Source organism: Notamacropus eugenii, chromosome 7 (genome assembly GCF_028372415.1).
Source record: "Notamacropus eugenii isolate mMacEug1 chromosome 7, mMacEug1.pri_v2, whole genome shotgun sequence".
NCBI lineage: Eukaryota > Metazoa > Chordata > Mammalia > Diprotodontia > Macropodidae > Notamacropus > Notamacropus eugenii.
In genome coordinates, this window is record NC_092878.1 from 128842798 (window position 1) to 128986976 (window position 144179).

Sequence of the window (144179 nt, forward strand, 5' to 3'; positions counted from 1 at the left end):
GAATTCTAATTATTGCTGATCATTGATAGATGCAAATGTATACAGTATTTAAACCTAAAGGACTCTGAATAAGAAAAAGCTGTTTAAAAAAAATATATAGCCCTTTTAAATTCTAGCTTTCATTTTTATCAAATTAATTTTGTTTTACTATTCCTTCATCAGAAATTGACTTCTTTCCTCTTTTCTATTCCCATCTACAGAGTGATCTTGATACTGATAAATTTTTATTGTCTATATTTTAGTTTGGCAAGTGTGAGCCAAAGATAATTGATGGTAGCCAGAAAGACATGTATGTATGTAGAATTTGTTTTTTTGCCTTATAACTCAATCGTTCATTTGCCTTTCTATACCTGTCTTTTCTCCACTTAGCTTATGGAAGGCAGCATGGTATGGATGGAGAGCTGCTCTGAGAGACAAAGCCTAGATTCCTGCTTCTGATCTGTACTGGCTGTTGGCAGCTCTTGAAAAGTTTATTAATTGCAGAATGTTTACAGCTCTGCGTTGGTAGGAGTGTCCTACTGGGAGTTTCCTACAGTAAAGAAATCATTGGTCTGAACCAAATACAGTTCCCTGAAATCAGCCACCCTGAAAGGCTGCCATGCTTTCACTTCTCTCCCTACACAAAAGCTCCCAAACTTTCTAGTACAAGTTGGTAAATTCTGCACTTTAGTATTCAACTCACATTAGTGTGCATATTTGGGGGAGTAGGTTAAGTTGAAATACAACTTAAAATACTCTTGAAAATCTAGTTCCTTTCATCCCTAAATCCACACACATTCTTGGTTCCCCTCTCCCCCCCAATCTTTTTAAGGATTGTAGATCATAATCTCTTTGTCATGCCGTTGTTTTTATGACAGTCATTTCTGTGTATAGTGTTTCCTTGGCCACCCCTCCTCGGCAGCACACATCTTCCTTATGTTAATCAAATACAGCAAACGCAGTGTTAAATTATCTTGCTCAGGACCTAGATTCTACTCACTTATTTCCAGACTTTTTTTCCTCATTGAGTTCCGGGTTATGAGTATGAACTTCTAGTTTCAAAACCAACTGCCCTCCTTGCTCTTAGCATTTGACACATCTAAAGTCAATCAGAATGTGAGACACACTAATGTCTTAGAGGAATGTATTACTTGTCAGTTGAAAGCGTTAGTGACAATTGATAATCAAAGATCCAATAACTGGGGGAAATTGGACCTTCTTGACAATCTGTAAATGGAAGTGGGGGAGGGAGACGTGGAGGAAGTCATATCCAGCTCTTAACATTCTGTCATTTTGAAATTCTGTAATTCATCTCCTTATGGGAGAAACAGGTTCTTTATTACCATCTTTGAAATGAAAAACACCAGTTCTTAGTCTACCTGTATTCTTTTGCCTTTTTAACTTTAATCCCTTTCAGTTCCTCATTGTTCTGAAAAATACAGTTAAATGTAAGTAAAGTAGGGTGCAATTGTTTTTTGGTTTGGGTTTTTTTTTTTTTTGTACCATTTTTGATTCCATTTTTAGGGAAAAGAAAATACCAAAAAACAAGGAAGGTTTGAAAAAGCATCTTTCAGGGCATAACTTGGAATTAGTACAGATTCAGCTCAATCTACACCTTTTATAAGACTACAGTGATAAATTAGAATCTTAACCGAAATTCAAGGTGTTCATTCTAAATCAATAAATTAAAGTTATGTCATCAAAAATTAAATTATGTTTAGCAGATGACACTTAGGAAAGTATATAAATATTTTAATATTTTCTTTATTATGAATAATAAATTGCATTTGCATAGTGCTTTAAAGTATCTCATTTTATACTCACAACAACTCTAGGAGATGGGTGCTATTATCTCCATTTTACAGTGAGGAAACAGGCAGACAGGTTAAATGACTTGCCTAGAGTGAAATAGTAGGTGAAGCTGCATGTGAACTCAGGTCTCTCCAACTCCAGGTCCAGTGCTCAATCCACTGTACCACTGAGCTGCCTCTTAATCATTAATAAACATAAACGTTTCAGTATGCCAAGAACACACACAAAAAAGGATTGTATATGAACCTGTGAACTTCTGTTATGTACAATTTTAAAAGCTATATTAAATTTAACAAGATGATAAATAAATTGTCCTGTTTGTGTCCCCATTTGAACTTTTTGTTTTCTTTGTATTTTGAATGCTTTTTGATGCTCCTTCCTTCTTTCCTTTTTCCATCTTTCCCCTCCTTCCTCCCTCTTTCTTCCTCTCTCCTTTCACCTTTCCCTTCCTCCTTCCCTTTTCATTTCCTTCCTCCCTCCCTCCTTCCTTCCCTCCTTCCCTTCCTCCCTCTCTCCCTCTCTTTCCTCCCTCTCTCCCTCTTTCCCTTCCTCTCTTCCTTCCTCCCTCCCTCTCCTCCTCCCTCCCTTCCTTCCTCCCTTCCTCTCCCTTGCACAAACTTTCCCCCACCCTAGAAGAGTAATACTTTTCCGAAACATTTTAATGACTTCACTAAGTACCCCTTCTGAGATCTCACAGGTAGGATAATGACTGGTGTTCTCAGTGGCTATGCCAGCATGAGTATAATCTTTGCAAGGTTAATAAATCTGAAAAAGCATCCGGGCCAGGGGCAGACCATCCTTACTAAATTTAAAGGGGCTTGTTACCAATTTAGCCACGAGCAATGAATGGTTTGGGCATCACAATTTTTTCCAATTCATTTACTAAATCATGTACAAGTCGATTGGAGTATCAAGGTATTTTTGACCAAATAGAGTTAAAACATAAAGGATTAACATTAGTTAGCCAGAATAACACATCCCTAAAGCTTAGAATCAAGCTGAGCCCTGTTTCAGGGCTGACAGACCTTTAACCACTGCAGTGTTTGCCATGTCTGGCTTCTGTGGTTCAAGATATGGCTTTGCCTCTGGAATATTGCAGGTACTGGCATACACCTCAGTCTGTGGGATCACACACGTATGTATTCACACATGTGAACACGTTTATACATAGTGATGTGTATGTTCTTGTGCCTTAATAAGCTCTAGCTGTGTTTTTTGTCTTCACTGTGACCTCTAGTCCCCTTGACTCCTCACTTCTGGCCCGCGCGGAGCACCCCCAATGCACAGCATGCCCCCAATAGCTATACTTTCTTCTCTTGCCCACTTCATTTCCACACTCTCCTCTTCTTTCCAGTCCTTCACCTTATTTTTATATGAACCCAAGCCTTGGATTACTCCCACAATCCACGGCCTTTATGCTTCTTTTCATGATATACGAAACTGGAGGAACAAAGTTGCCAGACTGTGCTGACAGAATCCACTCCAAATGGATAATTCCTCAGTCCCAGCTGGCTCCATAGGTGGCAGTCATTGTCATTTCACTTTTCCTGAGTCACTTTCCCGCTTACGTTGGAGATTTTTCCAAATCCTTTTTCTTCAAACCTCCCATGGCTCCCTCTCCCCTCTCCCCAGCCTCATTTTACCGAAAAAATGGAGGCCATTCAGTGGGAGCTGTGTTTTCTCCTCCCATCTGTCATCCAGATCCCTTCTGCCCCTTTTCTTCTTCACCCCTGCTTCGTGTGATGGAGATCTCTACTTGCCAAGTCAAAGCTCTACACACATGGTCCCTTTCCAGTCTTCTCCAGCAGACTATCTTCTTTTATAATCCCTGCTCCCTGTCAGTGTCTCCCTACTTGGTGCTTCTCTCCTGCCCACAAACATCCCAGGTCTTCCCCATCCTCAAAAACAAGAAGTTCTCTTGATTCATCCACTCTATTATCCTATATCTCTCCTCCCTTTTGGTGACTAAGCTCTTTGAGAAAACCCTACACTCCATGTCTTCACTCCATCTCTTCACATTGTTCTGGATCCTCTGTAGTCTGGCTTCTGACCTTATTTTTTGCCTGAAATTCCTCCTGCCAAAGATACCAGTGGTCTTTTAATTGCTAAATCTAATAGCCCTTTCTCAGGTCTCATCCTTATCAGACCTCTCTAGGCCTTGATGCTGTCAAATAATCCTCTCTTCTCATCTGTAAAATGAGGGTAATAATAGCACCTACCTTTTGGGGCTGTTTTAAGGATAAAAGAAGATAATATTTGTGAAGTGGTCTGTAAACTTTAAAACATATATAAGTGCTAGTTATCTGTCTGAACTCTTCTCATTCCCCTTTGTGAAATCTTCCTCCACTCTACTGGTGGGTGTCCCCCAAAGCTCTGTCTTAGGCCTTTTTCTTTTCTCCTTCTATACTATTTTGCCTAGTGGCTTCATCAATGCCTATGAATTCAATGTTCATTTCCATGCAGATGATTCTCAGATATCTTTTTCCAGCTGTAACCTCTCTCAATTGTTTATTGAACATCTAAACTCAAAAGTGTCCAGAATTGAATTTGTAATGTTTCCTCTTCTCTACTCTACCTCTCCATTATGGTCAAAGGAACCACACTCCTCCCCAGTCACCCAGGCTTGCTACCTGGGTGGCATCTTTGACTTTTCAGTCTCACAGTCTGTCGTTAATTCCTGTTGATTCTGCCCATTTCTCACATACTTCCTCTTTCTGACATTGCCATGACCATGGTGCCGGCCCTCCCCTCCCCTCATGCCTGGACTATTGCAATAGCCTGCTGGTGGCTCTGCCTGCCTTAGGTATCTCTATATTCTAGTCTGTCTCCTATTCAACTATCAAAGTGATCTTTCTTAAGTGCAGGTCTGACCAGGTTACACTTGTACTTAATAAATCCAGTAGCTTCCTTTTACCCCCAGGATCAAATATAAATCCTCTGGCTTTAAACTTCCAAATCTTGCCCTCTCCTTTCTTCCCATTTTTCCAAACCTTTCTCCCCTGCAGGTACTCTGAGATTCTATGACATTGACCTCCTTGCTCTCCCTCCTACAAAACACTCCATCTCCCAGCTCTGTGACACAGAAAATGTCTAAGGCCAAAGCAACATGTGACTCCAACGCTGCAAAGCTTAATTGTCCTTTCTTCTTGTAGTATCTTTGTCATTGCAGTAGCAGGAAAGTAATTCACAGAATGGTCGTGATCATGTAAAATAAAAGCACACTGGAAAGTCTTTAGAAGGCTGAGTAATATACTCCCACCTTTCGGTAGTATAGGTTTTAGAATGAGACCACATTTTGGGACATGGCCCCTATGATGATTTGTTTTGTTTTACAACTCTAATTAACACAACAGGAAGGTTCTTTTGCACTGAGGTGGGGGCTAGTGGAGGGGGAATCATGGTAATTACAATAATGTTTTTCAGAAAAGTGTATCAATAGTTCATTTAAAAAGGAATGGGGGAGAAATTTTCTCCTGGCAAAAACTCCAGGTGAGAATGGGATATGAGATAAAGTTGTGATTGATTTTTGAAATAGTTATGCATTTTTAAAACCTTGGATGTCATTTATAGATCTGCACCAAGGTAATGACAAATGCTTCTGCATCAGAATGGAGAAAGGAAGCTTAAGTTGTTTACATGTGCCTGCCTCCTACAGTAGAGAGGCACCGTCATTCTCCACTGGACGTACACTGTCCAAATAGCTGATTATAAAATAAATGTATTGGGATGGTCAAGGGGTTACATATGGCTCTGCCATTGGCTTCTGGGGTCAGTTGCACATCTACTGCCATCTCTTGGTCTTGAAAAGTCCACTCTCTGGATTTCTGTACTCAGACCACATGGGCCACCATGAGCTTCTGCCCCAAGGGATTAATTACCATTTCCAGTGTGGGAGAGGGCCATATATTATACTGTCACTCCCTACTCCCCTTCCCACCCTGAAAGACAGCTGTCTTACCTACTATGTTTTGGTCTGTCTTCAGAGGATTGAGAAGTGTCTCCTTTCAGCTCCCAGGACAAAAGTCTGCCTGAGGTCCAGCCACTCAACTATCTCTGGGGCAGCTTCAATCCTTGGAACCCAGTCAGGAGTTATCAGTTATCTCCCTGTAGGGACCCATACTCAGCAGTGAGATGTACTCAGATTGATGAAGTGGTAGGACGTCCAGTCTCATCCCTTTTACGTTAGCATATGTTAGAAACTGCCTTTGATGATTTTATTCTGCAATTTGATTCTTCCTGATTTATCAGTAATTTAGTTATTTGTGGCTTAAGCAAAAAGGTGCAAATTACTTTGATCCATTATACTTAAAGTCATTTTAAATTTCAAATCTTAAAAAAAAATGAACTCTGACAGTACTTAGGTCCAGTTGACATAATTTATAAATGTATACTGCCTTTCCCCCTTATCTCCAATATTACTATAATCAAATATTTTTTCCCTAAATATTTCGGCATTTTAGAAAGAGGGTCACAAGATATGCTTTATATCAAATTTCTTTTAAAAAAATCTTGCTTAAAAGTCCATTTATGTTTTTGTTTTCTCTGTATCTTTTTAAGTTAGTTGTGAGGTTTTACTTCATACCCAACAAATGGGCAAATGTGGCAAATGATGGAAATGATTAGTGTTGTAAGGATATTGAAAGACAAGGTCACTAGTTCATTGTTGATGGAGCTATGAATTCATCCAATATCTGGAAAGCAATTTTGAATTGCAATAAAACGCCTAAAATGGCCATACTTTTTAAGAACTGACTGCTAATGTATACTATATCCCGAGGGGGACAGTGACTAAAAGGAAGGTCTTGCGTACACCAAAATGTTTACTTCAGAATATTTTGTATGTAAAGAGGTAGAAATAAAGTAGATGCCCTTTGATCGGGGAAATGAGTAAACAAATTGTTGTATGTGAATGTGATGGAATACTATTGTGCTGTAAGAAATGATGAATAGGAAGAATATTGAGAAGCATGGGAAGGATTATATGACCATGCAAAGTGAAGCAAGCAGAACCAGGAAAATAATATTTTTGCCTACCATGATGTAAATGTAAGGATCAACAACAAAAAAAAGGGAAACTGAATGCTGTATAATTATTAATGACCACACTTGACCCCGAAGAAGAGATGACAGTGTACCTCTCTTCCTTCTTTGTAGAGTCAGGAGAGTTCAGAATATCAAGCTTGATTGATGTACTGGTTAGTTTTGTTGAACTGTTTTTTTCTCTGTTATTTTTTTTTATTATAAAGGCTTGCTCCCTGATAGGAGAAAGGAAGGAACATACTGGAAATGTAATTAGTATAAAAAAAAGCTAATAAAATTTTTCATTCATAAAAGAAAGTTGATAGTTTATTTAATAGAAATCATCTAGTAGCATTTTAATTAAATTCCCTCAACGGCCAATTCTCCAGTTCTCCCTTGAACTGCAAAATAAATATATCCAATGGAAAGATGTCCTAGAATCCAGATCTTTCTAGTGTCCCACACTGCCTCTACACTGAATGCAGAAGTGTGTTGGTAAATGTTCCACAACAGGCTAAGGAGGAGGTAGGAGTATATACCTCTGTCACATTTGTATGATTAATATGCATTATTTAGATTTTTTTTCCACTGCTTTCCCAAGTCTAGATAATCAACAGAATGATACATCAAGTCCTGATGTATAGGGTTTGCCATTTTCTCAAGTGTAAATGTTTAAGCAAAATTTAACAATTGGCTCTGGTGAACTTGCTGGCTCCAACACGCTCCTGACTGTATAAACAAAACTGCTGTACAAGATGTAATTTAAAGCCTAACAAAAACAAACAAAAAACTCCCATCTCCTCTCTGGCTTCCTTTCTGAAAGGCTGGGTCTATCCTTTTTTATTTGGACGCCTGGTAAAATTGGAGGTTGGGAAGTAAGAGAAGCAGGTTGGGGAAGACATGGCTGGGAGGCAGTTTAAGCACATTTTTTCTAGGAAATCTTTTCTGATGTTCCCTGCTCCTACTGCCTTTACTCCCAAAATATTCTGGATTTAACAATTTATTCTCCTGCTTTTTATTCTGTATATACTTACATATGTCCACTTGTCTCCCCCATTAGAATGTAAGCTTAGTAGGACTTATTTCATTTTTTGTCTTGGCAAATAGTAGGTTTTTAATAAATGCTTGGGAGAGCTAGGTGGTCAAAACTGGAGTCAGAAAGAGTCATCTTTTTGAGTTAAAATCTGGTGTCAGACACTAGCTGTGTGACCCTGGGTAGGTCACTTCCTTATCTGTCAAGTGAGCTGGAAAACCAGTCTAGTATCTTTGCCACAACCGAACTGATTTTAATATAAGTGCTTTCCTTTGCCATCCGTCCTACTTTGCTTTATGCATCTAAAGGAGGCCGTAGGCTTCTCCATACTGGAGAAGAGGTCCAGACCACAAAAGACGTGCAGAACTCCCAGGCTGGGGGAGAAGAGGTCCAGCAAAGCGCATGCGCCCTGCGCTCCAATGTGCCCCCGGCTTCTCTGCGCCGCGCAAAAAAAAACTTTGAAAAGCGGTTCTGTGGCCTTGGCTCAGCTGACCTCGGGGGCCGGCCGGGAGGGTTCCTGGGATTCCCGTTGGTTCCCGACCGCCCAGCCGCCTCTCCAGCCTGCTGCGCGGGTGCCCGGGATGGTGCCCGGGCCGCAGGCGAGCTGCCAATGCTTCCTCCTGCTGCTGCTGCTGCTGCTGGCGGCGGCCTCGCCCGGGCCAGGCCGGCCCAGGTCCGCCGGCTTCAGCTTGGCCGGCAGCTGGCTTCTCCGGAGCCAGGACGGCTCCGTGGCGCTGGAGGGGCCGGTCCCGGGCTGCGTGCACAGCGCCCTGCTCCAGCGCGGCCTGATCCAGGTACGGGCGGCGCGCGCGCCCTGGACCCTGCGGGCCTGCGCCCGGGGCCTGCCCCGCTCGGCGGGGCCGAGAAGGTCCGAACGGCCGCTTTAGCCCGGCTCCCGGGCGCTGCACGGGGAACCGAGGGAGCCCCGGCGGGCGCTGGAGGGAGGCGGGGGAGGGGGCGGAGCAGCTGAAACTGACACTGTCAGTTTCTGGTCCTGCCGAGTGAAACGACCAGAGAGAGGACTAGGTAGCCCAGTCCGGCGCTTGTGGAGAAAGAGACCGGGATCGGGGGGAGGCCCTGCTCAGAATGGAAAGTAATTAATGACTTGTGTAAATAATTACGAGGTGTGTGTGTGTGTGTGTGTGTGTGTGTGTGTGTGTGTGTGTGTGTGTGTGTGTGTGTGTGTGTGTGTGTGTGTGTGTGTGTGTGTGTGTGTGTGTGTGTGTGTAACACCAAACCTGCACCCCTCTCCCAAAATCTGGACATCCTACGTGAAAATAGTTTTGTAACTCAGTATAATTGATAATCTAGGCATTTTGTGGGGTGCTGGCAATGATTTAATAGGAACAGAAACTGTTACCAACCACATGATTGTAAAAACATTTTGCTAGTTTTTCTTTCCACTTTGGAAATTTAAAGTGGTAAAGGATAGTTGGAAAAAAATCTTTTACCTTCTCTCTTGGGATTTAGGTGGCTTTTCTTTTTCTTTAAAATATTTTCTTTTTTGATACCAAACTTCATATAATGAAGAACAGAAAACAGAGCCAGCATAATGAATGAAAGCCGTGGACAGTGGGAGTGATACAAAGCTGAGGTTTGGCCTGGCAAGATCTACAGTAATAAGGGAATGAGACACTCTAGGAGAGTATAAAATTGAACTGGTTCACTAGGAGATCGAGATGACAGAGAGAGGACAGGATAGCAGGTGCAGCTAGGAAGGCCTGCGAATGTTCTGTATCACACTGCCTCCTCTTTATCATGAAAAGCCTCAGCCTACGTCTAGATTATTCTCTTAAAGATTTCATAGAATTGGGAAAGAATTGGGAAATATAGGCAATAGTTAATTGATATTTCCTTGGCCACCTTTTTTTTTTCAGTTATGATAAATTTGTGGGTTTTTTCTCCACAAAGTACTTGGTATCCTTTTTTCTTTTAGATATATTGGGAATGAAGTTTTCTAATTGGGTGTTTTTTTTTCTTAATTTCACTTTAACAGATCTGTGGTTTGAATATAAACAGTTGATTCAGAAATGACTGTTACATCAATCACTTGTTATTTCCTTTCTGTTAAAATACAGCAAATGATGTTCCTTTTTTTTTTTTTTTGTGGTGACTTTTTGGTGTTTGGAATGAATATCAGTATCTTCCAACTTATTACCTGAGGAATGTATTTGTGATATATAAGGGTAAGGCTTTTTCATGATGTACAAGTCTTTGGCCTCTCTTGTTTCACTCCTGAATGGTTTTTTTTAAACAAATATGCCAGCCTAGAGGCCTGTATTGGGCTACCCGAGTCTTTCTTACCTGTCCAGGTCTTCGGCTGGCCACGCCGGATGCACATATGAGAGAAAGGACGTTCCAGAGTCAAACAGGGGTTGAGCTTTATTACAGGGTTTCGGTTACAAGTGCAGGGGCTCTTCTTTCTTAGGACGAAGAGGGGGAGATTTCCTAAGAAGGCTAAGCTTAAGGGAATGGAAGTAGAAGTACAAGCGGGGGAGAGAGGGGGAGGGGAGAGGGGAAAGAAAAGAAGCGGAGCCCTACTTTTCTCTTTGGCTCCACACGTGCTAAGAGCTTTCTGGCTTCCTCAATCCTACTTAATCTTCAGCCACACAGTTTGCATCTCAATACCATGCTGTTAGGTAACTAGGTGTGCTCCAATCCGGGACGACCTCGAGGGCAGGGAGACTCCACCCATCAGGTATCTCCGGGGGAGAGGCGGAAATACCCGAGCTAGCCGAGCTAGCTCGGTCTGACCTTCTCGAACCCCCGCTGTTCATGGAGGGCCTCGTAAGACTCTAAGATTTAGAAGTCCCACTTTTACCTGCCCGAGACTGTCCACACGGAATTGAGCTTCCAGTCCCAACATATCCCCTTCTTTGTTATGCGCGGAGCGCACCTGGCTCTAGAGCAAACAGTGGCTGGAGGCTGAGTGGATTAGGAAGGCCTTTAGCATATGAGTACCTTACAACAAGACTTCATTCACACAGAAATCTGCAGCTAGCACAACTGACAAAGGGAGGCATCAAATAAAACAAAGATGAAACTAAATGGCTGAGTTACAACTGGGGAAGTGCAATCAACTAAAATCCCAAAGCATATTTTAAGAGAAGCAGGTGGTGTAGGCGCCTTACACCACCACTCCCTTAATCTTGCAAATGGATCTATACAGGTGGAAAATTGGTCACCTCCTCCCCACCCAAGTGTCCTGGGTTTGTGATATCAAAGTCCTCATTCAGCTGGCGAAAAAAGGATGCCTAGATGGGAAGCTGTCAGCAGCAGTGTCTGCGGTTGTGATGAGGGCTGCTTCCTCTCTGGGCAGCAAGGTTAAAGCTGTCAGCAGCAGGCTCAGGTGGTGTATGATCCTTCTCCGGGGTCTCTGGGCTCTCCGGGGTCTCCGCCTCCTGCGTCTCCGTCGTCTCCAACCTCGGTTCCCACCTACGGATCCTTCTAATGGGAATCCACGCATCACCTTTTCCTGTGGAGACACAAACATACCCTCGACCCCCTATTAGTATCTTAAAATGTCTCATAGCTGGAGTAGTATGTGCGTTCCTTGAGACAGCTGTATCAGGCTCTGATTGTATTAGGCCTCTTGATCTTAGCTCTGATTGTATTAGGCCTCTTAATCTTAGCTCTGATTGTATTAGGCGACCTTTTCCCCTTCTTTGTTTAGCGAGGATCGCCTTTAAGGTAAAGATGATAAGAATGCATAGTGGCTCTTTACTTAGGTATAGCTGCTGCCAGGTGCTTACAAATGCTTCATTAACATCTGTAAGGAACCTGACTTTCCCAGATTTTTTCTTTTTAACAAACACAGGAGCATTCCAGGGTGCTAATTGCTCCTTAACCAAGTTGTAGTGCCTGGAGTTTTTCTGGAGTCAAGGCCCAAATCGGGGTGTCTGACTTCCAATTCAAGGGTGGGAACTCCAGTACAACAGCAATGGCCCTTACTAAAAATTTGATAGCTTCATCCCGAGGCGGCTCATAATGTCCCTGCCCCAGATGTTAAAACTAAGTCCTGGAATCACCAACGGCCATACGGTCCTTTGGCGATCCTCTGCCTCCCACTTTACTGGGTGCATTGTCTCTAAGGTATTTTGGCACCCTCCTATTCCCCACACTGGTCTCTGGCTTTCTTTGAGCTTCCAGTGCCTTAAGGGAAGGGCAATAGCTATGGGAAGCTGATCCTGGCCCCTCCCTGTACTTATTTCTTTCTGCCCAGGGGTAAGGCAGGCTCTGGCTAAGCTTTTCCAGTCATTAGGAGTCAGAACGAACTGACCGCTGAGAGTTTCAAGCATGGCTATAACAAAGGGTGAATTAGGGCCATGCTTGGTACAAGCCTCTTTAAGAGTCGCCACTCTCTTCCACTCTATGGGTATGTGGCTCCTCCGAACCCCACCGGGGACACTGGGGTCCGCTATTTCTAACACAGGAAATGTCCCTACATCTTCTCCATTCTCTATAGCCTTTCTTATTCCTTTTTCCAAACTGGACTGTGGCCCTGAACTGTCTGACCAATGGAGCAGGTTATAAGGAGGCGCGGAGGGAAGGCACGGCGTATTCTCCCCTGCCTCGCCTTTCCCATCCTCTAGATGGAGCTCCGAACCTATTTTTTCTCTACACTCCTTAACTTTCTGCTCGCCAGGGTTCTGCTCGCCAAGGTCCTCCCCTCCCCTCTCTCCGCTTCCACTCTTATTCCAATCCCGCCCTGGCCTCTCCGGCCCTTCCTTACAAAATTCTCGGAGGTCGTTTAACTCTATTGTGACCCCCGCCTCCCTGCCTTCCCTGTGAAGTTTCTCAGCCCAGACCTCCTGTTCCTCTGGCTTTATTACTGGCAATTGATTCCTCATCCCTGCCCTTTTCCCAGGGGTTTGGGAAGCTTCTCTCCCCTTTCTCTCCTTCCGAATCTAGGATTCGGGACTCGCTTCTTTCACAGCCCCTTCCGGGTGTACCCCAAAAGCACCCAGGATTATCTACGCTCCCAATCCCTGTTGGGACGACAACTGCCAAGCCTAGAGGCCTGTATTGGGCTACCCGAGTCTTTCTTACCTGTCCAGGTCTTCGGCTGGCCACGCCGGATGCACATATGAGAGAAAGGACGTTCCAGAGTCAAACAGGGGTTGAGCTTTATTACAGGGTTTCGGTTACAAGTGCAGGGGCTCTTCTTTCTTAGGACGAAGAGGGGGAGATTTCCTAAGAAGGCTAAGCTTAAGGGAATGGAAGTAGAAGTACAAGCGGGGGAGAGAGGGGGAGGGGAGAGAGGAAAGAAAAGAAGCGGAGCCCTACTTTTCTCTTTGGCTCCACACGTGCTAAGAGCTTTCTGGCTTCCTCAATCCTACTTAATCTTCAGCCACACAGTTTGCATCTCAATACCATGCTGTTAGGTAACTAGGTGTGCTCCAATCCGGGACGACCTCGAGGGCAGGGAGACTCCACCCATCAGGTATCTCCGGGGGAGAGGCGGAAATACCCGAGCTAGCCGAGCTAGCTCGGTCTGACCTTCTCGAACCCCCGCTGTTCATGGAGGGCCTCGTAAGACTCTAAGATTTAGAAGTCCCACTTTTACCTGCCCGAGACTGTCCACACGGAATTGAGCTTCCAGTCCCAACACAAATATATTAACATTTTTTCTGTCCTCTCTTTTGCATTTAAAGGCACTGAATATTAAAGTACACAATGGAGTTGTATTATATGTCCTTTTAATTTAGCACAGTCAAATATATGCACTTGGAGAGGGGGATCAGAAGGAGGGGAGAGATTCACACACACACACACACACACACACAGTGGGGGAGGAGAGGGAAATAAACAGTTTTAAATACTCTGAAATCATTTCCCACATTCCACTCAGTGAGCATCTACCCTTGCTAATTTTTTCAATAAGGTGTGAAGCTAATGTTCAGAGTTCATATAGGTAGTTTGTTCAATTATTTTCAGTCATGTCTGACTCTTCATGACCCCATTAAGGGCTTTCTTGGCAAAGATATTGGAGTGCTGCCATTTCCTTCTTCCACTCAGTTGTTAAAGGAGAAAACAGGGTTAATTAACTTACCGAGGGTTGCACAGCAAGTAAATATTTGAGGCCAGATTTGAACTCAAAAAGAGGAGGCTTCCAGACTCCAGACCCTGGAACCTATCCACTAAGCCACCTAGCTGCTCATCTATCTGTGTAATAGCTATCCCATAATTCAGGTTTCTCTTTAAAAAAAAAAAGTTTAAACATTATTAACTTGGTAACACTCAAAAAACCTCCAACAACCCAAGAATTAAACAAAAAAGAAAAACATTTGTTAAAAAACTTTAAAATTGTAAACTTCAAATTACTCCACAGTAACACTTTTAATAAGATTTGTATGTTAGCTTTGACAAAAGTATATTTTTGCTTCCATACCTTTTTGTGCTCCTTTAAGTAATAGTGTCTGATATTTACCTATCACTTTAAAGTTAGCAAAACATTTCTTCTCCAGAGCTCTTTAGGTAATGTCCTGAGATTACTATTATCCCCATTTTATAGGCGGAAATTGAGGTTCTGAGAATTTTGGTAAGTTGCTCCTCATTATGCTGATAATTTGGTCATAGGTAAGAATCACCCTCCTAGATTTTCTGACTCTCTGTAGTCACTGCATCCTGCTCTTTCAGCAACTAAGTGGTACAGTGAGTTAGTAGAGCAGGAGGCTGAAAGTCCCAAGAGTCTGAAAGATTTGAGTTCAAATGTTGCTTCAGATACTTACTAGCGTGACCTTGGGTTGTCACTGTACTGATTTATATCAGTTTCCTTATCTAGAAAATAAGGATAATAAAAACACCTATTTCCCAGGGTTGTTGTGAGAATCAAATGAGGTAATGTTAATAAAGTGCTTAGTGTAGTGCCTGGCATGTAGTACATTTAAATAAAATGTTAGCCACTGTTATTATTATTTTTTCTGAATATTTTCATTTACTTTAATAATAACAGTCTGTATATTCTTTTCTGATTTCTTTACTATATATGACTTTATATAAAACTTTCCGTGTATCCTAATAATCTTTATATTTGTCATTTCTTATATATGAGTCATTTCAGTTCTGTCTGACCTGTTTGGAATTTTCTCCAGCTCATTTTATAGGTGAGGAAACTGAGGCAAACAGGGTTAAGTGGCTTGCTCAGGGTCACACAGCTAGCAAGTGTCTGAGGCCAGATTTGAACTCAGCATGAGTATTCCTGACTCCAGGCCTGGCACTCTATCTACTGCACCATCTAGTTACAACTGTCATTTCTTTTTTTAAAAAAATTATTAATTTCTTTGTTTTCAATTTTCAACAATCACTTCCATAAGTTTTAAATTTTCTCCCTCTCCTTCCCCTCTCCCCTTCCTTGAGATGGCATGTCATCCTATATGGGTTCTATACCTACATTCACATTACACAGATTTTCACATGAGTTGTGTTGCCTAGAAGAATGAAAACCAATGGGGGAAAGCACGAGTAAAACTAAACCAAACATAACAAAAGGGAAAATAGTCTGCTTTGTTTTGCATTCCAACTCCATAGTTCTTCCTCTGCATGCAGAAGGCATTTTGCATCATGAGTCCTTTGAAAATATTTAGGTCCTTGCATTGCTGTGAAGAACTAAGTCTATCAAAAACAGTTCTCATACACTGTGGCTATTACTGTGTATAACGTTCTCCTGGTTCTTCTCACTTCACTCAGCTTCAGCTCATGTAAGTCTATCCAGGTATTTCTGAAGTCTTCCTTTTTGTCATTTCTTATAGCGCAATAGTATTCCATTGCATTCATATCCCCCAGCTTGCTTACCCATTCCCCAGTTGATGGGCATCCCCTCGATTTCCAGTTCTTGGCCACCACAAAAAGAGGTGCTATAAATATTTTTGTACATGTGGGTCCTATTCCCATTTTTATGATCTTCCTGGGATACAACCCTAGAAGCATACGTCTGTCATTTCTTATACATAATATTCTCTTACATTTTTATACCACAGTTTGCTTAACCAGTCGCTGATGGGTTGTTTCCTTTTTTGTTGCTATTACAAATAATATCGCTATACCTGAACATACAAGTCCTCCCTCTCTGCCTAACCCCTTCCAGAACATCCTTCGGCAATAGTCCTAATAGCTAGATCATTGTCTCAAAGGTTATGAACAGTTTGGTACCTTTAATTGTATATTAATTACTGCCACACTGCTTTCAAAAAAGAGTACTCAGTTACCCAGCAGTGATAGGAGTATTTCTGTTCCTCCACAACCCTGACAGCATTTATTTTATTGTTTTTTAACCATCCTTGCCAGTATTCTTAGAATGCGGCGGTACCAGAGAATTGTTTTCATTTATATTTGTTTGCTGTTAGAAAGTTGTAATAATTTTTCAAGTGATTATTGATGTACATTCCTCTTTTGAGGAGTGCCTGTTGATCTCTTTTGACCACAAGAGAATGAATTTCTCCCCACTATTTGTTCCAATTCCTTATAAATTTTGCCTGTCAGATTTTTATCAGAGATATTTATGGCAAATATTTTTCTTCTCAGAGTTGCTTTTGTTGTGGAAAAACACATCATCAAATCCATTTGTTTTGTCTTAAAAAACTGCTTACGTTCAATAGCTTAAAAACATTTCCTTTAAAGCTGATAGATATTCCATTACATGTTTTATTTAAAAAGATTTAGATCATTGATCTAATTTATCGTAACACAGATTATATATCCAATCCCATTTCTTACTATGTGACTATTTAGTTTTTCCAGTGGTTTTCACTTAATAATGATTTCCTGCCTTTATCTGTTATGGTTGTGGCTTCATCAAACACTGGTATGCAGCTAGTTCCAAACCTGCATCACCTGTCTTGTTTCTTTGTTATATTTTTTAATCTTGCACCAAATACTTTTGATAATTACTACTTAAAAGGATAATTTGAGATTGACTGTAAAGTCTTTTCATTCTCTCCCCCCAATAATTCTTGTCTAATCTTATCTGTTTCTTCTCTATACATTTTATCTCTTTATTTAATTTTTTGAAGTAGTCCTTTGCACTTTTTGTAGCAAATTTCTTTTAGGTCAAATTTTATATAAAAAAGTTAATACTCAAAATCCATCACAAAGCAATATGTGAAGTGCTTCTAAGAAGATAGGTCCTGTAATTTGTGCCGATTTTCACATGAGGGGTTAACCTTAGTGGCTTCTTACCAAACTCAGGAAGGATACCAGCCTCACTAGTAAAGCAGTCAGGTCATCAGAGAATGTCTCTGGGCTCTAGTTGCCTTCTTGCCCATTGTTTTTGTATTGTATTAACTATATAAGTTAATTTTTATAGTATTACCATCTTGATTATTGACTGGCCCCTGCCATGAACACTGGATAGAGTTCTATCTGGTTACTTAATTAGTCCTTTATTTTTGTTAAAGTTGTTTCATAGTTGTAGCTACTCAGGTCTTGTGGTATGTGTATCACTTAGTGGGCTTCTCTGCCTACTAAATGTCTGACCATTTAATACATTTTATCATTTTTATAAATGATGTTTCTCTTTTATTTTTCTCCTAGTTTTTGTGGTATACAAAAAGACCGCTGGCTTTTGTGGGTTTTGTATTTTATATTCTGGTATCTTGCTAAAGCAATTTATCATCTGATTTTTAAAAAATAAATATAGCACACTGGAACTAAATATGTAGCATGAGATACATTTTCAAACATACCAACATGGGGATTTTTTGCTCCCTAACTAGACTTGTTACAAAGGTTTTGCTTTTCTTTTTTTATTCAAAGGGGGAGATGGAAGAGAGAAAAACTGCTTAATTTAAGAAAATTTATTTAAAATGAATATTGCATATCATTTTTAGAGTGATATTTAACCCTGTATTTTCTGGTGTTTATTCTCTCAATTCTTTTTCTTGTCTTATGTCAAGTGGTAACAAATCAGTCTTATCAGTTGATTCTTGAAGTGAGGAAACTCAGGCCTTCCAAGAGGTAGAAATAAGCAGGGAATGCATGCTAAGTATAGGAAGACACCCTGTTCAAAGACATGGAGGATGGAATGCTGAGTTTGGAGCCAAAGTCAGGAGTCCAGGGTTTCTAGAAAGCAGATCTTGTGGAGGAGAGTTTTGTGAAATAAATCTGGACGGACAAACTGTAGCCAGATTGTGTAGCCCTTTGAATGCCTTGAGCAATAGTTTGTATTTTATATTTTTAAATGTTTTTCCCATTTTCAAAATTTAATAAACATTTATTTTCTCCCCCTCCCACTATTTTCCCCTCTTTGTTTTGAAGTCAGTCTCTGTAACAAATGTGCATAGTTAGTGTAATTGAACTTTCACATTGGCTACATCAACAAGTGTGTGTCATTCAGCGTCTTGAGTCGATTCCTTCTCTGTCAGGGGGTGGGTAGGTAGCATCCCCTGGAGTCCTGATCAGAGTCCTTATGTCTTTCAAAGTTGTCTTTCCTTTAGAATGTTTTTATTTTGTAAATTGTTCTCCTGGTTTTCCATATTTTACTTATCAGTTCATACAAGTCTGCCCAGGTTTCTCTGAAACTGCCCCTTTCATCATTTCTTATGTCACCAGTCCATTATATTCCAATTCCATGAAGTGTTTAATCTTTCTACAAGTGATTGAGCATCTCCTTAATTTCCAGTTCTTTGTCCCCATAAAAAGAGGCACTTGATATTTTGTATATATGGGTGCTTCCTTTTTCCCTGATAGCTTTGAAATCTAGACCTAATTAGTGGCATGATTATATTCAGTAACTTGAAATAGCTGGAAAGGTTTTCTTATTGATATAATTTTGTGTAGTTTATATAGAAGAACCAGTGTATCACAGTGAATCCAATACTGATTTAAAGTTACATGTGTGAGGGTTTTAAATCATGCTTTTAGCACTTACTAGCCATGTGCTGGTAGGCAAGTCACTTAGCTAATACCTGCTCAGGCATCTGCCAGGGATTTGTCTTCCAAGGCCTATGTAGGTCGGGCTTTGTGTTGATAGGGAGAATTTCCACATTGGGAGTTCTTTACTGTTAATGAAATCGCAGATTTTTCCAGTGTAAAAACTGTTATAGAGGTGTTGGAACTGTTTAAGCCTATTGAATTAGAGAATAGCCTTTGGAATTTGGGGGCCTATTGTTTTCAAAGAAATCTAATGAGAATGGTAAGAAGAGATTTAGTGTCAGTGATGAGATTATGGAAAGAGCCCCAAACTGGAATTTAGGAAACCTCTGTTCTAATCCTGGCTCTGTCCCTTATAACCATGTGACCTTGGGGAAGGAATGTAATTTCTTTGAGTCCTTAGTCTCTTCATCTGGAAAATGGCAGAATGGGAGCTGATGGTCCTGAAGTGACATTTCCTCTCTAAAATTCAGTGATTTTTAAAGGGCAGTTGAACTGAACTCATCCCTTAAATGTTTCTCCTAGGAAGGGAGGGTGAAAGAATTATCTTGGAGACTAGTCACTGGTTGGAAATAGGTCCCAGTGGGAGACTGTTATCGGAGCAAGACTATTAGTCATTTGTTGATAACTTTTGTAGGACAAAGCAGGTGATAGATAAGACTCCAATCTTTTGTACCTTAAGCCTTACTCCCTTTTCTGTTTTTTTTTTTTTAACTCTGTGGTTCTCTTATATACAGTAGATGCTGGCTTAATAAGCCACCTTCTGTGACTTTTGGCTTCATGTGACTGTTAAGTGACCATCTTTCAGCCTTTCCCTTAATGATATACTAGAATTTTTGTTATCAGGTGATCTGGGCTATTGCTCCACCTTCTTCACGTGGTGGTCATTGGTCACAAGAGCAGGTGGGTCAGGTGAGTGGAAGGGAGGAGTCCAGGATGATAAGCGAGGGATCTGTATGGAAAATGGGCAAACGGAGGTCTCTGCTTGAATGGATAACAGTAAAATTGATTTGAAATAGAGATTTATGTTTTAGTAAAATTTTGCAACCTGATTTCATATCTTTTGGACTTCCACAAACCCAGGTTTTCAAAATAATTCCCTGTGGGGTAATATATGGAGTGTCCCAAAAGTCTTCATGTAGTTATAAGTTGTACTGTCCTAGAAGTATTATGGTATAGTGGAAAGCTGATTATGATGAAAATGATGATAGCACTAAGAACATTAGTATTTTTAATTGTGAGAGAGTTCACTTCATGGAGCTTCAGTGGTGACATTTGGCACTGAGCTTGGATTCAGGAAGACATGAGTTCAAATCCTGCCTCAGACACTTACTAGCTATGACCTTAGACAAGTCAGTTAACCTTTTCTAGCCTCAGTTTCCTCATCTGTATAAATGGGGACAGGAGCAGCACCTATCTCCCAGGATTCCTGTGTGAATCAAATAAGATAGCATTTGTCAAGCTCTGTGCAAACCTTAGAGTGATGCATATATATATTATATGTACGTATATATGCTGTTGTCATCATTGTTGTTAAAGTGTTATGCCAGTCAGAGGTGAATGCTAGTGCTCTGGTTGGGGCTTTGAACAAGTCTTTTGGGAAGTAGACCAAAGCGAAGGGAAGAATTTGCACAGCTGTGGATGGAGTTCTAGGCTATGTCCTAGGGAACCCTTTGGGGTGACATCATCATCCAGTGTTGCACCCTTAGATGAGGGTTTTTCAACAGATGTCCTTTAAGCCTCAGGTTGCCATCAAGGTATCTTTTTAGGCGTTTTAGAGCCTAAAAAGATGTGGATGGTGAAACTGGAAAAGCTTAATTTAAATACTTTTAACTATACGTTGTTAGTGCCTATTTGTCTTATGGTTGTATTTATTATTGAGTGTCCATGTAGCTGTTTTAAAAATTCTCTCCCTTTTCCTCAAAATACTTAAATGATAACCTTCTAGAAGGCAGAAAATTCCTTTTTTAAACACTGATGTAGCTACAGCAGCATGGCTCACTGAGCATTTAAAAATAATGCCCTATGCACTTTTAATGCGAGCTAACCCAGTAAGCCTGCCTGGGTAACTGCTGTTCGTGACTTGAGGTTCTGTAGACTTCAAACTGTTGGCGGCTAGTGTTGGCTAGGGCAGCTCAGTGGTGCAGTGGATAGAGCGCCATGCCTGAAGACAAGAAGATTCGTCTTTTTGAGTTCAGATCTGGCCTCAGACACTTACTAACTGTGAGACCCTGGGCATGTCGCTTAACTCTTTACCTCAGTTGTCTTATCTGTAAGATGAGCTGGGGAAGGCAATGGTAAACCAAGAAAACCCCAAATGGGGTCATGAAGAGTCAGACACGACTGAACAGCAGGCTGAATTATGCTCCTTGACCATACATCTTAAGGAAACTGGTTTTCCTGTCCACGTAGTATTCATTTTCACCTTTTAGTTGTTTGTCAGTTGTCAGAGGTTCAGAACCTTTTTTGTGTATGTATGTCACAGACCCCTTCAGCAGGCTGATGAAGCCTGGGGGCCTCTCAGTAGTTTTTAAATGTATAAAGTATGTGGGAGTATGCTGTCCAGTCAACAAGCATTTATTAAGCACCTATTATTAACAATCACTAGCCCTTATGTAGCACTTTAAGGTTTGTAATGCACTTTACATGTGTTATTTCATTATTTCAACAGCCTGGCAGGTAGGTGCTATTAACATTCCCATATTACATATGACAAAACTAAGGCAGAGAGCAGGTAAATGACTTGCCTAGGGTCACATAGCTAAGCTGTGTCTGAAGCTGGATTCAAACTCTTTATTGACTCTAAGTCCAGTGCTTTATCCATATACACCAGGCACTGTGATGATTGAACCCTGGGGTACAAAGAATGGCAAAAACTGAAGTGACAGCAGTGACAAAGATAGTGCAAGAAGCTCATGTTCTAATGGGGAAACAACAAACAATTATGTACAAAGGAAACTAATCGTATGGACATGTAGTTAGCAAAATCCTTTTTTTCTTAAGTTTACTGACTCGGGCTTCAGCATGTGTATTAGAATTACTGAGCAAGGAGCGGGTCCAGGAAACATCTACCAGACAGTGAGAATGGAGTACCGAAAAACAAACAGCTATTACCAATTCTGTTATGTTTGAGGTTGAGTGCAAATGAGGTTTCTCTTGCAGAATTAGGAGTAAAAAGGCTATTTCTAGTCAAGGATTCTACAGGTTAAGCAGGGCAGGAGCATGCGTTATGTTGTAAATGGAATCATTGAAGGGATGCATTAAGTATTGCCGTACCATGTGTCATATGGGCCCTAGCCTTCGACATAAAGGACCTCTATTTCAATTTTTTTTTTGGGTGGGGGTAGTGAGTCTTTCACAATATATGTGTATGTATATGTACATATGGTTGTTGTCATTCATCTTCGCAGAAGACCAAAATGACATCACCATGATAAAATGAAATTTCAGTGTGTCCCAGTGTGGCTGATCAGACTAGTAGGAGCTCGGAATGCTCTACCGCGGGTTGGGCACAGATAGTCCGTATGAATATTTGGGGTGGATATCCCAAATTTGCATATCCTGCATTTCCTTTGTGCTGTCATAATTCTGTTTTGCTCAAAGAGCAGAGCACCTTTTCTGATGTGGGCACGCCATGCTGAGCAGTCCTGTGCCAGTGTCTCCCATGTTGCACAGTCAAATCCAAAGTTCTTGAGAGTGTCCTTGTATCGTTTCCTCTGACCACCCTGAGATCACCTGCCTCATGCAAGTTCTCCATAAAATAGTCTTTTTGGAAAGCGTACATTTTGCATTTGAACAACTGAGGCCAGCGCATCGGAGTTGTGCTCTCTGAAGCATAGTTTGAATACTTGGCAGTTCAGCTCGAGCATGGACTTCAGTGTCTGGTACCTTATCGTGCCAGGTGATCCTCAGAGTCTTCCTAAGACAGTTCAAATGGAAATGATTCAGTTTCCTGGCACGGCACTGGTAGACTGTCCATGTTCCACAGGCATACAACAATGAGATCAGCACAACAGCTCTGTAGACCTTCAGTTTGGCAATCAGTCTTCTTCTCTCCCAAACCTTTCTTCGAAGCCTCTCAAACCCTGAGCTGGCTCTGGCAATGTGGGCATCAACCTCATTGTCAATGTGTACATCCCTGGAAAGTACATTACCAAGGTAAGTGAACTTATCCACAGCATTCAAAACTTCTCCATTTGTTGTAATTGATGGTTCCATGTATGGAGGTGGTGTATATATGTGTGTGTGTGTATAAAATCTTCTTTAAACATCTTATAAAATTTTTAAAAATTGAGGTTTTCCTCTCTCCTATTCCACCCCTCCATTGAACAATTAAAAAAAAAGAATCTTTACAACAAATGGGCATAATGCAGAAAAGCCAATTCCCACAATGGCTGTGTCCAAAATAAGTTTCATTCTGTCTTTGAAGCCCATCCCCTTTCTGTCAGGAGGTGAGTGAAGTGCTTCATCTCTAGTTTCCAGGACTTAGGGCTTGTTGTAGCATTGTTCAGTTAAGTTTTTCAAAGTTGTTTTTCTTTATAATGTTATCATTGTGTAAATGGTTCTCCTAGTTTTGCCCACTTCACTCTATACCAGTTCATAGAGAGGTCTTTATGACAACAATATTCTATTACCTTTCTTTATCATAATTTGTTTAGCTATGTCTTATCTACAGAACACATCTTTAGTTTCCAGTTTTTAGCTACAATATTTTTGCACATAGTAATCCTTTTCCTCTTTCTCTGATCTTTTTTGGGCACAGACCCCTTCCAGTTGAACACATTTCTGTATTTCTCTTGGCTCCGTTGTTTTCATTTCAAAATGTCTACTCATTTCTGCCCTTTTCATTAAAAATCCTTAGAAATACTTTATTTGATTAAAGGTCCATTTTCCCTGGTACTTTTTTAAAACTTTGTTTTTATGGATAGATTGTAGTTGTAAACCTTTTTTATCTTTTACCTTTTTAAGTATTGCATTCCAAGATCTCCTTTTCTTTTAAAAGGTAGCTACCAAGTCTTTTGTGATCCTTACTGTGGCTTCTTGGTACTTGAGCCTTTTTCGGGGGAGGTGGTATGGCTACTTGTGATATATATTTTTATCTTGAAGAGTTTGAATTTTGGCTATGACTTTCCTGGTAGTTTTAATTTTGGTGTTTATTTATGAGATAAATGGTGTAGTCTTTCTATTTTCACTTTCGTTCTAAGAGTTGTGGACAGTTTTCACTTACAATTTCTTGAGATTTGATAACTAGGCTCTTTTTCTTTTCTCATGGTAATCTTACAATATCTTTCCTTGACTTGTTTTGCAGGTTTAAAAAAACACTCTGATGCTTATATATTCTTTCTTTTCTCTCCTAATATTTTGATTGTATTTTACTATATCTTTGTGCCTCATTGATTTCTGTCTGGCCCAGTCTAATACTTAGGACATTCAGTTCTTTTTTTCCACCATCTGTTCTAAAGTTTTAATTCTCCATGTTCTTTCCTTCTTAGCTATTCCATTTTTAAAAATCTCCCTTCATTTATTCCAGGCATTTTAATAATCCTTATGGGAGCTTGTTGTGGTCTGGCTCTCTTCCTCAAGGTTTACTCCAAGGTATCTTTCAATCCAAGGTATTTCCTCACAGTATTTGGTGTTTTCCTTGGTTTGTTCATTTCAGTAGTTTCAGTGTCTACATTGGAGGGGTGTGAGGGGGGATGGAGCATGTACTTGGGTCAAGCTCCTGAACATTAGAGCCAGACCGTGTCTAGTCCTGAGTGGGTTAGTGAAGACGAGACCTGCTTCTCTGTGTTTCTTTCCAAACTTTTCTCTGTTCCTTCTGTGCATTTAACAGAAAAGTTTTAATGGCCATTTTTTTTGGTCAGCTGTTTTATTTTAAATATTTTTGGGGATCTTATTTTGTTGGAGGTGGAGTTAATAGCTTAAACTCTTTATCCCTAGGGCCAAGAGGTAAGTTATTTTTAGACATGACATAGCTTTTTCAATTTTTTTTATAACATTATTAAGTAACTGCTATGACTTTTATTTGCACCTACAGGACCCTTACTATAGATTTAATGACCTGAATTATAGTTGGATCTCCTTGGATAATTGGACCTACAGCAAAGAATTTAGGACTCCCTTTGACTTCAGGTATGTGGGTTGTTTTTTTTTTAAACTTCTAATAAAAATCTTTATAGGCTGAATATTGAAATAAAGTGTTTCACAATTACTCTCTGAAGTATCAGTCATTTTATAAAGTATACTCCCTGCCCTTTGCCACTTTCCCATGTCTTACATCTTACATTCAGAAGGCTAGAAGTCAGATTAGTGTTTTGAAATACTGATTTTTATCATGTGTTCCCAGACCTGAGAAGTGAAATAAAACAAGACTTTCCTACCTGGATTTCAGGATATTTCTTAAATGTTCCTCTCTACTTTATGATCTGCTTGTCCATTATTCCTGAATAGGATTTAGTTAATCCTGTCATCTTAATGTTGCCCATAAATGCCAAACTCGTTCCCATTTCCTTGACTTTGCTTATAGTATTTCCCTGCCTCCCATTTCCTCTCCCATTATGTGACCTTACTAGGCTTTAGGGCCAAGCTTACATCTAACTTTATTATGAAGCCTCCATGACTAGTCCATATTGATTACTTCAATCCTTGTTCCTTTCATAAGCTTCTGTAGTACTTAGTCTGTACAATGCTGTATAACTTTTTAAAAATTTATTAACTTGTTTTCAATTTTCTATAATCACTTCCATAAGTCTTAGCTTTTTCTCTCCCTTCCTCCCCCTTCCCACCCCAAGTTGGCATGCAGTCTTATACGGGTTCTACATGTACATTCTTATTAAACACATTTTGACATTAGTCATGTTGCATAGAAGAATTAAAATGAATGGGAGAAACCATGAGAAAAACCAAACCAAAACAAAGCATAAGAGAAAACGTTTTACTTCATTCTGCATTCCAATTCCATAGTTGTTTCTCTGGAAGTGGATGGCATTTTGCCTCAAGAGTCCTTTGGAAATGTTTTAGTTCCTTGCTTTGTTGTGAAGGGCTAAGTCTACCAGAAAAATTCCTCGCATGCTGTGGTTGTTACTGTGTATAATGTTCTGGTTCTGCTCCTTTCACTCAGCATCAGTTCATATAAGTCCTTCCAGGCCTCCCTGAAGTCTTCCTGTTCATCATTTCTTATAGCACAATAGTATTCCATTACATTCATTTACCGTAATTTATTCAGCCATTCACCAATTCCCCAACATTCCCTTGATTTCCTGTTCTTGGCCACCACAAAGAGAGCTGCTATAAATAATTTTGTACATGTGGGACCCTTTCCCATTTTTATGATCTCTTGGGGATACAGTCCTAGAAGCGGTATTGCTGGGTCAAACCCTATGCACATTTTTGTAGCCCTTTGGGCATAGTTCCAAACCGCTCTCCAGAATGGTTGGATCAGCTCACAGCTCCACCAACAATGAAGTAGTGTTCCAACTCTCCTACATCTTCTCCAACATTTATCATCTTCCTCTTTTGTCATGTTAGCCAATCTGATAGGTGTGATGTGGTACCTCAGAGTTGTTTTGATTAATCAATAGTGATTTAGAGCATTTTTTCATATGACTGTAGATAGCTTTAATTTCTTTCTTTGAAAACTGCCTGTTCATATCCTTTGGCCATTTATCAATTGCGGAATGACTTTCTTGTATGTTTGACTTATTTCTCTATATGTTTTAGAATGAGGCCTTTATCAAATTCTTTCCCAGTTTTCTGCTTTCCTCCTAACCTTGGTTGCATTGTGCAAAAATTTTTCAATTTAATGTAATCAAAATTATCCATTCTGCACTTCATAATATTCTCTATCTCTTGTTTGGTCATAAATTTCTCCATTGTTCATAAATCTGACAAATACACTATTATTACTTGCTCCCCAAATTTGTTTATAGTATCAGTCTTTACACCTAGATCATGTACCTATTTGGACTTTATTCTTGTGTACGGTGTCAAGCATTGGTCCATGCCCAGTTTCTACCACACTGTTCCCAGTTTTCCCAGGAGTTTTGGTCAAACAATGAGTTCTTCTCCCAGCAGCTGGGATCCTTGGGTTTATGTAGAACTCTTAATTATGTCCGACTTGGTCTTGTTCTTGCTTTGGGTCTTGTATATTCTTGATTGCTCAATTAAATTTTTTTGACTGATTAATAAGCAGTTATCTTTTCTCTCTTCCCTTGAGCAAGAAAAAAAAAAAACAAAACCCTTGTAACAAAGATATGAGTAGACAAGCAAAACAAATTTCTCTCTTGACCATGGCGAAAAATAAATGCCTCACTCTGAATTGCCTAATTAGATTGTAAGTTCCTTTGGTGTAGGGATTGTGTCCTTGATAGGGCTCACTAGAGTTTTGTGCATGTGATGGTAACTCAAGAAATATTTGCTGTTTGAAGTTCTTTAGTTTTAATAATTATATTAATTTTCTGCTTTTTACTTTTGAAAGCTTACACATCTATTATTCCATTTATATTCGATCCTGTGAGGTAAGAGATTTCAAACATAGAAATGATGTTATACTTTCTGATGAAAAGTAATGTGTTCTTATACAATGGAAATTTCCATTAAAAATTATATATTTGACATATGGTGAAAAAGAAAAGAGAAATTCTCAAGAGCAGCTTTTAGTTTGTCTTGTAAAGTGGTCGTATACCTTTACTTCCATTAGCTTGTAAGGAAAATTTTCTTGAAATATTACTATCAATATTAAATGATATGTTACTTAAAATCTTTTTCTTTATTTTTCTTAGAAAACTGCAGAAAGTAAATTTGATTTTTGAGGGAGTTGATACAGTCGCAGAGGTTCTGCTCAATAATGTCACTGTTGGGAAAACAGACAACATGTTCAATAGATACGTAAGTAAATAGTGTCCAGAAAAAGGCATAAGGCTTTTTCCCTTACATGTGTTAATAGGATTTTACTGAACCAGTCTCTAACCTGGGAATGATGAAACATTTTTAAACTCCCAGAGGGCAGATACTATCTTTTCTCTCTTCTTGGATAAACTCTGCCCCCAGACTGTGCTATGGAATGCTGCACCTTTTGAGTGTTTGATAAGTTTGAATTTTTTTCACTGAAAATCTGTTTTCAGAGTTTTCACATTAAAAAAGATTGATTGTTTTTTAGTTTTGGTTGAAGTTTGTACTTTAGATATGCTTCTTTTTACATTTTTGTTTTAGGATTGCCTAAAATCATTGTGGCATTATTTTTTGTTATCTAACCATTACACAGGGCCTGGTGCCTTGTAAGAACTGCCAAAGTGTTGGGAATATTAAAGATAGTCATTTTCTGAAGGAACACAGAAGTTGATTTTTATGGAAATTCTAGTAACCTATACAACCTACCACCTAATTTAGTACTGCTTTCTGTAATAAAATGTTTAATTTAGTAGGTAGGTCACAAATACGAATCCATACACTAGGCCATCTCTAGATGCATTTTGAATTCTTCATAACCTTTGAAAAGTCTAAAATGAAAAGGGAAGCACTATGTTAAGAGTGGGCATACATCTGTTGATTAGTGTATATCAGTCCTCTGTCATCCTTGTCAGAAAAAAAGTGCCATGAAAAAAATTGTCTTCCTGAGGGCATAGTGAAGGGCAGCTTCTTATAGAAAGGACATAAGGATACTCTGTCACCAAAGACAGCACTCCATGCTTAGTGGAAATGATGCACAATAAAGAAGGGCCGTTGGAGACCCATGGCTGGGAGGCAGTGACTTGTATCAGCTATCATCTACCAATCACAAACCTCATTCACAAGCCATTTTTATAGGGAAAAAACTTTCACAGAAAAGTCAGGGATTTAAAAAAATTTAAAAAAAAATATTTCCAAATGCAAAATAGAGCCAGAAAAGAAGATTGTACATGAAACTGCAAATTTGTAGTTCCTGTAGCTGGTTTTTCCTTTGAAGTATAGAATAGATTTCACTGGTAACTTTTTAAACAAAATTTTTTATTTTCAGGTTACAAGATTCAGTTCCACAAGCTTTTGGGTTCCAAATTGTTCCCTCTCCCTTCCCTCTCTCCTCCTTCCCTCCCCAAGACGACATGCTGTCTGATAAAGGCTTTATATACATTCACATTACACATATTTTCACATTAGTCATGTTGCAAAGAATTAGAACAAATGGAATGGACTACAAGAAGGAAGGGACAAAATAAAAAAGAGAGCACAAATAGTGTTCTTCAATCTGCAATTCATACTCTGTAGTTCTTTCTTTGGACATGGGTAACATTTTCCATCATGAGTCTTTTGGAGTTGTCTTAGAACCTTGCGTTGCTGAGAAGAGCCAAGTGTATCAAAGTTAGTCATCAAACAGTGTGGCTGTAACTGTATACGATGTTCTCTGGGTTCTGCTCATTTCAGTCAGCATCAGTTCATGTAAGTCTTTCTGAAGTCAACCTGCTCATCATTTTTATAGCACAATACATAGTAAATAGTATTCCATTACATTCATATACCACAGCTTGTTCAGCCATCCCCAATGGATGGGACGTCCGCTCAGTTTCTAGTTCTTTGCCACCACAAAAGGAGCTGCTGAAAATATTTTCGTACATGTGGGTCCTTTTTCCATTTGTATGATCTCTTTGGGATACTGTCCTAGAAGTAGTATTATTCCTGGGTCAAAGGGTATATGCACATTTTTATAGCCCTTTGGGTATAGTTCCAAATTGCTCCCCAAAATGTTTGGATCAGTTTCACACCTCTACCAGCAGTGCATTAGTATTCCAATTTTCCCACATCTTCTCCAGCATTTATAATTTTCCCCTTTTGTCATGTTAGCCAGTCTGGTGTGATGTGGTACGCAGAGTTGTTTTGGTTTGCATCTCTCTAATATTGATTTAGAGCATTTTTTCATAGGGTGCTTTAATTTCTTCCTCTGAAAACTTCCTGTTCATATCCTCTGACCATTTATCAGTTGGGAAATGACTTGTATTCTTATAAATTTGATGCAGTTCTCTCTATATTTTAGAAATGAGATCTTTATCAGAGACGCTGGTTGTGAAAATTCTTGCTCAGTTTTCTGTTTCCCTCCTAATCTTGGTTGCGTTGGCTTTGCTTGTACAAAAACTTTTCAATTTAATGTAATCAAAATTATCCATTTTCCTTTTCACAATGTTCTCTGTCTCTTCTTTGGTCATAAATTCATGTGTTCTTTCATAAATCTGACAGGTAAACTATTCCTTGCTCTCCCAGATTGCTTATAGTATTATTGACTGGTAACTTTCAAAGCTGTCCTGCTTGTTTGGGTTCTTTTCTCTACATTGAAAAAATTGCTTCAGTGACAACCTTGCTACATTGCAAAAAAGAGGAACAAAATACATTGTATCAGATCCCCATAGTGAAACAAAACAAACTTCCACATTGTCTGTGTCCAAAAAAGGGCTTACTCTGTGTCTGTCACCTCTCTGCTGAGAGGTAGGTAACGTTTCATTGTTGTCGCCATTATCTCTGTAGTATTTCAGACCTGAAACGTTGTGTGGATTGTTCTGGTTCTACTTCACTTCTGTATACATCTGTATACAAGTTGTCCAAGGTTTCTTTGAATCCATCTCTTTCATCACTTCTTTATGTTGCAGCCATATTCCATTACATTCATACTATAATATGTTCAGTCATTCCCAATTGATGGTTACCCCCTTCATTTTCAGTTTTTTGCCGCTACAAAAGTGCTGCTATAAATATTTTTTCTACGGAGGAGTCCTTTTCCTCTTTCTTTGGTGTCTTTGAGGTCTAGGCTATGTGGCATTGTTGGGTAAAAGGGTGTGCACAGTTTAGTGTGTTGGGGGCATGGTTCCAAATTGCTTTCCAGAATAGTTCACAGCTCCTTTGGTATTGAATTAATGGACCTCTTTTCTTACAGTCTTTCCAATAGCTGTAATTTTCCCTTTTTTGTCCTTTGCCAATCCTGTGAGTATGAGATAGAATGTCAGTTATTTTAATTTGCACTTTCCTAATTATTAGTGATTTTCAGCATTTTTTCATAAATCTATTGATAGATTAAATTTCTTCCTTTGGGAGCTGTGTTCACATAAAAACTGGAGTATTGTAGGAAATTACAATGATTTTTTTTCTTCAATTGTGAGAAGTAGATTTAAAAAAAATAGAAATTCATGTTTCCGTTTATATTCCCATTCCAGACATTAGGATACGGAGACATGTTTTCTTTCTCTCTCTCTCTCTCTCTTTCTCTCTCTCTCTCTCCCTCCCTCCCTCTCCCTCTCTCTCTCTCTCAGCTTTTTTTCTGGCTTTTCTTTCTTTTCTTTTTCTTTTGTAGAAGTTCCACATTGTAAGGCTATTGACTGATTTCAAAGGGTAAAGTCTTCAAGCAGCGGTGAGGAATCTCAGACAGCCTTGTATCCCATAAGCAGTCTTTGTATATTTGTGTCACTATTTATTTTCAGAACTATCATTCTAACAGGAGGAAGAAACAATTTGTAAATCTTATTTGGGGGAAGAGTTAATTTAGGATAGTGGTATAGAACCAAATTGCATTATGGGGTAGATTTTTCTACAGAACACTTGAATAATTTTTCTTTTTTTTTCACAAATTTCTAGATTTATTTAAATTTTTCAAGTCATTCTCAGTAACACCATGGCCACATATTTCTTTTTTTCCCTTTTAACTCAGACCTTTGACATTACCAAGGAAATCAGAGAGCTCAATGTCATCAAACTTCATTTCCAATCAGCAGTTTCCTATGCTGCTCAGCAAAGCGAGGCTCATACAGGGTACCGGATACCACCTGAGTGCCCTGAACCTGTCCAGAAAGGAGCGTGTCATGTTAACTTTATTCGAAAGGTATAACCTCTTAGTCATTTGGGGTCTGGGCTTGGGGATAAAAGTGAACATAAACTATTTTAAATATACACTGATGCTGTGAAATAATTCCACTTCAGCTAATGCTATTCCATTTTTCTCCCAGGTATGGAAAGGCAGACAGTTAACAATTTAAATGAGAACAGAGTGGCCAAATTCCCAGGCCTGTTGCTAAAAACTGTCTAATTCAGAGAGTGTTTTGTATTTCCTGTGTTATGATCTAAGACTGTGAAATTCATTCTTTTAAAGAAGTAAGAAAAAGGAGGAAAATTTTTCTTTTCTCTCCCACCCTCTACCTTGCCTTTTTTTGCTAAACTGGAAAAGCGGTGGCCACTCACAGGCCAGATCTCACCACTGATTGGCATGGAAGTTTTGATCTTTTCTGTTTTTGACCTTGATTGGTCCAGTTCTCTCTAAGCAGTCAGGCAGAAGTAGACCTCACCATTTTGATGCACAGATACCAATTGACTGTAGCCCTACCATACTCAAGGCATAAGCCCTAGCTTTATCTGTAGCAAAGACTACAGGTGTGTATTACCACACCTGGCATGGAAAATTCCTTTTCTTTTTATTCTTACAAGTACTGGGCTTTGTGTTTGAACTTGAAATATGAACTAATATTGGTTCTGCTTGAAAACTGATAAACAAATTGATTTCTATAAAGGGAGGCATTGGAGAGTTATTCAGAATGAGATTGGTCAAAATTGGTTTGTCATAGACATTGGTCTCTTTGGCAATGTTAAGGGTCTTAGAGTACTTTAATTAGCACAGTTCTATTGATGGGGGGAGGAACAAATGGGAGTTGGTAAATATATTTGACTTAATTCCATTAAGAATCATCATATTTAAGAATTGTCATTTATATTCATATGTTTGTTTCCTTGTTCTTTGTAATTGTATTTAAACTCAGATAATTGAGAGGATTTGGTAGCTAACAGGTAGATACCTAATATTTACTTAATAATGTAATGAACTAAGAAAAAAGAAATGCAATGGGAAGTCCAATGGGAATTATGTGCTGTTTAAGCATTTCTGACAATTTTGTATGGTGCTTCTTCAGTCATGATACTCTCTATATAGAAAGTAGATCTCTAAAAAAAAGACCCTTTGGATGATTTTCATCAATCAGTAATCAAAGTGTTTGTTGTTTCTTGGGTTTACAGGAACAGTGTTCATTTAGCTGGGACTGGGGTCCTTCCTTTCCTACTCAAGGAATATGGAAAGATGTTCGAATTGAGGCCTATGATATTTGCCATTTGGATGACTTTACTTTTACTCCTGTTTATGGTAAGAGTGGATGATTTTTTTAAAGTAAATTTTTATTGGTATTTTTGGGTTTTGCAAACTTCTCATGGTATCACTTTCCCTCCTTAACCCCAGACAGTCATCTTATGTGACAAATATTTTTTTTTTTAAAGAGGAAGAAAATCCACAAAATGGGTTCATATATTAAAAATATATGTCATATTCTGCCCCTGTGGACCTTCTCCCTTTGCAAAGGATTGTGTGTGAGATAGCTTCCCTCATCTCTTCTTTGTAATTTTGTAGCATTCACTCTTGATTGTTTTGTGGTTGATCTTTCCATTTATGTTACAGTCTTTGGGTATTTTTCTGGCTTTCTTTACTTTACTCTGCATCAGTTCACATAACTCTTTCGTACTTCTTTGTATTCATCATAGTCTTCATTTCTTTCATTGGTTTTTGTTGTAGATGGTACAAAAACCCTGTCATATTTGGGAAACACTAAATTTTCTTTCTTTATTATGCTCTTAATAATCATCCAAAAAATCATCAAAAAATTTAAAAAATCAAATAAAAAATAATCATAAAAAGTTTTTGGACATACAAGAAAAAATTGGCTTTAAAAAATTATAATATGCAATTATTTTGAAACTGTGTACTAAATTTGATATATTAATCATGAGTTTGTATCCTTTTCTGAACTTTCTTTTCTTCTGTGTATTTAAAATGTTTAATTGTTGCTTCTATTTTTGCAATTCTATCACTATCAAATATTCCAACTTTCTGCCCCTCTTTGCTCCCCTCCCCCCACCCCCACATGGAAGCTGTCCCATGTAACAACAGGTATGGTCAAGCCAAACAAAATAATACATTGGCCATTCTTCTTCTAGAACTCTAGTTGTCACCTCTTTGCGGGAGGCAGGCTTCATAATTAGTATTCTAGAGGCTTATAATTGTTCGCTGCATTTATCAGAGTTCAGCAGTTTTTCGAAGTTATTTTCCTTTATGTCATTGTGTAACTTTTTCTCCTGATTCTACTCAACCCAATCTGCAGAAACTTACACAAGTCAGTTGAGGTTTCTTCAGATTGGTTGTAATCATCATTTCTTATGGCACAATATTTCATTATGTCCATATGCCACAGTTTGTTCAGTCATTTTCCAATTGATGAGCTTCCACTTTATTACTCGTTATTTTTCTCAAAGGCAAATGTAACAGAAAGTATCAGGAGCTGCATAGCAGGGGATCTTTGGAAAACAGGGAAATTTGAGAATGGCAAACAGCTGTGAGAAGTTGGGGTTTTCATGCAGGACTAAAATAGATACCTCATTTTCACTTCCCCTCCTCATCCACCACTCTCCTGTTGCTCCTTGGGCAACTAGAACCAATGAGACTATCCTTGTTGTCTGGAGCTTATGTTCTATTGGGGAACCAACACGTCTATATATAAGTGTTATATATGAAATATAGATGTGGTAATGCAGTGAACTAGTAGCTTTGAGAACTGGGAAAAGCTTCATGTAAGGTGTAGCAGTTGAACTGAACTTTGAGGGAAACTAGGTATTCTAAGGGCAGCTGGGTGGTGCAGTGAAAAGAGTGCCAGGCCTGGAGTCAGGAAGACCTGAGTTCAAATGTGGCCTCAGACACTTACTAGCTGTGTGACCCAGGCTAAGTCATTTAACTCTGTTTGCCTCAGTTTTCTCATCTATAAAAATGAGCTGGAGAAAGAAATGGCAAGCCACTTCAATGTCTTTGCCAAGGAAACTCACAAAGAGTCACAAAGAGTCGAATGCTACTGAAATGACTGAACAACAACAACATAAGGGATTCTAAGAGACCGAACTAAGGAAGGAGTGTCTTCCAGACATGGGGGATAGATTGTACCAAGCATATAGAAGAGCAGCCTGGAGGCCAGTGTGGCTGAACCATAGAGCTTGTGTGAGGATGTAAGATATGGTAGGTTGGAACCAAGGCTCCATGAGGGCTTTAAATGCCAAACAGAATGGTTCATATTGGTACTTAGGTCGTTGGCTCTGTCAGGGAGAAGAGACATTGTATTATAGCTTGAGGGGTGGAAGGTCAGGTAGAAGATTAGGGTCAGTAGTGTCAAGTGCAGCAGGGAATTAAGGAGGGTGAGGATTAAGAAGTAGCCATTGGAGCTGGAAGAAAGGAAGAACAGAAGAAAAGGAAGGAAGGAAGGAAGGAAGGAAGGAAGGAAGGAAGGAAGGAAGGAAGGAAGGAAGGAAGGAAGGAAAGAAGGAAGGAAGGAAGGAAAGAAAGAAGCAAGCATTTATTAAATGCTTGTCCCATGTGCCAGGCTCTGTGCTGAGTACTTACAAATGTTTGTTCATCTGTAAGCAGCACAAATCAAAGTACTTTATTGATTTTTTGAGGACTCTGACCTATGATTTCATGGGTTTCATGAACTTGGAATGAGGAAACTCCTAGCCATTCAGATTGGCACATGTTTTGCAAGAGCCAGAGGCGCTTAGGGGTTAAGTGAGTTGCCCGGGGTCACACAGCTTATATATCAAAGGCAGGACTTGAATTCAGGTCTCACTGACCTTGAGGTCAGCTCTCTATCTCTGTCTCTAATACTGTACTGCTTCCGTACTTCATTGATTCTTTTTAAAAAATTAGATTTTTATTGATATTTTCTGAATTTATATCACCTGCATCTCCCAATGTATCTAATTCTTCTCCTTCCCTCCTCAGAGAGCTGTATCTTGTAACGAAGAATAAAAAGTTAAAAAAAAAACATAACACATTGGAAAAAAGTTTGACATTATCTTAATTGTTCTATATCTGCCATCATCTGTCTATTTAAAGAAGGCAGGGAGGGGGAAGTACCTTTTCATATCTCCCTTGGGCCACACTTGGATATTTAGAATTTCACACCATTGATTTAAATTATTTTGCTGTTGTTTCTTTTTATTAATTTGTCTTGTTTTCCTGGTTCTGCTTACTTCACTTTGTATCAGTTTGGGGAAGCCTTTCTATTTGTCTTTGTATATGCTATATATATATCATCCCTCATAATGCAGTTGCATTCATGTGCCACACCTTATTTATCCATTCTCTAATCAATGGGCATTTACTTTGTTTCCAATTCTTTGATGCTATAAAAAGTAATAGTACAAATATTTTAGTGCATATGTATGTGTGTGTGTGTGTGTGTGTGTGTGTGTTTATACAGACACACACACACACATTTTGTGGAATAGCTGTGGAATCCCTGAATCAAAGAATATGGCTGTTTTGCCAACATAACTGTGAAAGGTCCCTGAGCTAATTCTCATTAAAAAAAAAGTTATGATCTTTGCTATTCAGATCCCATATTTGAATGTATTGTGAGAAATGGTGTAACATGTCGGTCTAAACCTAATTTTTGCTAGAATGCTTTTCTCAGCAAATCTTGTTAAATAGGGAGTTCTTTCCTACATAATTTACTTTTTTGGAAGTTTATCGTACAGCGAGTTACTGTATTTAGCAGTTTCTGATTACTTCTAGTCTAGTTTATTCCATTGATTTTATGTATCAATTTTTAAGCAAGTATAAAATAGTTTTGATGATAATTGCTTTAAAAATAGTTTTATGTCTGGAAGCTTTGTTCCGCATAAATCTTGCTTTTTTTATTATTTCCTTTTTTATTCTAGACTTTTTGTTCCTCCAAATGAACTTCGTTATTTTGTCTCTCTCCATAAGATTTCCTTTTGGTTACTTAGATTGGTAGAGCACTCAATATGTAAAACATCGGGGTCCCATTGTCACTTTTCTTGTGGCATCCCACAGTCATGAGTACTGTTACTCTAGCTAAGTAATGGCTTACTTCAGGAATTAGGGATACTAAAAAGATGGAATGGAAGAGTGATGCCGAATTTTTAATAAAAAAGAAAAGAACTGAAGGGGCCACAGACAATTAGGGCAGCGTTGGATCTACCATGTTAAAATTTGCAATATTTAAAACAAAGCCAAACAAAACCAAATCTCATGTAGCACATAGTGCATATGAAAACAGGAATTGGGTTGGAGAGAAAGTCACTCATCTAGGCACTTAATGCTTTCTATCCTAGATCTTCTTTGATAGGGAGACAGAAGATAAAAGCAGTAATACAGAGAACTGACTTTGTGTCTTCTGACTTTTACATAATGTGTTATCTGATCCCTAAGGGACCCCTTCTCAGAAAAGGCCCTGAGTTCACATGTATTGGGTTCAATCCTAGGGGAACCTGAACCTGACCCAGAGGGGGATCAAGTTTTTCCTACATTCTTTGTCTCATTATGCCCCCCAACATCTAGTTTCAGAGGAAAATCTCTACAACAAAGAGCTGACAAATGACTCATGTGTAGAGTCTCCCCTAAAAGGGACTAACAAAGTTCTTGCTATAATCCTTTTACAAAGTATAGAAAAACTGTTGGCTAATTTCATTTAAAAAAATAAAAAAATTACCAATATCAAAAATGTGAATTCATAACCCCTGAAGAGGAAATAAAAGCAATTGTTGGGATCTGTTTTGCCCAGCTTAATTATATGACAATAAAACTGACAATGAAATGGATGAATATTTAAAAAAATGTAAATTACTCACTTTAACAACGTAACAAATAGAATACTTAAATAACCTTATCTTAGACAAAGACATTGAGTAAACTATAAATTAACTCCCTAAGGAAAAAAATAAAAATCCGGAATCAGATGATCTACTCTATAAAACATATTATTTTTAAGAATTTTTTCCTCAATTACATGTAAAAACAATTTTTAACATATTTTAAAAACAATTTTTGATTTCCAAATTGTTTCCCTCACTGCCCAGCTCCTTGAGAAAGGAAACATGTTGATATAGATTATACATATGCAGTCATGCAAAACTTGTTTCCATATTAGCTATGTTGCAAAAGAAAACAGGCCAAAAAACAAGGTTTAAAAACTGTGCTTTGATCTGCATTTGGACTTCATCAGTTCTTTCTCTGGAGGTGAATTGCATTTTTCAACATAAGTCCTTTGGAAATGTTTTGGATCATTGTATTGCCAAAAATAGCTGTCATTTGCAGTTGATCATTTTACAGTGCTGTTACTGTGTACGGAGATCTCCTGGCTCTGCTCACTTCACTTTGTATCAGTTCATCTAAGTCTTCCCAGGTTTTTCTGAAATCATCTTTCTCGTCATTTCTTGTAGCACAATAGTATTCCATCACAGTCATATACCACCACTTGTTCAGACATTCCCCAGTTGGTGAGCATCTCTTGCATGTTCAATTCTTTGCCACCACAAAAAGCTGCTACAAATATTTTTGTACCTATAGAAATTTTCCCCTTATCTTTGATCTCTTTGGGACACAGACTTAGTAGTGGGGTTTGCATAGTTGTATAGTTCTTTGGGTATAAGTTCCAAGTGAACAGTGAACCCTCTTGATTTATGGGAGAATGCCATGGATCTCTTATCTATAAGTCAAATCTGTAAGGTTTTTCATATATTTATAATCAAAATTATATAAGTGAGTTGTAGATCAGACTAGAGGGCTCTGAATGAGAAAGGAGACTTATATGTCACTAAGGGAACCAAGAAAACTTAAACATAAGGACCATGAAACAAAAGACAAAGCAATACATTGGTGATCATCAGTATTAAACCCACTCTCACTGTCCATTTAATCAGCACCTTTTGAGTCCCAGATGACTGCTGTAGTCATCTGGTCCCTGGAAATCTCTTGTACATTCTAGAATAGCCCTAATTCTTAGGGCAGCTCTTTTTCTCTGGTCCCAAATCATTTATAGAGCTTCCTAGATAATTCTGCTAAAATCTGCCAATAACAAGACTTAATACAATTTAATATAATTTCTTAAATTCAGTTTTTCAAACCTGAAACTTGAGGGAATTGAAGGGATTAGGACATCAAGTGGTTAATTGAGGGAACTGGGTGAACTACATTAATTCCATCTTACGACTCAATTCTGGAGCCAACTCAGTTCCTTTTCTGTGCAGTTTTGGGTCTACTCCAACTTTGGTCTTGTGAAAAAACTTTATTCAGTTGCAGGAACTGGGAATAAACCTTATTGCAATGTTTAAACCTCGCCCTGTGTGGCTGGAAAACTGGATCATTTCTACCTGCTGCTTTGAGCCCCTTAACAAAAGACTTAGGTTATGCTGACCAGAAACTCAGTCAGATCCAAACATTGACGTAAGAGAGTTTTCTCACATTTGTACATTTCAAGCAACCCAGGTGTCTTATCTGAAAATTGGCTCTGTATTGATCAATCAGTTACTGTTTCTATGTTTCTTTGATTGTATACAGACACCTCTTTTACTGGTTTCAGGGAACTGTACCTTTTCACTCTTCAGGGCTCTCCCAACTTGGAAAGTCTTTATTATTTCATCTAATTCGAAACCAGATTACTTAATGTTGTCTTGTTTCCTTTTAATTAATTGGTCTTATTTGATTAGTTGTTTTTAATGCATAAAAGTCTGTCTCACCGTGTATTTAGGGTTTATTGCCAAAGCTGAGGAAGGCTACTCATACTGATTTGTTGGGCAATTGCCATGCATTGCTTAATAAATCAAAATGCTCAGTATCTCAAGCCTTTATTTCCTCAATCATTTCATCTTTCACCGCCCACAGTTTTGTAGCTTAGAGTTGTTTTATTTGCATTTCTTTAATTAATAGTGATTTAAAGTATTTTTCATATGACTACAAATAGCTTTGATTTCTTCTTCTGAAAATTGCCTGTTCATGTCCTTTGACCATTTATCAATCGGGGAATGACTCATACTATTATAAATTTGACTCAGTTCTATTTGAGAAATGGGGCTTTTATCAGACGAACTTGCTATAAAAAATTTTTCCCTCAGTTTCTGCTTTCCTTTTAATCTTGGCTGCATTTTTTCATGCAAAATATTTTTAATTTAGTGTAACTAAAGTTATCCATTTTACATGCATGCTGTAATGCTATCTCTTGTTTGATCATAAATTCTTCCTTTATCCATAGATCTGACAGGTACACTATTCCATGCTTTCCCAATTTGCTTATATCACCCTTCATTTCTAAATCATATGCCCATCTTAACCTTATCTTGGTATACAGTGTGAGATGTTGTCTGCCAAACATTTTAAAAACAAGTCAACCCACTGGCTAGGTCTATTTACGTATTATTTCATCCTGCTTGTATTGTTTCCCATCTCTTTGCTGAGAAGTGAGAAACCAGCATTGTATTTCCACTTCTACTCCTATCTGCTACTGAGAAAAGAACAGAAAGTGAGAACTCTGTGTGAAACTGTGATTCAGCCATCGTGTGCAGCTGTTCTAATATTTCAGATTTATTGTGGTAGTTGAATACCACCCTGCTTTTGTCCTCTTCTGCATTTTCTTCAGCTCTCTTTTGTTTAATGATTGTTTGATATTCTTTTTTTTCTTTCTGTATCTCTGTCAATCCCCTTCTCACTCACAGTCTCTCCTCCCGCCCCCCCAAAAAAGTCCTTCCTTGTAACAACCAAGTATTGGCAAAACAAACTCATACATTGGCTGTCTACCTCATTTTGTACTTGTAGCTCATCATCTCGGTGCCAGGAAAGGGATGTTTGGCTAAGCAGTTGTTTTCTTGAAGCACAGTTGCTCACTGTGGTGATCATGGTTCTTAAATGTTCCACCCTTGTTTTTCTTTATTGTGGTGGTCCTATCCTGGTGTAAATTGTTTTCCTGGTTCTGCTTGGTTCATTCTTTATCATTTGGGATAAGGTTTTCCAGGTTTCTCTGAATCTGTCCCTTTTGTCATTTCTTGGAGTGGAATAATGCTCTGTTGTATTTATAATCATAATTTATTTAGCCATTCCGCAGTTGATTGGCACCCCAGTAGTTTCCACTTTTTTTGCTACAACAAAATATTCTCTCAAATATTTTTGTGCATGTGGATCCTTTCCTTCTGTTTTTAAAGTCTCTGGGTTATAAATCTTCTAGTAATATTGCTGGATCGAAAGATTGTATCACACACAATTCAGTGGCTTTTTGGTTATAGCTCACAGTTGCTCTCCATGAAGTGCATTAATGTTCTTATTTTCCGATAGTACCTCCAGTGTTTATCATGGTCCTTTTTTGTTTCATCTTTGCCAATCTTATGGATCTAAGGTAGAACCTCAGAGCTGTTTTAATTTGCATTTTTCTAATAATAGTGATTTGGAATATTTTTCCATATGGTTGTTGATAACTTAGATTTCTTCCTTTGAGAACTGCTTATTCATGTACTTTGATCATTTTACTATTGGAGGATGACTATAATTAAGTTATATAATTATATAATTAATGCGCTTCCTTATAGATCTTGGAGAACTGCATTTATTTATTTAGGTGCAATAACTTTTCAGCTTTGTGTAATCATAGTTTACCATTTTTGTCTGATTCTCTCTACTGCTTTTTTTTTTTTGGTCAGAAACACTTACCCTAAAAACAGTTGTGATAGGTATTTTCTTCTTAGTTCTTTTAAGTTCTTTATGATTTGAACTTGTATTTCTAAGTCACAATTTGGAACTTAACTCAGTACATGTTGTCAGATTTTGGTATGACGAGGATCTTGAAGGTCTTGTCCAGCTCTGATATTCTGTGGTTCTTTCTCCTCTACCTCATTTTCCTCTAAAATAAAAGTTAGAAAATCATTATTTGTGATACAACTTGGGTTTTCTTGACACTGAACATTGAATGATTAACTGATTGTCAGCAATGGTTGAGGAAAATGACAGTGCAAGATCAAGTTGTACAAAGAATATTTGCCTCCCAGAAAGTACAATTTGAGCAAATTACAGTAGTTTTTTTTGTAGTTACTGGGCCAATAAACTAGTTGTCCCATTTTACTATTTGATGTCCCCTTTCCTTCCCCCCCCCCAAAGCTAAGAAGAAATTGTGGTGTATGTGTTTTTTTTTCTTTTTTTACCTCTTCTGGTGAATAAATGCACTGTTTTATTTAATGTTTTAAGGATAAAAATGGCAGCCAGCACTCCCTAGAGTATTCTAAAGTTTCCAAAAATAATCCCATGTCTGAGCTAAAGCTAACTCAGCTGAAGTTTCCATGGAAAACCTTTATAGGAGGAGGGCAGATTTGTTCATTCCAGGTTAATTGCTTCTTGGCTCTCTCTTCTCCTTCTGAATCACTACCTGGCCACAGGAACCTGGGTATGCATGCGTTTCCTTTTCTTGGGAGTCTCTCTGAGTCAACTTGAGAAGAGATTAAGAATTTGGACCAGGGAACTAACCCTTCAGCCACATTTGACATCGTAACCAGTCTGCTAAGTTTCATGTTTTGCTGGGTTTTTATACTATTCTTTGCATTGGGCTTTATTATTTTCAAAATTATGGTGCATACATTTTACCCTTCCAAGACCTTTGGAAGTGGTGGGACCAGGACCAGAACCTAGGTCAGTGCTTTTACCTCTGTCCCAAGTTTAGCCTCTTTAGCGGTGATCTGCCTCTCTCACAAACTTTACTAGCCTCTATGGTATGCAAGGTACTCTACTAAGTGATGGGGATGGAAAGCTGAAAAGTGATATCATCCATCCCTGTGGTAGGAACACCTTTACAATGTAGGCTAGGTTAGTTTTTCCCTAAAGGAGTAATAAAATAAACCTAAAGATTTAATTGGCCCAGTGGAATTAAATCTTAAATCTTTGACTTTGGGGCCAGAGGAGTTGTGCATCTTCCAGCTTGACTGATCAACCCAGTGCCATCTGAGTCAACATACCTTCTTGACTAGCATGTCACCATTAAAAATGTAGAAGTGGGTACAGCAGTACCCAAATGAACCAATGCTACATCCCTGCTTAATACCCTTTCCATCCTATTGTTAAATAATCTTATTTTGTTAAATGATATGGAATCTGTGAGTTTCCCATTTTGTTCCTGTCACCAGCCCAAATACCAGACTGATCCAAGGAAGTCCTAAGCAAATAGAATTTTACATTTGTTCATTTTATAGAATGTCAAGTGATTCATCCTGGACTTCATCTTTAGGTGGAAGTGAATGAGAGATGTTTTTGGTATTTCAGTTGTTAAACTTTTGAAGTCATTGAAATATGATGAAAACTAGAGTTGTATTAAATACTCCTTTGTGATCTAATGACAAAGACTTTCTTCTGTCTCCTCATGGAGGGCGATGTGTGACGCTGGTCTTTTGAAGGCTGGAGCCACAGAGCACAAGATAATACCAATAGAATAGTAATAACTGGAAGATGATAGAATAGCTCAGTCATGTAGGGGCAATGCCTGCCAGGTGGCACAGTGGAGAGAACACTGAGGTTAGAGTCAGAAATCTGGGCTCAGACACTTAGGAGCTGTGTGACTCTGGGCAAGTCACTTAACTTCTCATTGCCTTCGTTTTCTTGTCTATAAAATGAGGAGAATCATAGCACCTACCTTCTAATGTTGTGAGGATCAAATGAGATAATAACTGTAAAGCGCATAGCGCAGTGCCTAGCGTATAGTAAGTCCTGTTTAAATTGTGGTTGTTTTGTACTGTTAGAAGAGTGCTGTCATTATCCCTATTATTTATTTACAAAGTGACAAAATGGCTTTTCAAGGATCTTATAAGCAAGTGCTTGAGGTAGCATTTGAACCAAGATTCATTTTTTTTCCTTCTTCGTCAGTATGCAACACTGCCAACAAACTAACCAAGTTATTAAGACTTCTAGTACTTAGTATTTGTTATTTGAGGTCATGCTTGGCTAAATTGGGAATTCATTGCTAGCACTGGTCACTGTAACTACATAGATGGGTTGCTAAAGGGCTTCAGTCTCCATCAATGTAGGGCGTCACCTCATGCATGAAATTCTTCATCATTGAATTATTAAAGTATTTATCTATACTGTCATTTTAAAATTATATTTTATCTTTTCAATGAACAAAAATAAATTTTTCTCCATCTCACTCCCATTAAAAATGATAACACAGCTCTCTTAATAAATATGTGTAATCAAAATAAAGTAATTCCCATATCAGGCATGTCTTAAAACTGTATATGTCATTCTGCACCCTGAGCCCAGCATGTCTCTGTCCGTAAGTGAGCATCATGCTTCATCGTCAGTCCCTTGGAATTATGCTTTGTCATTTCACTGATCAGAGCTAAGGGATGTGTATGGGGTCACAAACGGTTCTGCCTTCTCAGTGATTCTGAAAGAACCTAGAGACAATACTAACCCTTTTCTATATGTATATTGTCTTTTCTTTCTCTCTTTTTATTTCAGTGAGCAGTGCCAGAGAGTGGAATCTTAAAATAGAGGCTTATTTTGATGTAGTTAGCTCAGAACCGTTTGGTGGCCAAGTAACAGTGAGCATTCCAGCTTTGCAGACCCACCAGCTATATGACATTGAACTTCATCCTGGGAAAAGCGTGATCCCCTTGCTTCTGAACATCAACAAGGTAAGAGGCTGGTTATTGCTAAGAAGCATAAAGGATGAAAACTAGGTCCTTTTCATTTCCCAAGGACAAGAGACAAGAGGCTATGTGAGTCATTTGTCTCTATATCTTGACTCCTTTGCATTTTTAAAAATCACACTTACAAAATTAATCCACATTGTGTATTCTGGAGAACATTTTCTGCCCAAACCCGTTTTTGTATGTTTCTTTTCCCCTTCATTTTTAGCTTCTGTATAAACTACATCTTTTCTCTAGCTGTTAGAACTGGGAAATCACTTAGGCTCCCAACAGAATTTAGTAGGACTTCAGAGTCTCATAAAAGATGGGGAAAGTGTGACTCAGTATCCTTGGATCTTAAGGAGATGAGAGATAGGCGCATCTGTGGTATTAGAAACATTCTTTCAGAACTACTAGATATAATTTAAAAATAAATTAAAGATAAGATTACTTTTTATACCAGTTAACATTTGTTGACACATCTCCAAGGGCAAATATCCTCAGCTTTCGTGGACTGAGGTAGAGTGCCCCATTCTCTTCCTCTGGATGCCGTTTGTATAGAATCAGCACAATCCTATAACAAAAAAGGAGGGGCCAGCACTGAAGGATCAAAGGATGGGTCAAGGCTACTTTGTAACTGAGAGAAGTCTGTTTGAATTGACTTGGTGTCTGTTAGAAGGCACACAGGAGAGGGCAAGGCTACTTAGCTCATTATCTTTCATGTAGTAGGAGATGCCTGATGAATATTCAGGTCTGATTGAATTGAATTGAAAAAGCTTAGTATCAGAAAATCTTGAGGTTCCAGATCCCTAGGAGTGGGTACCTCTATTGATTTACCATCAGCCAGCATGAACTGATTTGTCCTCTTACTCACTGGGGATGGTTACGACCTCTAAGTTACATTCAGAATTCTGAAATCAGCTTAGGCATAGCTTAATAATAAGTTCTTGGTTTAGGTAAAGTAGAGCTTCTTAAACTTTTCCTACTCATGACCCCTTCAGTACTTTTTGAACTATGGGTTGCAGCTAATTAGAACGATGAGTGCTAAAGGGTAAAGACTTACACAGAAGAGGAAAATGCATAATATCAGAGTCATGAAGCACCAGAGGAGTTTTCTGAATTTCTGTGCCACCGTCTTTTTCTTTCCTTGTCCTTTCTTTGCTGTTTAGTCACTCCAACTCTCTTTTTTCCTACTAAAATTGTGACGCATTGATTGAAATGTTTTTAGTTTAATTTCTGTTTCCCTGATCTTGTTAGTGAGATGCAGTATTCTCCAGATATGGTGTTTTTTCATATGTGTGACAATTTTACTTTCATTTCCAAAGTTTCTAGACTCAAAATTCAAATTTGTGTTTCATTTTTACTCTCTAACTTGGTGGTATTGGCTGTGAAGCATGACTGAAGAAAGTTGGACACATATGACAGTTGTTTTTAATTGTTTGCTGGATGTGCGCCACAGCTTACTTATATAAGATGATTTTATCTGTTTTTTAAGAACACCACAGTGGAGACTTGGTGGCCTAATGGACATGGAAACCAAACTGGGTACAATATGACAGTAATTTTTAAACTAGAAGGAGGCTATCATATTGAAAAATTGACTAAGGTAAGTAAGCACTTTTGATTCATGTAGTCTTTTTTATGCTAATTGAAAATTTGCAGATCAATGAGGTAACATGTTCAGTGCTTACATTATATTGGCATCACCAACCTCATTATTATTGCTGCAACTGTGGTTGTTATTATAGAGTCATTTCGGTCAGTTTTGAAAGCAGGCAAGCGTTCCAGGTACAATATTTCTTTTGCTTGCTTAAACTTCATCACTGCCAGAGAACTGGGCTCTATTTTTACTTGGAAGGAGTTTTTAAAACATAAATACTCCTTTTTCCCTTCCCTCCAATACCCTCTTTAGCTAGTGGCATTTTTGAAAACAGTAGAATACTTTATATGTAGTAGAAGCAATATATAAACATTTTTGCTTTTGATGTAACAATATATCACATTGCAAAGTGTGTGTTGAAAAGCCTGCTGGGAATTTGGTAACATTGAGAAACACTATTGACGTAAAGCTTTCTCTGTTTGGTTAGTTTGCAAGTTCCTTCTAAGTTTTCTTTTACATAAAAAAAAAATTAAACATGGGGAAAATGCTCAGGGTATACCTAAAGCTGGGGCAGCTTAGAGCTTTTCGGTCTTCCCACAAAGGTATTTTTGTCTAGTTCTCTACACTCTGATATAGTGGCAGAGAGCCTAAGAACAGCATGGCTCATGACATCGTTTCAGATAAATAACTTCCCTAATACAGAGGCCGACTTCACAGAGTTAGGGGCCCCCCTCTCAAGTCCCAGTAATACTAGATAGTATCAGTGTTGAGAGATTGGGCTAATTATTTCAGTGACTGCATGTTTCATGTGTGTTCTCAGCATTTAAATCTAACACGCATATTTAAACAATATTTAAATATTTGACTGCCAAATCAAGGCTTGCTCTGCCATCTACATTGTTTCTATTTTTTTTTCTGTTGCCTCATGTATGTTAAATATATTTTCTCTAATCTGTAGTTTATATAGGTATGTTGGTCAGGCAAAACTGTGGTACTCAATATTCACATATTCTGCTGCTGTTCTGTGTTTGTCACATTATTAAATTTCTTGTGGCTAGTAGGAGAATCCCACACAAGCATTTTCTTCTGACCACCAGTATTTCAGAGTGAGAGTCAGTAAATGTTAAATGCCTGCTATGTGCCAACCATTGTGCTAAGTGCTGGGGATACAAAAAAAGTCACTGTCCTCAGAGCTTACAAGCTAATGGATAAAGATTAGACATAAAAAGAAATTGAAAAGGAGTTGGACAGAAGGGTACCTGTCTTTAGGGCATGCTGAACTCACGCAGCCAGGGTGGGAAATATCTGAAGAGAGGTTGAGTTATGGAGTTGATTTCATGTTGGAGGATAATGAGTTTCTGAAGATCGTGAAGTCCAAGACAGCAGCTTAGTGGGAAGTGATGAGGTGAGTGACTTGGGCACTCACCTTAAATGATAGAGGATCAGGTAGAGGAGCTCTCCAGTGACTACCCTCTACTCCCTCCAACCAGAGCGAAGGAAATGGCCTCAGAGGCAGGGGGTGCTGAGGAGCTGTGAGTTTCAGAATTGATTTTTGTCTTGCGGAACGATGAGTTTCAGGAGATCATGAAGTCATGATCATGAACAGCAGCTGGGTGGGAAATGAAGCTGACTGACCAGGGTTGTCCTAAAGTAGGTGTTTCATAGACATAGCAGAGGCTGTCTGAAAGTGATAAAGCATGATGTTTGAAAAGTGAGTGAAGCAGAAGTAGCAACTTCTTGCTTTCTCCACAATCCAGCGATTTTTGGCAATTTGGTCTCTAGTTCCTCTGCCTCTTTAAAAACCAGCCTGTTCTTCTGGTAATTGTCCGTTCACATATTGCTGAAGAATTTACTGGCATACTGAGTACAACACTTTAACAACATCATCTTTTAGGGTGTAAAATAGCTCAGCTGGAATTCCCTCACCTCCCTAGCCTTATTGTTAGCAATGCTTCTTCTGGTCCACTTGACTTTATTCTCCAGGATGTCTGGCTCTAGATCAGTGACCGCACCATTGTGGTTGTCAGTGATGGTTTAAGATCTTTCTTGTATAGTTCTTTTGAATAGACTTGCCATCTCTTAATCTCTTCTGTGAAGTCCTTGCCATTTTGGTCTTTTCTCATGCCCAATTTTGCATGAAACTTTCCTTTGTTATCTTTAATTTTCTTGAAGAGGTCTCTTGCCTTTCCCATTCTATTGTTTTCTTCTGGTTTTTTTTTTCCATTGCTTATTTAAGACAATCTTATCTCTCCTTGCTCTTCTCTGCAATTCTGCATTCAGTTGGGCACATCTTTCCCTTTCTCTTTTATCTTTACACTGAAAAAATAAGTCTCAGTACCTGATTCCTTCTATATGTAATGAAGCCTTATTGCATATTTTTAACCAGAATAGTTTATTATTCTGAAAAAGTAGTGCTGCTTGCCTTTACCTCCAGCCTAGCATAGGCTGTTATTGTTTCTTTTGTATTCACCAAACTCTTCAATACCAGAGCTGGAATTGTTGAGAAAGGGAAATTTCTTTCTCTTTGATGTCTTGTCTCTGTGTGTATGTGTGTGTGTGTGTGTGTGTGTGTGTGTGTGTGAGTATTCAAGGTCACTTTTTTGATTTTAATTTCTTTAAAAAGTGTCTGTGGTGTAGTAGATAGAGCATTGGACCTAGAATCAGAGTTCAAATCTATCCTCAGACGCTGTGTTATCTTGGCAAGACAGGTAACTGCTGCTTGCCTCAGTTTCCTCTATTAGAGCATAAGCTCTTTGTGGGTAGGGATTTTTGCATTCATTGTGAATTCTCAGGGCCTAGCACAGTGACAGACTCATAGGAGGGGCTTAGGAAACGCTTGCTGATTGATTCCTTGTCGTTTGGGAATGAATTTAGAAGGTGGGGTTGTGGATGTAGATCCATGGTAATATTCAGCAGGAGATGTTTTTGAAGTTGAAATGAGGAGAGTTCTCAGTGTTGGTCATGCAGGCAAGTTTTCAAATATAAAATAACTCTTTTGAGAAACCACAGTCACGTGGCTTTGCTTTTTGAGGTATCTGATGACAAACAGCTGAGAAACAGCCTTTAGTTAATGAATCAAGATTCATTACATTCTGACTTTACATCACCCATCTGGTCTGATGAAGCGACTGGTACCAGGGAGAGAAACTGGATATGTACATGCATGTGCTCATCAGGCAATATTCCCCTTCAGCCCTTCTGTAAAGATACTTATAACTCCTGCCTGAAAGATGGTATTGAGCTGGCCAGGTCTGCACTCTTCACTAAGCAATTCTGTTTAAAAACCAAACCAAACCTTAATGAAGTTAGTAGAAGGCCTGCCTGTCTTATGTGGATCTTAAAATGCCTTCCCCAAAGAAGACAAACAACAGTACTGGAGAATGTAGAACATCCAAGTGGTGTTCTTGCATATTTAGACCCTCGATCCGCTCATCTGGCAAGCAGTCTCTGTATTTTATTACCTACAGGCTCAAACTTGCAGGTTTTGTTTGGCCTGTTTAAAGAAAAACAACTTTGGCCTCATAGGAAAATCATATCTTCAGCTTGGAGCCTGCTTTGGCCCTGCTCCCGCCCTGCTCCCAGCCCTTTGCTAAACTCCTTTCACAGCACGTTATTTGATGCCAAAGAAAGTACCTGTTGTAGGAGATGGCTTTGATGTTACCTCTCCTGAATAGTAGGGAGACTAGAAGGGCCAGATGCTAATCAGAGCCCACTAACTTTTAGCCTGTCTGTGTGCCCAGAGGGCCAGAATGGGTAACAGGGATAACTTCTCCCCTGAACCCTGCCAGGGGGCCTCTTGGGCCTCTTAGGGACTTAGACCAGTGAGATAAAATTCTTGTTGTGTGGAGTGGGGCACAGGCATAGGCTACTTTTTCTAAAACTTTGGAAAGTAGTAACAGATATTTTTTGGATCTGCTGTGTGTGTATGTGTGTGTGTGGTTTGTGAATTGAGTTCATTATATACATGTGTTGGTGTTTTACTGACTCAAGTTCTTGGAATCACATGAATTCCCTTTTATTTGTTCCATTTTTCCAGTTCTGTTCCATTTTTCCAGAACTGGCAGCCAAGTTTGGAGTTGGGACTTTCTGGTTAGTCATTCAGTCAAAAAAATATTTATTTATCACTTACTATGTGCCAGGCATTGTGCAAAGTACTAGGGATACAAAGAAAGGTAAAAATAGCTCCTACCCTTACTTTCTAATGGCAAAGACCTACTTGCAGATAGCTAGGTAATCTCAGAAGAGAAGGTTCTAGCGTTTGGAGGTGCTGGGAAAAGTCTCATGTAAAAGATGATATTTGAGCTGAATCTTGAGGGAAATCAGAGAAGCTTGGAGGCTGAGGTGAGGGGGAGAACGCTTTAGGCACAGAGGACAGTTATTGCAAAGGCACTGAGTTGGGTAGTAGATTGTTGCCCAGTAAGTGGGTTATTGTAGAATGCCTGGAAGGCGGGGAGGGAGAGGAGGAGAAATTTAAGACAGGTGGAGAAATACAAAGAGGGTAGGTTGTGAAACACCTTAAATGTAAATGTCCAATTGGGCATTTTACATTTGATTGGAAAGTAAGAGGGATCTCCTGGAGTTTATTGAGTTAGAAGGGTGTTATGCTTAGATGTGCACTTAAAGAAATTCACTTTGGGGACAAATATGTACAAAAAATATTTACAATAGCTCTTTTCTCATGGCAAAGAATGAGAAGTTGAGGGTATGCCCATTAATTGGGGAATGGTTGAACAAATTGTGGTATGTGATTATGATGGAATACTATTGTACAATAAGGAGTGATGAGCAGGATGCTTTCAGAAAAACCTGGGAAGACTTGCATGATGCATAGTGAGATGTGCTGTGTACAAAGTGACAGAAAGAGTAAGATGGTCAGCTGCGAATGACTTGGCTATTCTCACCAGTACAACCGTCCAAGACAACTCTGAACGACATGATGAAAAATGTTATAGATCCCCAAGAAAGAACTGATGATGTCTGAATACTGATTGAAGAATAGCTTTTTTACTTTCTTTATTACTTCTCGAGTTTTTTTAATCCGTGTTTTCTTTTACAAGATAACTATTATGGAAATGTTTTGCATGACTGCACATGTACAACTTATATCTTATTGTTGCCTTCTCAATGAGGGGAGGAGGATGGAGGAGGAAGAGAGACCATTTAGAACTCAGAGTTTTAAAAATGAATGTTAAAAATGTTTTTACATATAACTGCAGAAAAATAAAATACCAAATAAAACAAGAAAAAAATTCACTTTGGCAGTGGAGTAGAAGACGGATTGGAGTGGGAACTGAATCAAAGCAGGGAAATTAGAAGAATCTTATAATAGTGCAGATAAGACAATGAAGGACTATGACAAGGTGGCATCTATGTGTGGTGAAAAGGGGCATGTATGTGAGAGGAACAGGTCTTATAAACCTGAGTGACTGGAAGGATGGTGGTGATGAGGGCTGGAAGGGAGGTGGTGAGACTCCCACAAAGACCAGGGTACCAGGGGCAGGTCACCTGGAAGGAATTCATGGACTCAAGCATTGTTGAGATCAAGGTAAAGATTTATTACGCTTTTCAGTGGGCAAAAGTTCTTAGGGAACCTGCAACCTTAGAGGGGTACAGGTAAAGTTTGTATAGGATATTCTGTAGTGAAACATGTGCCAAAAATACTAACTAGGTGTTTTGGGGTGGGATTAGGGAGTGGTTAAGGAATGGTCAGTTTTGTTTGTTTGTTTTTTTGAGATCAGGAAAGATTCTATTAATCTTTATGTCCATCCCCCCTGAATGGATGGGTAGCCTCCCCAGTAAGGTTATAGGATGACTACAACATGGTCAGAAAGATGGGGCTTCTTATACTGTTTTCCAACTTTGGATCTCCTGCGATACCGTCCCCTGGCCATGTGATTCCATTGTCTCCTCTCTGATAGGCCTTTCCTCACACAGCTCCTTGGGCCTGCACATTAGTTTCTGACCTCTAACCTGTCCATGCTAGGTCACAAGACTTATCATCTAGAAATGTGGAAAACAGAACTTTCCTGTTTCTCACAAAATCCCCCCCTTTTTTCTTTATTAAAATTTCTGTTTCCACAACTAAATCCAATAAATACCTCTTCACATTCTTTCCCCTATGAATTCTTCCCTTCATGCATCTCCCCTTTGTATGAATATGGGCAGGGAGCAAAGTTGACCAATGCATTGACAAATTGCAAGGGGGCAATCTCCTTTCATAAGTACAAATAGAGAGATTCAAAATACAAAGGTAGATCAATGAATTGTCCATTCAGAAGTTCCATCTCATACAGCCATCTGGGGAGGAACATCATCTGATGCAGCTTTCTGGTCTGGATGCTCATTCAAGCTGTCTTCAGCACAGCATCTCTGCATCTTCTTCCCTTTATCTTCTTGTAGAAATCCAGATGTCCAGAGTGGTCAGTTCTTAAAGGAACATGCACTTTTGGTATCTACTGTGCAGGTATTTTACCCAAAATTCATTGGGAAATAACCCAAGGATGGACTGGAGGTGTGGTTTTAGGCCTGAAATGTCACTGAGTCAACTAGTGGTCAGGATTGACTCAGGAATAACAGTCTGCTCTTGAGTATACGTATGTCTAAGTCTAGGATACATGTGATTGGTCAGTGAGTTGTAAATGTCGTTATGACCTGGTGCACAGCCAGATCAGTCAGTACATAGCTCATTCAGATGAATAAGTTGTATAGGTACAGCTGGCTGTTGTAGCAGAAAGGGAGATAACAGTTGTTGCTGGGGTAGGCCTGTGGCCTTGGACTGGGGAGAAACTGTTTGGGATAGTGTTTTGAGGCTAGAGAGAAATGTGACTTTTAAAGAGAAATGTGATTTTAGAATTGGGGACAAGCACATGCACTCAAGCACCCCTTCAGTGGGACAGTAAAAGAAAAATTAGGAAGGGAGAGGGTTTGGGGGAAAGATACTGAATTATGTTCCATATTTGAAAATTTAATTTAATTTTTGAATTGAGCATTTAATTTTCTCTACTTTTCATCCCTTCAGTTAGAAAAATAAAAGAGAGACAGAACCAAATTCTTCTAAAAAATATACATATTCAAGCAAAAAATAATTCCAGTTTTGACAGGAGTTCAATAGTATAGATCATCAGTCCTCTGGAATCGTGGTTGATCAATGCAATGAATTACTTGTCTTTACTGTGTTGTATAAATTGTTCCTTGATTCTGTTCACTTCATCAGTTCTTCATGGGTTTCTCTGAAATATAACATGATTTCATACAAGTAATCACATTCTACTACATTTATAGACCATAATTTGATCAGTCATTCCCAAATTGATGAGTACCACCTCACTTTCCTCTTCTTTGAAGCTGCAGAAAAGACTGCTATAGATCTGTTTCTACATATGGATTCTTTCCTTCTTTTTTTGATCTCTTTGGACTGCAGGCCTAGTAATAGCATTCTTAGGTCAAAGGGTATGCACAGTTTAGTGACTTTGGAGGCACAGTTCCTCATTGTTTTTGAGAATGGTAAAGCCATTTCATAGTTCCATTAATTGTACATTGTGTCTAATTTCCTGCAACCCCTCCAACATTTGTCATTTTTCATTTTTTGTGCTCTTTGACATGGGTATGATGGGTATGAGATGGCACCTCTGAGTTTTTCGAATTTGCATTTTTCTAATTATTGATGATTTAGAGCATTTTTTCATATGGCTTTTGATAACTTGGATTTCTTCCTTTGAAAACTGCTTATTTATATCCTTTGATCCTTTTCTACTGTGGAATAGCTGTTATTATTATTATAAACTTGAATTAGTCCATTATCTATTTTTGAAATGAACTTTTATCAGAGTAACTTTCTGCAAAGATTTTCCCCTTCAGCTACCTGTTTCTCTTCTAATTTTAGCTGCATTTGCTCTTTGTTCATGCAAAAAAATTTTAATTTCATGATAAAATCAGCAGTTTTATCTTCTGGGACATGCTCTATCTCTAGTTCATCTAATTTGTTTAAGATGTGACATTTTATATCTAAGTCCATTTGGAGCTGGTCTTGGTATATAGAAATGAATTCTGTTTTAGACAGGTTGTGTGTGAGGCACATTATGAGACATTTAGTTCAAAATGCCCAAAAGAAATGGGCTGGATAAAGATAGGTCTGTAAATCATTGACACTGTGATGATAATTGAACCCATGGGAGTTGATGAGATAGTAGAGAGGAAAGAAAAACCGAGACATTCTTAGGTGATGTTTGCAGTTAGTGGATTTGTCATGGTTGAAGATCTTGCAAAAGTTATTAAAAAGGAATAGTCACACAGGTAAATAGGAGAGCCAAGACTGTCATGACTATCATGACAGGGAAGACAGAGTATCCAGGAAGAAGAGGTGATTGACAGTGTCAGAGGTTACAGAGAGGTCAGAAGGGATGAGGACTCCACTCCACTTGGACTTCTGGTGGTGCTGTTCCAAGGTTTCAGCTATCAGACTTTGATTCCCAGGGCTTCTTTGGCTCCGTGGAGAAGACCCTGCTTCTCCCCTCCTGGGGCTTTCTTTTGTATAGGCCTGGGCTTTGTTTTCCTCTTCTGCTCCTTCCTCTCATGAGGTTTTCAGGAATACAAGATCACCATCTATCATGATGCTGACCCTCAAGGAGAAGACATTGAACAGTCTAATCACTCCAAACACTGCCTGGAATCATTCTTCAATAATTAGCATGCTTCTATCTCCATGTATACTCTCATCCCAGTGATTCAGAGGCCCTGGCTACTAATGTACAAGTCTGGTTCCCCAACCCTCTCCGCCTTCTCTTTTATTTTCATCCACTTCAGGCCCTCTAATGTTCATCTTCAGATCTGCCTGCTGCTTCCCTTGTGCCTTCTGGAATTTGTTGTTCAGTTATCTTTCAGTCCTGTTCAACTCCTTGGTGACCTCATTGGAATTTTCCTGTCAAAGATACTTGAGTGGTTTGCCACTTCCTTCTCCAGCTTATTTTACAGATGAAGGAACTAAGGCAAACAGAGCTAAGTGACTTGCCCAGGGTCACACAGCTAGTAAGTATCTGTGGCCAGATTTAAACTCGGGGTGATGGGTCTCCTTATCTTCAGGGCCAGCACTCTATCCACTCTGCCATTGCCCTGCCTTCTAGAATACTTTCCCTAGCATTGACAAACTTCCTTTCATCTTAAATCTCTTCAGTCCTCCCTTTATATAATACTCACTGGGACCTGGCTCCCTGCTAATGACGTTGCTTCCCTTACCACCCTTTCCAATACTAGTTATACATTCATTTGAAGCTCCAACTCACTGGTTGCTGTGAGGAAGCTGGAATACTCCTTGCTTCTCATTGCTGTTTCTAGATTTTCCTTCTATCACCATCACTTGACTGTTTCTTGTCTGTTGAGGTTCATGCCATACAGATTTCTCACCCAAACCAGATCCTGGTTGGCTATTATCTTTTGACTACCATCCTTCCTTCCCTCCTCAATGAGCATAGTGCCTGGATCACAGTATTTTCTTCACTCTAACTCCTGACCTTATACTAAGACTTCTCCATACATATTGATATTTCCTCAAACTTCTCAGTTCCTCAGTCTCTACTAGGTAGTGCATTGAATAGACCATCAGGTTTGGGATCAAATATAGCCCAAGACACTTAACCAGCTGTGTGACCCTGGGCAAGTCTCTTAACCTCCATTTTCCTCAGTTTTCTCATCTGTAAAATAAGGATAAAAATAAGGATAATAATAGCACTTACCTATTTACCTGTGTTGTTGTAAAGATCAGACAAGATAATGTTTATAAAAGTGCTTAGCATATTTCCTGGCATGTAGTAAGTACCATATAAATGCTAGCTGTAATAATGATTGTGATGATCTGGCTCTGCCATCATTCACAAATGTTCCACTTCTGTGCTCATTAAGTCTCAGATTCTTTTATCTTTCCATGTTTCCCTTTGTATTTCAACTTTGTATTTCTCTATCCTTTGTCATTGTGATCTCCCTTCCTTCTTTTTTTTTGGTCCCCCTCTCACTGACTGTACTTGACACACTCTTCTCTGCCCCAGCGCATGGGACCACTTACAGCTCCACACTGTTCCCCAGTTGGGTTCTGTGACCCCGTGTCCTGCAGTTGGCCACTGCTTGCCATGTCCTCACATTATTCCTCTTTGTGGGCTGCTTAATAGAACTGGAGGGAATGATGGAACTGTTGTATCCACTACAAACTGATTGTGTTTAACCTCAACAGGGTCCTCACTGCTATAAGGCAGTCTTTTTACTGCTCCCTAATTGATTCACTACCCCACTCTCCACAGTGGCTATTTTGAACTTCTCACCTCTGCTTATTAAGCCTACCTTGGCTCTCTCCCCTCCAGCCTTTCTTGCTGTGGACCTTTTCATGGAAAGAAATGAAACCATTCTCAAAGAGCTCCTCTCCTCCTCATCTCATATTCTCCTTGTCTCCTATTTTTATCTTTTGCACTCTAGTAATTGATGAAGAGTTGGCTCTTTTTCTTGTCATGGCCAGTCCTACTAGATCTACCTTTGATCCTATCCTCCTGCTGTCTCCACCAGCAGAATAATCATATTATCACCCTCTCTCATTTTCAAATCTCTTTCTATTTACTGACTCCTTACCTGTTGCCTGCAAACACATCTATTTCTCCCCCATCCTTAAAAGATTCTCATTTGATTCTGCCATCCTTGGTAGCTATCCTTCTATATCTCTTCCACTTTTTTCTGTTTCATGTCCTTTAGAAATCCTTTTACATATGATATACCTTTACTTCCTCTTCTAAACCTGTTTTCTGATTAGACTTCTGATCTTATCATTCAACTGAAACAGCTCACTTTGAAGTTAGCAATGATCTCTTAATTGCTAAATCTAATGACCTTTTCAATAGTCAGGAGATTCTAGAAATAGAATATATGCAAGTTTCCTTAGAGTAATTCTGTATGATGATCTGCTACCTCATTTGGCTGGCTAAATATGATTAACTCTCACCAATCAGGAGTGGTTGAAGATTATATCTTGAATTTAAGGATCATGGATTTCAGGATGGAAGAGATGTTTAGAGACCATCTAGTTCAGCCCCTTTGGTTAGACTAAGTGATCAGAAAGGCTCACCCAAGGTCACAAAGCTGCATCTTGACTTCTTGCTATGGAAAACCTGAGAAAGAACATTTCCTGAGTGTGGGGTGCTCTTCATCATCTAGAATAATATAAAGATTAGTTAAAATTAAATCTTCAAACAAATAATCTTGAGGCTTGAACATTACAAGTGAAATGTTGAACTGATTACTGATTACCTCTTGGATAGACTGTGAAATGCTTTGTAGGTAGTTTTACTTTTGGCTATAAAAATTTCATTCAGTCATATTTAAACATAATTGCTTACCTCCTTCAATAAATCTCTGATATAAAAGATGTCATATTTCTCCATTGTTAATTTAACATTTTTTCCTATCATAGTATTCATCTAGTTCAAACTCCTCATTTTGCATAGGAAGGGAGGGGTAACAAGAGTGATGACTGGCCCAAGGTCACACAGGTGTGTGAATCCAGATGTTGGAATTTTTCTTTCCACCGCGTCGGCCTGTCTACAGAGAGAACTCATGGGTTGTATCAACAATTCGAATATTTTCTTTTTAATTTTTGATTCTTTTAAGAGGAATGCTTTCATAGAATTATTCATTTAGAGCTGAAAAATCGTTATGGGTTATATAAATCATTTCATTTTACAAATGAGAAACTGAGGCTTAGAGATGTGAGATCACTTGTTCAAGGTCACACAGGTTCTGAGTCTCAGTCCTGATGCTGTCTGAGACCACAGCCTCCCTGGCACAGCTTTCTTTAGTCAGTCTGGTCAGCCAGTGTTAGGGGATGGGAGGGTCAGGGAACGTCTGCACGATGCATTGGGCAAATCAATCAGGAGAGCTGGAATTTGAACCTCAGGTCCTTTGACTCCAAATGCAAAATTCTTTCCACTCTATCATATTGCCTTAAAATGCCCCTGGTAAGCAGCAGGAATGTTTAAATTTATGTGTGTGTGTGTGTGTGTGTGTGTGTGTGTGTGTTATTGAGAGCTGAGGTATGAATTTGCCTTTTTGCTTTGTAAGCACTGATTCCATAAATTCTCACTTTTTTTTGTTGTTGCTTTCCATGATAGGTTTATTTCCGGACAATAGAACTTATAGAGGCTCCAATATCTGGGTCCTCCGGCTTAAGTTTCTACTTCAAGATTAATGGACTTCCCATATTTCTCAAAGGATCTAACTGGATTCCAGCAGACTCCTTCCAGGATAGAGTAACCTCGGACTTGTGAGTTAAAATTCATTGGCTTTTGTTCATTTCTCACAATGATATATACTCGTTAAGAGTCAGTCATTTATTTATACTATGCTAGAAGCTGATGCTTTGGGATATAATAAAATCCTGTTTTTAGGCAGTATCACATTTAAACCATCCCAGAGAGATGACAACGTAGCAATTTTTCTTTCCAAAAAAAGGTTCCATAATTCCTTAGCCATTTGCTTACATGTATAATAAATGTACTTTTAAGCTGTCCAGGATATTGTATGTGATTTCTCCTGGCATTCTTTATGTGTATTTCAAAAACATTGTTTAATGACCCTCTTTTCCTTTTTTCTCTTTAGGTGACAGCCATACCCTTAGCTTCCCTCTTTCTTCCCACCATCTCCCCAGACTGATTAAAAAAAAGAAAAACAAAACCTTTATAATAATTTTATACTGTCAAGCAAAACAGATTTACACATTGGCTGTGTCCAAAAATGGGTGTCTCATTCAACTAAATGAGTCCATTCCCTTTCTGTCAGGAGGTGGGTAGCATGTTTCATTATTAGTCCCTTGGTATCTTATTTGATCATTATATTGATCGATTTCTAAGTCTTTTATAGTCATTTATCTTTATAATACTGTCATACAAATAATTTCCTCACTTCTGCTTACTTTACTCTGAATCAGTTCATATAAGTCTTCCCAGGTTTCTCTGAAATGATCCCTTTTGTTATTTCTTAGAGTGCAGTAATATTCTGTTATATTCATATGCCATATCTTGTTCATCCAATACTCATTTGATGGAAACTCATTGATTTCCAGATTTTTGCTATAACCAAGAGAGCAGCTATGAGTGAATGAATGGAAAACATATGTCAAGCACTGACTATATGCAAAGCGCTGGAGATAGAAATAGAAAAGCAAGACTGTTCCTGATCTCAAGGCACCCATATTTAATGAGCTGTAAATATTTTTGAATTAATGAGACCTTTTCCTTTTTTTATTTCTTTGGGGTATAGGACTAGTAGTGGTATTACTGGGTCAAAAGGTATGCATAGTTAAGTGACATTTTGTGCATGGCGTTGCTTTTCAGAATGGCCAGATCAGTTCATAACTCCATTAATAATGCAAAGGAGTTTTTGTAGCCCTTCCAACAATTCTTTTTTTGGTCATCTTTATCTGTTCCTAAAGTGGAACCTGAGTTGTTTTAATTTGATTTTTTAATTATTATTGATTTAGAGCATCTTTTCATTTATATTTCTTCTTTTGAAAGCTCCTTATTCAAATCCTTTCAGCATTTATCTGTTGGAGAGTGTCTTTTGTCTTTAAAATTTTGAATTAGTTCTTATGTGTCTTATATATGAGGTCTTGTTAGATAACTTTTCTGCAAAGATTATGATTTTTTTCTTCCTCAGTAATTGTTTCTGCCCAGGTCAACTTTTCATCAAGATGTCTACATCCATTCCTGAGCTCTCTCTTGTGAGTTTATGGGAAATGCTCCCAAAATAACTGGATCTCTTTCTTGGTTTGATTGGTCATATGGCAGGTTGGAAGAAGATATGATAGAGACTCATTAAAAAGAGAAGATTTAGGAAGGAGAATAAAGAGCTAGGCGCTCATGTCAGAGTTTTGGTTTCATTTGCTAACTTTTACTACTATCCTTTCAGTCAATGTTTCAACACATTGGGAGTCCTTTTCCCCCCTCCCATACTCAGGTCCCTCCCTATGCTGGTCCATCCAGAACCCATCTGGGCTGCTTGACTGCTCACAAGACTTAAATGAGATGGGAGTTACTGACTGAGATGATGGACCCCTATGCCTGATGACCCTCCTTGCCTCTATTCCTTGGAGAGTCCTACCAGTGATGGAGCTAAGGACTGTTGGACCTTGTCATCCATCTCACAGCTTGTACCTGTACAACTTCCAAGCCTTTCCATAAACCCTGCAGCTGAGCTTGCCTTTATGTGTTGCCTCTCATAATTAGCATGTAATTTCCTGGAGAAGAAGGATCATTTCTCTTTTTCTTTTTCCATCCCCAGCACCTAACACAGTGCTTGGCATATAGTAAGCCCTTAATAGCTCCTTTTCATTCACTGGTTATAAGCATAAGACTTCTTTGTAGTGTAGGTATAAAAGTTATTCTATGCCTGCTGCCAAGATTTGCATTTTTATTTGTTTCTATATTATTAGGGAGGTTACTTGAAGTCTAGAATAAGTCATTTGCCCTGTAGTGTTCTCATTTTCCTATCAGGAGATAATTTGTTTTTTACTCCAGTCGTCAGCAGTTTAAATTGTGTCCATCAGTGGAATACCCAGTTATTCTTCAATTTATTTTAAAACAAGTTATTGATGCTTAAAAAACCCATTTCTGTCACTTCCTAATGAAGTCAGAGAAGGTACAGTTAAACCACAGAAAAGCAAAGCATTGGCTCTGTCAGTGTTTGCCTCATTTTCCACATAAATTATACTACCTCTCTGAGAGTTACTGTTTCTCCAAAGTCATTACTGGGACTTGCATGGATATGAATTTTGAAATCTTTCATTGTCTTTATTTACCTTATTGTGGTCATTATATAAACTGATTTCTTGCTTCTTTCTCCTTATTTGGCTTGGCATCAGTTTATACAAATATTCCCATGTTTCTCTGAATTGTTCATATTCTTTTTTTATGGCATAGTAATATTACATTAGATTCATATACCATATTTTGGTTCACATGATTCTTGACCCACTTTGTTTCCAGTTATTTTGCTACCACAAAAAGTTCTACTATGAATATTTTGATTTATTGAGACTTTTTCCATTGTCTTGGAATTTTTGGGGATATATGCCTCCTATTTGCATGTCTGAATCAAGGTCAGGTACAGTTTTGTGACTTTTCTATTATAATTCCATATTATTTCGCGGAATAGTTAGAGCCATACACAGTTCCACCAACAGTGTATGAGTATTTGTCTCTTCTCGCAGCCCTCCAACATGTACTATGTTCCTTTTTTCCGTGCAAATCTGATGAGTGCGATGTGAAATCTCAGAGTTTTTTAAATTTTCATCCTATATTATTAATATTTTTCTCATTTTTACAGGTTGACTTTCAAATGGACTTGTTTAATTTGTTGTGCTTTTTCTGTTTTTCATATTGTTTATCATGTTTCAGAAGCTTTTCTATTTAATTCTCTGTTTTGCCGTAGATTACGACTTCTTTTGCAATCTGCTGTGGATGCTAACATGAATACTCTACGAGTTTGGGGAGGGGGTATTTATGAGCAAGATGAATTCTATGAAATCTGCGATGAACTGGGAATAATGGTACATATATATTTTGTGTTTGTCCTTTTGTGTTTGATTTGACCAATTTTTTATTCATAAGACATTTGCATGTTGCAAATTCTACACAATTTTCTCTGTGATGTGATTTAATTTAGTCATTTTTATAAAGTTCTTGTATTTAAATGTTACCAAAAAAAGGTATATGCTATTAGAAAGGCATTTCAGAGATCACTCAGTCCCAAAGTATTTATTGAACACCTACTTTGTATCCAGGAAAGTCGTAGGTAGAAAGAAAATAGGTATAAGACATAATACCTTGCCCACAAAGAGCTTACAGTTCAGTTGGAATGGTAAGTCCACACTATAAGTGAAAGACTTTGCCTTAGGCCTTTACGGCAACCGCAGGTGAACTTGACCAAATGTTCTCCATAAGCAGGACTTCTGAATGTCCAGAGTTAAACCAGGACATTTTTTATCTCCCTTTCTTTCCTCTTTACTAAATGTATAAATAGAATAAAGCATTCAAATGTGAAGTCCCTGCAGCTAGTTGATGTCAGTGTTCCTGAAATACACCTGGTTGAAGATGTCATCCTTCCGGCCTTTGTCCTCGATACATGGCCAGCCCAGCACCTTTACTGATTCTTCATAGGTTGGAGGATGTTTTTATGCTGTATCTCCCACCATCCACATTGATTTACAGTCTACTTTAAACCCAAAATTCCATTTTCCATTGCTATTTTGCTCACCTGCAAAGTATCTAAGTAAAATTAGGGAGTAATTAAGTAGGATAATTAGGTAGGATAAATTAAACTATAGATGGAATGGGATAGGAGGGATTCGAGAAGGAAGAGACCACTTTGGCCGGGAGCAATTATAGGAAGAACTCCTGGAAAGAGAATATGACACAGGTCTGGACCCAGAGTCACAAAGGGTGGCATTAGAACCCAGGTCCCCTGAGTCCAGACCTACACCCAGGCAGCATGGGCCAAACTGTGTAAAAGTTTTTGTCATGTATTCAGTAGATTAGAACTGAAGAGCTATAGGGGATGGTGAGCTTGTTTTTAATTAAAATAATGAAAATGAGTGGGCCTTTAATTAAAACAATCTGGCCTTTTGGCAGTGACAGAGAAGAGCTATTGGAAGGAGAGGAAGAGTTTTGACCCCCTGGCTTCCTGGAAACTCTGGGGAATGGGGAATGACTTAAGTATGTTTTTCCTCAAGTCAGGGCAAACATTTGAGTTACTTGAACAACAAAAAAGTTTAATTGACAGCAGCAAAGAGTCTTGCAAATGAAATTCGGTAAACATTTATTTAACTCCAGTTCCGTGTGAGCCTGTCTGGTGGTATCAGATCGTGGATAGAAAGCTGGTTTCAGAGGCTTTCCAATCTTGCCTCAGACATCTATGGGCTGTGTGATCCAGAGTGGGTCACTTCCCTTCTGGACAGTCCTGTAAGGCTGTAGCAGGTCAGAGCACAGATGCTGATCTGTGTTGGTAGAGAGCTTCATCACCAGGATGAAACCCTAGACCAATGAAATCGTGGCCCTCCCAAGGGCAGGCGAAAAAGAAAAGAAAAGAAAAGAAAAACAACAGTGGTTGTTGGCGGAAACACAACAATAGAAAATGACACTGGCCCTTCACAGAGACCACAATCAAATAAGAAGGCCATAACGTGTCCACAAATAAGGATGAGCTAAGCTAGAATGGGACAAACATAGGAGGTCTCCAGAATGTTCTAAGAAAATCTGGGAGCTCACTTTGAGTTGTGGAAGTCAGGAAAGCTTTTTTTTAAAGCCTCTTTTAAAAATAAATGTTTATTGATACATTTTGTTTTTACTTTGTTTTCACATTGCCTCTATCCTTTATCTTTCTCTCTTTCATTTATCCTTCCTTTCTCAAAGCTATCCTATGTAACAAAGACATTTCTTTTCCTAAAGAAAAAAGGCAGAAGAGTGGAAAAAATGAACAAAAATGATTAATGCATCAAAAAAAAAAAAAAAAAGCCTGTCATTATATTCAGTGTTCTAAACCCATGGACCTCCCCCATCTCCAAAGGAATTGGAAGAGGTGTCTTCTCATGTCTTTTATTGTCAAGGAAGCCTTTATGGAGAAAGTCTTATCTGAATTGGAGCATGATTGGAGGGAATGGTTGTGACAGGTGGGGCTGAGGAGGCTATGTGTATTAGGCGTAGAAGACATGCCCAAATAAGGGCGTGTGGTAGGAGGGAGTACACTACAGGGTTGGTGACCAGCTAGGCAGAGGGTGTCTAATTTTTTTTATTAGAATACGACATGGTTTAAATGCACATATTTGGTATCTCTCTGAAGGACAGCTTGGAGAGAAGAGATACTAGAAGCAAAGAAATAAGTTAGAGGACTATTAGAATTCATTTATTCATTCAGTAGACATATATCATACAGCTGGATGTATGCTAGAGGCTTAGGTTACAAAGAGACAAAAAACAGATCTTACCCTCCAAGGGTTTACATTTTGTTAGGAAAATAGCAGGTTCACATAAGTAAATGCAAAGTAATTAAAAGGAAAGTTAAATTACAGAGGCACAGGAGAGATAAAGAAAGGCTCGTGCGGGAGATGGTTGGGACTGTATTCTCGCTTGGAAGGAAATAAGGAATTTTAAGAAGCGGAGGCACAATTTTAAGGGAGTACCCACCTGGTGGGAGGGAGAGAGCCTGTGCACAGACATCTTGGGAGATGAAATGTCATGGATGAAAAACAGAAGGTCAGCTTGGGTGGAATGTGAGGTGTGTGAAGGGGTTTAATTATATAACAAGTCTGGAAAGGTAGGCTGGAGCTAGATTATGGGGGGCTGTAAAGGTAAATAGAAAAGCCTGGGACCAGTCAGGTTGGAAGTGTCCAACAGGCAGTTGTTGATGCAGGACTAGCATTGAGAGGAAGTACTAAGGTTGGAGTTAAAGCTCTGGATATCACCTGCATAAAGGTGCTAGTTGAGCCATGGGAACTGATGAGATGAGGGCCTGAACTAGTGTGTGAATTGAGTGAAGGGGATAATGTAAGGGTGACTGGGGAGGTAGAATCCACTGAACTTGGCAACTGATTGGCTGTGGGAAATTGGGAGGAGAGACAGGTTTGGGGACTAAGACTGAGTTTGAGTTCTTCATGGAACATCCTGGTGTAGCTATGTGACAGGCATTTAAAAACAGGGTTCCGTGGTTCTTAGGAGAAACTGGGCTTGAAAGTAGCAATGTGGGTGATAACTGAAATTGTAAGAACAGGTAAGACTGTCAAGGGAGAAGGACATAGAAAAATGGAATAAAATTTAAACTTTAGGGCAGAGGTTCTTCACCTAGCATCTGTGAACCTGTTTTTGATAACTGTACTTTAATGTAATTAGTTTCCTTTGTCTTCTGACAAGGGCTCTAGTTTTCACCAGACTGCCAAAGGGGTTCATGATGGAAAAAACAGTTAAGAACCCCTGGTACAGGGAACAGATGGCCTTGTGGGTAGAGGAGGAAAAGTACCAAATTATATGTAAATGTTTAATTGTCTTAAATCTTGCGTATTCCATATGAATACACTTTAGGTGCTCGTGTTTAGTTTTTAAATTAAAGAACTTGATAGCGACCTTTATTTTTTAAAGAACATGATGACAGATAAAAGGAGTTTATCTCTTTCAGGTAATTCAACAAACAAAAACTATCCATTGAGTTCCTGGCACAGAGTAGGATTAAACACTGGAGATAACAAAATCAAAAATGGAACTGTCAGAGTGCTTGGGGAGATTATGTTTCCTTTAATCATACCTATGGAAAGTGTACTTGTTCAAATCTTTCATAAGCCATAGCTCAGAATTCTTCTGTTGCTTACATGGTGGTGGCAGAGAAGCCACATAGCTATCAGGGAAAAAAAGAGCTGCTTGAGTGTTGGCTTGGCAAGCTACATCTATAAAATGGCAGCAGATATAAAGGATTTAAATATCTTATGTGTCATATTTACATGGGTTAGGTTTTATTATGATTTTCTTTTAACATACACATATATGAAAAGGACGAAGGACTAAAACCAAATATTCATGAAGCAATTATTGTATGCAGAGTATTATGCCAGGTTTCAGGGAAGAGACAAAGTTTAAATAGGAGGTAGTTCTGGACCTCAAGGATTTTACCTTCCAGTAGTGATAAGAACCCTACCAGGTAACCCAACCACTTCTCCTGTAGTCTTGTGTAACAAGGAGTGAAATGATCAAACGCTATGTGCAACATGAGGAAGAAACGCTTGGGGCGTTAGGGGTCAGGGAAAGCTGTTTGGAAGAAGTGACATTTGAAATGGACTTTACATTGAATAGACTCGTAAGGAGGAGGGAAGGACATTTTATCAGCCAGTCATCAAACAGAGGCAGACTCAGTGCTGTACTGTGCTGGGGGCTGGAGATATGATGACTAAAATGAAATTACCCCTCGCCTCAGGGGATTTATATGTTATTAGAGGAGGTGACAAGTATGTTTATACATAGATACGAAGCACAAGGTAAAGCAGTTGATAAATTTCAAGAAAAAACCTTCAAAGGAAGTAAGAGATTCTAGGAGGTAGAAATCAGGAGGGAGGGCAATTCAGTTGTGAGGAGATAGAGGGGCAAGTGAGTAAGGGCCAGGTCCAGTCTGGCTAGAATGCAGGGCACAGGAAGGGCAGTAATGTATAACAATGTTGGAAAGTTAGGCTGGAAAAGTCAGTTGTTCTGAAGGGCTTTAAAAGCCAAACAGAGTTTATATTTGATCCTAAAGGCAATAGGAGGTCTTTGGAGTTTTGAGTAGAGGGGAGGAAATAACCTTTATTGTGTCTAGAGAGTGACATGGTTAGACCCGAACTTTAGGAAAATAGCTGTGCTGAGATTGTGTTGGAGTGGAGAAGGGTTTATGACAGGGATAACAGCCAGTCAGGAGGGAATGGGAGAAGGATTGGCTTAGCACAGTTTGGGGCAGCCTTGTTGGTACATTGAGGAGTAATGAGGAAAAATCAGCTTGATCATTGTTTAGGGTAGTTGTTATTGAGCCAGCACGGCAAACCACTGGGTTAAGTGAGCCTGAGGATAGAGTAGGAAAACATCAAGTAGTGAGAGAACCAGAGGTCACCATAAGGGCCAAGACTTGATCTGATGTGAAAGAGAGAAGGCAGAGGTGGAGGTTTGGGCAAAAAATGGAATATGAGTTCCAGATCTTGGAGGAGGTATAAGTGCTACAATTGATGAGGTCTGAGATGTGATTGTACCAGTGTGTGAGTTAAAGAGTGATGAAGATAGAGGTTGTTGGAATAGAGGATGCTGAGTAGTTGTCTGGGGAGGTTGTAAAAAATACTTTGAAGTCCTAAAGTTCAGTGGTAAAGCATGTGGTGGAAAAGACCATGGACCAGGTGCTAAAGGCATTGGAAAAGGTGAGAGGGAGATTGATGATGTCAGTAGATGACAGCTGCTGTCTTAGGGAGAAGTGGCCTGTGCTGTAAAGGGTTTGAAACATAAAATGTCATTGAGAGATGATGGTGAACAAATAGTAGGAAACAAGGAGGATATTTGCCCTTCCTTCTGACCCTTGGAGTGAGGAGGGAATGATTGCTCTCCTCAGAGAGAGTATGAGAGAGTTGGTGTTCTCAGGGGTGAGCCAATGAACTGAATTTTTTTTTACATACCAACTTTTAATACATCCAAAAGGACAAAATTAGTGAAGAAAGTTTGTACTGAATATTAATAAAATTTGGTGTTGTTAGATTTGTTGGACCAGATTTATTCACTGAGGTTTTTTAAATCTCTTAAATTGACTTTCCATTTGTGTGGGGCTTGTCTGAGGGTCTGTTTTATTTTTTTAGCTAGAGTAGAACAGTTGTAAAAATATAAAATGTTCAAGTAGACATGGATTTGCATATTTTGTTTAACCTATGATTTGAATTTTGTTTTGTTTTTGTGCCATAAAAACTTCTCTCATTTTAGGCAAAGAAATGAAATAGCTTTTGTTTCTGCAGGATCTTGACCCTAAATATCTCAGAGAGGTCACATGTTTCTCTATCTCGGCTTCCTTGTGAGAGTGAAAGATGAGGAAACAAAGAGAAGTAGATAAGAAGGGGGGAGCTTTCTTCTTTTCCCTATCTACTACTTGCTTTCCTGAATCCTTCTTTCCCTTCTCCTTGTTCTTCTTTATCTTTTCCATCTTCTTTCCTTCCTTCTATTTTTGGGATTCCTGCTTCCATTTCAAGCATTTACAGATTTCGTTTTTAACCATTAGCTTGGTCTTAACGAGCTTCTAAAGGGCAAGGACTGTAGTTAATTTCTTTTTTAACTCAAAATAATAGCTTCCCCAAAGCCCAATTTATTGTCCTGGAGAGAGGAGGCGGGAGAAAACAAATACCAGGCAGAATAATACGCAGGGTAATGTACTCTGCATGCTCTGGGACTGCCATGGTAGCAATGAAAGCCTGACAAAACCCTGAAATGCTGGCCAGTTGAACTCTAGTGATGCAACTTACCTTGTGTAGTAAGATGAAATTCCTTTTATGAATTTAAGAAATATCATAGGCAGGGCACCATAGCATTGCAGACTGGTCCTATTCAGAACTGGTGATCAGTGTGACACAGAGGACAGCAGAGTGAATAGGGATCCATTATAATCTGATACCACAAGAAGGCAAGATACAGACATATCAGAAGTGACAGAACCTCACCTGCTGGGCAGTGATAGAACTTCATCTCTTTACCTGGACGTAAGAACTGAAATCAAGAAGATGGTAAATTCTGATGATGGAAAGTTGGAAGACCCGGAGGTCACTGGAAATCTTCATTTAATGCAGACTCCAGCCCTTATATCTGATAATGAAATGAAGGCTAAAAAGAGCACAGTTAATCTCAAATAATTTGAAAAGGAGATGGGCATACATAAGTCCAGAATTCTAAAATCCCCTTCTTGAATTTGACAGGATGAATGCAACTAGTCAAACATGAATACCAGAACAGTAACAAAAGCTGAACTGATAACTGCTGTAACCATTATGACTGAATGTGTCATCCTTAGCCTTTTGAAAGAATATGTAAAAACAATCCAAAAACCATCCATTGCCATCTGTATGACAGCCATTGATATGGCAAGAACCACAGGATTGAAGCTAGACCTCTGAAGGAATGCCACAAGGATAGGTGTTGCATGAGACTGTTGGAAATGGTGCCAGAGAGTCTGACAATGTGTGGAAAGCCATACTGCAACTGACTCACACATTAGAAAACTTGAAAACCATAGTGTCCAACAAACAAAAGCCAAATGGAAAAGAATGCGTAAAATGAAGACACATCGGAGATTCTGTCTTCCTTTCATTAGCCCAGAAAGTGGAGGCAGGGCAGGGCAAAGAACAAAACAACCAACCATTCATCATCAATCAAAAACTTTACTAAAGAGACTCAAGAAGGAAAGAAGGCAAAAGGGAGAGAGAAGCCCCAAACAAAAGCCCCACTGGGGATTTATGGTCATCTATATATGTGAAAGAAGCCCCCCAGACAAAAATGCAAGTTGGATAAAACAACACCACCAACAAAAAAAACAACAGAAAATTTGAGCACTTTTCTGTTACTACTTGTTTGTTCTGGTTGTGTCCAACTCTTTGTGATCCCATTTGGGTTTTGTTGGCACAGATACTGGAGTGGTTTGCCATTTCCTTCTCTAGCTCATTTTATAGAACTGAGGCAAACAGCAAGTAAATGTCTGAAATTGGATTTGAACTCAGGTCCTCCTCACTCCAAGCCCAGCATTCTATCCACTGCATCACCTCACTGCCCATCATTAATCTAATGGTGAAAAAGAATTTGTCAAGGGAGGTGACAAACTTGAGTTTCCCCACAAAACTGAGAAGAGGTAGAGTATCCGTAATTATTGACTCACATGCTTCAAAACAGTGATGCTCAAATTATGAGCCAAACATTAGCTTCCTCTTAAATGAAAACCTAATCCTACCTTTTCTTAACAGAAGGCATGGCGTATCTGTCACCAGAAGATACCACTAGTGACTCCTTCAAATATAGGACATATTTTTGTACTTTATATAAAACTGTTGCTCTGTCACTTAAAAATAACAACAAATTCAGAAGCACTTACAAAAGAAAATAATGTACTGATTGAAGAATTAAAAAGGGTATGTTGAAAGGAGCATTTGGGAAAGTATTGAACAAGCTGCCTGTGAAAGCACTGTAACATTTATAGTATCTTTGTTGATTTTTGCATAGTCTTCAGTTTAGTTCCTCTTTCATGTTTTGTTCATGTACTACAAATATAGAAAGCAGACTGAAGCTGTAGAAATGCTAGAGTATTTGTTATTCACATGGGAAATCATTTTCTACTTATTTCAACATGCCAAGTCAATAATGTCAAGACTGATTGATATGAAACCTTGGAATTTCTCAGGAAGACAATTTTAGCCCATTTTGATTCTACCCAGACTTAAATTCATTGTCATCTCTCCTAAGTAGAACCAAGTATGGCTTCTAAATTAAGGAGAGAATCAGACCAAAACATTTTACTAATTCATGTCTATGGATGATATATAATTATATTGTTCCAATGAAAACTATATTAAACAATTCTTTTGTGTCATGGAATCTTTCTTCAATGATGTCTTAATGTCATGGATTTGATAAGTATAATATTCTTTTAATGTATCTCAAGGAAAGATAAGTGACTAAAACTTTGAATTTGAATCCAGCAAACAGGTTAACTAACGGATGAAGGTGATACCTACCAACACCTTGGTCTTCTCTAGGAAAGACGTATCAAGTGTAAAGATGTGAAGCATAAAGAGGAGACTGAGAACAAATATGTTAAAAACAACATTTTTAAATCTAAACTGAATGTGAAGGACATGTTTAAAGCAGTCGATACCTATGGAACACCTTCTCAATGTATACTGTAAAATGGACAATAACAGATTCAGAAAAATCTCCTAACAAAAACCAGTATGGACAATGTCAGTAAAAACATTTCAAGGTGATCAACACTTCCTTGACAGAAAGGATTAATAGATCTTCTTAGAGCACATGTTAAGACCCAAACCTAAAAAATTACTTTTGGAACAAACATAAAGCAATGGTAAAAACTGGTAAGAGCTAGATTCCAGGAGAACCAATGAAACACTTAGTGATTGGGCAGGAGCTGTCCAAGAAGGTGGGGATGGCCTGAAACGGATTGAAATGGAGTCCAAATAATGGTCAGAGTGTATATAAAAGAATGATAGAGTAGCTGACAAACTTTCCTCAGGCTGTTCTAACTCAACTTCATGGTAAAAGATGAGAAGAATGGAATAAAAAAATTCACACTTCTATAGAATTGTAAAATTTGCTAAACATTTCTCGTCTTACCTGATCTTGTTATATCCATTTTTACTGACGAGAAAACTAAGGTTGAGAAAACTTAGTTGACTTCTACCCAAGGTAACACTGCTTATAAGTGTTTGAGGCTGGCTTTGAACTCTAGCCTTACTGACCCTTAAGGCCAGCGTGCCTGTCAGTTGTGCTCCAGTAGGTGCTCAATAAATTTTTCACTAATTTGACCTATATATACATATATATGTATATATCATAATATGTGCTATACATATAAGTATATCAAGTTAACCCATATAACTCTCAAAGTATTAAAACAAGATTTCTTTGTAATAAGATTATTAACTGAATGACTTCCTTTTTAGACATTATTTACCAACTCTCATTTTTCGCCTTGTAGATATGGCAGGACTTTATGTTTGCCTGTGCTCTTTATCCTACTGACCAGGCCTTCATTGACTCAGTGAGAGCAGAGGTTGTTCATCAGGTATGAATGCAGGTGAAATACAAGCTTTTTATGTTTGTCTTGGTGGTGTGGTTTCTTTTAAAAAGACTTTTATTGACGCTTTTTATATAAGACAGTCATTTCCTAATATAACCTGTTTTCTCACCAAAATCAATGTTGTAATGGAGAAAAATAAATAAAACCAATATAGAGATCATTTGTGTCTGATAACACATACAACATTTTTAACCCAGAGACAATACCACCTCTCTCTCAGGAGTAAGAAAATGTATTTTATCATCTATTCTCCGGGACTAAGATTGGTTATTTAATTAATATGAACTTGATTGCTTTTTAGCGGTGTTTTCCATTACATTTTGTAGTCATGAATATTGTCCTGCTTCTTCTTTCTTCTTCATTATTTCATACAGATCTCTGAATTCCTCAGTCTTATGACACAATAATATTCTATCACCATTCATAGACCATTTTTGCCTGGCCATTTCTTAATTAATGGACTTGCACATTGTTTCCTTTTTTTACTACCTTGGAAAAAAGATGTTGCATCTAATATTTTGGACCAGTGTTTCTCTCTTTGACCTTAGAACATGTGGTCTGTAGTTGGATTGCTGCTGGGAGAGGTTTGGAACAGAAGCTGTGGAGAATGAGATAGGGAATCGATTAGGGAAGCCTACAAGGATTCCTTGGCTGCTTTGAGGCCCCCATTGAGATTAGATAATGCAGATTTATAGTGGACTCCTCACCACGGTTTCTTGACTCCTTCCAGCTCTCCTCTGCAACCCAGTCTGTCGCCAAGTCCATCCTTGTGGTCTATACGGCTTGAACTTGCACTCCTAAGGGGCACCTACCTCCTCACTTTAATGGTAGTATGTGAAGTGTGTCGTACTGTCAACGACATACATTTAACGGGTGTTACTCCATTGTGTTACTCCATCAGGACGTAGACCTGAGATGGGAACCACATATGGCAGTGGTAGCAAGAGTAGAGGGTGGACTGTATCTCAAAGGTTAGGTAATGCTTTTGGTGAACCCAAACTCCTTTGACATAATACAAACCCACCTTTCAAACAGCAGCATTTTTCTGGTGATGCTACATGACTGCAAATCCATGATCATCAAAGAAACACAATTTCAAGTGACAACCCAGAACTGTTTAAAGAAGGAAGCTTCACATTTCTTTGTCTTGTACACTTGGAAAAAAGTGTTTTGTTTTGTTTTTCTTAAATTTCAGATCAGAAGATTGAAATCTCACCCATCCATCATCATATGGAGTGGTAACAATGAAAATGAAGTTGCTTTGGCAGACAACTGGTTTTCTCTGCCATCCAGTAAATTCCAGATCTACATCAGAGACTATGTGACATTGTATGTGAAAAATATCAGAGAAATTGTCCTGGCAGTAAGTACCACTTTAGTGGATTTGGGAGTGAATTTCTAAATGAATTAATGTAGGTCTCTTCGGCAACACAACTTTTAGGATGCTTTTTCCCCCCAGGATTTTCCTTTTCCTTTGCTGCTGCTGTTGCCACCTCATGTGTATAGGGCTTTAGGGAGGTTAACATAGAGCTTCAGGCCATTATAATGGGTAAGAGGGAGGGAGAGAGGTGACTTATTAATACTGGCATTAGCTAGTTCTGGTCAACTTGGCTAAGTCACAGCTTTTGAAGGTCCTAAATTTCTTATCTTAAAAATAGGAGGTTGGATGGAATAATGTCTAATGTCCCTTTCAGCTCTAACATTCTGTGTGCCTTTAACATTTCATTAGACATCAACATATTGTTATATTTTCCACTTCAATGGAAAGGTGTGTTATATGACCAGAAAAAGGAGGTGGGCCAGTAATATGGTGAGAAAGGGGAACAATAAAACCTGTTACTTTGATGCCATTGTAAAGACTTTGGCATTACCCTTGGGTTTGGCTGGAGCTTGTAGGGTAGGTGCGAGTATATTTTACCCCTATTTTTCTGAGGAGGAAACTGAATCTCTCTCACCTTCTGTATCCAATCTGTTGCCAAGGCCTGGCAGTTTCACCTTTGTAAGGCCTCTCAAATACACCCCCTTTTCTCCTCTGACACTGCCACCGCCACCCTACTGTAGACCTTGGTCACCTCATGCTTGGACTACATAGCCTACCTCAAGTAGGCTTGTCTGCCTGCCTCAAGTCTTTCCCCACTCCAGTCCATCCTCCCTTCAGCTTCTAAGGTGGATTACCTCAGACTCATGTCTCATCCTCATTCCAGCCTCCCCCGCAGCTCAGTATTTCCTCCAGTGGCTTCTTACTTCCTCCAGTATCAAATACAAAACACTCTGGCATTCAAAGCCCCTCTTACCTTTCCATTCTTACCCTTCACTCCTCCACATGTACTCATGACATCTGCCTCCCAGCTGTTCAACAAATAAGAAGCTCCATTTCTCAGTTCCAGGCATTTTCTCTGGAGTCCCCCCATGCCTGGAATGCTTTTCTTCCTCCACTCTTACTGCTGACCTCTCTGGCTTCCTTTTAAGTTCCAACTAAAATCCTGAGTTCTATGGGAAATCTTCCCCAACCCATCTTAATTTCAGTGCTTTCCTCTATTTATCCTGTATATAGCTTGATTATAGGCTCTCTGAGGGCAGATACTATCCTCTTTTTTGTATCTCTAGCACTTAGCACAGTGCTTGGCAGATAGTAGGTGCTTAATGAATGTTTACTGATTGATTATCTATTGAAAAAAGGAAATATGAACAAGTGGGACGGCTTTGGAACTATGTGTTGAATTATAATTTTTTAAGAAAAGAGCATGCTTTATTTATGTGATAGAAATCAGCAGTTTAATACTCATTTCTGTTTTCCTTTTCTACTTTGTGTAGGATCATGCTTGCTGGTATTTGTCAAGTTCAGGATATGAAAAATAAAAATTATCAAAAAAAGAGAACAAATCAATAAATTAGTTGCAACTAAAAATTTTAGAAAAGCAGCAAATCAAAAAACTTCAGCTGAACATAAAAATGGAAAATTCTAAATCAGAAACATAACTCAGAGTAAACAAACAAAAGGCCAAGGAGCTATTTTTAAAAAGAAATTAATCTGGTTTTAAATCTAATTGATCTGATTAATCTGATTTTAAAAAGAAAACCAAGTTGCTAACATAAAAAATGAAAAATGATAATTGACTACAAATGAATGGGAAATAAAGGAAATTCTTTTACCCAGCGATAGGCTCAGCAAAACTGATAAATGAAAGGGATTAATATTCATAAAAATATGAAATATTCAGATTAGCCAAATAAAAGTAGAGATTTTTAAATAATGCAATCTCAGATAAAAGAATTCCCAAAAGAAAAAAAACCCAGGACAAGATGGCTTTCCAAGTGGATTGTATCAAACATTCAACAAAAAAATCAGTTCCAATGTTCCATAAATTATTTAGGAGAAGAAAGGGTAAGAAGGGACTTGTAGGAGGAACAGCCATTTGTTTTTATATAGGCTAGACTGGCCTTTTAAAAGGGTGGGGAGGCCATGTGGCTTCCTTGCCTCCAGAGGCATTAAAAAATTCAGCCTATGAGGAATTGCTGTCCAGGCTTTTATAAAGTGTTCCTCTTGCTCTGTGAGGAATGCCTTTTTGACCTCGCATGGCTGGTTGCCATGGTGAATGCAGAGGATTATGGGAATAGCTGTTTTATCTGAATTACTATCTTTTTAACTTTAGGAAATTATTTTTTTTATTCCCTTTCTATTAATGAAGTCATTTTAATTGCATTTTATTGTTCACAAGTGTCCTATTCCATTCTAACATTAAGCTTGAATCCTTGGATTGACCTTTATTTGGCCTGGCCAAGAATATTTGGCATGGTGAGCAGTGGAGGGCTTGCCATGGTCCTGTGGTAAATTTATTGTTCAAGTGGAAAGCATTTTGCAGAAGAGTGGGAGCCTGAGGTGGTTGCATGGACAGAGATAGGACATTGCTGCAGTGTTGTTTAGGGGGTATGGGAAGCCCTCTCACTGTAGTAAGAAAGAGAAATCTCCCATAGACAGGTCCTCATGGCATTTATTAATGGCTTTATCAAGAAAAATGAAGATAAATTGTTCCTGTTTATTAAGCAGTCAGGACAGCTAGATGGTGTAGTGGATAGTGTCAGACGTGGAGTCAGGAAGACTCCCCTTCTTAAGTTCAAATCTGGTCTCGGATACTTAAAACCTCTGAGACCCTGAGTAAATCTCTTCACCCTGTTTACCTCGGTTTCCTCATCCGTAAAATGAGCTGGAGAAAGAAATCACTAATTACCCCAGTATCTTTGCTGATGAAACCCCTAATGGGATCACAAAGAGTCATACAGGACTAAAGTAAATACAACAGTTCAGCAGTTAGAGGCAGAGATGAATGAGCTTTTGATCTTTAAGGACCATGTCCTGAAAAGGGAAGGCAGCAACTAATGGTTCTAGCAATAGCGCTGGTGAAAAGGGCCAAGCTAATAGGGGCTCCAGATGGAAAGTCAGCTAGCCTTTATTAAAAACACCTACTGTGGGCCAGGCACTGTGCTAAGGAGAAAATAAAGAAAGCCTAAAGAGCCATCTTTTGTCTCCCTGCCCTTCCACACATTTCCTTGGAGGTTTCCTTGGAGAATACAAATTTAGGGCTGGAAGGAAAGAGAATAGGGAGAGGAATAATGATTGGGAAAATGTTCCAGTGGTAAGGAAGAATGCCACCACCGTACTAGAATCCTAGGAGCGTCATTTTCTGTCAGGATATAACCACTGAGGAGTGAGGGTAATTGCCAAAGAAATGTAAACAGCAAGTGAATGCATCTTTTGAATCATGGCTACTAAAATTATCTAATGAGAGCAACTTTGACAGTTGCGAAGTTCCATCCCCTTAGAGAGTTAGCAGAGCATTTGCTCTAAATCAATTAGAAAATCTCAGTGAAGACTCTCCTTTTCTCATTTTTGGGGTCCCTAAAAAGGAGAGTTTGTATTCTTGGCCCTTACAGCTATTACTAGATCAATTCCCAAGGTAGCAGATTCCCTGGAAGAGGACAGAAAGGGGGAGGGGATGAAATTGAAAGGAGAACGGTCTACTCTGTAGGCCTGCTTTGGATAAAGTTAGATCCCACCTTCTGGGTAGGGAATCAGTTTTTAGGTGTGGGCTCTACACTCCAGACAACCATAAAGGTCTGGGTAGTTAAAACTTTTAAAGTTTGTTCATTAATTGCATCAACCCAACCAGCTCTCTGGGTAAATACAGTTGTCTGCAGAAGTAGCTGCTCTGGGGATGGTGAAAGGGAGCATGTTGGGTTCAAGGGTGATGATATTCATTCCTTTAAGAAGTTTTAGACATATATTTTCAACATGAAGTGGACATGGTTAATGATCACTCTATGGGAGTTATAGTAAAATTGTATTCTAACAGCTGGGACTAGGGAAATAAGGGTTCTTTTGTTCTGCCACTCCCCTACCTTTGTTCTTCAGAGTCATCCAGTATCCAGATTTGAGAGACATTTGGGATGAATTCCCCTGGGGCAAGATCCAAGGCTTCTCTGAGGCTTAGGCTGTTATAACTGCCAGAGTACAGACATTCTGTTGTCTGTATGCCTGAGCTGACTGCAGTCTGGAAGACCACAGAGGAGAGGAGTATCATTCCTTGGGTAGAGGGGAGTGAAAGACCTCTTGTGTGGGTCTCATTTGTAATGGATAATCAGAGGGAATATAGTGTGAATTCTAGGAAATAAGCACCTGTATGGTTCCTTATGGTATACTCTCTACCACTTAATTTAAATAGGGCTAAATGCAAACTCTTTTCCCATGTAGCTAAATAAAATTGGTTCCTGGGCATGTGTTCACACACATAGAAATTTCCTTCCTAATAATGGAGATGAAAGAGTCTGAAGCAGTACCAATTCTCTGTATAACAACTTTGTGTGGCTGATGAAGATGGCAGAGGGTACCTAGTAATTTAGAGCAAATTATGGGAGCTGAATAAAGTTGTGATGGTGATTTCTTTGGCCCTTTCTTACCTTATCAACATGCTAGACCAGGTACCTCAAACCATGGTCTAATGCTGTGGAGTTTTTTATTTTAACGGTGCATTTTTTTCTCTCTTCCTATGGCTAAGGCTAGTTAGGAATAGTTTGGTTTTACCATCCTGTCTTAGGGTTATTTGAATTCTTCTTGATATTACTACAGTTTTCACAGGTGGGGAGTGATCTGAAAGAGGTTCTACTTCATAAGAGCACCAGTTTTGATCGCTCCATTAATTGTGTAATGTTGATTTGGGCAACGGAGGCCACAGTGGTAAAGGAGTTAGCACGGTGATTCATGTGAGAGACAAAGGATGGGAGATTAAACCCTATAAAGATTCATGATCAAATCTGCTCAGTTGAATTGGGTTACACTGAATAGGGAGAATCCAGATGATGACAGGTGTAGTTTGTAATGTTACTGGTACTCCCCCATTGTTTAAAAGGGAGCTCACGTTTTCTGGGAATTGTGGGGAAGTGGTGGCATATTTAGCACCTAAAGGAGCCCAAATTCCACACAGATATTCCAGGAAAAACTAAAAATGTACCAGAAAGAATAATTATAGAGAAAACAAAAGAGAAAATGCTATAAGCTCCCCCATCCAGTCTAGGATGGAGGATGTACAAAAAGACTGTCAAAATCCTGTGGAAGCTTTGAGTAGAGACAAGGCTGGCCAGGCAGAAGCCAAAGCATGGTGTAAGAGTGCATTAATCTCAAAAAGAAAATGGTGTGGCAGGGAGGAAAGGTGAGAAAAAGAGAAATGAAGGAGAGGGTTTAAGATGCAAGGCAGGATAGGTGAAGCAAAAAACAAACTCCAACATGGGAAGGTTGGAGGGTCATTAAAAGGAAAGAGAATAAAAACTATTATAGACACAGGGCAAAGGGAAGAGAAAAAAGGAAACAATGAAAATAGATTACTTTCATTATAGATAACTAATATTAAGCATATTCCTCTTTCATCACCTTTATTAAGAAGAAGGTCAAGGAAAAGAGATGAAAAAGTACAGTTGGACAGGGTAGAGGAAGATATGTAATTAACCATAATAACAGTGAACACAAATGGGATGCATTCATCTCTAAAATGGAAGAGGAGAGCAAACTAGATAGAAAGCAGAATCCAGTAGTGTATTGTTTACAAGAAACACACTTGAAGCAAAAAGATTCGCACAAAATTAAGGGTGAGAACAAAATCTCTTATAATTCAGGTGAACTAAAAAAAAATCATATTTTCAGAGAAAGAATTAGTAAAAGTAGACAATAAAAAGATAAGTAGGGACACTGTTATGTTTAAGGATTCAGTAGATAATGGTAGATAATGAACTCCTATATCTATCTATATCTCTCTCTGTATACGCCATGAACAGCAGAGCATCTAAATACTTAATACAAATGATAAGAAGAAATAGAAAAAAGCATAACAGAGACTCCAGTGTGCCCCTTTCAGATCTAGACAGAGCTAACAAAAAAGAAACAAGAAAGAAATTAGGAACCTGAGTAGAACATTAGAAAAACTAGAAATGTTATCTTTGGTAATTACTGAATGGGATCAGAAAGGAGTTTACATATTTTACTGTTCATGGCACATTTACAACGATTGATCTGTATTGGTATGTACACATGCACACACACACACACATACACATACACATACACACAAATGCAGGAAAGCAGAATTTGTCCATTATTGACCACAGTATAATAAAAATTATGCTCAATAAAGAGCCTTTGAAAAAAGGAATAAAAATTCATTGGACAATATGTAATCCTAAAGATCTGTGGGTCACAGAACATATAATAGAAACAGTGGAAAATTTCAGCAAAGAATATAATGAAACAATGTATCACAACTTCAGTAATCCTGCTAAAGCACTTGTTAGGGGAAAATTTACATCTCTAAATGCTTCCTTCAACAAAAGAGAGAGCAGATCCAAGAACTTGGAATGTAATTAAAGAAAAAAAATAGGAAAGTAACAAATCAGAAAAACTCCAAAAAAACACTGAAGTAGAAATCCTGAAAAATCAAAGAAGAGATAAACAAAAGCACATGCAAAACAACCTATTAATAAATAAAACCTGGAGCTGTTTTCTTGTAGGAAATGAATACAATAGATACATTATAGAATTTTTTTAAAAAGTAAACTAGTTATATCAAAAAGGAAAAAAGGAGAATTCATATAAGAACATATGAAATAACAAATGAAAATAAACTATCAGAAATTATTTTTCCCTATTATATGCCAAGAAAACTGATGTGAAATAGATTAATATTTGTAAAAATAATAGTAATAATAAAATTTCCAGATTAACAGAAGAACTGGGTTATTTAAATGACCAATTTAGAAAAAAAGAAATTTAACAAGCCATAATGAACTCAAAAAGCCAAACCAAACCCCAAACAACCTTAGGACCAAACGAATTTACAAATGAGTTCTATCAAACATTTAGAGAACAATTTTAGTATTACATACCTTGTGAGCAAAAGTGGGAAGAGATACTTCCACATTATTTCTGTGGTGAAAATATATTCTTTAATATCTGAATCAAGGGAAAAACAAAGTAGAGAAAGATAGAGAAAAATATCAGGGGTTCTTAAAATCAGCCTCTCTCTTTTGATCATGGTCATTGATATTTTTTGATGATTTGGTTAAGCCTGGGAAGCCCTTCTTAGGAAAAACAAGTTTTTAAATAGCTGAGTGAAATGGTAAATTTCAGTTAGAAGTTAGTGAAAATAATGATATAATTTTTTATCACCCAAGTTCATAAAGCCCTTGAAATCTATCTATGAACTCAAACAGGGACCCCAGTTAAGGACGTTTTCTGTAGACCAATATCCTCAGTGAATATCAGTGTAAAAACATTAAAGCATTAGTAGAGTGGTACAGCATAGTGTGGAGATATTATGTATAGTCTATATCAGATATCATGCTGTCTTGGGGAGAGAAGACAGGAGGGAGGGAAGGAGAAAAAAATCTGGAACTCAAAATCTTATAAATGTGAATACTGAAAATTATCTTTACATGTAATTAGGAAAAATAAAATACTATTAAGTGAGAAAAAAAGATTGTATACTGTGAACAGGTTAGATGGAGGTTTAATTCCATATAAGGACAACTGCACAATAATTGACCTTATTAGTGGAAAATAGAAAAATCACGATTGTATCAATGCTGAGAGAGCCCTTGACAAAATCCAGTATCTGTTTCTATTAAAAACAAACAGATTAGTCAACAGGAATAAATAAACCTTTCTTTAATATAGTAAATGATATCTATCTGAAATCCAGGGCAAACATTTTATGTAAAGCAGAAAGACTAGCAGTCTTTCCAGTGTGTGTGTGTGTGTGTGTGTGTGTGTGTGTGTGCGCGTGCGTGTTCATCCTTCATTGCCGAAGACCATGCCATCAGAGAAATAATGACATAACTTGCACTTGACTTTGTTTTGAGGGAGGGAGGGCTGTGCAGGTCACCAGCCTCACTTATCTTCCAGAGCCATCTGAATCCAGGGACCAGATATTCAGCAGGATGACTGGAGATGACCCAGGTTGAGGCAATTGGGGTTGACTTGCCCAAGGTCACACAGCTAGTGAGTGTTAAATATCTGAAGTGAGATTTGAACTCAGGTCCTCCTGACTCCTGCACCTGTGCTCTGTCCACTGCACCACCCTATACCAGTCAGATCAAAGAACCTAGACAGGTTCCTTTCTTCTAGGGGCAAATCAAGGATGTCCAGTATCACCACTACTGTTTCCTCCATCATTAGCAATGTGGGACATTTTTTCATATGATCTTTTGATAGCCTGCCATTCTTAACTTGAAAAATACCTGTTCATATCTTCTGACCGTCTACGGGTGACTGGCTCTTGTTCTTGTAAATTTCAATCAGTTTCATATTCAGGTTCTCCCAGAAATCTTAGTGCAGTTTTAAGCTGTTAAAGTTGTAGATGAAGTTCTTGTTTCAGGTTTAGGTTGAACTAGATGGTCTCTTGGGTCCCTTCCAACTCTTAGAAGTTGGGTGTGTGTGTATGTGTGTGTGTGGAAAGTATAAAATAAAACATAGTATAAAATAAGGTGTTTTAGCACTAGGTTCTGTAACACCTTGAATGCCAGGTTAAAATGTCTCTATTTTATCCAGTAGACTCTGTAGGATGTTTTATGATCTTAACTTCATAATATTTCCATATAATGGGAACATTACTCCTTTTCGCTAGAGGGCAGTGTGAGGGTTAATTAACAATTATAATTAATGATTATGTAATTTTAGGGAAGACTTTTTTTTTTTTTACTGTATTCGAAACATATGACATTTCTCTTATAGTCAGTTTTGCTACCAGTGCACAAGAGTAAAATGATTTCCCTCTGCTGCCTTTTTCCCTCTGTAAAATGGGGATAATATTGTGTGTTTCACAAAGATTTACTGGCTTCCTTTGGGTGTTATAAGCAGTAATTATTGCTTATAAGAGTACTTGTGGTTTGTAGAGTGCTTTGAAGGGAAATGACAATAAATTCAATACTGCATCAGTGGTTACTGTTGTTTCTAATAAAATCCTGGGTTTTAGAAGTCAGAAGACATACCTATATGATCATTCCTATTAATTATTTATCAATCCTTAGATTGAATTTCCTATTGCATAGCATGTTTCTGTTGTGTAATTTTTCTCAGGAGTGTATCTTATTGTCATCTCAGATCATTCACTATAAATATAGAATTGTGTGTGGTATTATTAAATGGAAATCTGAAAGCCGGTGGAATTGGGACGAAGTTAACTGTTTGGTTTCATTGTAGAATGGACAGGCACTCTTTGGTAGAGATTAATCACTTTTCTGGCTGGAACAAGCCCTTTTCATTTAACAGCCCTTTTTAAAGTGCTATTCTGTATTAGGTACTGTTTTAGGGATTGGGGATACAAAGAAAATAAGGACCAGTCTTTGTTTGGCCTGGCACATAGTAAACATTAATTAAATGCTTTTTGACTATTTGCCCTCAAGGAACTTATATTCTACAAGAAAGAAAGTACATGTGCATAAATAAGCCAATATAAAATATGTTGTGTGTGTATCCAATCTCCACACATACACAGTACACACATGCATATAGATATATGTACACACACACATACATACATAAAATAATTTAAAAATATGTACTTGAGCTGAGGTTTGAAAGATACAAGGTATTCCAAGAGGTGGAAGTGAGGAGGTACATTCTGGGTACTGGTAACAAAGGGGAAATGAAGGTCATGTACAGGGAAACAGTGAGTAGGTTGTTTTGGCTGGAACATAATATGTGAGGAGGAGTATTGTGAAGTCAGCCTGGAGAGAAAGTCTGGAGGCAGATTGTAAGGGGCTTTAAATGCCAGCCAGAGGAGTTTATATTTTGTCCTGAGGAGCTACTGAAGCTTCTTGGGCAGTGAAGTGCCTGTGTTTAGGACTAGCATTTTGCCAGCTGTGTAGGCACTGGATTTGAGAGGGTAGAAACTGGAACCAGGGAGACCAAGTAAAAGATTATTGTACAAGTCTAGGGAAAAATGATGAGGTCATGAAATAAGGGAGTGACAACATGAGTGGAAGGAAAGAAGGGGGGATGATTCCAAGAGATACGGAGGTATTGACATGTCTTGACAATCGATGAAGTATGGGGGATGGAAACAAGAAAGAGTGAAGAACGTGCCATGATGCCAAGGTTATGAACCTATTTCACTAGAAGTATTGGTGATATTCTCATTAGAAATAAGTAACCTAGGTCATTCCAGAAGATTTTTATTTTGTTACCATTTTGGGTTTCTTAGTTGAGATGGCTAAAGGACGCCCAACTGGAAATGTCCCATAGACAGTAGGTGATGTTGACTTGGAGCTCCAGAGATAAATGAAGACTGGATGTATAGATCTGAGAGTCATCTGGATGGAGATAACTGAATCTGTCGGGTATATGTCAAAGAATGGAGGGACATGAACAAGGTTGTGGAAACTGCTGTGCATTTTAATGTTAATGAGAATAATCATTCAGTTAGTTTTAAATATCATCTTTTGTCCTGGAATTTGCTAACGACCAGGGTGGGAAAGACAAACTATAGTCTGAGTCAGTGCCTACCCTCTTGGTCCTTCTGTTTTACTTTGGTGAAGAAGAAAGGCATGTAAATCAGATACATTATAACAGGAAAATTGTCATATTTTAAAATCAATTGCTTGTCTCTTCTAGATAGGGGACATTTTAGTTTAGTTTAAGGCAGGAAGATGATTTGGGGTTTTCATTTTCCAAATGAAAGTTTGACTCTTTAAAACCTTATTTGATTTGACTTATTTTAACATAGGAGGACCAGACTCGCCCTTACATTGCATCTAGCCCCACAAATGGAGCAGAATCCAGAGCAGAAGGCTGGGTTTCCCGTAAACCCCACGACACCCATTTTGGTGATGTACATTTTTATGACTATCAAAGTGACTGCTGGAACTGGAAGGTGTTTCCTAAAGCTCGACTTGTTTCTGAATACGGCTATCAGTCCTGGCCCTCCTTCAGTACACTGGAAAAGGTGAGCCTGGGTTTGATTTTTGTCCTGCATCAGAGTCAGAGTGGTTGGACATGGAGCATATGGCAAGGAACTTCTGAATTCTAGATAAGGCCAACAGGTAACATAAGATGGAATAAGTATTAAGGAAAGAAATCAGAGAAGAGAGAATTTGTTTTACATTATTATGTAAGGTAAGTGTCCTCTAAATAGTATTCTTTGAATTCATTCAGCCAACATTTATTATTTTTACTGTTAACTATGTACCTTCAACATTGTTTCTTTTAAAATTGTTTCCTTATACTTATTCATGGATACATTATTTTGTTTCTTTTTACTTATTCACTTATTTTGCAATCTGAAGAGCCACTGATTTCTCATCAGACTTAGCTCGTTACAGAAATTATTCAGATTAACCACTTCCTATAAACATATTTTCTTTCTCTTAAAATTGGTTGTGCCACTATAATATAAAGATTTGGTTAACTTGACTTAGTAAAAAAGAAGGTGTGTGGGCTAAGTGAAGTTATGTTTTTATTTTATATTTTCAGACTTGGGTCTGTTTTAGGCACTGTGGTTGGTTGGCACCTAATATTTTCTGTATATATTTAGCTTCCTTGCTCCAAAGGTTGTTTCAGAGTTGTAGGATCATAGCTCTAAATGGCTGGACGGAACCTTAAAGGACATCTAGTCAACCCCCTTCCCCCATTTGAAAGATGAGCAGTCTGGTTTCCAGAGACGATAAGTCACTTGTCCAAGGTCATGCTAATATAAAGTGTCAAAGATGGATTGAATCTAGGTCCTCAGAGTCCTGAACCAGTGTTCTTTCCTTTGTACTACATGTGTATATTCCTGATGTTAGTCTGTTTATATAGACAGGGATGGGGATAAGGAGGAGCAGTGAACCTATGAGCTCCTATACAGATTGCTAAGCATGTGTAAGTGGCCCTATACTAACCACCACTCCTGGTCTCAATCTTGTAGAAAGGTGTGGTTGTGTTTTACAGAATAACATGTACAAAATCTCTCAGATGTTCTAGGGAACAAAGATACCAAACCTCCACCTTTCAGCCTGCTACTTGACAGTTACCTTTTCCATTCTCTGTCTGGGTTCAAAGGCTAGCTATCTAGGTATGAATGGGAATTACCTCAGAAAACATTTTAAAATGCAAGATATTTCTTATCAGTTTATTAGCTTTGAGCTTCCAGTGTGGTAAAACCAAGGAAACTTCTTTTCCTATAACCTTTTTTTACTTTGAGTCTCAAATCCTGATCTCATAGGCTAGGCAACCCTCGTTGTTGTGGGCTCTATAACTTATTAATAGTAACAAACGATAGGACGGATAAATATTCCAGCAGTGTATTAGATGTGAGAAATTTTACAGTTAGTGTCACTTCAAAAGCAGGGAAAAAAAGCTGTCAACTAGACTTTTCTCCTATGGGCTGTAGCTACCAACACTGCCAAAATACTGGACCCATAGTTCAACAATTTATCTTTCATGGAATTACTGGATTTGAAGAGACTTAAGCTGCCATCTGATAATACATCAGATGCACATGAGCCGTCTCATCATACAAATAACATATCCAACACCACCTTTCTGGGGCAGCCTTTCCCCTTTTGGACAATTCTAATTGTTAGGCAGTTTTTCCTGGCATCAGGCCCGAGTTGGCCTTTTTGCTCCTGGTTCTGGCCTTCTGGGGTGAAAAAGAATGATCATGCTACCTCCATCCTCCCCATGTTAGTTTCTTATATTTTTGCAGAAGCTCTCATATCTACTCTTGAGCTTTCTCATCTCCACGCTAAATATACCCAGTTCTCTCAAGAGATTATCTCTCTGGATGACTGTTTTTGTCTCTTAGTTCCCCAAAGGAATTCTCTTCGCTACAGAATCAATTAAACTTATTTCTCTCAGAATGTGTCTTCAGACATCCAAAGATAATGATTAATTCTCCAAGTCACTTAAAAACTTGTTCTCACACGGCAGTTAACCTGTAGTTTCTCACGTGTTATGCCATGACACTGTTTCTGTGATAGTGTTCCTAGTCTCTTCAACACACAAACTCCCCTAAAGATGAGAGTTCACAGTCAGTCCTCAAGATTTTCCCTTCTATATTAAAGGTACAGTAACTGTATCCAAGAGGCAGCTAGGTGGTACAGTGGATAGAATGCTGGGCAAGGAGTCAGGAGGATTCATCTTCCTGAGTTCAAATCTGGCCTCAGACATTTCCAAGCTGCATGACCCTGGGCAAGTCACTTAACCCCGTTTGTCTCAGTTTCTTCATCTGAAAAACAAGCTGGAGATGACAAACCATTTTAGTAACCTTGCCAAGAAAATCCCAAAAGGAATCATGAAGAGTCAGACACAACTGAAACAACTGGAGAACGACAACAGTTTCCAAAGTGTCTGGGAGGAGAGAGGGGTCTAGAAGGACTGGAATTTAAGAATATCTTGAAGGACAAGACCAAGCTTTGTTAGTTGACACGGTATCATTTTTCCCCCATAATAAGGCAAATACAGGTGGATGTGGGAAGAAAAAGTTTTTCAAAGTAAAATTATAATATCTGCATATTTGTATTTAAAATACATTTACATATGTAGGAGAAATCAAAATAAGTTATAGAACAATCTTTTGCCTCAAAAAAAACTGGTTGTCTAGGTTCTTCTCCTATCCATCTGACCAATCGTTGTCAATCTTCTCTATCTTTTACCCTCTTGTGGGTCTTACCCAGGGCTTTGTTCTGGGCCTGGGTCTTCTCTCTCTCTCTCTCTCTCTCTCTCTCTTTCTCTCTCTCTCTCTCTCTCTCTCTCTGTCTCTCTGTCTCTCTGTCTCTCTCTCTCTGTGTCTCTCTGTCTCTCTCCCCCATCTCCATTATCCTAGGGATCTCATCAACTCCAGTGGGCTCAAGTGTCATCTTTGTGTAAATCATGGCCAAATCTACATAGCCAGCTCCCATTTCTGTTGCAAACTCCAGTCATGCTTTATCAATGACCTGCTGCGTATTTCTTCCTTGATGTCGTTGAGGCATTTTGCATTCAACATCTCCAAAGTACAACTCATGATCTTCTCCTCTAAAGTTGTCTCTCTTTCAAACCGACATCTTCTGTTGAAGATAGCACCTCTGTTACATCTCTCAGTTACTTCTTTGTAACTTCTAGAGTATTTCAAAAATTGATGAAAAGAAAGAATTAGTGTGGAACAGATGAGCAAACTATGACATTTACCATCTTGATAATGGCATTTTGTCTTTGTTCCACACTTCATGACTGATTTCACCTGTATGTTGATTCTCATTCATTTTTATCACAATGAATTTTCATTCATTATGAGACTCCTTTGGCCTAAATAAAAAAAATAATATTTTGAAAAGCACAGTAAATTATTAAAACAGCCAGGGAGTTTTAGCAGGTTTTTGGCAAAACATTGCTTTGGATTGGAAGCACTTTTCCAGAGTCCTGCAAAGAAGGATTTAGCCACACAAACCTGGTTTCACCAATATTTTTTTTCAGCATCCCAAATGGCAACTTGCTTTAGACTTGTCCCTTACTGATAAGTATGGGGGGTGGGAAAATTGAAGGCATTTGTGAAAATGTCACTACAGAAAGCACCTAGAAACATCTTTTACTGTGTCTAGGGTGTTTTCTAAAGTCATTATCCTTAAGTACTTTTGGTTGCCATGGCTTGATTTTTCTCCCTTCCTTCATTTTTACAAAGGTGTCCTCTGCTGAAGATTGGTATTACAATAGCAGTTTTTCATTGCATCGACAGCATCATAGAATTGGTAATACTGAGATGCTTGACCAGGCTGCTCATCATTTCAAGCTTCCTTGGAACTCGGATCCATTGGTTATGTTCAAGGACACACTCTACCTTACGCAGGTGAGGCTTTCCTGTTCTCTTGCAACTGAATGAAGAGAAAATAGACAATGTTTGACAACTGGTCTCTTTGGGTTTATAGGTTTATATTCACTTTAATTCAAATGAAGAGTGATTCCTCAGAATAATTGGGGAGTGGTAAAAATATCTGAGCTGTACAGTAAGAATTCTTTCTAGAAACTTTTGCTCTGCTTATGCTCTCACGGAAGGGAGAATATCTGGAAGAATATTTCATCCAGTTTGCTCTGTCTGAGGTGAAAACTCAGAGTGGTTTTAATTTTAATTTTTGTTTTTGGTGATTTGGAGTCTTTCATGCAGTGATTCATAGCTTCTGATTTTCTTTTAAGAACTGTCTGTTCATATCTTTTGATTCCTGATCACTTGGGAAATGGCAATCATTCTTAACTGTTTATGTCAATTCCTTATATATCTTGGATATCAAATACTTATCAGAGATACATGATGCAAAGATTTTTTCCCCAATGACCACTTGCATTTTTATCCTAAATACCTTGATTTTGTTAATATGAAAGCTTTTCAGTTTTACATAATTGAAGTGATCTGTTTTTTTTCTTTTGTATTTATTTCCATCCTTCATTTTAATTCCAAATTTCCCCTTGACATAGTTGTGAAAGAATGAGATCTGGTTGTGTTAGTCTCTTACTAATGGTTTTACAGATTTTAATATTTAGGTTGTGTATCCATCCTTTGATATCCATGTTGGTGTGAGATATTCATCCCATACCATGTTTTACAATATACTACCCAAGGGGTGAAAGAGTTGAACGCTTTCTCTCAATTTCAGCGTTAGGACTTCTAAAGATCTTACCTTATCTCCTTTTATTTTTTCCTGTTCTGTCTCCTGTAGAGACATTATTTCTTGGGGGGAGCAATATCAGAAGGAAGTCTAATAAGAGTTAGCCTGTTCTCCAGATGATGTGACCTGGGTCTTTCCCTTTCCTTTCCTCCCAGTCTTTGTCCCAAAGGCCATGCCATTCGACCTTTGGCACTATACTTCCCCCCCAGTACTTTGGATGCTGCCTACCCATAGAAATCCACTATCCCTTTTCTTGGGGGTAGAAATCTACCCAGGGTAGTGTAATATTTTCACACAGTAGGCAATCTCCCACTGCACAAATTTTTACCAAACTAAACCTATTCTGGTGCCCATCACTCACGTCAAAAATCATACCTCCTTTTTCATAAGAAAGCTCTTCAAGGCATTGCCTAGTGATCAAGGGTTATGAACAGGCAGTTTTCAGGAGAGGAAATCAAAGTTCTCAATAGTCATATGAAAAAATGCTCTAAATCACTACTGGTTAGAGATATTTGAATTAAAACAACTCAAAGGTACCATGTCTCACCTATAAGATTGGCTAACATAACAGAAAAGAAAAATGACAAATACTGGAGGGGATGTGGAAACACTGGAACACTAACGCATTGTTGGTAGAGTTGTGAGTGTATCCAACCATTCTGGAGAAAGTTCTTGGAACTTTGCATTAAAGACTACAAAACTATACATACCCTTTGACCCAGGAATACCACCACTAGATCTATATCCCAGAGATCAAAGAAAAGGGAAAAGAACCTATAGGTACAAAATATTTATATCAGCTCTTTTTGTGGTGGCAAAGAATTGGAAATTGAAGGTAGGCTCATCAACTAGGAAATGGCTAAATAAGTTGTTTTATATGATTGTGATAGAATACCATTGTACTATGAGAAATGATGAGGGAGGTGATTTCAGAAAAACTTGGAAAGAACTATATGAACTAAAACAGAGTTAAGGGAGCAGAACCAAGAGATCCTTGTATACAGTAACAAAAACATTGTAACCACGATCAATTATGAAACACTTATATCCTCTGATCAATACAACATTTCTGAAGGACTCTTGGTGAAAAATGCTGTTGCTCTCCAGAGAAGAGAACTGATAAATTTCAAGTGCAGTTTGAAGTATATTTTTTTCACTTTCACTTGCAAAATTTCTAGTCAGTTGTTCCCTCCAGTACTGATTCATTGGGACAGAGTACATTTGGTGGGGTGGGGGATGGCGGGGTTGAGGAGATAGTTTGTGGTGCCTCAGTTTAACTCTTACACCTTTGCTTCTCCTGAGTTAGTTCCCCTAAAATTCTTATACTCTTGAATCTTTTTTACCCCACGATAGTTCCTCTTTATTTTGTATTTTATTCTAAACCTCAGTCTTTCTCCCCCCTCTTAATCTTTAAACATGAGCTAATTAATTTCATTACTTCCTCTTTTCTTGATAATTATACCTTGTTTTGCTTGCATTTGGGGTATTTGCGAATTAAATAACATAAAGTAATTTTCTGTATTAATTTTCTTTAGTGTTTGCATATAGTCCTTGACAGGGAAATGTCTATTTTTTACACTTGTTCTTTTCTTGGTGTGAACCTTTTTATATGTTTTTTCAGGCTATTTTCCTTCCATCATCTCACAGAGCTGTTAGAACTGTGTCTGTTAGTTTGTTCTGGTATAACAGCCCCACACAGGAGGCAGCTTTTATTTAGGGAGATAAGGAAGGGGAAAGACCCAGGCCATATGATTTGGAGAACAGGCTAATCCTATTAGGCTGTGGCTGCTTCCTTCTGGTGCTGCTTCCCCCATGAAATGGTGTCTCTATAGGAGGTAGAGCAGAAAAAAATAAAAGGAGGATAAGGGAAGGTCTTTAAAGGTCCTAACGGTGAAACTGATAGAAGGAGCTTAATATAAATTACCTACTATGATCAGTCAAGGGTTGACAGAATCACTTGTTCTTTCTGAATTTATTAACTTTGGCTCCAACATAATTAGAAACCTGATTTACAAATGGAATTATATTTACAGTGGGTATTGCATGATTACTTTCCAGAAAATTGTCAATATAATAATATCAAATGTTGGCTATGAATTAGAATCAATAATGATACCTTGGAATTCTTATGTTTACTAAGGTTTACTCTGAACTTTCTGGGATGATAAAAAATAGTGTGATGACTTTTAAAAATCACTAATTGGTTGGGTGACATAAAATGGAAGTTGATACCTACTTTTCTCTTACTAATGGAATTTTAAATCATCTTTCATCTGTACACCAAAAATGAAATCCTCCCCTAGCTCACTTTCATGGATTGTAGTTACTTATCTTGTAGCTGCAGTTACTATCCTATTATCCTCCAGATACCATGAGACCTTGGCCAAGTCACTTGATGAAGATGAAGATCATATGGTCTTAGATACGCACCTGGAAAATGTGAGAGGTCATCTTGTTTAGCCTTTTCTCTTTTCAGATGAGGGGCCCAGAAAGGTTAAGAACAGGTAGAAAGTGGCAGAGCCAAGATCAGAGCCCAGGTTAACTGTGAATCCAGCATCCTTTCCACTGCATTATCCTCCTTCAGGGTTGTTGCAAAAAAAATAAATAAATAAAAGCATTTTTGTAATCCTTAAAAAAGGATTTGAAATATGAATTGTTATTACATCCTTTGTACATTTGTCTTTCTGTGATGAAGACTGTAGACAACATGATGCAGTGGGAAGTGTGCTGGATTTGGGATCTGAGAACATAGGTGTGAATCCCAGCTCTCCCACCTTCTAACTGTGTGACCTTGGATAAATGTAACTTCTCTGGGTTTTAGCTTCACATCTGTAAAATAGGAGGGCTAGCCTCTGAGGCCATCTCTAACTTATGTCCCAATAAAGCTAGTATGCTTCCTGAGCCACACTTAGAGGCAACCTCCACTGCAAAAAAAACTGTCTGCATTCGGCCCATCCCATCCCAGTCCATGTCTCACACTTCATGCTTGTGCCTCCTCTCTTGTAAGAATGCTCTTCAGGACCACATCACCCCTTCCCTGTGGGACGAGACTCATTCTTTGCCCAAGGGCACCTTGGTCTCTCCCATTTGTATTTCATTTTCTCGTATAGCCGATAGTTTCTTTCCAAGCTCACAGATATGTACCTTACCATGTTTTTCTTCTAGCAGCCACCTGTTCCACATGACCTAAACCAATGTACTTTTGCTCTTCCTGTTGACCTAATTTGCACTGGACTCAGTTATCGCCCGCCCCAGGCCTTTGTTATTATTCTTAGAGATGTTTTAGTCATGCTCTTTTCTTTTTAAACATTACTCTCAGTTCTTACTGCTCTCCCCTCCCACCCCCAGTAGAGCCTTTCCTTCAAACAAATCAGGGTCACCATTTAAAACAAACACATTGTCATGACTCTAGTTGTCTAATAAATATTTACTTTTTTTTTTGTTATAACCTTAACATTTTCAACAAACCCAAGTATTTCGGCATACGTAACAGTGGGAGAAAAGGCCATTCCAAAAGAACGAGATTAGTGAGGGTGAGAGGGAGTGATGGTAGGCGCTTGTTATCTCATTAATTGGTTTTTATATGGTTAGTGAAATTATAAATTAGAAATTTGTATGCAGTAAACAAAATATTTAACACAATTCTGAAATAGGTCCCTAAAATTTGCCTTTTAAGAAATTAGCTAAAAGAAAATCTGCAGCATGGAGCCCTGTGATGTTGGTGTGTTGGACTGTATTTCAAAACCTCAGTAACTAAAGAAAGCATTCCTCATAAAACCTGAATTATAAAAGTAACAAAACAAATATACCATTAAACGTTTCTCCTATGAGACTCTTTGTGGCAAATGAACTTATGTATGTAACCATTTCAAGCGCTATAATTATAATTAACATGTACAGCTTTTTTTTTTTATTGAGGGAGTTGGCAGTCTGATAAAGAAATACAAGAAAAAGTCCCTTTTTAGGTCTCTTATTCTCATGCTTATTTTAAGAGAAAAATGTAGATTATGTAAACTTAATAGCAAATGTGTGGAGATAAATGTTTCTAGAACATAACTACAGCTTATCTACCAGTAGTGAGAGGGTTGCCTCGGATATGACTACTTATCCCTTCTCATTGGATGTTTGGTTAATTTTTAGGAAGGGACGTTGCAGGAGGAAAGGCTTTGGGGGAAATAATGGGTGGCATGGGGACAGCTAAGTGGCACAGTGGATAGAGCACTGGCTCTGGAAGTAGGAAGACTAATCTTCCTGAGTTCAAATATGGTCTCAGGCATTAACTAGCTCTGTGATCCTGGACAAGTCACTTAACCTTCTTTGCCTCACTTTCCACATCTGTAAAATGAGCTGGCAAAGGAAATGGCAAACCACTCCAGTATCTTTGACCAGAAAACTGGGGTCACAAAGAGTTGGAAATGAATGAAACATGAACAATAAACGACAACATAGACCTTTTTAAGCTTTGCAGAACTTTATGTAGATTCTTATTCAAGTATTGTAACAATTCTGAGCAATAGATCTTTAGCTTCTCTCTCCCCCCCTCCCTTTCCCCTTTACAGATGAGGAAAGAAAGACAATTTAAGGGCCCTGCCCATTAGTCACACATCTAGTAACTGTAACAGACGGGGTTTGTTGTTTTTTATTTCAAGTTCAGTATTCTAACCACCTCACTGTGCTGTATCCCCTAAAGGACACATTTCTGTATTTTAGTTCGGTTTCATTTTAATTTTACTTCCATATTCTCACCCTTCCACTTCCCTCTTCCCTTCTTTGAGAAAGCAAGAAAACCAGAACTCATTACAAGCATGTATAGTTAAGCAAAACCAATTCCCACATTAGCCATGTCAAAATTGGACTTAATCTGCACTTTTGAGTCCATCTGGAGGTGGAGAAAGTGTTTCATCCTGAGTCCTCTGGAACTGTGGTTGGTCGTTGCGTTGTTCACAATTCTTAAACCTTTTAGAGTTGTTTGTCTTTTACAGTAGTGTTGTAATTGTACCCATTCTTTTCCCAGTTCTGCTCATTTCTCCGCATCAGTTCATGAAGGTGTTAGAAGAAGCATTTCTGCAGTCTGTATAGGTAGCCAGAATTAGAGTAGCTGACTTCTACACCAACTCTAAAAATCAAGATTCCCTTTTATAATATCCTTCAGCCTAATTTTGGAGACTAATATAGTTCAGTTGGAGTCTTCAGTCTTCACTTACATTGTAAAGTATCAGAGAGTCTTCACACCCTCTTCACTTCCAGGATCCTATCTCTGTCACTATTGATCTATTTACAAAAAAAAGGAAGCATCAAGTTCATAAAATTATATAGAATTATAAAAGTTAAAAGGAACTTTGGAGTGATTAGTAATAATCCTCTCCAAACCATCAGTTGTGCCATGTTGCCAACAAATACTTATCCAACCTCCAGTTATATGTTAAATCTTTAATTTTATGTAATCAGTATTGTCAATTTTATATTCTGTAATTCTCTTTCTTGCTTGATCATGAAATCTTTCCCATCCATAGATCCAAAAGGTAACTTTTCCCTGCTCCTCCAGTTTGTATGTGACATGACCTTATATATCAAGGTCACATATACATTTGAAACTTATTTCAGCATATAGAGTAAGATGTTGGTCAAAACTTAATTTCTGCTAGACTGCTGTCTGGTTTTTCCAAGGTTTTGTCAGATAGTGAGCCCTTGCTCAGGGGTCTTTGGGTTTGTCGCATACTAGACTGCTAAGTTATTTTACTTCTAAGTTGTGTACATAATTTGTTGCATTAATTAACTTCTTTGCTTTTTAACCAGTACCCAGTTGTTTTGATGATTACCATTTTGTAATATAGTTCAAGGTCTGGTACTGTTGGAGCCCTTTCTTTTCCTTTTTTTCTCCCTTTATTTTTCTCTTGAAATTTGATCATTTTGTTCCTTCTGGAGGAATTTTCATTTTTATTTTTTCTACCTCTATAAAGTAATCTTTTGTTAGTTTGACTGGTATGATGATACTAAATAAGTCAATTAATTTAGATAGCATTATAATTTTTATTAAATTGGTTTGACCCACCCATGAGCAATTACTATTTCTATAGTGACTGTGTCTGCAATTATTAATTCCAGTAATGGGAAATTAACTCTCTTCCCTTGAGGTATCCTTTTCTGCTTTGGGTGACTGATTGTTAGCAAGGTTTTCCTGATATTGAGTACAAATATGTTTCACTGTAGCCTCCACTATGGACAAGCCACATAAATCTTATCCTTCTTTCATATGACGAAGAGTCAAGTACTTAAAGACTGACCCTAAGTCTTCTCTCAAACTAAACACTCCTGGTTTCTTTAGCTGATTGAATTCAACAAATATTTGTTGAGTAGAAATTGTCACGTTTTTTAGGCCGTTGTTTCTAGCCCCTTCAGCATCCTGGTCACCCTCTTCTGGTTGTTCTGCGGTATTTACACATTTCTTCTAAAATAGGCTGCTCTGAGTTGAATGTTGCCCAAGAAGAACTCTAACTTCCTTTGCTCAGGACATGCGACTCATCATACTACATACTAGGATTTCCTGCCGTTTTTGACTTCTATGATACACCTTGATGACTCCTTGTGCTTGCCTGTCCACTTGGTCATGTTCATGTAATCTATGTAATTCTATGTCTTCTTGTCTTGTGCTGCTGTACCTGATTTTTGTTTATTTAAAATAGGGGACTTTTCATTTATCTGTCTTAAATTTCATCTTACTGGCACCACTTAGCTTCTTTGGGATGCACACAAGAATATATCACATAACCTCCCATGGTTAGTTTAGTTTCTTCAAGTTCATTATCATTGTATCATAGTTTTCCTCACCTTCCTCACCCCTCACGCTTTCGTCTGTTAAAGGAGGGGAATTAATTAAGAGAATGAGCACCTGAAGCCCCAGGTTTCAGTTCTCACTAGTGTGTCCAGTTTCCATACCTCTGGAGCCTGTTAGCCATATTTGAAGCAGAGCCCTTTGGTGATCTCAGTTATTTGTAGAGAGGTCTCTGTTTTAAACACTTCTTGTCTGAATTTTACCCAGAGAGTATCTTTCTCCTTATAATATTGTTACTATAGTGATAGCAATTGTCCTTTGAATTGTTTCAACACATTTTTTTTTTCCCCAACAGAATCAGTATGTATGGGGTATTATGCCTGTAATGAGTTTACCAATGTTTACAGATATCCACTGACACTCATGGGTATGAGCCACTTACCATCATCCCATTGCTCCTTCACCCAGAACAGTGCCCTTCAGTGTGAGGGATTGGGCGTGTTATCCTATGTTTCTGAGCTACAGAAAGATTTGCTGCTCTGCCCCCCAGACCCTCCTTCTTGGGCTTGATCAGGTGTGGATTTCTTGCATAAATTGGATTAATTTCATTCTTTTTGTGAATGGTTGGATTAGTTTGGCTTAATTTTTTTCTTTTTGTGGCTTCAATCTTAGCACAGTGCCTGGCACATAGTAGGTGCTTAATAAATTGATTGAACATGTGTAAAGCCAGTCATGGCAGCAAACCTGAAGACTGTTGCTGTGAATGATTTTAAGGATCTAATTGCATAACATAATGAACTCTCTATTCATCAATAAACTAAACATTGTTCAATAAAGTAAAGCATAACATTCATAGCAGCATCCTTAAGCCAAATATATCATCTGATTCATATATATATCTCTCATAACAGTATGTCATGTGGTACATATCATTGCATCCCCAAAGTCAGGGGTTCCCAGGTCCTCACCTTCCCTAGCATGGCACAGCCTTAAGGCTTAGCAGAAAATACCGCACCATTCACCCCTAGGTCACGACTATAAGAACAATTTCCTTAATCAGTACACAGTGTCCAAGTAAATTCCTCTCTCATCTTAACTCAGGGCTGACTTCCAAACCTATAGATAGAGAGATATAGATATTTGCATATCTATATCTTTATTTATATATATGCCTTTGTACTAAGTTGTTTGCCAAGCCTGGAACGCTATCTCTGCTTCCCTCTGCCTCTTAGAATCCTTAGGTTCCTTAAAGGCCAGGCTCTAGCATCACCCTCAATGTGAGACCTTTCTTATACCATCCAGATGTTATCTCCCCCCAAGTTATTTGGTCTCCATGTTGTATCTTAGTTCTTGCATTTTGTTTCCCTTGGCAAGACTGTAAACTTTGCATCCCTAATGGCTGCCACATAGATGACGAATTTATTATATGTAAATGCTTAATAAGTGATAAGTACCTTGTAGGACCTTGCAGGGCAATAGTGTTTGAATCAAACGAGATATTTTCTTTAAAGCACTCTGTAGGTTGTAAAGTGTTATATACATGTCAGCAATTATTTTTGTAATTATTTCCCTAATGGTATATGAGAATTTGCATTTTTTGATTTAACTTTTTTCAATTAACAAAAATCTTTTTTCTTTCTTTCATATTTTCTTTTCACCCCTCCCCCAAATTGGGTGACAAAAAGAGAGACAAGTGAAACCCTAATAACAAATATATCTAGTCAGGCAAACATATATATGCAATATATATGTGTGTATATGTTTCCTGACTATGCATATATATGCATATACACACATGTGTGTATGTATGTGTGTGTGTGTGTGTGTATATCTCAAAACAAATGAAACCCTAATAACAAATATGCATAGTCAGGTAATACGTATGTGTATTGCCTGACTGCATATATATACACCCATATATACATATATATACACACACACACACACACACACATATATATATGGCAATAATTTACTTTCATAATTCCTATAAAATTAACATCATTCCATGGTGCGTCTTCCACAGGCACTCAATTCAGTGCTTTCGTTGCTTCAGCCGTCTTATCTCAGGGTTTCTTACCTGAGTGGATAAATAGCAGTGCATACCTTTGTCTCTTCTCTTAAATCAGGTGATGCAGGCCCAGTGCGTAAAGACGGAAACAGAGTTCTACCGACGAAGTCAGAGCGAAATAGTATATGGTGAGGGCCACACCATGGGGGCCCTTTATTGGCAGCTGAATGACATCTGGCAGGCCCCATCCTGGGCTTCACTAGGTGAGTCTCTTAGTTGATACTGTTATAAGAATCTTGTGGCTATATGAGTATGATAAAATGATACATAAGAAGAGGTGGAGACTCCCAAAGAGGGAGAGGGACTGAGAAAACAAAGTACCCAAGAGGGAGAAAATTGACCTCATCAGAAATATGCCAAGATGAGACACTTCTGCAGAAGAAGGACACAAAGCCCTCAAGGAAACTCATCAGGGAACTGTCCATCTCCTGTGTCAGTCTGGTCCTTCCATCCTCAGCACCCAGCGCAGTTCCTGGCCCATAGCATAGCATAGCTGTCATTCAGCCTTGACAAGAGTCATGTCAACAGAAGGACAAGGGGAATCAATTTCAGTTTGAACATTTGCTTATCTCATAATTGTTGGTGGGGATTTTATTTTAGAAGACTCTGAGGGAAGAGAGATAACCCTTCAAGCCTTCCTGTGTTTCAGAGCATTGAGTTTGGTGGAGTGGTCATTTCAAGCAAGAATTCTCGAGCCTTCATGCTTGCCTCACCTCTATTTCCTAAGGTCACCTTTGCCCTATTATCTTCCTTAAGACAAAGGGAAACTAGTGCCTGCATTCCAAGCAGGATAGATCATGGATCTTGAAGAGGAAGGAACTTCAGAGAACATCTGGTCCAACTTGTTCCTTTTACAGATAAAATCTAGCTCTAAGGAGTTTACATGACTTGCTCAGAGTCACCCTATTAGACTAATTTCTAGAATTACCAGAATCACTTCCCAGGCAAGGTCACCTTTGAATATTTTCACTGGTGGAGAATCTTTATCTTTTGAGGAGGAATTTGAATTTTGGGAAAAACTAAAGGTTATTCGCGGAATCATATGCTATTAAACCAGGAACGAGCCTTAAGCATCACCTAGTCCAATTTCTTCATTTTATACGTAAGAAAAGAAAGAGATTTGGCTGAAATACACAGCTTAGTTAGGGATGAAGTTAGACTGGAAACCTGGTCTCTTGAATTCCAATGCAGTGTTCTTTCTGCTATTTCATTTAGAATCATTGATGATAATTTTGGGGGGTGGGGGTCCTCGAAATTATTAGATGTAATTATGCATCTCAAGTGATTCTCTTGAGCATGAACAGGACATCAGGGCTGGCCTTTTCTAGCTCTTCCTTTATGACTCAGGAGGGCAAGGCCTCATCTGTCTGAATTCTGCAATGGACATGGCAGGTATTGGGTGTAGCAGTGACTGCCACACCCAAGCGAGATGGGGTGCAGCCAGGGAGCATTTAGGATGGAGCCTATGAAGCACATGGTGGGAAAAGATCCTTTGCTCTTTCTCTCCCTCTCTTCTTTCTAAAGATTTTCCCCCTTAAAATTCTCTCTCAGAAACATAACCACATTATTTCCCATTCTTCTGGGAAATACTATCTGGAGAGATTCCTTATAATACTAAATTCTAATATTAATAGGCATGTTAGGAGCTGCTAGATAGAACTTTAAAGTCGGGAGTCAGAAAGATCTGAATTTAAAATTGACCCCAGACATTGACTAGCTGTGTGACCCTGAGCAAGTCACTTAACCTCTTTCCTCAGTTTCCTCACTTGTAAAACAAGGATCACAACAGGATCTACCTCCCAGGGTTATTGTGAGAATAAACTGATATAAATCTCTTTGCAAATCTTAAAGCACTATAGAAATGCTATGGTCATCATCACCATCGTCATCCAAACGAAAGTTCTTTGTGAAGTCCAAGTGATACGTTCATTTTGTATCAAGGGGAATCTTGCTTAATTATTTCCCATGAAAATGGAGGCCATCAGCTTTCCTCAGTGTCATTTCCCATTCTCTTCTGCTTTGTTTTAGTCTTGGAGGAAGATGTGGTCTCCCTCCTTCCCCAGGCCAGCTGCTCTACTTTTACTGTAGACCTCGTCTTCTGTGACCTCCCCCTGAAGCTTTGCCCCTTTGCTTCTTTTTGTAGAAGTCTTGTCTCTGTTTATCACCTCTATTGCTTCTCACTGACATGTCCATGTCTCTCCCATCCTTTCAAAAAACCTCAGAAGCCTTCCCTTGGTCCTGCTGTTCTCCCAAGTGACAGCGTTTGTCTCTTCCCTTTTACCATCAGACTTCTAGAAAAAGGTTGGCTTCCTTTCCTCAGATGCCGTTCCTCAACTACTTGAGATCTGGGCTTCCAGTGAATGAATGAAGAAACACTCATTAAACCAATTGAAACATAATTTTTTCACTTTATTTTTTTTCCCCAACATGGCTAATATGGAAATATGCTTTTCATGTAAAAACATGTATCATTACTATCACATTTCTTGCCTTCTCAATAGGCAGGGGCAAGAGTGTAAGAGAAGGAGAGGTTTTGGAAAGTTTAAGAAAACAATCTTCCTTATGGTCTTTCTTGTGCCCAGCACGGTGCTAAGCCCTGAGGAAACAAAAGGAAAAGCAGAGACAGTCCCTGCTCTCAAGGAGCTTGTATTCTAACAGGGTGAGATGATGACACGCTTAGGGGGGTGGAAACCAGTTTATTGAAATCGCTCTCTCCCAGTTTACTAAGCCTCTCTTGCCTGCTAAATTTGATCCTCTTTTCAACCTCTTGGCACTTGATCACCAGCTCATTTTAGAAACACCCCCCCCCCCCAGTTTTCATGACACTGCTGTCCCTCTGTTCTCCTCCCTGCCTAATCTTCTCCATCTCTTTTGCTGAGTTTTCATCCGTGTCACAATCCCTAAGTCAAGGCTCTATACCGGGCCCTCCTGTATCTCTCTTGGTGTCTCTGAACAGCTTCTACAAATCCACTTAGCATCTTCATGCAGGTGGCTCCCAGATCTGCCTACCCAGCCCTCATTAGCCTCTGAGCTAAAATTCTACCTTTCCTGCTGCCTCCTGGATGTTTTTACCTGGATGTACCAGAGGCACCTCAGATTTACTGTCCAAAATGGTGCTCATTAAATTCCCTCCAACCCCCCCCCCCCCCTTCTTAACGTCCCCATTTTTGTCAGCCTCTCAGTAATCCTCCACAACTACTCCTTCCTCATCTGCCATGCCTGGGCAGTTGCCAAGTCTTGATGCTGTCTTCACAACATTTCTTACATCTGCCTTCTCCTCACATGGCTCCCACCTGAATTCAGGCCCTCATCACCTGGGTGGCTGCAGCAGTCTCTGCGTTTGTCTCCTTGCCTCCAGCTTCTCTCCACTTTGTCCTCTACATAGCTGACAGATCGATATCTGGCTGTGTCATTCTTCAGATCCAAAAGCCTCAATGGATCTTTAAATAAAAACCCCTCCTCCCCTCCCCTGGCCCTGGAATATCATAGTCATCTCTTTTTAAGACTTATAAATAGAGAATTAATTGAAATTAAAGTTTTCTACAATAAAACAATAACAGCTATAATTTTTAAAATGATTAGAAAGCACGTTTATACAAAATACTTTCGTCAGAATAGTTTTAAATTTTGGTAGCCTATATACCATGAAAACTTCTTATGGTTATACCTCTTAAAACGTCAATATCAAGAAAAGTATAATTCAGATTTATCTGTGAGAGGACAGCAGGTCCCCCGCCCCACTCCTTGCTTTGCAAAAAAAGTGTGGGGACTGGTGAGGGGGGCGGATAATTAAATACAGATGTGAATTATCTAACAGGTCCCAACGGTATTCAACCACCAGCTTTCTCTGAATCAATTTAAACATGAGTAAATGAAGAAAAGTAACAGATAAAAGACTTTAAGTGGCAAGCCTATTAATGTGGATCATGCTGCTAAATGCCCGCACTCTTCTTATTTTACTCCATTAGGGTGAGAACTTGAAGAGTGCTTTACAAGCAGATTTACTTTAATTGGTTTTACGGTCCCTTAAAATCTCACACTGTAGCACGAGACTGTATATATTAGCATTGATTATATTGTAGTATTTACTTGTCTCTGTATTTGACAATTTATAAGACTTCATAGGCTCCTGGAAACATCCCGACCCCTCCTGGTGGCAGACTTGACCTTCCTCTAAGGCAGATTGGTGAGAATAATGAACGGCCGTGCGTGAGTCTGTGGCCTTCCACATCCAGCCAGTTAGGAAACTTACCAGAACTTAGGTTTTCTACATTGGTACTGCAGGCCAGAAAAGAGCATGGAAAGGAGGATGCTGCTGCCAGTTTACTGCTTTAAAAGGTTCCTTTATTATTCATCATCTTTAGAACTAGTTAGGCTTAAATGCTTAGCTGTACCAACCCTGTTCCAGCCTTGTGGAAGTTCTTTTTGGTCATCTGTTTTGTCTCCTGGCTTCCATTCCTGGGTTTTTAAAAGCTGGCTTTTTAAAAAATCGTTTACATCAGGGCAGAGCTGTAATAGGGATTGCTGCTAAAACAATATTGTTTATCGATGTCATAAAATTAACAGTTTGATGGGTCTGCATGAACTGGTCTTTATTGTCTTTGACAAATTCAAACTCTGTGTGTGTGTGCGCCTGTGTGTGCGCCTCTGTGTGTGTGTGTGTGTGTGTGTGTGCCTGTGTATGCATGTTTAACATTTTCAAGATTAAGTCCAACTTTCTGCAGTAGCTTTGCAGTTGACTATTTAGTACTGTTGAAAAAAAAGTGTCCCCAGAGCTGTGGAGGCCCGTCTTTGACTTCAGTCATGTATGATTGCTCGCTAATGTTCCTATATCCTTTTATTATCTTAATAAAGGAGTAGTTTTTTTAAAATTATGTATATGATTGAAGTTGTTTATGGATCTGTTTCTCTCCAAGAAACTTGTATTTAGGCTGGGGGAATCACCATTTTCACCAGTCCTAGATTGAAACAAAAGCTTTAATTATTTGAAACATTTATCTTTTTCATTCACAGAACACATACTTCCAGCTCCATCTTTTGATCCTCACTGGCAGTGAGGTCTTCCTCACTCTAGAAGTTGTGGGTTGGGAAAGAGGAGGACGAGGAGAGAGGAGTGGTGGTGACAGGGGACATGCTGTATGGCTTGATCCCCCACTTCACCTCAGTCACTTCACTTTCTTGCCTCCCAATATCCCATCCTTCCCTACTGTGCAGCCTCTCCCCTCTCTATTCTAACCTTCAGTAGCTGCTAAAATGATTTTTCATAAAGCTTAGATCTGACCAATGTTTCCCTATTACCTCTAAGATCAAATAGAAACTCCTCTCTTTGGCATTTAAATCTCTTCACAGCTTGGCCTCTTCTTATCTTTGAGGTCTTTTCCCACGTTACCTCTCTCCACATATACTGTACTCCCACCATATTGGTGTCCCCAGTGTTCTCAGCACACAGTGCCTTAAAAGTCCCATCTCTGTGCTCTTGTAGTGACTTTTCCATACCTGAATGAATTTTTTTCCCTTCAGCCCCTGGTTTCCTTTATGACCCAATTCACACCTTTCCTTTTCCCAACTTTCTTTGAGACTCTCCCCTTCATTATTTCTTAAAGCACAGTATTCTATTATACTTAAATACCATAATTTTTTTAGCCATTCTCCAATGGATGGGCAACCCCTTATTTTCCAATTCTTTACCCCCACAAAAAGAGATGATATATATTATTTGTGTACACATAGGTCCTTTTCCTCATTCTTTGAGCTCTTTGAGGTATATGCCTAGTGGTGTATTGCTGGGTCAAAGGGTACACAGCTTAGTCAGTTTTGGGGCATAGCTCGAATTGGCCATGTCTGCTCACAGCCACTGCAACAGTGCATTAATGTATCTGTTTTTCCCCAATTTTTCTGCATTTGTCATTTTCCTTTTTGGCCAGGCTCTAACCACCAGACTCCCCAGACTACCTTCATTTTGTATGTATTTACATTTCTGTCTGTTTGTATTGCCTCTCACTTGCTTCCTGAAGGCAAAGACTGACTTTTGTCTTTGTATCCTCAGTCCTCTGCACAGGGTCTTGCACATAGTAGGAGCACAAATAGATCCTTGTTGAATTGTGTTGAGTGGGAATCAGGAAAGACTCATGTGAAGGAGGAGGCAATGAAGAGAGAATTGGTACACTTGGATCTGTGATAGCAGAAACCCCTATTCTTCTGGAGTCTCTACTTTAGGACATGGGAAATGTTATCATTGGCCTGAAACCTGAAGGCATCTGTTCTCACTGCTCTTGAATTTCTTTGTGTCCCTGACACTTAGCACAGTGTCTGGCATACAGTAAATGCTTAATAAATGCTTGTTAATTGTCTACTCTATATCTCCATGTTGGGCAGGGAGTGAGGGAAATCACTGGTCCCAGGGGGAAATATATTCTTGGAATTCTGAATCTTCCTACAAACATACGCTTGTCTGTAATGCTTTCTACTGAGAGGGAGGGTCATTGAAAACTTTGTTACCCCTTGTGCAGCCTTCCATCTCTGGGCCTCAGTTTCCTTATCTGTAAAGTGAGAGTCAGACTACATGATCTCCATGGTCCCTTCCAGATATAAGTCCCATGATCCTATTGGTACACAACTGTACTTCTGGTATCAAGTGGGTTACATATTAGCCTGGGAATCTAATCAACACATGTACCATGATTGCCATTAGAAATTGTATTATAGGTTCCAAACATGATTTACAAACAATCTTTGGTTAAGTGGAACATTGACTCCCAATCTGGTAGCTTGTAAGGAATCTAGTGAAAACCTAAAAAATAAATCTTTCTTTGCTTTGAGCTTCTCATTTGTATCCTGTCTCACATGTGTTTGAGCAGATCCCCTAGAGCTTGTTGCAGCCCCTTTCTTCTTACTCCTTTTCCTTTTTCCATTTCAGAGTATGGAGGCAAATGGAAAATGCTTCATTATTTTGCTCAGCATTTCTTCTCCCCGCTGTTGCCCGTTGGCTTTGAAGATGATGACGTGTTTTTTATCTATGGTGTCTCAGACCTCCACTTGGACTACAAGATGGCACTTACTGTAAGTTCCTTGTCTTCATGGCTAGAGAGAGGCAGAAGACAGAAGGGAACAAGAATGTCTATCCTCTTGGCTTAGGACCTTGTCCTTTTTATGTTCTACCAAAAGATTTTCAGAGGCTTCTGTCAATATTATTTTGGTTCGGCCAGAGAGTGAAGAAGGAAATGGCAGACCACACCATTATCTTTGCCAAAAAAATCCTAAATGGGGTCACAAAGAGTCAGAAACAATTCAACAACCACAAAAATGGCCAGAGAGTCTCTATAAAATGCCTCTTTGAGTATCTGTGCCTCCTGCACTGATGGGATAGCAGAAATTGGGCTTTGAATTTTTCTTTCTTTTATTTTTTTTCTTCTAAAGCTTAATATGAGAAAAAAAAATCTAGATGGGAAGGAATCCACACCTACAATTTGGGTGAAATCTAATAGGCACAAATGTTAAAAATCTTACACTTGGATCCAAAAAATCAAATTCATATGCATGAGATTAAGAGGGGGTGTGGTTAAATGGCCATTTATCTGAAAAAAGATCTGAGGCTCTTAATGGTCTCAGTATGAGTCAGTGTGATATGGCAGCCAGAAAGTGAATCTAGTTATAAGCCGCAATAAGAATAGTGTCGTGTCTGCAAGACAGCCAGTTATTTTCCATGTTTTACAGGTGAGGAAACTGAGGCAAACAGCTGTCAATGACTTAACCAGTGTCACACAGCTAGTAACATTATAAAAATGAACTCTTTTGAAAGACTTGTGAACTCTTATCATTGCAGTGATCAACTAAAATTCCAGAGGATCACTGGTGAAGGATGCGCCCCACTTTCTGCCAGACTGAAAATGCCCTTATATTGTCTTTATATATTGACACCCTTTTATTGACCCTAGGTTGGTTCACAGCTTTTCACAAACCTACCCTGACTTTGAGGAAACCAAAAGAAAACTGCAAAATTCTTCACTGGAAAAAAAGATCCCCAACATAAAGGAAACGTCACATCTTTGAGGGAGTCTATCTCAGGGCCATTATTGAAGACCAGATTGTTTTGGGATGTGGGGAAGTGAAGGGAATTGACAGACCTCTGTGTTTGGAGAAGTCAAGTCAATGCTAATGGCAGACAGGGAAGGAGAAATACAAATTATTGATTTCCAGGGTACAGAAGCTAGCAGTGTCAGTTTTCATTCCATTGGATATATATGTAGTGTTCACGTACATGCTCTCAAAAACTAGGAGAGGAGGAAATCCCCACCCATTTCAACCTCGATTCTGAGACATGCTCTGACATCTGTCCCATCCTTAAAAAGCAATAAAGCTTTGTTTGCTAGCAGCATAGCTTTTAAAAAAAAGAAAACAGAATTCTGCATTTTTATAAAACTTACTTTAAAAAATATTTCAAACTGAATAGTCATGAGAAGCCCACATTATCAAAAATTCACATGGCATCTCCAGCACCGCCAGCTTTCCATGCCTTTTCTGTTTTGGCATCTGTTTTCAGCAGGGTGTTTTATGTCCTTTCCTGAAGTCAGCTTTTCCTTTTCCCCATTGGGTTATTTAGTTGGGTCCTGGCTCTGGAGGGACGTGTTTAGCAGATAGCCATGCTGATCTCTGCTGTTCATTGTTTAACTTGGCCTTATCCCCCTTACAATCTCCCTCAGCCCTTCTCCTGGGTATGGTAATAATGATTGTGACATGGAGGGCAGGAGACTTGGCAGCCCCAGAGTCTGGGCATGGGATGTGGTAACTGGTCCAAGGGTTGCTCCCACCTTTTCTTTCCCCCCCCATTTCTATTATAACTATGGTTCCTTTTCCCCATGACATGGTTGGAATATTTCAAAAGGATTTGTTTTCCCAGGAAAATAAATAGAAAGAGAAATGAATGAGTGTTAAAATTAAGCCCAGGTTTCTTTAGGATAGAGCCTACCCGCAGACTAGCTTGATCAGCAGAGCTCTGGGAGCACTTTGCCCTGGTTCTTTCTCCTCTCTGGAATGGAAGAGGGGGTGCTAGATCTTTGAGCCCACAGTAGTTTGGGGAGGGTGGCATTTCTCCCAGGTCTGTTTTGGTTGTTTTTTTAAACCTTGTTTTTGGTTATCAACTCCCAGGTCAGCACTGTTGACTTTGAACTATGTTTTGCTTTCTTTCGGGAGGAGGAAGCGACTTCCCTATCTGGCCCTAAAGATTCCTTCCTCCTTAATCTCAGGCCTTCTTCCATTGACCTTACAGATATACTTCTTTACTCTTCTGTGACTATATTTATGTGACTTTATGTCTCCAAAACTTCTACAGGTCTGACTTTTTTGCTGGTAGATTGCCTGACTCTTATTTATTATCCTGTTGTTGAGGCTATTTCAGACCATCTATAAGAATATATATATTCTTTAAAAAAAGCATTTTTTTCAATAGCTAGTATTTTTTCCTTCCATTTCTCTACTCTCATAGGAAGAAAAATCCAGCAAATAAACCCTTATAAATGAATAAGTATAACCAAGCAAAACATCTTCCCACATGAACTATGTCTGAGAATGCATCTCCTTCTGCATTTAGCCCATCACCTACGTCAGGGGTTGAGGAGCATATTTTTAAGAAATATATTTTTCTTTATTTTGTTGACTATCATTTTTATATGACTATTGACTTTCATTTTTATAAAGTTGGCTCAATTACTTGTAAAATTTTCTTAAATTCATTTTTAAAAATTTTGAGTTCCCAATTCTCTCCCTTCTACCCCTTCTCTCCCCCTTGAAAAGACAAGCAATATTATATCCATTATACATGTAAAGTAATGCAGAATATATTTCAATATTAGTCATGTTGCAAAAGAAAACATGTTACAATATTGCTGTTCCTGTGTACAATGTCCCGGTTTTGCTCACTTCACTCTGCATCAGTTCATATGACTTCCTAGGTTTTTCTGAAGCTATCCTGGTCTTTATTTTTTAAAGCACAATAGTATTCCATCACAATCATGTACTACAACCTTGTTCAGCCATTGATGAGCATCCTCTCAATTTCTAATTCTTTGCCACCACAAAAACAGCTGATATGAATATTTTTGTCCAAATAGGTCTGTTTCCCCTTTTGTTTGATGTCTTTAGAATATACACCTATAGGAGTGAAAAAGCATATAGTTTTATAGCCCTTTGGGCATAGTTCCAAATTGTTCTTTAGAATGGTTAGATCAGTTCACACCTCTACCAACAGTATATTAGCGTCCCAATTTTTCCTCACCCCCTCCAACATTTTTCATTTTTCTCTTCTGTCATGTTAGCCAATCTGGTAGATGTGAAATAGTAACTCAGAGTTGTTTTAATTTACATTTCTCTGTTCCATAGTGGTTTAGAGCATGTTTTATATGATTGAAAGTTTTGATTTTTTTCTTCTGAAATCTGCCTGTTCATATCTTTTGACCATTTATCATTTGGAGAGTGATTTTCATTTTTATAAAGTTGGCTCAATTCCTTATATATTTGAGAAATGAGACCTTTATCAGAGAAAGCTGGATACTTTTTTTCCTCTAATTTCTTCCTTTCTTCTGATTTTGACTGCACTAGTTTTGCTTGTGCAAAAAATTTAATTTTTATGGAATTAAAATTATCCATTTTATGTCATGTGATCCTATTTCCAGTTTGGTCATAAACTCTTCCCTTATCCAGAGATCTAATAACTGCATATTTTCATGTTCCCCTAATTTTTGATATCACCCTTTATGTCTAAATCATCTATCCATTTTGACCTTATCTTGATATATGGCATCAGATGGTGTCTATCTCTAGTTTCTGCCAAACTGCTTTCCAGTTTTCCCTGCAACTTTGGACGTTTTTGTTGACCAAATACTAGATTACTGTGGTCATTTACTCCTATGTATTGTGTACCTAATCTCTATTATATGTTTATAATATATACATATTATACTATATATAATATATAATAATATATTTTATATGATGTATAATATATAATAATATATATGTGATATATAAATATTATTATATATAGCAGGTTAGGTATTCCCCTGATCCACTACTCTATTTCTTAGCCAGTACCAGACTGTTTTCCTGATTCCCAGGGAGCATGTTTCATTATTCTCTGGAATCATGACTGGTTAATTTTTTTAAAGTTGTTTGTGTAAAATGATTTTCTGTTTCTGTTTGCTTCCATTCACATCTGTTCATCCAGTTCTGCCCAAGTTTCCATTACGTTCACTAACTGTAGTTTTAGTCGTTTCCCAGTGGACGGGCACAACATTAGTTTCTAGTTCTTTGCCACTCTAAAAATAGATCCTACCGATGTTTTTGTACATATTTTTGTACATAAAGAAGACCGTGAATTTTTCACATTTGCTGTTCTAAGTTAGTACCTGGGGCAGAAGAGTGTAAGCTCTTTGAAGATAAGGACTGTTTCATTTTTGTTCTTGTAGTTCTGGTACCAGCTTGGGGCCTGGCACATAATTCATGATTAATAAATGTTGAGTTTAATTGAACTGAATTGTGAAAGGACGTGTAGACCTTATAACTGGTATTACCTTTGTCCAGGGTTTTACATTGTCACCTTGTAAGAGCCATAAAGGAACTCCTTTTTTTACTATTTCAAAATCTGTTCTTCATTTGGGGTTGCTTATAAATCTCAGTGTCCTATTTGGGAGGGACTTCTTGAGCTCTCAACTCATTTCCAGAATAAACATGATTGACACAGCCTAGAGGCCTGTACCTCTCATGATGCAAGATTCCCAACTATGGCCTCTCCTGCAGGTTTTCTTTAGTTATTCTCATCAGCATCCCAAGAGTTATCTTACAGAACCTGATTATTCTGACTTTACAATGTTAAAATGACTTAGCATATTACCCAAGATAACTGACACAGTGCACAGATTGAGACTTTTTTTTTTTGACATGACCAGTGCAGCAGTTTGCTTTGCTTGACTATCCATGTTTGTAACAAGGATTTTGGGGCTTTTTTGCTTTCTCAATGGGGGTGGGAAGGGTGGGAGAAGTAGCAGGGAGAGAATGTATATCTGAAAATTAAAAAACAATCATTTAGCATCTTCAGTAACATATACATATATACGTGTGTATATATAGATAGATATGTAAGCACATCTATCTATCTATATACATGTATACACACATATGTATATTTTCCACCAAGGGAACAAGAGTCATTACCTAACAATTTGTTTCAAACTAGATGGCGGATGGATGGGTGGAGGGGTGGGAAAGTGGGAAGTTCTTGCTATCTCAGCTTTGGATCTAGGAGAATAATCACCAACTTTCAGTAATTTCAGGCCTGATTTTCCAGTTTGAGGTTTGCCCATACCCTTTGACTTCTTTGTTTTTGCTTCCCTCCCCCTGCCTTTTGGCATTTCACCACTTAAAGAAGAAAGGAGTGAGGGAAAGGCAGCATCAGCCTCTTTTTCTGCCTTAGCTGTTCTGACCCAAGATCAGGCTGGAGAAGAAGTTCAAACCTGTAGCTAAAAATACATGCAGTCTGTTTCATCTGCCTGTGTAATCCCTAGGCCCCCATTAGCATGGATAATTGGCAGTTTACAGTATTGTAAAAGTCAGTAAGAGGAGGCCATTGAGTACGGGCAGCTGCTCTGGACTCCTTCCTTTTTCGGCAAGAGTGCTACGGCCATTGGGGGCCATAAGTACTGACTCTGCAGCTTGTTGACAAAATGCCCTTGCTGGGACTTTTTATTTGGTGGAGACATTGTCTTCTGGGACAGACTTTCCCCTCATTAATATCTGTCTCTTGGTTCAGACGTGGTACTGATGGTGTGAGAATCTTTCATTATATCCTCATTCTTCCCTCATCCCTTGAATAAGCCAAAGTGCTCCCTAGGGCAAGATGTAGATGTCATCAGGAAACCAATTTATTTTAGATATTAAATGTTAAGAGAAGCCACAAGGGGTAGTAGATGGTGAGCTGACCTAGGAGTCAGAATGACCTTCGTTCAGATGTCCCTTTTATATTTCCGCTTGGGTAGTCCTGAGTAATTTGCTTAATCTCCCTGGGTGTCAGTTTCCTCATCTTTAAATGAAGGCATTGGATACCTGTGAGATCCCTTTTAGCTTTGCATCTATGGTCCTGTGATGCCACCTTTCACTCATGCTGGCTGTGTGACCCTGGGTAGTCACTTAACTTCTCAGTACTCTAACGTCACTCTCTTAAGACCCCGCTATTGTCAGAACATTTTCAGGTTTGCATTGTTAAAGGGGGTTTCCTCTTGGGATCTCCTTTCTCAAGGAGATCATGGATTTGTACTCCCCAAACCCAACCAAACAAAAACCAGATAAAATGGCATCAGGCTAATTTTGCCTCCCCTCTTTCTCTTTTTCAGTTAAGTGGGTCGAGGACTGTTAAGTTGCATGTTTCTCTACTAAGAATCTTGTGAGGTCCATGACTGCATTTGACAAGTGAATATGCTTACATAGACCTGTTGGTTCCTTTTTTGGCAATATCACAATTCAAATTCTTTTACTGTTACTCTCAAGACAACTGCTTATGGATTTTTTTAAAAATTCAGTTTGGTCCTTGTCCTCATTCCAGAAATGAACCACAGAGAGGGGATGAGCCCCACAGAATAAAGACAGGAGCTAGGAGGACTCCCAGACACTTTGGTTGGTACAAAATTGGAAAAATACAGACTTAAAGTCATTGACTAATTCTGCAGAAATATGATAATTAGAATGTTTCAGAGCCAGCCAACTCCACAGGAACAGTGTCATAAATGATGTCATGATGAGACTTTTCGGCTTCATGGTGATACCTAACGTTCTCTTGTATTGAAGATTTAATTAGGAAACATCCTTGGTTGGGGTGCCAGGATAGCTTCCCATCAGAGCATGAGGCAGCATGGAACAATGATAAGATTGTTGGATTTGGGGTCAGGAAAAATCTTGGTTCACATCCCACTTCTAATACTTAGATGTGACAATAGGAAAGTTCTCTGATCCTCAGTTTCTTTTCCTGTAAAATGAGGATGATTGTGCAACAGAGGTGTTGTGAGTAAAAAAAAAATGTGTAAAAATTATAAATCTTAAGAAATCTGTCAGTCTTATCATTTAACCTCTGATGGTCCTAAATATAATGAATGACTGAAGGTGTCTTTTTCAGGTGAGAGTACACCGGTGGAACTCTCTGGAGCCCGTATGCTCTCATCAGACTGAATACTTGGTAGTGAAGGCAGGACAGGCAGCCCCCCTCTACAAGGAGCCGGTGGTGGAACTGCTGAAAAGGTGCGGCCAGTGCACAAGACAAAGCTGTGTCATCTCCTTTGACCTGACAGCTGGTGATGAACTCTCAAGCCCTACTAACTACCACTTTCTGTCCTCCCTGAAGGATGCTGTAGGATTGGAGAAGGCACAGATCACTGTGAGTACCCACTGTCTTAAAGTTCCTAAAGGGATATTGAGGTTACCTCTGGAGAAAGGTAGCTCCTCCTCCACAGCAGAACCATAACTGAGGGGTGGCAGGTAGAGCTTTGTCCCAGAGTACCTGTGTGGGGAGTGTACTTCCTTGGCCCGGGGAAGAGAAGAGAGAGAGACTCCATGTTCCTTGTGGGTCATTTTGGGGATAAAAAAACAGGTAGGGGCAGGGTCCTTTGATGAAAGATACTATTCCCAGAGAGCCTGGGGATGAGTTTGTGGGGGCTCTTGGATCACTTTCTACCATCGAGATAGAGCCTTTGAGGGAACTTTGTAGGTGGTTAGTTGGCACAGTAGATAGAGCGCCAGGCCTGGCATCAGGAAGACTTGTCCGAATCCATTCCTAGGCACTTACTATTGTGACCCTGGGCAAGTCACTTAACCTTTGTTGGCCTCCATTTCCTCATCTATAAATTGGGAATGGTGTTAACACCCACTTCCCAGGGCTGTTATAAGGATCAAATGAGTTAATAATGATCAAACATTTGGCACAGTACCTGGCACATGGGAAGCTCTATATAAACATTGGATATCACCATCATCAGCATCAGTATTGTTATTAGCACAAGTGGAGGTGTCCTCTGGTCCTCTTTCTTCCTGGGAGAAAGGGGAAGTCATGGACATTACAGCTTGTTCCTCCTTTGGAAAGGGGGAAGGCAGTACATCTCCCCATAGCAGGTGTCCGGGACTTGGGAGTCCTCCAGGGAAGGGGCTCTTCAGGGTCTCTGGTGTCCTAGGAAAGGAAACTTTCTGCTCCCGGAGTGGGGAGTGCTTCCCTAAACAGAGGGGTGCCCAGGAAGGTGGCACTAGAGCCCGCCGGCATATGTGACAAGAGAATCAGTGTTTTAGGTTGCCTCTGATTTGCCAGTTACGTCCATCTAGAGCAGGCTTGGGAAGGCACGCTTGTTTTGCTCCCTAATTTTTATCTTCCTCAGTGGCTTAATCATAAAAACGCTGACAAAATTTACTGCCTAGAAAGATTGGATGACCTGCATTTTAAATTTGTCAGTGATAATGAACCATGTCTGCCTACCTTTGACTCAGAAAATATCCATTTCATTCCCATGTCCATAGAGGCCCATTAACTAATTTGATGATTTTGATTGGTTTTATAGAAAATGTTACCATTCAGATTTTTCAGCTGACATATTTCTGACCTACTCTATGCACTCATCCTAAACTGATAAGCCTGGTGCACAGCAAGCACTTAATAAATGCTTGGTGCTTGATTTATAAGGTTAAAATTATATATAAGGATTCATTCTTGCTTCTTTTTGAAGGAGGAATAATTACCTTTGGAATGGATTTCCTCTTTCCTTGCCGCTCATAATAAAGCTTATATGCCTTGACATAAGCCCTTCCACATCAGAACTAAGATGTAAGGGAAAGGTGGGGAGTGGCGTCTGCTTGGATCCATCCCAGAAGGGCAGAGGGATTATGGAGTTAGACAAGATCTAGGGCTGGGGTCCTCAGACCTTTGAGTGGAGGAGGAAGTGAAGAGAGTGGCAGGGGGGAGAAGAACATTTTTGACCCGGTTTTATTCTTGTTTGCCCCCATTTGGACTTTTAACAGCCTTCTTGTCACTAAACCATGATGTTTATTAAATTAAGTCTCTTTAAGGAGGGAACATTTTTTTGTGGTGCTGTTTTTTTGTTCTTCCTAAACCCACCCATCTTTCTTCCTGTTGAGGAAAGCCAAGTAAAGAGACAAGTCTCCAAAGAGGCAACAGATGTGTCCTTTACAGGGTCATAAAGACCAGGCAGATTCTGGAGCCCAGGTTCTACGTGTCCAACCCTCCCCTCAGCACCCTCCAGTCTTAAGTCTTAGAGAAAAGAAAATCACTAACCTGGAATGCTGTTAGAACATAGCGAGGGGAAAGTGGGCTGCTTCCTGGGAGTACCGGCTATGCTCAACAGGGAGAGATTCAGGCTCTGATGAGAGCCTGGTGTCTAGCTAATAATTTTGCTCAAATGTATTCTGTAGCCCAAAATGGTGAAAGGGAGAGCGTTGGTTAATACACCAAGAATTCAAATTGAGTTTTCCTTCTTCCAAAGGCTTTGTTTGTTATGTGACCTTATTACACATCGCTTAAATTTCCCAGGCTCTCTTTCCCCTGATGCAAAATACTACCCCTCCTAATGAGTTTGTGCTGGAATAACCCATTAGTGAAAGTTTTGGGGTGCTCACAGAAGAATCTCTGTATCAAGGACAGGCAGTTGAATTTCTTGTTTTAAGATCTAACCAGCCTTTTCCTCAACTTTTAATGAATGAATCATATGTTTCTTTAAATATCTGAAGCAAAAAGTGCATGAATGTATGACTAATGATTATCCGATGGTAACTGCCCCCAAATCCTCTGACATTGACTTATGGTAGCACAGTAGGGATCACACCATAGGCACACGCATAGTCCGGGTTATCTCATTCTATATATGTTCTTTTCTCTAGGCCAAGATAACCCAGCAAGAGAACGTGTACAGTTTTGAACTCAGAACCACAGCCGTTGCTCCTTTTGTTTGGCTGGATGTAGGAAGTATACCGGGGAGATTTAGTGACAATGGTTTCCTCTTGACAGAGGAGAGAAAAACAATAATTTTCTACCCTTGGAAGTCAACCAGCGTTACTGCACTTGAAAAATCTCTTCGCTTGATTTCACTGGCAGACATTTACTGAAGAAATCCCAGTTTTTTTCAGTGACCGTATAAAAAATCAAAATCAAAAATCATATGATTACATATGAGCTGGAAAAAATTTTTGAAAACTACAATCCCTTTTTTTATTGAAGGAGCTGGAAAACATGGGAATAAATGGACCTTTCCTTAATATGATTGTGGTACGAGTAATACTTCCTAGGGCCCTATCCTATAGGCTGGGATATTTTTTTCCCTAGGACCCATGTAGGCATTGAAAACCATCCTTGCTTGCCTAACACTTGGAACAAAAAATTTAGATGTAAATAGAGTTTTGTGATCAACAAGATGCAAATGAGCCAGGTTTATGGAGTTATAGCTGTTCACCTGGGTGGCTTCTCTGTTTGAGAACCATAATAGATAATGTTGAAACCAGAAAACTGGATCAGTGAGGAAGATGAGGCTGTCTACCCAGTCCCTCAATATGATAGGGAAGAAATCCCTTAGAGGTCTCTAAAGACAGATTATGAGGTTGCAGAGTCTTGGCCTATGAGCTGGGAAACACTAAGTCATAGTATAGGATGATTTTCAGTATCAACCCTTGCCGTGGGCCTAGCTGCACTGGAGAAAGCAATGACCTTTGGCAACCTCACTCCATGACCATGTGGAAGATTTGTGTTATCTCGTAACCCTAATATTTCTGGTTTTGCTTCTCATCATTACTTATTCACTGTTTGCTGGATAGGATGGTTTACTTAGAGAATCAAGAAGCTTAAACTAAAAAATTAACTGAAATAAATGATAACTTCAGTAAAGTGTGAGGCAGATTAAATTTAACAAAAAAGTAAACTGAGGCATATTTCTCCAAGCAAGATATCATTTTATTAGCAAGGGCATGCTATTTGTCAATAAAAGGGTCAACGACTGCCTCAGTTTCTAGTCAAAGATCCTTAATTGAAACTGTAATACATTTTTATGAGCATAGAATAAAAAGCAGTACAGGGCAGATGGTCCCTTGGAATTGAGGACTACATGATTGGTTGCATAGCCGAAGTGTGGGAAATGACACGGTTGGAAGTTTGGTCATGAAAGGCCAGCAGCAACCCACTTCTTCTTTGTTATGACTAAGGAGTGTTTATTGAGTCCAGCTGCAAGGTTTAGAGATAATGGACCAGACTACAGACAGCAAAGCAAATATCCTTGAAGGATAGTGTGGTGGTATAAAATACTAGACCAGATTCCCTTATGGCAAGCTGCATCCCCCAAGGTTAGCTAGATTCCTTGAGGCAAGAATAGATTGGTGTTTAGCAAGAGAACTGGATTTCTAAATTTTACCCATTCTAGGCCAGCTGAATTCTGAACTAAGTTTGGAGACAGAGACCTATGACTTAAAAGCAATTACAGGGCAAAATAATTATCAGTAAATCTGATCAATAAGAAAATGATACAGAATCAATCTTGTTCATTTCAAGTAGCAGGATAGAAAATAAGCCCACAATCATCTTCAGCTTGTCTGCAGATGACTAGTAGGACCTAACATGAAGAGAGAGAAAAAGAAATCCCATCCAAAATAATTGCAAAATGTGTCCAACATCTGGGAGTCCACCCATCAAGACATACTTGGTACTTCCTCTATAAAAATAGAGGAAAACAAATTGTGCCATCAATTGTACTCTGTTGGTCTGCTAATATAAAAATGATAATACTGTTTTAATTTACAGATTTAGTACCATACCACGCTCTCTAGTACTAGAAATAATATTTTTGAAGGAATCAAAAAATTAAGAATATCAAGGAAAATAATGAGAAAGAAAGGAGAACTGAAGGGAGTTTTGCTGTAGCAGATTTCAAACTGAAAAGCAGTAATTAATAAAAACTATTTGGTTCTAGTTAAAAAATAAAAGAGTTGATCAATGGAATAGATTATGTTAGCACCTGGTACTTAATAAATCAAAGGATGACATAATGACTCACTGTTAGATAAAGACTGCTGTGAACACTAAAAAATCATACTGACAAATTAAATTTAAACAAATATATTTCACCATATGCCACAGTAAGCTAGAAATGGATAGATGGCTTAATTTGAAAAAGTCACATAAGAAAATGTGAGAAGAATTGTGCACTGGACCAATTTCCTCGATTTGTGCATTACAATATTGGAACCAAACTACCAGAAAGCCATTCTGCACCTGCAATGACTGGCATAATTGGTAGAGTGCTCTTAATACTTTTAAAGAAAAGAACTAGCCCATCCCATATGGCAGAGGACTATGGTAGACATTTCTCCTACCATAAGGAGAGAAGGTACTATTTGGAATTATGGTTAATGGGGAGAATTTTTGATTAAACAAAGGATTAAGAGGATCTTAGAAAATAAAATGAATAATTTTGATTATAGAAAATTGAAAAGCTGTTGCACAAAATAAAATCAAAGCTGTCAGAATTAGAAGGGTGAGTTATTTGGGAAAGTATTTGTAGCAAATCTCTGGTAAAGATCTGATATCCAAGATATATAGGGATTTTTAAAAATAGTTTTAGAATAATTTTTTAAATGACTAAGCATTTTTGTTGTATTTTATTTTTTCAAATTATATATAAAGAAAATTTTAAGCATTCATTTTTAGAAAATTTTGAGTTCCAAATTTTTCTTCTTCCTTTCTCTCACAACTTGATAGAGGCTATGTATGTACAATCATGTAGAACATTTCCATATTAGTCATAATTGTGAAAGAAGAAACAGACCAAAAGGAAAAAAGAAATCATGAAAAAAATGAGGTATGAATAAAATAAAATAAAAAATAAAGCATGAAAATAAAGAAAAAAATAGTATACTTGGATCTTCATTCAGAGTCCTTCAGTTCTTTCTCTGGGTGGGGATAGCATTTTCTATCATGAGTCCTTTGTAATGTCTTAGATTATTGTATAGCAGAAAAGAATGAAGTTACTTATAGTTGATCATCAAACAACATTGCTGTTACTGTGTACAGTGTTCTCCTGGTTCTGCTCATTTCCCTTTGTATCAGTTCATGTCCATCTTTCCTGGTTTTTCTGATATCTGCCTGCTCATCATTTCTTATGAAAGAATAGTATTCCATTACGTACATGTACCTCAGCTTGTTCAACCATTCCCCAACTGATGGACATCCCCTCAGTTTCCAATTTTTTGCCATCACAAAAAGAGATGCTTATAAATATTATTGTATATCTAGGTCCTTTTCCTTTTTAAAAAATGATCTCTTTGGGATACAGACCTAGAAGTGGTATTACTGGATTAAAGGGTATATGCAGTTTGATTGCCCTTTGGGCATTGCCAAATTGCTTTGCAGAATGGTTGGATCAGTTCACAACTCCACCAACAGTACATTAATGTTCCAATTTTCCCACATCCTCTCCAACATTTATCATTTTCCTTTTCTGTCATAATAGCCAGTCTGATAGGTGTGAGGTGTTGCCTCAAAGTTGTTTTAATGTGCCATTTCTCTAATCACTAGTGATTTAGGGCATTTTTTCATATGACTATAGATAGTTTTGATTTCTTCATCTGAAAACTTCATGTTCATATCCTTTGACCATTTATCAGTTGGGGAATGGCTTATGTTCTGTAAATTTGACTCAGTTCTCTAGATATTTGTGAAATGAGGCCTTTATCAGAGATACTTGCTGTAAAGATTGTTTCCCTGCTTTCATTGCAAAGCATTTTTTTTTCTACTGCCCAACTCTTTTTCTCAGCCTCCTTTCTTTCAAGGAAAAAGAAAAAGATAAAACCCTTATACCAACAACAGTAACAGCAACAACCACAAAAAACATAGTCAAGTAAACCAAATCACCCATTAACCATGTTCAAAAATTCACTTCTCACCCTTTATCTCTGTCAGAAAGTGGATACGATTCACCATTGTTTTTCTGGAATGTTGATTAATTGTTATTAACCTTCTTAAGTCTTTAAAATTATTCACTTTTTAAATATTGATTTTATAGCATGAATTGTTTCATGGATTCTGTTTACTTCATGCTATGTCATTTCATACAAGTCTTCCCCATAATCTCTGAAACCATTCTGTTCATCATTTCTTACATCATCATAATATTCCATTATTAAATCATCCATACACCACAGTTTGTTCATTTCCCTATTGATAAATATCCTCCTTAGTTTTAGTTTTTGGGTTTCCTTAAACATCAAAAAAAAGAACTGTTATTAATATTTTACTACATATTTAAGACTTTTCCTCTTTCTTTGGTCTTTTTGGAATCTAGACCTAGTAATGTTACCGCTGGATCAAAGGGTAAGCACAATTTGGCAGATGCGTTCAAGAATGACCAGACCACAAACAGTGCATTGATGTATCTGTTTTCTTACAGCACCTCCAACATTTGTCATTTTCCATTTTTATCAACTTTGCTAATCATAAGGGTGTGAAGCAGAGCCTCAGAGTTGCTTTAAATTTGCATTTCTCAGAAATAGCAAACCACTCTTGTATCTTTGTCAAGAAAACTCCAGAAGGGATCACGAAGAGTCAAACATGACTGAAGTGACTGAACAGCTAGATAGCTTGAATGTCTTCCTTGATAACTGCCTATTGATATCTTTGACCATTTATCAGTTGGCAAATGGCTTTTATAAATTTGAATAGGTTCCTTATATGTGTGTGACATATAGATAACTTATCTATATGTCACATACACACATAAACACACACACATATAATTGATACAAATATATAAGAACAACAGCCATTCCACAACAGAGAAATGGTTGAAGTTTATGACCCATTTTCAAAAGAAATGTTGCCAAACGTGAAAAAAAATAGCAAATCATTAACAACAAGAGAAATGAATATTATTACGACTCAGGTTCTATCTCACCCATCAGATTAACAAAGATGACAAAAGATAATAATTCTAATTGTTGGAGGGGTTGTGGCTGAATAGACACACTAATGCACTATCAGACAAACTATGTGCCTTAAGAATACTTGAGTATAGCAGATTCAGAGAAACCTAGAAAGAGTTAACTGATCTGATGCAGAATAAAGTAAATACAATGAGAGTTTACTCAATAACATATATCAGTATCATGGGAACATTATCATGGGAAGCAGGTTAGATTCCAGAATTCTGATCAATATAAATGATCAATCATGCCTCCAGAAGGCTGATGCTTCCCACCTCTTGGCAGAGAGGTGATGGACTAGAAAGGCAGAATGGCACACATATCTTCAGACTTAGCAAATGTGTTCATTTTTTTTCTTGATTCTACTTATTTGTTACAAGAGAGACCTTCAGGGTAAGAAGTAGGGAATCAAAGAAAATAATAATATCAATAAAACAGTGAAAAAGACTGCATGGAAGAGAACAGAAGGAAGTTCAGAAGGGGACACAGACAAATAGGACAGTGTTGGTATTAACATGTTTAATATATACTGAAAAAGCAAACTGCACATGGATTCAAAATTTCATATACAATCTTTTCTGTTCGTATATTAAAATGTGCATTTTTTAGTATTTAAGTTAATTAAAAAATCCAGTACTACTTAACTTTCCCTTGCCCCCCATAATTTTTATGAGTACCACTGCTGCTCTCTATGACTGCTTTCTAAAGGAGAGGACATGCCATTTACTATGATGCATGACGTGCATTGTTCTACTTTGTGGTTTTGTATTTCTGGAAAGATTTCCAAGACAAGTAAACACTCGAAGAAAGAAAAGAGACCAAACAACTACATCTTTATCTTCTCTGGTTGCAAAGCCTGTGTTTGAGAAGTTGAAATGACAGAGACTGCTTTACTTGAACCCCAATCTACCATTAGAGAAGTAGTAATCAAAAAGGAAATGTTTTCATTCATAGCCACGGAAATCTTATTTTGGGTAGATTTTGTCATTGTAGCTGTCTTTTACAAGCTTGTGTTTCTACAAAGAGAATGAAGGTGGATTAGAGTTCAGAAGTAAGTACTGAAATTGAAGAATGTTTCTAAACTCTTCCAAAGGTGATGTACATAAAATAGAAGTACCAATGTGGATAAAATCTATTGGGCGATCTCTCCTTCCTCCCCTCGTCCCCCACTAAATTTACCACCATAAGATGATGAATTAAGATAGGACATAATTGTATTTGGGGTGAAAAAAATTTGGAATTTAAAATTAATTTCCAATGCAATGAGCCTTCGGGGCATCTGATGAGCCCTCCATGGAGAATGTGGGTATTCTCTTTGTCTCCTTGGTGAGAATGGAGGAGATGGCTTCAGAGACGAGATATCCCTTGGGTCAGAAGAACTGCCTTTCTCTGTCACATTAAACTTGAGAACAAATGAGATACAGTTTTGCATGTGAAGTATTTTGCATACCTTAAGGCAGAATATATATATGTATATATATATGTATATATACATATATATATTCTGTGGTTATTATAGAAAAAGAGGCAACAGACTTCTCTTTAGAACATAGGCCTACTCTGCTAAATGAATTCTGATTTGTTCTTGAAATGGGAGAAGAAAGAAAAAACAAAAGGAAAATTGGGGTGAGAGGAGGGGGTACACTCTGACTTTGTTCTATGGACTCTATAGGTTCTTTTACAGTTTAGCAGAATCCAACTGGAATCTAGCTTCCAGGATCCCAAATAACAAATCATCTTGGTAATAGCCCCTGTCACAGAAATCCAATCAGTACCTCTCTTTTATTCTTTCAACAGAAAAACAGTGGTCATGCCCACACTCCATGTGCCTACAGATCTCCCAGAGGCTTACTTCTTTATAGACTCATGAGAGCCCATCAAATTGGTCAAGGGATACACTTCCCTTTCATAAAATTCAGTGAATTGTTCACTATTGTTAAGTATATTGAACTTAGGCAATCTGATCTGAACCTTGGTTAACTAACCTTTTTGATGAACCAACAATGGGTTAGTCCTAGAAGCATGTAAAGGTCTTCTGACCTTTCTCTTCCATTGGTAGAATTATGTTATCTAATTTATTTGTGTTTTTTTTTAATATGTTGATTGTATAGAGGTTGACATCACAAAACTGTAATGCTAGGAATCTGGGAGACTACTTTTCTGGGGGTTGGCAGAATGAGAAGTCATCAAAAGTCATTTGTGGAAGGGGATGGAGGCTGAACCAGAGAGGCTTGTTTAGTGATTTGGCTTGGGGAAGGAGAATATTAGCATGGTTAACCATGGAAAGCTTCTGGAGGGCATCCTGTTGAAATACTATGCTGAGTTTGGGGAGCCCATTTGATCAGGCAGGTGGAGAAAATGGGCAAGGCTGTATCTGAATTAGTTTCAGAAGGATATGAGTCAAGGACAATGGTGAGTAGTATGAACATCAGATTGGGTGTTGGGAGACTTGTATTCTACTCCTGCCTGTATCATGAATTCACTTAGTACCTTTGGTCACATCACTGAATCTCTCTTGTTTTGTTTGTTCATATCTAAAATGACTGAATTGACCCTTACAATAGTTCCTTCTATCTCTGTAATTCTATGTGCCTAATAATAATTCTCAGTGTAGCACTTTAAAAGTTTATAAACTGGTATACTGATTCAACCATTCTGTAGAGCCCTTTGGAACTATAAAATCATGCATATCCTTTGACCAAACAATACCACTACTAGGTCTATATTCCAAAGAGATAAACAACGAAAAGGGCCCTCTGTATACGTACAAAAATATTTATAGCAGCTCTTTAAGTTGTGGCAAAGAATTGGAATTTGAGGGGGATATCCATTGATTGGGAATGTCTGAACAAGTTGTATATGATCGCAATGGAATACTCTTATGTTATGAGAAATGATAAGTGGGATATTCTTAGAAAAACCTGGAAAGACTTGCACGAATTGATGCAAAATTAAGTGAGCATAAGCAGGAGAACATTTATACAGTAACAGCAATATTGTACGATAAGCCACTTAGCTATTTTCAGATATATAATGATCTAAGACAATTCTGAAGGCCTTTATGATGACAGATGTTATCTATCTCCAGAGAAAAACTGATGGTGTCTGAATGCAGATCAAAGCATGCTTTTTCTTCACTTTATTTTTCCTTTTTTTGTCTCTTTTATTTCACAACATGGGCAACATGGAAATAGGTTTTGCAATTTTCCTTTAAAAGTTTACAAAATCTAGCTCTAAGAGCAAATAGTGTCATTATTAGGAGGTAGAGACTGGACTTCTGATTTTATTGGTGAAGGGAGCTTCTAGGGAATTCTCTCTCCCAGTGGGGATGGGCACTTTCTCCACAGCTTTTGGTCCTAGAGAATTGCCTAAAGTTCTGAGAGGTTAAGGGACTTACCCAGGGCCACATGGCCAGTGTGTGTCAGGTACCAGTGTGTGTCTTGAACCAGGATTCATGTGTCAGTGTTGTTATCCTCTTTGTCCAGATAAATAAACTGAGTCTCAGAGGTTGAGAATTTCCCAGGATCTCATGACTGGTAAGTAGGATGTATTCCTGCTAGTAAGTAGGAATATGAACCCAGTTGCATCATAACTGTGAAGCCCCTAAAATATCACTGCTTTTGAGTTCCAATTTCTTTTTTAGAGTTCAGTGCTCACAAGGGTTTTGCCCCAGTGGGCTGGAGCTCAAGGTTTGCCACATAGCAACTTTTTCTTATCTCTGCTTTTTGTCCTACTTCCTTCTAATCCATCGTTGCTGCCTTTGCAAAAGGGTGGCATTTGAATGCTTTATAATTAGATTTAATTACCATGGATCTATGAAACTTGGCATAAAGCATCCTGAGCAGATGACTAGGGAAAGAGAACAGATGAAAAAATTTGTAAGAATAGTGTAGAGCAGTGGTCTCCAAAATTTTAGATTGTGCACCTTTATCAGTAAAAACATTTTGTGCATGTGTTCCCAGTATGTATGTGTTTATTTATGTTACATACCGGTGTTGCTATACTAAGCGTTATTTATATTATAAAACCTGAAAATGGAAGTTTAAAAAGGATAAGATAAAGGTAAAATAACATTTGATCCTAGAGGCTATAGGGAGCTCCTGCAACTTTTTGAGTAGGAAAATGACCTGCACTTATGGAAAATAACTTTGGTAGCTATGTAGATAGATTGGAGAAAGAAGAAATTGGAGGCAGAGAAATCAATTAGGTGGTTACTACTGTAATCCAGGTGAGAGGGATCAAGGGTCTCAACCAGAGTAGTGCCTATATGAGTAAAGAAAAGCTAACAAATAATACAAGATGTGGTGTGGAAACAGAAGCAACAAGACTTGGCACCTGATTGGGAGTAGGAAAAGGGATCTAGGATAACACCAAACTTGAGAACATGGGTGACTAATAAGTTGGTACTCTCTGTATGTCACTTGGATTTCAAACCTGAGTTGTTTTGCATGCTATTGCTCAGAAGTAATTCTGGACTGGTGGAGAGAATGATGACTAGATGCCACCTAAAAAGGTGGTAATTGTCTGGAGAGCTTTAGAGAGAAAATATATTCTTCATTCCTGTTTTGAGAGAAGACATGCATGATTCCAGACTCACTTGGGGATCAGTTCCAGACATGTGGAGAGACAGACAGACTTTGGAATGCAGAAATGTAGGGGAAAGCCTGCTCCTCACATGTTCCTGATTTTCAGTTTACTTCTTTAGACATTTTGAGGAATTTTCTTTGGGTGAAATCAGTGCCGTTCTTTTGGTTGAACTGAGATACCTGGCTACCAGTGGGAAAGCTAATTCACTCTGTTTTCTGGAATATTCTGATCTGGGTTTGCTCATGATTTACCATTTGTGATCATCTTTCACGTAAACGTTACTTGCTGGGAATGATCAAAGTCTATAGATATTTGCTTGGGAATAGTCCCCCCCTTTCTCTTTAAGGAAGAGCAGTCAGCAAAGCTAGAAGCTTTGTTGCTTTGAATAAAAAGAAATCATCCCTAGATCAGAAATAGTGGAGCAGATAATTGTAAGTACTCCTCTTTCTCATAACAGAGAGGCAATCCTCATTACCCCTTCTATAGGCAGGAATCAAAGTCTCCCTTGGAGAGGAGTGGGAAAGATTCCAGAGATGTCTGTCAGTGCCTCCCTGTGAGCTGCATTTAGACAACCCAGGTGGACATTAAAAAACCTACATGAGTGGCGAACACTTTTCAAATATAAATAGGGAAATTTAGAAGAGAAAGGTTTACAGAGGAAGGTAATTAGTTTAATTTTGAACATGCTGGGTTTGAGATGCCTACAGTACATCCAGTTCTAAATGTCAGAGGCATTTTGTGATGAGGCACTGAAGTTTAGTAGAGAAAATTAAGACTGAATATATTTATCTGGGAATCATTCGACACAGATGATAATTAAACCCATGAGAGCTGATGGAGTAACCAAGAGGCAGAATATCAGGAGAGAAGAGAAAAGGACCCTAGATAGAACCTTGAAGAACACTTACAGTTAGCAGGTATGATACAAACGATGATTCAACAAGGACAACTGAGAAATGGTTAGACAGTAAGGAGAAAAACCAAGAGAGTAGTTTCACAAAACCCAGAGATGTGAGAAGAAACATCAACCTTTGGGCCCCAACCCATCGGTAGCTGAGACACAGACTCATCTAGCAGCAATACCATATTTGGATGTAAACTTGGTGGGATGAATGCTATATAGAAACTATGTGGGCATTCTGAGGATGGTGGTGTAAGTTTCTTTGTGTAATTGTTGTGGATGCCTGGGCCATGTAGGGTACTATACTTTCCACCTTAAAACCATCCTGGTGTACCCATAGAAGGCCAACTTTGAGTGGGAGTGGAGTGGGAGAGTGTTGAAATAGATGAAAATGTTAAAGATAAGCCTGAGGTTGGCTATGTGTCTATAAGGGGTTGCAACCCATCTTCTTACTGTTTAGTTGATCAACTATCCCTTAGAGTTAAATCATAGCGCCCTTGATGCCACTCCATGCCCTTACTTTGGAGACCACTGGTCTAGAGACTAAAAATGAATGACTTTGGTAAGGCAAGAACCAAATTAGGATAGAATTCAGAATAACAAAGGAAAGTAACCGTTTCTTGGGAGAGAAATAGAAAGCCTGAATAGTTTCTGGTTTGGATACTTCTGTGGAAGCATACAAAGCCCCTCCTATTCCCCCCTTTAGAAATATTAAGGAAGCATTTAAGATTATTCTAGTCTGAAGCTTTTGATTTAATCTGTAAGAGAAATCTAATATACATTTGCTCAACTATCAATTTTAAAGCTATGCCCTGTTCTCTCAGAGATGAGCAGTAAAAACTCTCCCATTGAAGTAATTAAGGCAGAGACAGGGCAAGGGCCAGGGGCTCCCTTAACTAATTAGCCTAAGAGTAGGACTATCCTTCCCTAAATCTTCAAGGTATTAAGTAAATAATGACATCAAGAGATGTCTAGAGCTTACCTTTGACCAGGTGGAAAGGAAAGACTCCTTAGAGGGAGTAGTTAAAAAAGAACTGAATGACTTTAGGAAAATGATTCTCCAAGGGTAGGCCAAAAGTTAAGGAACTATTGTTCTGTTATTAAAGCAAAATGTTAGGTGAATTGTTACCTAAACTCTGTACGCTTTCTCAGTCATGACTACAAATTATTCCTTGTTTAAGGATCCTGTAAATTGGGACTTCAAAGTGACATGTGTTGGACAAATGTCTTAGGCCATGAGGATTTTGGACCTCTTTCTCTTGAGCAGAGTAATGCTCGAATTCAAAGTAATGATAAATTAATAAAAAACATGTTTCTGGTAGTCTTATACCAATAGCACAAAATATACACCTTTTTCTTTGATACATTTAGTGCTTCTTGAACTTTTTTCACTTGTGACCCCTTCAGTGCTTCTTGGGTCATGACCCACAGTTTGGGAAGTGTTATACCTACTTTTTAAGATGAAAAGTTGATTGGAAAAAAGGTCTGACTCTTTTTTCTTTGGGAAAGAAGAGTGAAGAATGATATTAGAATAGAAACTCCTTAAGGGCAGGGTCTGTTTTACTTTTGTCTTTGTATGTCCAATGCCTAGCCCAGGATAAGTGCTAACTAAAAGCTCATTGACTGATTAATTGATGAGGAATTCTCTGTTGGGGATCATTCTCAGAGGATGGATATGTATGTTTTAGAAGGAAGGGGAGGAAGAAGGTATAAAAAAGTGATAATAAGAGGAATGAGCACATATCTCTGGCCTATGTACTTTATAGATGGGATGCTGGAAAGATGCTCCTTGTTTGCACTTACCACTCAAGTATCATTTCTTTGTCATTCTAGCTCAGTGTATGGCTAAGCATGAAGGAAGGCTTCCTTTAAAAAACAACAACTTGATATTTTTGTAAAACAGGGAAGTTCCCCCTCGTAAGGAATATAAGGGTATTATGTGGTGCCCACAAGTAATCACATAGGGCTGGGGAACCTGCAGCCACATGTGGCCCTCTAGGTCCGCAAGTGCAGCCCTTTGACTGAATCCAGTTTGAATGAATAAATCAGTAGTTCTCTTGGCTTTGCTCATTTCATTTTTAATCAGTTTATAAAGTCTTCCAAATTATTTTTTTATAATGTTGATGTTAATGTTGATTATTCTTCTGATTCTGCTTCTTCATTCTGTATTAGTTAAAATAAGTCTGTCCATGTCTTTTTGAAATTATCTATCTCCTTTCTTATATCACATCCATCAGCTTATTTAATCTTTCCTCAATCAATGGGTATCTTTTTAGTTTCTATTTTTTTGCCACCACAAAGAGAGTTGCTGTGCATATTTTTGCATGTGTGGGACTTTTTCATCTTTCCTTGATCTCTTTTGAATATAATGGTGGAATACCTAGCATATGATTACCCCACTCATTCATATCATATTTTATCATTTGAGCCTGCCATGACTCAACTTCCATCTTTGTCTCAACAGCCCCAAGTTGTCATACCATTTTCAATGGATTCCATAATCCACTTAGTATTGTCTGTAGCATCGTAATCCATTAGTCTAATCTATCTTTTTTGTATATTTTTTTTAAGACTGAGTCTTACCATCTCTCATAGTCTTTAAGAGCAGGAATTATTCATGGCCCATTCCAATATACTGATCAGCTTTGACATACCCTATTCCCAGCCTAAGCATTAATTTGCCCATTCTTACGCAACTGAAGATTCCTTACTCCCAGAGGCTCTCCATATTGATGCCAATTAGTGCAGACATCCAATTAATATGTATGTATATGTATGTATTGCATGTACATGTGCATACATATCTGTATACATATACACACTCACATATATACACATGTATATATACACATATATAGGTGCATGTATGTATATGTGTATATATATGTATACATCTCCCAATGCAGCCCAGAATTCTTGAGTACACCTGCCAGCCTCAGCCTCCCTAGTATCTGAGATGACAGACATGAGTCACCATGCCCACACACGTTGTTTCCCCATGAGAATCTTCTTTCATTTTTTTCTGCCACTGTAGGGTAATCCATTTGTTTAACAAAAACTGGTTGATTCCTCTCAATTGGTAGTGCTTCTCCACCCATAACTTACATTGCATTTTGTCTGTGAGTATGTGTATATGTATGCTTGTATGTATACACATAAACACACATGTATATTGTGTCTATACATACCTACATGTAATAGGTAGAGGTCCATGTCTGTTGTTGCTCCTGAGAAAAGATGAGCTCCTTGAAGTCCAGGGCTGTTTCAGTTTTGCCTTTATATACTCACTGCCTACCACAGTGCCTGGGAGATGGTTGGCACATAATAAATGCTTATGGATTAAATGATTACTCCTAGGTGTAAGAAAATACTGTGGAAGATAAAAAGGTGAATGGCGTGGTTCCTGTTTTTAAAGAATAATGATATTCCAAGGACTTATATGAAAATGCAAAAAAGAGACATTGAGAGGAAAGAAACTTTTCCTTTTTGGAAGTTGCTGTTTTAAGAAAAAAAACAACCCATGGAAGGACAGTTGGGCTGGATTGAGTTTCTTTAGGGGGGTGATTTTGATAAAGTTCTGTTGGTTATGCTTTCCTGAGGCTACATTGTGGCTCTCTGTAATTATTTGTAGTAAGAATTAGGGTCCTTCTGAACCATCCTGGGAAGCTTCAAATTTGCTTGCTGGGGAGGAAGGGACAAAGTTAGTAAAGCAGGGCAAGGAAGTGAGGAAAAGACTGATGGGAGACAAATGGGGAAAGATGGGATAGGACGTGTGATGGGGCATTTGGGGAATTTGGGGAAGATGGGAATAGTTCTTCCTTCATGGTAAAAGATTCTTTGCCTGGATCTCCTGGCCTTGCTCTGGTCATACAGAGTCTAGTGTAGTGCTCCCACAGGGAGAGGGCTCAGTAAAGGCTGACTGAATAATTATCATCTGACTTAATGATAAGGACAGTAGCACTATATAGTGCTCATTTAAGATTTGCAAAGGGCTTTGCATGTATTATCTCATTTAATCCTTGATTTGTTGATGGAAGTGACTCTCACTGGGTCACCAGCTGTAGGGGATGACCCTATATAATGTCTTTGTGAGGCAGGCTCCCCTTTCTTCTCCTGACTGAAGCTGCCTGTACTCTTTAAAAGTCCTCAGCTTCCATAATAAGCTCTTGGTTATCCTTCTATTTTCCTTTTTAAAAAATTCTCTTGAAATGTAGAGGCATTCAGAGAGGTATCCTAGTAGAAGGATGGGCTGGATTTGCATCTCAGGCTCTATCACTGGGCAAGTCACTTAAGCTCTGAAAGCCTCAATTCCCTCATCTGTAAAGTGGGGCTACTAATATTTGCCCTGACTACCTCCTAGGGTTGTTGATTATAAACTAGAAAGTGTCCCATAAACGAATACTCTTGAAATTCTGTTCTCTATGCCAGGCAGAAGGACTCAGATCTTTGGTTTCTACCTTCACCTCCAACCCCTTCAGCAACATAATGATTTTCCCATCTTGGTAATACTCCCATGTAGGCCACAGCTCACAGAATCACAGAATGTGAGAGTTGGAAGGGGATCACAAGTGGTCATCTCATCCAACTCCCAATAAGGGAAAGTTTTCCTTGTCACAAACCATACACATGCTCATTTACAGACAAACCTTTAAGTAGGGCATGCCCACACCTCATGAGAAAGGGCATTCGACTTTGAGATGGCTCTAATCATTAGGAAGTATTGACCTACATCGAACCTAAAGTTACCCTTTGGTCATCCTGGTGGCCATTATTCTTGGTTCTGCCCTTTGGGGCCAAATAGAACAAGTTTATATCCTTATTCACATGATAATCCTTCAAATACTTGGACAGTGATGATCTTTTCCCTGTGTCTTCTTTTCTCTGGCTAAACATTCCTGGCACTTTAAACCTAATTACACATGCCATAGACTCAAGGCCTTCTGCTCTTCTGGTTGTCCTTCTCTGGACAATTCCCCAGTTTATTAATGTCTTTCTTGAACTCCGGTACCTGAACACAATGCACCAGATCAGGACTGATGAGGGCAGAGTACATTGGGACCATCTTCTTCCTATTCCTAGGAAGTTGTCGTTAAGTTGTTTTTAGTCATGTCCAAATCTTTGTGACCCCATTTGGAGTTTTCTTGGGAAAGATACTAGAGTGGTTTGCCATTTTCTTCTCCAGCTCATTTTGAAGATAAGGAAACTGAGGCCAACACAGCTGGTAAGTATCTGAGGCCAGATTTGAACTCAGGAAGAGGGGTCTTGTGACTCCAGGCCTAGAATGCCATCCACTGCACCCCCTAGCTGCTCTCCTGGGAAATTTTGTCCCTCTTAATGTAGCCCAAGGTCATGTTAGATTTTTTTTTTGGCTGCTGCATCACACCGTTGATTCATATTGTGGGCGCAATTCACCATAGCCCTTCAATTTGGGACGAACAACTGCTGTCTAACCGTATCTCCCCTTGTGAGGTTGATTCTTGTGTACCCTGATGCAAGACTACATTTATTCCTTTTGAATTTCATCGAGGTGGCACAGTGCACAGAGTGTTAGAATTCGGGGCCAGAAAAACCTGAATTCAAATCCTGCTTGATACTTACTAGATACGTGGTCCTGGGCAAATCATTTTATTTCTCTCCACCTCAGTTCCCTCCTCTGTAAAATGGAGATAATAATTGTCCCTACCCCACAAAATCGTGAGAATCCAATGAGATATTTAAAGATGCTTTGCAAATCTTAAAGAACAATAAATATTAATAAATCAAATTAATTAATTAATTAGATAATTAATTAATTAAATTTAATAAATATTATTATTATTCCTACCTTATATTCAGATTCATCCATTCATTTTCTATTCACTGTGCTAATTTTCCTTCCCACCTTTGCTTCATCTGTAAATTTAATGAATATAACATTTACCTATGCCTTTATGTAAGTCACTGATAAAAATGTTTCCAGAGCTAAGCTCATATCCCTAGGGTATTCCAGTGGAGATCTGTTGTGTTGACATTGAGCCATTAATTACAATTACTCTTTACGTCTGGCCATCCAACCATTTCTGAATCTGTGACTTTAATCATCTAGTCATATCACTCCATTTTCCTCACAAGAATACAATGAAATATTTTATCAAAAGCTTTGCAGAAATCCCCAGCAATCCCTTCATCTATTAGTATAGTAATCCTGTCAAAAAGGGAAATGAGGGTCGTCTGGCATGATCGGTTCTTGATGAAATCATAGTTGCCCTTCTTAATTACTGTTTCCTTTTATAACTAGATGTTCACTAACCATGTCTTTAATGATCCGTTCTAGAAATTTCCCAGGAATTGAAATCAAACTCATTGACCCATAGTTTGCAGACTGTTTGTTTTCTTTTCATATTTGAACATTGGGGCATTTGTCCTCTCATCTTGCAGATCCTCTCTCGTTTTTTCATGATCTGTCCATCGTGTTAAAAGGAGTTCCCAATTTGGATGCCCTAAGCACTAGACTAGAGGTCAGAAAACCTGGATTCTGGTCCTGACTCTGTCACTAACTACCTTTATATCAGTGGGCCAATTATTTACTCTCATTGGTCCTCAGTTTCCACATCTGTTAATTGGGGTTTGGTCTCAGACACCATTGAGGTTCTTCCAGCTCTATTATGCTAATCCTTTGATTGTTCTAGAGCTTGATTACCTCTGTTTAGTCTGTGGACTGCTGAGGAGATTGTTTTTATCCTCCTACCCCTTCTAGCCACTAGGTCCTGCCATTCTTTGTAATTCGATGACCTCATTTTTCGACATTGGGCCAAGGCTCTGGCTGTTCTTGAGGTGCAACACACCTTTCCTTCTACCCAAAGGACTCTGTGGGTAATAGCAATATCTTGAACTGTTTAAAGATAAGGAACTTGGAGGACGTGTAGTTCCATGAGGCCATACAGTAAGAGCCAGGGCAAACTGGAAGATCATTTTCTGCTCCATTCATTAAACCATCTTATTTTCTCTCATAGCCCTTGGTCTGAAGACTCTTTTAAGAATAATTTTGACTTTCCATCCTTTTCCATCTTCTAACTTTCATTTCTAATCTTGAAAAACTTCTTTGGATTCACCAGTGTCTGGTGTTCATGATAATGGGTGAATATTGCAGAGAAGGGAGAAGCATCAGGATGCCAGATGCTGAGTCAGAAAAACCCAAGTCCAGGGCCTGCCTCCTGATAAATACTGGCTCTGTGACCAAGGGTTAAGTCATTTAACCTCTCTGTTTCAGAACAGGGATGGGCAGTTGATCTTCATTAGCAGAGGGGATTTCCTCACTGGAATTTGCCTATGCCAACAAAATCATAGGTCTGGTCCAATAGTATTACAGCAAAAAAGAAGGGCATGTATGGCAATGTTGTCACATGGTGAGTAAGTTCCTGATGGAACTTTTTAGTCTTGGCTGACATATGATTGTCTTAGGCATCAGCAGGTCCAATATAATAGATGTCCTAATAAGCAGAAACATACAGCCCCAAGAAAAGAAAGTGGAGAAGCAAGGTTTCTGTGTGGTCCCAAAACTGGAGAACTTATCTGTGTACAACTGAAAGGGTAGACACCATAGCCAGCCCTCTACTAGGTGGGAATTTAGCCCCTTCTATCCCGATCCTATATCCTTTCTCTCTATGCCCTGGTTCATTTTGTATCTTAGGCTATAAAAGTTCCATTGAAACAATCTTCTGTTTACGTAACTATAGGAAGCCTAATACTAAGAAGCAGAGGCAAACAATGATGATAGATGACCAAGGGTTTTGTCTGAGGTGGCTGAAAATATCTGTATGAACTGACTTGACTGCTGAGACTTGATTTAGGAAAACCAGGTGCTTCCCTTGGCCAAAATGGGTCCGTGAACTTGCTTTGAAGAAATATTTTGATAACTGCATTTCAGTGTAATTGAAATTTATTTTTTATATTTAGAAATTTGATTTCAAGGAGGGGTCTTGTATCTATAAGACTGCTAAGGGAGACCAGGATCCCCCCAAAGGTCAGCAATTCCAAGGCTTAAAAGAATGTTGATTCTTATAAGGCTGAAAAAAAGCTGGCTTCCCAGATAGGTTAAACCTATAAGGGATAAAAAACCCCAAAAGGCAACCAAAGTATCAAGAAGTGATTTTGCAATTTTTTTTATTGCTGTGATATAAGTCTGAAGGGGAGGTTTACTTTAGTTCTTTGCCAGAGCAGGACCTTCCCTGAAGGAGCCACATTCACTGTGGATTTACCCCCATCTGCTGGTGCCATACGAAAAAGGCTCCATCCCATAGAAGTGCAGAAGAGTCAGTAGCCTGACTCAATTTTAGGAGCCCTGGCCAGGGTAGAGGTTAGAATAAGTAAAAGAATGAGGGGGTTTCTGGAACAAAGGGAAAGGGCTTTGGATTAGGATCCTTTTACTCTGAAAGTTAGGGAATATGGTCTTGAGTTTCACACTTAGACCTTCTACTGTTAGGACAATTCTGCCTTTAAGTTTGGAACTTTCCAAAATGGAAAACCTAGACCATGGTGGTACTGGGGGGATGAAAAAACATTAACTAAAATTACTGCAGGTTTTAGTACAACTCTACAAATAAATCCACTTTTTTAAATGAAAAAGTTCAAATCAAAGTTAATATAAAAGCAACACTTAACAGGCAATTTGGACCAAGTATGAATGTATCACAGAAATTATTTAACATGGCATGTAAAAAGTATAATTTTCAGGTTAATCTTGTGATTTCAAAGTACTACATCACTGTTCTATTTCTTAGTGGCATTCCTTTAATAAGCTAGCTTCCCCTTAAAAATCTCAAAACCAAAAATACCTTGCAACTCTTTAGTAATTTCCAGTAATTAAAATCCAACCCTTTTTCTCCGAAATGTTTGTCTTTTTTTAAAAAAGTGAAATAATATCCTTTCTTGATAGATAAATATACCCAACCAGTCTATAGAGAAAATATATTAGAGAAGTTGAAAGTGATGCAGGCAAAGATAATTTAAATAATAGAAGAATTGCCTGTGTCTGATATAACATCAATGTAATCCATTGAGAAATTAAAATCTTCTTAATTTACATTACAAATGAGCTGAGCAACAGATATAATTATAGATTCTAATTTGATTATATGTGTATAATAACTTGTTAAAACTGATAAGGCAGATTAGTTCATTTGCAATACTCCATCAGGAGACATTTTCAATAAAGTTGCTGGACTTCTAGAAATGTAAATGACACAATGGGAGAGAATTGTATTGGAATCATCCCCCAAAGAGTTCAGTTTTTGATGAAATATAGTTCTACAAAAAATCATTTGAAATTCTCCTTGTGTAATCTGGACACATTGCTTCATACAATGTTTCACCTGTATCAAAGAATAAGATCTACATTTAATTTTTCAAGTTGTCGAAAAAAGAAATTGAGTTTACAAGACTGTGGAGGGGAGTGGGTATGCAGCATAGAACAAAAGAAAAGAAATCAACTTGAGTGCACTGGCAACCAAAAAAGTTAAGGAAAACTCATTCCCCTAAAGAAGGTATCACCTTGACCTTGGGTTCTGGTTGCTGGATACATCTTGTAAATGAACCAAACTAAAATTACTTTAAGAAATAAGAAGGAACTTGAAGGATCCTGCTTTTAATCCAGAATAGGTCAAACCAGTTTGCTTCCTCTGAGCACCCTGAACTTCCTTTCCTTTGAATGATGAAATGGGATTTCATCTGTACCCTGTGCTGTAAATGCTCAACAATTTTGTTAAACTTTGAGTTTGATAGATGTTTCCAGTCCATAGTCATGAGGTATTTTTTTTGAGTATGCTGGCCAAAGAATCACTAAAGCTGTGTTTACGGAAAGGAGTTTTAACCACACTGTCACAGACACTTTGATTGTCTTGGGGTTTACAAAATTCACCTGAGGGGAAAAGGCAGAGCATAGTTTAGTGCTGGACAGCTCTTGTGGCCTCTGCTTGCATGGAGTTATTAAAACACCATTAGGGCTGCCCAACTGACATTGAATTCCCCTGTTATTTCTGCTTCAGTCTCTCTCAGCTTTCACTTTCCCCATCACACCAACCTAATGAAACCAAGAAAATGTTGACTGAATGTGCCAAAGGAAAAACTCCATACCTTGAAAAGCTTAAAAGAGCAGAAATAGCTGGCCCACAATCATGTTCTGTTTCTTTCAAAACATAATTGCAATGAAAATGAAACAAGGGAACAGTAGAGAAGACTTCCTTTTTTGGATTTTTCCTGGGCACAGGTACAGGGCTGGTTCTGGGATTCAAAGGAGACTTTAATTTGTATTCATTATATGTGAAGCTGATGTGATTAATATAACAAAAATCTTTTCCCCAGTCTCTTTTATGATGGACATGGGTAGATGGTCATTGGCTAAGCAAGTACTGGATCACTTGGAATGAGGTAGCAAGGTGGCTTAATGGACAGAAGAAACAGACACCACACCCTAGACCTTTACTGAGTGAGTGTTTTACATACCAAGCATTCAACACTATGTATTTTCTGTCTTTAAACTAATCTGATAAAATATTTTGTGGTTCATCACTTGTTTCAGTCATACTCAACTCTTCGTGACCTCATTTGGAGTTTTGTTGGCAAAGATACTGGGATAGTTTGTCATTTCCTTCTCCAGCTCATTTTTACAGATGAGGAACTGAGGGAAACAGGGTTAAGTGACTTGCCAAGGGTCTCACAGCTAGTAAGTGTCTGAGGCCAGATTTGAACTCAGAAAGATGAATAGTCTTCCTGATTTCAGGCCTCACACTATATCCACTGTGCCACCTACCTGCCCATTTGATAAAATATGGGATGATTTTTTATTTTATTTTAATGAGGCCATTCTGGAAAAATTAAGCCAGATTTCTCCTTAGTGAGAGACCTCTGTAGGAGTGTGAACAACTTCCATGAGTTACTGAATATTCTAAAGAAACCTAGGACTTAGATGGCCAAACTCTAATCAGATAGTGTTGTTAGATTTGTGAAAATTCTGTCAGCATGTCTGACATCTACTTGAGGAAATAACCCTGAATAAATAAAGCTCATTATGTACTTCACCCATTATATTAGCATTTCCTTCATTTTTTTTTCTTAGAATAGATGAGTACAATGCTGGTAGTCCAGGACAACTGGGCTCTCACCCTGCAAAAGGGGCACAGATATAACTAACTGGCCTATTTTCAATATCTGATGAGAAAACTAAGTAGATGATGGATGCCCTGCTAGTTTTATCTGTTAATCCATAAGACTACTTTTATTGCTGTGATTACTACTAAGCCAGATTAAATTTAAGGTACCCCAGAGGCACAGGCACTCATTTCATTCTCAAAGAACAACCTCCTAGAGGGTCCTATCATTAAAGGTCTTCTTGATTCCTGCTCCTTTTATCTGGAGGTTTTGGTCTGTAGGTGAGTGGAAAGCTGGTATTGAAATGCAATCTTGCATCTAAGGAGAGATTCTTAACTGGGGTCTGTGAACAAACCTGGATAGATTTCAAGGTGGAAGGGGGAGAGTGTGAACTAGGGTGGGAAAAAGAATTACACCTTTATCTTAGTAAAATTTGTTTGATTTGTAATCCCACTAGTTTATTTTATGCACTTAAACACATTATTCTGAGAAGGGACTCCCAAGGCTTCCAGGAACAACTTGGTGCTTTGATCTACTCTTGCCTTTAGAATTCTGCTGGTTCAAATAGCTGCTTCTTCATTCATCTATAAACCTTGGAGGCATTCAGGCTGTCCGCTTCTGAAGTTCCCGCTTCCAGAAGCTAAAGATCTTTTTTTCTGCCAGCCCTGTTGGCAAAGGCAGTGAGGAGAAGTCACCTGTCCAATCCACACCAGGTTATGACGTAGGAAGAGAACTGAGCCAAAAGCCAGAGGACTGGAACTCTGGTCTTGGTCCTACCACTAATTAACTAAGTGACCTCAGACTTCATTTCCTTTATAAAATGAAATGGATTAGCTGAGTCTCCAAGTCTCTAAGTTTCATAATTCTAGACCTGTAGGGTGCAGTGGATACAGTGTTGGCCCTGGAGTTAGGAGAACCTGAGTTTAAAACTGGTCTTAGACATTTACTAGCTGTGTGACCCTGGGCAAATCACTTAATCCTGTTTGACTCAGTTTCTTCAACCTTTAAATGTGCTGGAGAAGGAGATGGCAAACTACTCCAGTATCTTTGCCAAGAAAGCCCTAAATGGGGTTATGAGGAGTTGGACGTGAATAATTCACTAAACAACAACAAAGGTGGTGGGTGATTCCTTAACTGAGGTTAAGAATGACTAATTTAGGAAGTCCAGGGTCAGGGAGCAGGGAAAAGTACCTGCCTCCCATTCACACAGGAATACGTAGACTGTGTATCATCCTCCCATCCTCCCAAGACACAGCATTTCAAGTTTGTAATCATTCTCATACCTAGTCTAATGGAGAAAAAGAATGGCATCAGCAAATGTATCTGCTTTGTAGTCTGCTCATTGATTCCAGATGGATTTACTGAGGCATTGAAGGCCTTCTGGATGACTTTATTTGCTTCAGTATAGCCCATTCTGCCAGTTCCCTTATCATTCCCCCAGAGACCTGTGAGAGAGAAGGGTAAAAATAGCATTTCTTTGTGAGAAACACTGCAATTCTCTTTAACAAGAACAAAGTGTAGGTCTTCCCCATTTGGCTGCAAGTTTTAATGCCCTGCTCTCTCCTCCACCACCTCCCACCTCTCTCATGCCACTGCCGCCCAACACATCTACTCACAGGATTGTGTTTGTCCTTCGTTGCCAAACAGGACCATGCCATCAGAGAAATAATGACGTGACTTGCACTTGACTTTGTTTTGAGTGAGGGAGGGCTGCGCAGGTCACCAGCCTCACTTCTCCTCCAGAGTCATCTGAATCCAGTGACCAGATATTCATGACCCAGGATGCAATGGGAGACCTTGGGCCCTTTAGGCCAAGGTCTATTCAGGTACTCACTTAGAGTGAGACAACGCCTATTCATTGAATAGGCCTGTTTAAGAAGTGGCCAGGGCAATGGCCCCTTTAATGAGGCCAAGAAAAATGAAGACATCAGGCTGGGAGGCAAACAGCAACAGTTACTATGGATAATCACTCTGAAGCCAGGAGGGTCCAGAGGAGCCCTGAGGCAGGGGCCCATTGGTGTCCCAGTTTCAGAGTACACTTAGTGGTTTCCTTTCCTTCTCCCAACACACCAGAGGGACAGAGCCACTACTGGTCAGATGCAAATCATCAGAGAAGAGTAATGAAGAAAAAGTCTCCTTGAAAATTCATTTTCCTGTTTCATTTCTTGAGGACCACTCAGGAAATCAGTGAGGTTTTTTACAGAGAGTACAGAGGAAAGAAATGCTTAGACAGTAAAAGCACCACATCGAGTGGAGCGTGAAGGCTTTCCCTGTGTAAGTAAAGGCTATAGTTCTTGAAAAACTGTAGCTGGGGACAGATTTTTCAAAAGATAGAAAAAATGACTTCATCTCCATGCTGTTTCTACAGTCTGTATCAAGCCACACTCTGAATTCTTAAAAACAGTCATGAAGATGGGTTTCATCAGAACCCACCTTTTGTCATCCACATTTCTCTCTGACATCAGCGACATTTTCCACTGGGCAAGAATGTGCATATTTTTTATATTCCAACCCACTTATTCAATCAAGCAGGGGTGCTAAGCTGAGAAAGTGCTGTGCTCTTCCTGTTCCTCTATCCTTTGTCTCTCTCTTTCTATACCCACCTTTCTTTTTCTATCTCTCCTTTAATCTTCTATTGTCTCTGCCCCCATCTCTGTCTCCTTCTTCAAACTCTAGGGACTCAACCAGGACAGATTTTCAAAGACACTTCTAATGCCCCAAACTGTCATCTCATTAACTGAGGGTGGCAGTAACCGAAGGTGGCATGCATATGCCTCCTTTCCTACAGGAACATTCATGAGACCCATCCTTATTTCATGACTAAGAATACTTGAAGCTCTCATATTCCAAACTTTCACCACCATCTAATTCTAATGATCCCTGCTAATCAGGGTGGTTTATACCATTTTGCAGAAACCTCAGTCTCTAGGTAGTGGTGAGAATGTAACATTGGCTAAAAAATCGGTCAAAATGAAGACTTTGGGAGCTAATCTGTCAGCCTATCATGACCCAGCACAGATAGACAGAAGAAACTAAATTGCTAGGCACTTCTGGCAACATTTAAGGAATAGTCAAAGGAGAATTAATCTCATCTCCAGGTCTGGGTATAGTAGGAGTAGAAATATTTTCATTTTGTATGTTTCTTTCAGCATATCTCTAAGATATTGGAGATTCAAGAAAAACAGGGCAAACGTTAGACTGCAATCAAATAAAGACTGAATGACAATATGGGAAATCTTCCTGATTGGACAGCTGCACTGAGGCTTTATAATTTTTGATTTCTAACTAGATGTTATTACAAACATATATATATAGATCCTTGCCCACCTCCAACAAGCAAAAAACCTTTTCAGAGAATGTTTTGTAGTTCAGCATTTTTCTACAGCGGCTACTAAAAACTAGCTAGAAAAACAGTGGATAGGACACTGGACTTGGACTCAGGAAGACCTAAGTTTGTTTGAATCCTGTCTCAGATTCTCACTAACTGTGTAACCCTGGTGAGCAAGTCATTATACTTCTGACTCAGTTTCCTTATCTCTAAAATGGGGAGAATATTAGCAGCTACCCTCACAAGGTTGTTGTAAGTATCTAATGAGATAACATACTTAAAGGACTTTGAAGATGCTAAATACTACGAGAACTATATTATTGTGTTCATCCTTAAATATTATTTCCTAGAAAACCCCCAGACCAACATGCTCGAGAACGGCCTTCTCAGAGAAGGTAACTTTACTATTCCCAGTTAGGATCACCAGGTCATGAAGGCATCCTGGGCACAAGAAGTGCCTTTTTTCCTCTGAGTTACGGGGTGAGGGCAGGTGGAGGAAGCTTGCCTCCTGGCTAATGGAGCCTGCAGACAGCCAAAGTCAAATGAAAATGAGTAAATGCTTCATGAAGCAGGGCATCACCTCCTAGTTGTTCATTAGAGTTTTGGAAGGAGCAGGACCCAGCTGGAAGGCATTGTTAAGTATCCCCAGGCCTAATCTCTGCAACAGGGTGAACCAGTTTGGGTCTGGATCAGGCATTTCTAATATAAACCTGCATCCTTATTCAGCTGTTTCATATCTCCTGAAGGGAATAAAGCCGCGAGAGAGACAGAATGAGTTAATAACTGAAGGTTCATGACAGCATCGGGTTCTCTCACCATTTCACAGCGGAAGCAATCAGACTACTTTATTTGAGCATCAGGCTGAGCCTGTGATCAGACCCCTGCTGAGACCAGGGCAGACCCTGCTGAGCAAAATTCATATGTATTCCAGTAGGTTAAAACTGAGCATTCTCCCTCTTCATGCCTCCAGGATCTTCAAACCCAAAATGAGAACTTGTGTTTGACACAGTATGAAACATATTTTTTTTTCTAAAAAACATGCAGTGATTTGCATTTTAAAGTATCATTAAGAGGAGATTCATATTCTATCATAAGCCAGTAAATCACTGAATATTGACTCTGACTGAGACAGCTTTCCATTTAGTATGGCATAGACCTGTTGGGAAAATGAGAGAGAACTATTATATACTAATGGGAGTGTCTGGGGAAATCGCTTCCCAACACCTTAAGCTCACAGAGTCCTGTGCTTTCCTCACCTCTATTAAAGCTAACTCTTAGGCAAGGATTTCAGTCTTTGTGAAGGGATAGTGCTAGGTTCTCTATGTGTCTCTCAGTTGCTGAGAAGATCTCCTTACTCATCTGCAGGTGCAGGGACACCAAAGTGAACCAGAAGCTACCATCATGAAAGCAGTCCCTTTGCTTGCTTAGGGCCTGAAGCCATGATGATGTCTGGGGATGCTGATGGCCTAGGGGTTTTTGCTCTCAGAAAGCCAGTCAGTGTGAAGGTGAAGCCAGGCCAGAGCAGGCTGATAAGTCATCTGTGTGTGTGGATGGAGGTGGAATGAGGGATGATAGGGGGGTAGAAGGTAATGGAGGTAAGGTGTAGGAGGGGAGATAGGTAGGGGGGGGTTTGGGGGACGTGGAGGGAGTGGGATGGGGGAGAGGGGTGGAGTCTTACCATCTCTTCTCTGGGAGCACACAAACATACATCTCCCTTCAGGGCTCCCTCCTCCAACCCTCAGGGGTCCTCCTAGGGTCCTTGTGCTTTCCGACCTTCCTTACTCAAATTTGCTGTCATAGGCATGACTTGAATTCAGGTCTTCCTGACTCCAAGGTCTGTTATTCATCTGCCATGTTAAGTTGCCTCTCAAATTCTCTAGTCTTAAGGCATAAATACTGAAAAAGCTTAAGTTAATGTTACCCTCTTAGGAAAAATGGGAAGAGCTTAAGCCAAAGTAAAAAGAAAAAGCATAGTGGTAGAATTTCAAGCAGCTAGCTGTCCGAAGTTGGGGGTGATGTTTGGGGGATCGACTGAGGGATTATTTTTGGTGTCCCCTGAAATCATAGGATGTAAGCAGTTGCCTGTTTGTAAGGCCAGTTAAGGAAATATATAGGAATTTTGCATTAACGGTGCACCATTCTTTTTAATATTGTTATATGTGGGTCACATAATAACATAACTAACTAAATAATGGTAGACCATAGGAAGGAGGCCTGGGCATCTACAAATGGGGCAATACTCCAGTGTGATCCTGGCCTTGAGGCCGGTCCTGCTGTGTCCTGCTTCCTCTGGACAGAAATGGGACACTGAATTGGGTCACTTTCTCAGAAGACCTTACCACATAGCCCAGAGCCATGAGAAGCCATATTTCAAGGAAAAATATAGTGTCTCTGCCAGGTATCATTTATGACATCCAGATGAAGTCTTTAAGATGGGAAGAACATTCTTTTACGGTGTCTGTGTGTGTGCATGTGCGTGCGCATGTGTAAGCAGCATCCTCCCATTAGACTGTAAGTGCCATATAGTGCTCTGTATGCAGCAGGCACTTAATAAGACCTAAATTCAACCTCAGAAACCTATTAGCTGTGTAACCCCCGACAAGTCACTTAATTGCCAGTTGCCTCATTTTCCCCATTGTAAAATGAGATAATAATAAAACTCACCTCCCAGGGTTGTTGTGAGAATCAAGAGATAATATTTGTCAAGTCCTTTACATACGTTAAAGTGCTATATAAATGCTAGCTCGCATCATTATTATATCATTTTCCAGATATTTTTAGTAGTCACATCCCCACTGGCAAAATACAGAGGAAGCCAGAGGCAGTTATGTGTATGATTTTAAATAAGTAAATAAGTAAAACTAGCTGCTGCCTAAAAAAGTGAGATTGTTTCCTTAACATTGTTTTAATTTTGAATTAAAACTGAAATTGGCTGTACCTGAAGTCTGGTCAGTTGGCCAACAGGAAACAATCAGCTTGGTTGTGTTACATATTAATGACTAAATAGCATGTATTTACTTAGCCTCTGTCTTCTAGCTGTCGAATCTTTGTATCTTTTAAAACACTTGGGCTATAATTGTTAGTGTTGGAACTGAGGTTCTTTCTTGGGCTGGTGAATTTTGAAAGCCAATGAGAGGGTTATAGACTAACATCCTAGAGTTAGATGAGAAAACTACACCTGAGAGGTGTTGATTCCCCTCCCTCCAGGGATGACTGCACCTAATCCAAATTAGGAATTGGAGATGGAATGACTTCTCAAAAGTAGCCAAAAAATGTTTAGTCTGGAGTATGTGACATAGAGTCCAAGGGAACAAGCCAAAGACCAGTAGTGACTTTGAAATACCTTGTCATGCATATGGAATTCTTGCTATGGATGCTCATTGTGGGACAGAACAACCACATTTTGTCCACGTTTCCTTGTTAAGACAGTATTTCCCCATATCCATGTAGGTAACTAGGTAGCATTTTTTATCCAGGTCTTCTCCAGATCATCATCACTTTAGGAGGGAATATATGCTGTATTTAGAGTGTCTGGCTCTCTAGTACTCATACAATGCCTCAAAGAAGCCACTTACCAAGCATTTGTTGAAGTATCCATTTGTAAACCTGGAGAAATGCAGACACAGAAATTTAGTGGATAGAACTGGGAAAGCTGACCTTGATTGGCTTCACAAATTTGTGACTTAAAGGCTCTGTACTCCACTCTTTTCATCTGTATGTGTATTAAGGAAATGCATGCTTGTTTCATTGGAGTGTATAAAGATTCATGGAAAACATTTATTTTAAGAATTTAAAGCTTCTTTGTAAAGGTGCCCCTTAAAGACAAGGTAATAAGTCTCTTGAGACCTCTTATTGATGAATGCATATACACACCAACCAGTCAACAGTCGATAAGCATGTATTAACACCTACCAAATATAATAGGGCTTCCTATGTGCCAGCTGCTAGAGGCAACAGGAAAAGCAAAAACCAGTCCCTACTCTCTGATCACAGTCTCTTGCTGAAGACAGGGTTCATTTTCACAAGGGGAAGGGAGAGAGATAGGACACTGCTATTACTGATTTGGGCATCAAGAAACAAAAATCCTCAATTTATTCCTTACAAATTTTGACACCTTTCTTCCAAGGAGCTAATAGTAGAGGTCTGACATTTTTTTTGGGTGGTCAGAATACTCCTCTAAGAGAAGTCCTGCCAGGCTTAAGGCATAAACTTCAGCTGAGATAGAATCTTATCCAAGCTTATTTTCCTATTCCTAAGTAGGGGAATGAAATTATGAATGTGAGCACTTACTTTTTCTTTCCTTGCAAAGCAGTAGTGTTAGTAGCATCACACAGGGAAGTTATTTCCTAATCTGGATCCCTGCGGCTTCCCAGACTTGTCTCTCACATATAAATACAAGCAGGTCTCATTTTATGAAAACCTGGTGCACTCAAATCCCCCTTTCCCAAGATGGGAGTGATGATCCACATCAGGAAAGGATGATCTATAATTTCTGTAAATAGCAATCACCTTTAACAAGTTTATAATAGGATTCGGTTGATGGAATTTCCAAGTATACCTAACTGCAGCATCTTGAGAGCTGTATCATATAGAGCTGGATGTCTGCCCTCCTCTTTCAGCCCTCATTGAGGCCTACATTCAAAGCCTGATATTTTCTACAACCTCCCCACTGCAACAATCCTACCTGCTGCTTTGAGGGAAGCTGCTAGCTTCAGGGACCCTTGTCCAGCAGCAACATGAAGGGGGAAAGTTCCATCATAGGTTGTGCTGAACACAAAGCCATCACCTTAAAATGCTGCCTGGCAAAAGAGAGAAAGAATGAGTAGGGGGTGCCCCCTCTCCTGCCCATATTTCTTTATGTCAGTATGGTCTCCTCCTAGCCATGCTCAGTAATTACATCACTGTTGGTTCTGCTTTCCCAAAGAGCTAAAGTCAGCTTGGGAGTGGGGAGAGGAAGAGGAAAGAGGGAGGAAGGGAGGGAGAGAGACAGAGGCATAGAGAGACAGAGACAGAGAGACAAAGAAAGAGAGAGAGACAGAGACAGGGAGACAGACAGAGATATAGACAGAGAGACAGAGACAGAGAGA

General features: G+C 38.8%; 1 protein-coding gene across 1 annotated transcript; it reads left to right on the forward strand.

Annotated features, from left to right (window-relative positions):
* The first annotated feature begins 8247 nt into the window (after positions 1 to 8247).
* MANBA (mannosidase beta) lies at positions 8248 to 114448 on the forward strand. The gene is made up of 17 exons (XM_072624368.1): positions 8248 to 8637; positions 24750 to 24844; positions 27493 to 27598; positions 31377 to 31547; positions 32729 to 32852; positions 44031 to 44206; positions 45696 to 45806; positions 57941 to 58092; positions 61257 to 61374; positions 71058 to 71144; positions 72355 to 72522; positions 83426 to 83644; positions 87338 to 87502; positions 97218 to 97362; positions 104076 to 104218; positions 111315 to 111572; positions 114074 to 114448. The coding sequence occupies exons 1-17, from the start codon at positions 8263 to 8265 to the stop codon at positions 114296 to 114298; spliced, it is 2838 nt and encodes a 945-aa protein (XP_072480469.1). The 5' UTR covers positions 8248 to 8262; the 3' UTR covers positions 114299 to 114448.
* Positions 114449 to 144179: the final 29731 nt, after the last annotated feature.

Coding starts and splice junctions, on each gene's coding strand:
- MANBA (XM_072624368.1), top strand. CDS start 8,263: ATGTGCCCCCGGCTTCTCTGCGCCGCGCAAAAAAAAACTTTGAAAAGC. Junction 104,219..111,314: donor ACTACAAGATGGCACTTACT/GTAAGTTCCTTG, acceptor TGTCTTTTTCAG/GTGAGAGTACACCGGTGGAA. Junction 111,573..114,073: donor TGGAGAAGGCACAGATCACT/GTGAGTACCCAC, acceptor TCTTTTCTCTAG/GCCAAGATAACCCAGCAAGA.